Source organism: Ambystoma mexicanum, chromosome 7p, assembly GCF_040938575.1.
Source record: "Ambystoma mexicanum isolate Mex_15411 chromosome 7p, UKY_AmexF1_1, whole genome shotgun sequence".
NCBI lineage: Eukaryota > Metazoa > Chordata > Amphibia > Caudata > Ambystomatidae > Ambystoma > Ambystoma mexicanum.
In genome coordinates, this window is record NC_090939.1 from 29,346,996 (window position 1) to 29,491,174 (window position 144,179).

General features: G+C 51.8%; 2 protein-coding genes across 2 annotated transcripts; both read left to right on the forward strand.

Moving 5' to 3' along the window:
* The first annotated feature begins 2,557 nt into the window (after positions 1–2,557).
* NHLH2 (nescient helix-loop-helix 2) lies at positions 2,558–87,893 on the forward strand. The gene is made up of 2 exons (XM_069635695.1): positions 2,558–3,945; positions 87,449–87,893. The coding sequence occupies exons 1-2, from the start codon at positions 3,821–3,823 to the stop codon at positions 87,822–87,824; spliced, it is 501 nt and encodes a 166-aa protein (XP_069491796.1). The 5' UTR covers positions 2,558–3,820; the 3' UTR covers positions 87,825–87,893.
* LOC138526546 (uncharacterized) lies at positions 66,745–68,523 on the forward strand. The gene is made up of 2 exons (XM_069637341.1): positions 66,745–66,814; positions 68,396–68,523. Exons 1-2 carry the CDS (start codon positions 66,745–66,747, stop codon positions 68,521–68,523), a joined length of 198 nt encoding a protein of 65 aa, XP_069493442.1.
* Positions 87,894–144,179: the final 56,286 nt, after the last annotated feature.

Below are 144,179 nucleotides of genomic sequence, written 5' to 3' on the forward strand. Positions count from 1 at the left end.
CTTAGCATTGTGCCCAGGTACCCTGTATCCGTGTGCCCATGGACACGGTAACATAATGCCTCTGCGCTCTGTATGACCCACCTCTCTTAGCATTGTGCCCCGGTACCCTGTATCAGTGTGCCCATGGACACTGTAAAATAATGCCTCTGCGCTCTGTATCACCCACCTCTCTTAGCATTGTGCCCAAGTACCCTGTATCAATGTGCCCATGGACACTGTAACATAATGCCTCTGTTCTCTGTATGACCCACCTCATTTCGCATTGTGCCCAAGTACCCTGTATCAATGTGTCCATGGGTCCTGTAACATAATGCCTCTGTGCTCTGTATCACCCACCTCTCTTAGCATTGTGCCCAGGTACCCTGTATCAATGTGTCCATGGGTCCTGTAACATAATGCCTCTGTTCTCGAATGACCCACCTCTCTTAGCATTGTGCCCAGGTACCCTGTATCAATGTGCCCATGGACACTGTAACATAATGCCTCTGTTCTCGTATGACCCACCTCTCTTAGCATTGTGCCCAGGTACCCTGTATCAGTGTGCCCATGGACACTGTAACATAATGCCTCTGTTCTCGAATGACCCACCTCTCTTAGCATTGTGCCCAGGTACCCTGTATCAATGTGCCCATGGACACTGTAACATAATGCCTCTGTTCTCGTATGACCCACCTCTCTTAGCATTGTGCCCACGTACCCTGTATCAGTGTGCCCATGGACACTGTAACATAATGCCTCTGTTCTCTGTATGACCCACCTCACTTCGCATTGTGCCCAAGTACCCTGTATCAATGTGTCCATGGGTTCTGTAACATAATGCCTCTGTTCTCGTATGACCCACCTCTCTTAGCATTGTGCCCAGGTACCCTGTATCAATGTGCCCATGGACACTGTAACATAATGCCTCTGTTCTCGTATGATCCACCTCTCTTAGCATTGTGCCCAGGTACCCTGTATCAATGTGCCCATGGACACTGTAACATAATGCCTCTGTTCTCGTATGACCCACATCTCTTAGCATTGTGCCCAGGTACCCTGTATCAATGTGCCCATGGACACTGTAACATAATGCCTCTGCGCTCTGTATCACCCACCTCCCTTAACATTGTGCCCAGGTACCCTGTATCAATGTGCCCATGGACACTGTAACATAATGCCTCTGTTCTCGTATGACCCACCTTTCTTAGCATTGTGCCCAGGTACCCTGTATCAATGTGCCCATGGACACTGTAACATAATGCCTCTGTTCTCGTATGACCCACCTCTCTTAGCATTGTGCCCAGGTACCCTGTATCAATGTGCCCATGGACACTGTAACATAATGCCTCTGTTCTCGTATGATCCACCTCTCTTAGCATTGTGCCCAGGTACCCTGTATCAATGTGCCCATGGACACTGTAACATAATGCCTCTGTTCTCGTATGACCCACCTCTCTTAGCATTGTGCCCAGGTACCCTGTATCAATGTGCCCATGGACACTGTAACATAATGCCTCTGCGCTCTGTATCACCCACCTCCCTTAACATTGTGCCCAGGTACCCTGTATCAATGTGCCCATGGACACTGTAACATAATGCCTCTGTTCTCGTATGACCCACCTCTCTTAGCATTGTGCCCAGGTACCCTGTATCAATGTGCCCATGGACACTGTAACACAATGCCTGTGCTCTCGTATGACCCACCTCTCTTAGCATTGTGCCCAGGTACCCTGTATCAATGTGCCCATGGACACTGTAACATAATGCCTCTGTTCTCGAATGACCCACCTCTCTTAGCATTGTGCCCAGGTACCCTGTATCAATGTGCCCATGCAATGTAACATAATGCCTCTGCGCTCTGTATCACCCACCTCCCTTAACATTGTGCCCAGGTACCCTGTATCAATGTGCCCATGGACACTGTAACATAATGCCTCTGTTCTCGTATGACCCACCTCTCTTAGCATTGTGCCCAGGTACCCTGTATCAATGTGCCCATGGACACTGTAACATAATGCCTCTGTTCTCGTATGACCCACCTCTCTTAGCATTGTGCCCTGGTACCCTGTATCAATGTGCCCATGGGTCCTGTAACATAATGCCTCTGTTCTCGTATGACCCACCTCTCTTAGCAATGTGCCCAGGTACCGTGTATCAATGTGCCCATGGACACTGTAACATAATGCCTCTGTTCTCGTATGACCCACCTCTCTTAGCATTGTGCCCAGGTACCCTGTATCAATGTGCCCATGGGCACTGTAACATAATGCCTTTGCGCTCTGTATCACCCACCTCTCTTCGCATTGTGCCCAAGTACCCTGTTTTAATGTGTCCATGTGCCCTGCAACCCACTGCCCCTGTGCTCTGTATGAACGCCATCTCCTGTAAAATTGTGCCCACGTGCCCAGGACATAAGACCACTTTGTGACAGCGCTCCTGTGCCAGGCGTCAGTGTACGGGCCTACCCGAGTGCCCCACATCTCGCACACCTGTGCCCACTAGACCGCCCTCTGGCAGTCTTCCATGCCTGTGGCCTGCGCATGCCTCGCCCTAGCTGGGGCACAGCTGTGCCCAGCTCGCTGCCCCCCCTCCACCCGCCTGCGCGGGACGGGCACGGCTGTGGCCCTGGCTCGGAGGGGAATTTGGCTCCTCGGGGAGGTCCGGGCTGTGAAAACCCCCACCCGGTGACAGATGTCAGCTCGAATTAGCCGAGGCGGCCCATCCCGCCAGCCAATCGCCTTCCCCGCCGAAGCCTCTCCCTGGGGGCCTCCCGCCCCCTCCTCCAGAGCGCGCTATCTCCCCTCCACCTCCGAGGACGTCCATTGGTACCCGGGGGCCGTCCGAGGATGGCGAGGCAGACCAGCAGCAGCAGCAGCGCCTTCGAGTGGGGGTCCAGAGCCTCGCCTGCGCTCTGAGAGGCGCCACACCCCCACATCAGCAGCTTGGGGAGCGTGCACAGGTGGAGGGAGTGGCACGGCAGCGAGCTGCCCAGGGGAGCGACGCAGCATCCTGGCACCTCCGCTGGACCCCAGCATCCTCTCTCCATCGCCCGCTGCGCCCCGGCATCCCGCCCTCACCTGCTGCACCCCAGCATCCCGCCCTCACCTGCTGCACCCCAGCATCCTCTCTCCATCGCCCGCTGCGCCCCGGCATCCCGCCCTCACCTGCTGCACCCCGGCATCCCGCCCTCACCGCTGCACCCCGGCATCCGCCCTCACCCGCTGCACCCCAGCATCCGCCCTCTGTCTTCGCTCTCAGCCCCTGGATGAGCAGGCCCAGCCCAGCCCGGGGGCGCTGGGAGGGCGGACTCGCGCGGACCTTAGCCCGGACCTGCCGGGCCTCTCATAGATCTTAACGCCCGCGTCCTCTTCGCTACCCCCCTCTCCCCGATGCGCTGCCGTCATCGACGGTAACCGAGGGGGCTCTACCGGGGCCAAAGTTGCAAAGGGCCACAACTCCCCGAATCACCGACGGCGCAAGGAAAAACATCGCTGTCATCAGGACGCAATAAACTATACCGCTCTCACAACATCTCGACGTGAAAATATCGACTGCACACTTCTTCAAGGGAAACTAAAAAGATTCAAGAAAGCACAGTGCCCGGAAAAGTGCCATCTCTAAAGGGACACAAGTGGACGTATCGACTACACAGCGACCTAAGGACACGCCGTGGCGATGCGACTGTGACGATGCGAATACGTACCCCGACATTACGACGACATAAGTGGGGTGCTGATCTCACAACGATTCGGGGAAGAGCATAGACTCCGCTAACACCTGCACACGAGTCCGGCTCCCCTCGTGCTTCCGGCAAGGGGCGCGAGGCCCCTGAGCGAGGCCCATGGTAGCCGTGCCCAGCCCTGCATGTCGGCACAGTAACCCCGAGAACCCCTTCGCCCTCCTCTTGCCGCCTTCCAGGGGCCTCGACGGAAACTCGGACGTGTTCTTCGGAACAATCCCCGCCAGGTGAGTGCCTCGAACTGTCCGCGGACATTGCGCATTTATGTGGCGTCTGCCTTAATTTAAGGTTCATTTATATATATATATATATATATATATATATATATATATATATATATATATATATATATATATATATATATATATATATATATATATATATATAATTATTATTATTTTTTAATTTTTTAATTTAGAAAAAGAACAAAAAAGGGGTCAGTAAAAACTTGCTCAAAGTTAAGAAAATATTCAACAGGGCTCTTTAAAGGCACAGAGAATAACCTTTTAAATAAAGCGAGGAGACAGGCAGTGACTGTTATTTTTCAGTTCATTCGTTTACACCTTTGTACAAAAATGATTTGTACAGTAATTTACAGGAAACAAACCGTTTTATAGCGCTGAAAAATCCTAAATTCATTAGCGTTCTTTAAAAAATAAAACGAACGAAAACTGTAGCTTATAAAATGCGAATGGCCGTCTGCGCTTCTCCCAGGAAGGGCAGCGGATGTAAAATGCGGGTGGAAATGCCTGTGCGCATGTAAAATGCGGGTGGGCACTTGCGCTTCTCCCAGGAAGGGCAGCGCATATAAAAAGCGGGTGGAAATGCGGGTGGGCACCCGCGCTTCTCCCAGGAAAGGCAGCGCATGTAAAAAGCGGGTGGAAATGCGTGTGCGCATGTAAAATGCGGGTGGAAATGCGGGTGGGCACCTGCGCTTCTCCCAGGAAGGGCAGCGCATGTAAAATGCGGGTGGTCGCATCGGTTGCGCAGAGACAGGCTTTACATTAATTCTCAGAGTCGCCCTAAATTAAACTTGCTCTTCATTGCCCGAGTGGGAAAGGGGTCTCGGGGCGGGGGGCTGCCTTGCTGTACTTTATCAAAGAGGCAAAGTAAACAACACCCACCGTAAAAATGTGGACGAATTAATCACGTGCGACCAGTCGAGGGTGACTTGAGCTAAAGCGCTATTTTATTTTCGACCTTATATTTGGGGCTCAGGGACGTGCAACCCCCAAGGAAAGTAGCATCACACCTGTGCACATGACCTTATGCATTAGGAGTTCCCAAAATGACCATGTTTCGTGTTACAGCCCATACAATCCCAGTAGCCTAACACCCTTAGCATAACGTGTGATAAGTTACGTGTGATAACGTGTGATAATAACGCACTACTCTGCTGAAACTACATGCACCCCTGAAGGGGGCTTGGAAGCATGTTAGCAAATATTGAAAGAATGATTTTGCGATGATACCCATATATTTAGGAAGTTTCGTTGAACTCTGCATTGTGCCGCATTCTGTCCTGCGTGACAATAGCAGCAGGGAGCATTATAATGATGTTCTCGTTATTAAGGATAATGATGTGTTATTTATATAGCGCCTTGATCCAAAGCGCTGTACAGAGCACATATTTACATACAAGATCACTCAACCGAAATTGCTACTCATTTATCGACCTCGGAAGGATGAAAGGCTGAGTTGGCCTTGCCCTGCAGATCACGCTCAGATCGCAGCAGCGAGCGCTCAACCCGCTGAGCTCTCTTCCCCGGCATGTTGCTATGGCTGTCATTACTGTTAGTGTTGTTGTTAGCCCTGGCCCGGGGGTTGTTATCCCGCGGGGCCTCGGCACTTTTGCTCTCTGGTCGGGTGAGCGCATTCGCACTGAGAGCGACGCGTTGGCAGCTCGCGGGGAAGTGACGCGCGTGGGGGGCGGAGGGGGCAAGGGGTGCGAGCCGCTGGGGGGGGGGGGCAAGCGAAAGCGGCCCATCTGCACTTGGTTGACATCTGCCCTGAAGGGTTGTCCCCCCACCCACCCCCGTCTTGATTTACTGGGGAGGGGGTGGGGGGGTGTAGCCCGACCCCACCGGCTGGGAATTCACGTCCCCCGGCTGCCCTCGAGCATACGCGCTCCTGCTGCCGTCAACGCCCCCCCCTCGCTCTCTCGTCCCGGGGGTGGGGCCGCGATCTAGCGTCGCTTCAATTATTATTATTATTATAAACATGTGGGGGGAGGCAGGGGAGGGGGCTGTAACACAAGCCTGTCCCCTCCCCGGGAGTTGCGCATCGTCTGCCCAGATCCATCGGGCTAATTGGGGAGGTGTTGGGGCTGAGTTGAGGACACCCCCTCCCGTGTCCCCCCAGTTCCCATGTCTCATAACCAGGAGAAGCCCCGCTTCAGGAACAGAGCAAAACAGCGCCCCATGTTCCCTTCTCCGGGTGACGCAAGAGGCCCAAGGGGCGAGACAGAAACTCTGGCACCCCCTCACTGCAAATTACCCATCCATCCACCTGTGCACCCACCCACCCATCCATCCATCCATACATCCACCCACCCACCCACCCATCCATCCATCCATCCACCCACCCACCCACCCATCCATCCATCCATCCATCCACCCATACCCACCCACCCACCCATCCATCCATCCATCCATCCATCCATCCATCCATCCACCCACCCACCCATCCACCCACCCACCCACCCACCCACCCATCCATCCATCCACCCACCCACCCATCCATCCATCCATCCATCCACCCACCCATCCACCCACCCACCCATCCATCCATCCATCCATCCACCCACCCACCCATCCATCCATCCACCCATCCACCCATCCATCCATCCATCTTCCCAGCCATCCATCCATCCATCCATCCATCCATCTTCCCAGCCAGCCATCCATCCATCCATCCACCCACCCACCCATCCATCCATCTTCCCAGCCATCTAGCTATCTATATATTATCTATCATTCGATGTGACATGCTCTCCTTCTATATATGCATGCATCCACTTACTCGTGGGTCTAGCTAGCCACCTACCCTTCTATGTGGCTCATTTTCTGTCTTTCTATCTGTCTACCTTGGGGTGGTACGTATCTATTCTCTCTCTCTCTCTATATATATATATATATATATAGATATATATTGTGCAGTCTTCTACTATTAAAATAACTTCCTACTCTTATCGTGTGAGCTCTATATGTTTGGGTTCTCTTCCCTTTTGGGATTGTAGGACCTCATTGGGTCCACGGAGAGTGCGGTCCGTCCCCTCTCCTCTGGTTTTTTCAATATATATATAAATATATAAATATATAGCTGTATGTTTCTTTCTAGCCATCTATCCTATGTTTCCAGATAGACAGATCGATCAGCGGAGACCCACATTAGCAATAGAAAGAGCCAGGCATGGGATGGAGTCAGGAAGAAACAGAAAGTTGGGCGTTACCCCCCAGCTATGCCTGATGCTCCCATAAAGCTCAAAATGAGCCACTCGCGTGTAATTATTCCAATATTATAGCTCCTTGTCTCTAGATCAATACTTTCATTCCTCGCTTTGCAAATCAAGTAGAAAGGCAGTTTAATGCAGCCCCCACCGATTGCCCACAGGTGTGTCTGTGGAAATCCGGTTCCTGGGTCAAGGTACGGCCCAGCGTCCATGCATTTGGGGGACTTGCTCCGTCTCCAGTCATGTGTTGCACCCCGAGCTCAGCCATCCTGCATGTCCATATGCAAAGGCAGACACACGTATGACGGTGAAGCTCATGTATGTGCGATGTCCTATGTGGCTGGTAGCTGCCCGCGCGAGCCTTGTCACTGCAGACTTAAAGGGAAAGAGGCAAAGTAACTAGTCAGCGTGTAACTTGCAACCCGTTGCGCGGATAGAGGCCGCCACTTGGCGCTATGCAGATCTGTGCAGTCTCCGCCCAGAAGCTCGGCGGCCTCTTCTTGGGAAACTTTAAAGAAGCGAAAGAGGGAAACGCGCCCCCTTTTCCAGGACAGATCTGGCCCCGAGAGAGAGGGGGTGGGGGGCAGTGCCATGGTCTGAAGTTGGTGTGTTGGAGGGTGTATATACCCCCCCCCCCCCTCTCCGTGCAATTAGCGCCTCCTCCGCGCTCGGCTCCCTTCCCGGCATGTAGCGCCTCCCGCGGGAGCGCGCCTGTTTACGGGCTATTTTTAGGCCAGGCTATTGTCTCTCCCGCGTTGCTGTTCGGCTTCTTTACTGCCCGTTCTCGGGGGGTTGCCCCCCCTACTCACTCCATATTGCACAGCTGCTCTGGGGGTTCAGCGCCATATTTTCGGGGCCTCGTGGCATATTTGCAGCGCCTGTGGGGGGGAGGGGGAGCGGGGGTATTGTCCTATATTTTCCCAGCCTGCCCAGGGCGTGTCCAGGCGCGCCGGGCCGCTCTTCCTTTGTTTCAGGCCCTGGCAGGGAGGGAGGGGCGCTGCCATATGGAGCCCCCCCCCCCCGCCCCACCAGGGGAATCAGCCGCTTCTGACCTCGTCTTTCCCGCTGCCAATTAAAGGCATCGCCGGGCCCAGGCTGCCTCGCGCGCTAAACGGGAAACCCCCCAATGGTGGTGGGGGGGGGGGGGGCACAGCTGCACAAGGGCCTCTTCCCATTCCATAAATTATTAATGGGGGGGTTGCGTTAGGCTCATCTCTAGCGCGAGAGTATAAAATAGATAGAGAGATCGATAGAGGGATAGAGACGGACAGAGATATAGAGAGATGGAGTGATGGATACAGAGGGGGATAGAGATAGAGAGACAGGGAGATAGGGAGATAGAGAGAGGGATAGACAGATAGAATGCTGGAACGATGGGCACATTACAGAGTCAGTGCTGGTGGTTCAGTATTTTTGGTTAAGTGACCCCCCCCCCTTTCCGGGGGGAGGAATACTTGTTCAGGTGCTAATGACCTTGGCGCTAATTAACGGCACTGTGCACAAAACTTTTCCTAAAACACACCTGAGGGATTTTTTTTTTTAGAATGTTTCGAGAAGTTACCTGGGGGGGAAGTATAGTCCTCCTTTCGGTTTGGGGGGACAGGGTGGGTGCCCACATGTTGCATTTTCCATGCAAACCCCAATGAGGAATAATTGCTCTCATTTAAAGCAAAAACATGCTGGGCAACTTGAGACTCAGACAGGGTGGGTACCATGTGCCCCCCCCTCTCTCTCTCTCTCTGTCTATATCTCTCACTGCCCTCTCTCCTCTTCCCCTCTCTATCTCCCCGTTCCCTCTCCCTCTCTCTCTCTCTCTCTCTCTCTCTCTCTCTCCTCTTCCCCTCTCCATCTCCCCGTCTCCCTCTCCCTACTCTCTCTCTCTCTCTCTCTCTCTCTCTCTCTCTCTCTTTCTCTCTGTCTATCTCTCTCTCTGTCTCCCTCTCTCCCCCTCTATCTCCCCGTCTCCCTCTGTCTCTCTGTTTCTCTCTCTCTCTCTGTTTCTCTCCCTACCTCTCGCTCCCTGTTCTCTCTCTCTTTCTATCTCTCTATCTTTCTCGACCCCCCTCTATTTCTATCTCTCTGTCCCTCTCTCTCTATCTTTCTCTGTCCCTCTGTCTTCCTCCCCCTCTCTCTCTCTCTCTCTCTCTCTCTCTCTCTCTCCCTCTCTCTCCCCCTCTCTCTCTCTCTCTCGCTTTCATGTTCTTCTTTCACCCCCTCCCTGAAAAAGGAAAAAGATGCACGCAAGCATTTGGCAGCTGCTCCCCCCCCCCCCCGCAGAGCTCACATATAACTTCAGTCCGGACAAGCAACACTTCTGTGGGTTCGGGGGAAAAAGAGGTGCTTCTTAATGGCTTGAAATAATATTGTCCAATCGGAGAGAAGATATCGTCATCACCAGGCTTTTTTCTAATAGTATGTTTTCTGTTTCTATTGTGAGCAGGAGGGAAGATTGCTGCAGGGTTATGGGCTTCTGCTTTGTCTTTTCTGCAATCGTTGCGGCTGTTTCTCGATGGAGCTGGGACGTTTCCCGAGGGAAGGAGACACGCCACGTGCCTGCAGGACCCACAACACAGGCGAATACATAGAATCCAAAACGTTTAACAGAAAACACTAAGGGCCTAACTCACAGAAGCGTTTTATAATGGCAAAACCCATTGGAAAACGCTCTGTTAAGAAGGGCCATAGATTGGCTCTATTTGCTCAGGCTGTGCAACAAGGCACAGCGGACCAATCACAAAGCAACTCCAAAAGGCAGCGGAGACCCTTCAGAAATGCAAAAACAGCTGCGCCACAGTGAGCGGCAGATTCCACTGTGCAGACTCCACTGTGCAGACTCCACTGTGCAGACTCCACTGTGCAGATTGCACTGTGCAGATTCCACTGTACAGATTTCACTGTGCAGATTCCACTGTGCAGATTCCTCTGTGGGGATTCCACTCTGCAGATTCCACTGTGCAGACTCCACTGTGCAGATTCCCCTGTGCAGACTCCACTGTGCAGATTCCACTGTGCAGATTCTCCTGTGCAGATTCCCCTGTGCAGATTCCCCTGGGCAGATTCCACTCTGCAGATTCCACTCTGCAGATTCCCCTGTGCAGACTCCACTCTGCAGATACCACAGTGCAGATTCCCCAGTGCATAAGAGAGTACTATTGATCACGCCCTACTGTTCACAGGGAGGACCGCTTATATGCACTCTGTACATGCACAGGCAGACTCCACTGTGCAGATTCCCCTGTGCAGACTCCACTCTGCAGATACCACAGTGCAGATTCCCCAGTGCATAAGAGAGTACTATTGATCACGCCCTACTGTTCACAGAGAGGACCGCTTATATGCACTCTGTACATGCACAAGCAGACTCCACTCTGCAGATTCCACTCTGCAGATTCCCCTGTGCAGACTCCACTCTGCAGATACCACAGTGCAGATTCCCCAGTGCATAAGAGAGTACTATTGATCACGCCCTACTGTTCACAGAGAGGACCGCTTATGTGCACTCTGTACATGCACAGGCAGACTCCACTGTGCAGATTCCCCTGTGCAGACTCCACTCTGCAGATACCACAGTGCAGATTCCCCAGTGCATAAGAGAGTACTATTGATCACGCCCTACTGTTCACAGAGAGGACCGCTTATATGCACTCTGTACATGCACAGGCAGACTCCACTCTGCAGATTCCACTCTGCAGATTCCCCTGTGCAGACTCCACTCTGCAGATACCACAGTGCAGATTCCCCAGTGCATAAGAGAGTACTATTGATCACGCCCTACTGTTCACAGAGAGGACCGCTTATATGCACTCTGTACATGCACAGGCAGACTCCACTCTGCAGATTCCACTCTGCAGATTCCCCTGTGCAGACTCCACTCTGCAGATACCACAGTGCAGATTCCCCAGTGCATAAGAGAGTACTATTGATCACGCCCTACTGTTCACAGGGAGGACCGCTTATATGCACTCTGTACATGCACAGGCAGACTCCACTCTGCAGATTCCACTCTGCAGATTCCCCTGTGCAGACTCCACTCTGCAGATACCACAGTGCAGATTCCCCAGTGCATAAGAGAGTACTATTGATCATGCCCTACTGTTCACAGGGAGGACCGCTTATATGCACTCTGTACATGCACAGGCAGACTCCACTCTGCAGATTCCACTCTGCAGATTCCCCTGTGCAGACTCCACTCTGCAGATACCACAGTGCAGATTCCCCAGTGCATAAGAGAGTACTATTGATCACGCCCTACTGTTCACAGGGAGGACCGCTTATATGCACTCTGTACATGCACAGGCAGACTCCACTCTGCAGATTCCACTCTGCAGATTCCCCTGTGCAGACTCCACTCTGCAGATACCACAGTGCAGATTCCCCTGTGCAGACTCCACTCTGCAGATACCACAGTGCAGATTCCCCAGTGCATAAGAGAGTACTATTGATCACGCCCTACTGTTCACAGGGAGGACCGCTTATATGCACTCTATACATGCACAAGCAGACTGCTGTGCGCAATTTTGATTGATTTTGTGAATGGATGATAAATATGCAGGCAAACACGAGCATCTCGCGGCTTCCGTGCAGAATCTCCGTTCATTCAATGAATTGTGAATTCCGCCCGCCAGATGCACGCATTGCAGATGGCATGTACGTGAATCCATTGGGTCATATTCTAGTTCCTGTTACATTTACGCTTTCACGTGCACAGCTCCACGCCGCCTTAGTTTCCTCATTTGCAGGACCAAGTGCAAAAGGAGAGGCTAAAAAGACGGCGTACACGTTGGTACGCCACCCTTTTGCACTCCGCCTGGCAAATGAAGTAAACCCACCTTGCCATGTACGCATGGCAGGTGGTGATTGCAAAGGAGTCGTATGGAGTTTGCCTGGCGTAGAAACAGGCAGGCTACCTGGCAGTCCACAGCATGAGAATCCAGGCAGGCGCAAATGCTGTAGTGTTTGCACGGAGCATAGGAAGCGGCGGCAGAATCCTGAGCTATGACCGTCCCTCCACTCTGCCGTACACATGAATGCAAGTGAGCCGGACGGGAATCTAGCGCCTAGTAGCCGCACGCAAGGATTGCCGCGTCGCACTCCACTGTCTGCTGCCTGGTCCTCTAGGTGCACACACCTGGAGGAACTCCTCTGGGATCCCGGCCGCCTCCGCTGCTTTAACTTCTAGGCGGGCGAAGCGCAACATCCAGGCGGGCGACATCCAGGCGGGCGAAGCGCAACATCCAGGCGGGCGACATCCAGGCGGGCGAAGCGCAACATCCAGGCGGGCGACATCCAGGCGGGCGAAGCGCAACATCCAGGCGGGCGACATCCAGGCGGGCGAAGCGCAAGATCCAGGCGGGCGACATCCAGGCGGGCGAAGCGCAAGATCCAGGCGGGCGACATCCAGGCGGGCGAAGCGCAACATCCAGGCGGGCGAAGCGGTCTGTGCATTTTCCGCGTGGACCGGCTTGGGGGGGGGGGGGGGGGTGGTCGGAGGTCGGGGGTGACGACACTCTAAAAGTGCCCGGATCGTAAGTTACTGGCCGAGCTTCCGTGGGCCTCAAAGGGACTCTTTAAAGTGTTGCAAGTAGGTGTCGACCTATTAAAGGAGAAGTGAGGGAGGGAAAGCGCTTAGAAGCACAGGGGGCCAGAGCGCCCATTTTCATGCCATCAAAGGGACCATGCGGGCAGGGTAGGGATTGGGGGAAAGGGTGGGGGCATGAGAACCCCGACACACAGAGAGAACTCGAAGGAGCGAGGCGTATATGTACTAGCATCGCTGCGGCAGACTTCCCCCCACCCCCCACACGCATAGACAGGATCATGGATTATAGCGCCTTGGCGGCCAACGCGCATTCGCAACTTTCTGCGTAAAGTTTTTAGGTGCATAGAAGCTGGCTATTATTCTAAAAATCAAATAAAAAGAGCAAATAAAATCGGAATAAAGCGAGAAAAAAAGGAAACACGATTTTAAGATAATAAAAAGGAAAATGCTCCAGAATTGAAAGGTGTCCTTTATCATTTGAAGTGGGTACGATTGTAAAGCGCTCTATCGTCAGCGTTGGATAACAGCCCTGTGCGGGGGGGGGGGGGGGGCGGGGGCACTGCTCTGGCACCCGTGAGTTAAAGTGCCTCAGCGGGCACTCTCACGCCGTGCAGGGCGAGAGAACACGGCGGCAGAGGGCACCAAAGCCACCAGCAGACACCAGAGAAGGAGCTGCAGGGGCACAGCTGCCAGGCGACCACTTCCATGGGAATCATGACACACCAGGCCTGTCTTCCCGAGCAGTGACACGTGGCACATCCCTCTGGATAGCCCGCATGCATAATGAAAACTGCAAGTCCCAGAATGTAAAGTGCTGCTGGCTGAAACGGGATGGCTGCTCTGCCATCCTCTCTGTGGCCCGAAATTTCCGTTCCGAAAACTCCGTTCTCTGTATCTGTCGAAGCTGGAGTCGTATCTTCGGTTACTAGATCTGTAATCTGTCTTGTAATCGCTCTGCCAGTACTGCCTTCTCTGCTGCCCCCCTGTATTCCGCTCCTTGGAATCCCATTTTTCTTTCAGCACATTAAAGATGTAGAGGTTGAAATTTTCTTCGTCCCAGCCCATGTCCGGGAAGCAGTCCCTCTCCTTTCGGAACTCGTGGTCGTACTCTAGCCATGCGTCCCCCCCAAACGCTGCGTGGACCTTCAGCACCCTCTGTTGGTAAGCAACTAACGCTACCCCATCCTCCGGGAATTTCTGTAATATGATTGTCGACATTATGGTAAAGGCCGACATCCAATTATCGAAGTTCCTAACTACTGGCCCCTTTCTGAGTAAACTCTTTTCATCCTCTTTCATGTCCTCCAGTGCTACATTCATCCCCCTCTTTTGACAATCTAATAATGTAAATATATCGATCAACTCCTTTCTCCAAATCTTTCCCTTTACTTTGTCATTTATGTACCAAGCCATCGCTTTCATTGACCTGCCCTGTGCATCTTTACCCATGGTTGGCCTGCCATACTTCGTCATGAGCGGTGCCCCGTTCTCTACCGTTACCGCCGTTGTTGTTGCCCCCGCCCCTATGTTTGGGCCTACCGTAGTGCTTTGCAGCGTCGCTACAATTGGCGCTCATTGTGGCACTGGGACTACTGGTGTCCCTTGCGGTGTCGGGACCGGAACTTCCTTGGGCTCAACTGGTGCCCCCTGTGGGGTTGGGACTGGGGCCTCTTTGGGTGCTATCCCTGCCCCCCCTACACCACTCCGCTTTTCCTTGCTCACCACTCCTTTCCACTTTACCCAAGCTTTTAGATGATCCCTTTCTTCATCTTCACTGCTGGATCCCTCTGACGAATTTCCCAACCATTCTTCTTTGCTTTTCTTCCCCCGTCTGCTCTTCCTGCCGTTGGTTCTGGGCGACTTACCCGAAACCGTGACGCAATTTTTTAACATCTTTACTATTTTATTCCCAACATTATTATTCACAGTACCTTTCTTTTTATCTTTTCTCTTTTTCTTGCCCATCGTCTCCGTCTCCTCCTCCGTTCTCCCCGTCTCCGTTCTCCCCCTCTTCTGTCCTTGTGGCACTTCTTCCTCGCCCTCACTGCTGCTGTGTTCGATGAACAGTAGAGGTGATGCTGCCTTCGCCCTTTCTTCTTTTTGCATTACTTCCAGCACCCATTGGGCTCCATACTCTTTCTCTGCTTTTTTTGCCCAATCTGAGAATTCTCGGGCCCTCTTCGCTCTCCCATCCGCCATCTTTCTCGTCTGAATTCTGCCGGTTCTGGCAACTGCAATGACTCTCCCTCTCGCTCGCTCCGGTGATGTCTCGGTTGCCGCGTTAGTCCCAAGCGACGAACGCTGTATAAAATGCGTGCACCCGCGAGAGCTCCGCTTGTAGAAGGGTCGAAAGCGCGTGAGCCCGCAAGAGCAAACGTTTTTCCTTCCCCTTCTGCAGGTACCAAGAGCCCACCCGAGAGAGGTGAGCTCTTACCTGGTTTGTACCGCCTCTCCTTCTCCAGGCTTACTTATACCCCCCGGCCTTTCGTTCCTTCCTGGGGGCGGCCGGGTTACCCCCTGACCTCCTGTTGTTATATTTCGCACCTACCCAGGTGCTGCTTCCTGCCCTTCCTGGGCCTTTGTTTCTTGTGGCGCCATTCGGACGCCCCTCCCTACGCTTTTGCGTCGTTTTCCCCCCACCCCGCGCCTAAACTCCCAGACCCTCTATCGTTCCGCATTTTATGCGGCCCGGGGCCTGGGTCAGAGTTGACTCTGGTGGCGTGGAGCCAGTTTGCGCCCAGGAAGGAGGGACTTTACCAGGCAATCGGGACGGGCAGGGGTACATCTAGTGACTCTGGAAGGGGCAGTCCAAGCATCCTCTGGTAGGGGCGGGTAAAACATGGCGAACACGAGAGAAATGGAGGTTGCACGGGGATTGGGGAACAGGGGGGAGATATTAACAGGAGCCCATGTGGGTCGTGCAGACTAATTGCGTTTCCTTGGCGGAGCCAATCAGACGTGTGCTGGACCATGCCTTGGCCAGCCCGAACTTAAACAAAGCGTGCATGAGTGCCCGCCTGCCACACCAGTGTGCAAAGTGGGTGACAAATGGGCACGGCTGCCCTCCAGCGCATGCCAGGGCGCAAGAACCAGAAATCAAATGAAATAAGGCCGGAGGCGGGCACGTGGCTAATAAAGTGTGGGAGCAAATGCAGAGCTGGAGACTAAGCAGGCCCCGGTGATGTAACAGGGAGGGAGATGGCGCAGAAGTACCCGCTCAACAGTCAGTAGCAATATTTAGTAGAGTTTGCCTCTGCTGGGGGCGTGTACTATGGGGTCCTGCCTCTGGTGGGGGGCGTGTAGGGGGCCCAGGCAATAGATATTTAGTAGAGCTTGCCTCTGGTGGGGGCGTGTACTATAGGGGCCTGCCTCTGGTGGGGGGCGTGTAGGGGGCCCAGGCAATAGATATTTAGTAGAGCCTGCCTCTTGTGGGGGCGTGTACTATGGGGTCATGCCTCTGGTGGGGCGGGGGGGGGTGTGTACTATGGGGGCCTGCCTCTGGTGGGGGCATGTACTATGGGGTCCTGCCTCTGGTGGGGGGCGTGTAGGGGGCCCAGGCAATAGATATTTAGTAGAGCTTGCCTCTGGTGGGGGGCGTGTACTCTAGGGGCCTGCCTCTGGTGGGGGGCGTGTAGGGGGCCCAGGCAATAGATATTTAGTAGAGTTTGCCTCTGGTGGGGGGCGTGTACTACGGGGTCCCGCCTCTGGTGGGGGGCGTGTACTATAGGGGCCTGCCTCTGGTGGGGGGCGTGTAGGGGGCCCAGGCAATGCTTGCCTCTTGTGGGGGCGTGTACCATGGGGTCCTGCCTCTGGTGGGGCGGGGGGGTGTACTATGAGGCCCTGCCGCCGGTGGGGGTCCTGTACTAGGGGGCCCAGGCAGACCCCCCTTCTTACCTCACCACAAACGCTGGTGAAAATGTCACAAGGGTGTCACTTTGCTTTTCACGCACTGCCATTGAAACACGAACACCTGTGTCTTTCAATGACGTTGAAAAGATACCTATTGTTTTTCTTGTGAAAATTGCACAAATGCTACATGGACTGTCTTCTGAGCGTTCAGCAAGAGGGTGAGATATGGTCGCTCTTTGATCGTTTGATGATTCAACTTTTTTGATTAAAAGCGCAGGGAAGGAATCTGGGAGCCTAAACCCCACACATTTCCATTCAAGACTTAAGCCATCACCGTAACTCCTGCTGTGTACAGTCTTCGCATAAAATGCACTGCTCTTCAGTTACACTCAGTTTCATTGGCTACTTGAAAGAAAGCCATTCTGATTGGTTAGAGTCAGAGGGAACGTTTCGGGCCTATCCTAGACCTTGTATTCGTTGTGCGTATACAGAGATCACACAACACAAAATGCATCAAAGGGGGTACATGCCAGCCCACAGGAGAATACCACAACCCGTGGCAGGAGTAGAAGGTCCCGACAAAATGCAGAACGTGCCTCTAAAAATGAAGACAGGGCAGAAGGCCAGGCATCAGCAAGTGATCCACTGGGGGGGGGGGCACAGGAAGCATGAGCCCATCGCTAATTATAGATCATTATTTGGCTGGGCCCCTTTCATTTAGATGCCATGTCCCCCCAACATTTTAAGCAATGTCACCCCATTTCGGGAGGATAGCTCAGGAGCAACGTGCTCGACTTTGAAGTAAGACAACACAGAGCAACACAGGTTTGATTCCCGGGCCCACGCTTAGAAAGCTCTGGGTATTCATACAGGCCCGGCTCCAGGAATTTTCATCTGGGTGGGCCAGGGTTGTGATCAGGGGGGCCCACATTCCATTGGGCATGGGTCTAGGAGTACCCTAAACAAAGTGCTGGCGTTGATCCAGATTTCCCAAAACCGTGATCCAGAAAAAAAGTCTTCCCAGATCTGCAAAAATACATTTGCACCCCGCTATAAAAAAACAGTACAAAAGAGAAGCAAGGAAAATAGTGTTGCAACATCAATCTACTGATCTTCCCTTCCCATCTGATCTCCCCTTTCTGTTATATCTGATCCTCCTTCACCTTCCACCGTCCAGTCACCTTCCTTCAGCTGCCCTAACCACCATTCCCATTTACCTCCCCTGCCACCTATTCACCCCAGAACCCAGCATGCCTTTCCTGGACTGGGTTGGGAGAATTGAGGGTGATGTCTCCTCCTCTGAGAGGGCTGAGCAGAGAGGACCCCAGTCTTTGCACCATCTCAGATGGTGTCGGGCCAAAAATACCTTCCTGGGAACTGTAGCTACTCCCAGCAGGCCCCGGAGGAGATGCTTGTGCTCCCTCCATCTTGTTGTGAAAGATAGACACCCCGCCCCCACCCAGAATATTGAAACAAGGAATAGGAGATTTTGTTTCCTACAAAATTACTTTTTTTAAAAAACTTCTTTAAATTCAAGAACAGACCATACCATGTCCAATCAATACAGGAAGTCTTGTTGATCTTAAGAACATTTCGAGCACAACAACATATCCTCCAATATCATACACATGTGTGCAATCCTCCCTTCACCCACCCATTCCGCAGCCTCCCCATCCCTCCTTTCCAAATGAACCCCTACAGTAGTCCCATTCTGAATGTCTCCCATCAATGGGTCATGTCCAAAATTACATTTTAAACACAAAATGTTATTTTTTGTTGCATTTTTTGCAGCACATTTTCATTGAGTTGAGAGTGCAAGGGAGTGCTAGGGCTGCAAGTGCTGTATCAGGAGGCAGACAGGGCTGGATGAGGCGTTTGTGACCTCCTCGTATCGCTCCTGGTGGGGCGTGCCCCTGTCATTGTCTGGTACATACTGGTTATAATATGGAATCGTCCATGATGGCTCTTTGTTTGATGTGTTTACTTGGATTTGCTATTGAATGACACAATTGTGTCCAATAAATGTGGCCTGGATATTTTCAAAGTTAGATGTGTGCGTGTGTGTGTGTGTGTGTGTCCTAATCCCTGTGCTGTTCATCTATTAAACCAAGAGTGAGGCTTTCTGGAATAACTTATAATGTGAACTGAATCACTTCTAGGGGCACCTCATTTTAACAGTTAAGGCATAGTGAAGTTACAAAATATGCCAGGATCACACACTTTGGTCAAGGGGTGAAGCCATAATTTGAGCCTGGCCTGAAATTTATATACTGGACCACACATATTATGAGCTCAAGTTGGTACAAGTATGTGTTGAAGTTTGGCCTTGAATACCTGCAATAATACTAAATTGCATACAGATTACTTTAAAAATGCACAAGCACATGATAAACAAACCTGACAATGTATTTATTATTGGAGAAACATGGTGCTGGAAATATTAAGGGGGGCATTTTGTTTTGAATCCTAAATTGCACAGATCAGAATTCTCCTGGTTGCACTTTTTTGCAAAAAGGGGCCATTCATTAATTTTAATTGTTTCCTCAAAGTACTCAAAAAGTAAAGAGTGTAAAACAGGCGAAAATCGCCTTTGCTCTTTACCACTAAGTGTCTGGAAAATTGTAAATCACTTCCACAATTAACGATTGTGGGAGGCATCCACAATGGATCCCTTTGGACTCTGCCCTCTTTTTCCAGGTGTAAAGGTCAGGCAGGTCCCATAGAAATATATTAGTTTTCCGACAAATGTAAAAAGACATGCTGGTGGAATACCAATCGGATTTAGCGGGGGACCTTGTTAAGTCCGATCTGCTCTCCAACTTCACATGTCAAATCATACAAAATCCTGCAACTCATAAAAAGTGGATCTACGCGCATTTAGGGCGACTTATTTCACTCCGCTTGACCTGGAAAATGATCCCCTATTTCTGCAGCTTCATTTTCCCCATCCTGAATGTGAGCCTACAAGCTCCAGCATAGCAATTAATGAGAACTTACAAAAAATCTCATACAGACACAAAGTGAAATGAAATGCATTGATGTTGTTATTTTATTTGTATCGCTTGTACACAAGTGTTTTAGAGCGTGACAAAGCAAGGGAGGGTAACAAGGGAGAACAAAAACAACGATCTTACTAGGCCCAGTGACATTGAGAATGCGCAAGTGCATCATAAGTGCATGACAAAGTTATTGTTTCACACAGCTTGTTCTGTACCCCCTTACTTACTAATCACCCAACAATCACACTTAAATAGCTTCTTAAAACCCTATATATATTTTCTTTAAGCTGCCACTGCAATGGTCACTGCCTTTTTACCTTTTCGCATCTCTAATCACTTCCTGTTGTAAATAATCTTCCTCTGAGACACGTTAAAAAGATAGGATCTCACTGGTAGAGGGGGGAGAGTAGAGCAGTAGGGGGGCATTGTTGTTTAACCCTTGTCCAAATGTTAAATCCACCTCTGATTGCACTCTTTAGAAAATATTTAAATACAGCTTTTTAGTTATAAAAGATGTACCCCTTTTATACTTTGCCCGCAACATTATGGGAAATGCTCTTATTTTTTGTTATTTTACGAGTGTTCATGTTTCATTTCCCGCACTGCCTAAACACCCAGCACCCAGGATTTACATCATATTTTCCAAACAAATCCCACAACACACATGACATATCCTGTTTGCATGCAAACTCTGTAAAGTTACTCAAAGAGAATGAGGTTATCAAGTCAGTACTTATCAGTTTGAATCATGAAACGTTCTGTCAGAGTAGACGAGGCTTCCAAACAAAGATGCATTCTATTTAGGTCGGGGCCCCATGGTAAGTATGCATGTGAAGATCTGAAACTGGTCAATGCTTGCCAACCTAGCCTTATCATTTTCAGGTAGGGCCCTGTTGGACCAGCTCAGTGAGGTGCAGCTTGATTCCCTAGGAGTAGCAAGCAAGACACCCACATCTGGGGGCATATACACAACCGCTTGGGCTTTTCATTAGGCATGGCTACGCATTTGCCAGGCACTGCCATAAGGGTACCACCTGGACGTAAAATGGGAATAGCTGGAAAATGTTGCCAGTAACTGGGCATATGATGGCATTGCCTGGCAAATGTCTGCTAATACAGATACACAAGCCAACACTGCTAGATTTGTGATTGCTTGTTTAAGACATGACTTCAGTGCAATCACAGAGGCATTGACAAATATATTGCTTATAAAATCACCTGGCTGAAGACACACATTAAGAGAATTTTACTACACCAGGAGTTCATTTACAGAGGAAATTAAGTAATTAAACACTCAAATGAATACTAGATATAACACTGGCAGGCCCTATACAGCAACATGTTTGGTGTTACTTTGTGATAGACCTTGCTCAAAGAGTTCTAAAAAGGTTAGGTTTTGATAGTGAGGCATTGACATAGCCATGGCTAGTCGTTAGGTGGGTAAATGACCAGACATCCCCATAGGATGGTGTTTCTCCTCACATTTTATTGCCATCCTAATTGTGTTCCACAGCATACGTTCTTGTTGTAACTACCAGGTAAAAAGTCTCTGAATCAATTAGAACCACCGTCATTGCTCTGGCCAGCCTTTCATACCATTGTTTGCATATCAGCCTTGGCCCTGTCACTAATGTCAGAAGCCCTTCCCACACTGCTAGACCCCAGGCCTAAACATTCATATGGTTGCTTGTGTTCCAGTGCAGATGGAACACGGCCTAGCAATTGAGAATGAACTGCACCTTTTGGTGGCAGCACCAAAATTAATTTTCTAATAGCTTGGCCCCTTCTCTAATCGCACAAACATGCTACAGAATAATGGAATGGAATGTTGCGCAAAGCAACGGTAGTGGTAATGTTTAATTCAAAGCCTTGCATTTATCACTTTTTGATTTTACTAAACTCTCCCCTCCAGAATTAAATTTTTGTTACTACCAACCTTATCTTTTCACTTGTACTCAAGTATTTACTACAGCAGAATATATACTTTGAATGTAATTTGTAAGGGCCCCCAGTCAGTTGACGCACCTTCTGCAGAAATCTGTGTTCAAGGAACTTTACCTGTCATGTATTGCTTGATATAGTTAACCATTTTATTAAGCATAATGTGAAAAACCACTGTATTCCCACAACAAATAAACATACTTTAAATTACAGAAACCAGGATTGTGATTTTAGGCTTGAGGAAATAGTTGTAGGCAGCCTGCTTGAGTAAGTGCTACCTCACCTAGAGATGTGACTGGCCCTCCATCTCCTTGGTCAGTTATACTTTTATGGCTGTGGGTCATAAATCATTGTGTAGGGCAAGAAAACAAATCCTGGCCAGGCCTCCTGCAATTCAGCCTCTCAGAATGATGTCTCTGAGGTTACTGCTGAATGTTAAGAGCAACATCCACCCCCACTCCCTCGGTTACCAGTGGTGTATAACACCACTGACATGGCCCCCTTTCTAGGGGGGGCCAGGGGCCAGCTCTGGCAGGGCCTGGCCCCCCTGCTGGAGCCGGGCCTGCTATCATATCATATCATAGCACAGCAAGGCTTAACCCGACTAACACAGACGTCGTTTAAGTCTGAATTTAGAATGATCCGAATGTTGATCAGAAGGGAATTGCAAAGGTTCAAGCCCTTCACCTTGATATGTTGCCTCGCACCCGTTCCTTGCCACAGTGATGGTCTTGCAACATCGCCGCGGCCAAGCTGTCGTGGGCTCGGCCGGGAGGCAGAACGGACAGCTGAAGAAACAAGACAGACACATCTCTTTGGAAAGATACGCCACGTTTAATTTAACATATCTAAAGTATAAACGTGAGCCTTAAAAGGTAAAATGCATAGTCATCACAGTTACATATCAAATTATATACATGTTTTCACAGTAGTTTCTCTGAGAGACAAGCGGTCCAGGGGTGACTGCTAACTCCACCCCTCTGGGCGCTGTACCGCAGTGAGATTCCCCCATGTGTCGCTGTGGACATCCCAGCCATACCCTATGTTGGGGGGTGATCCCAGGAGGCACCCTTCTCTTGTCTGACACCTTGCGCCTCCTGGCCCCAGACCCTCTTTGGCCACCTCTCTGTTCAACCCCCACCAGCCTGAAGCCACCCAGTGAGAAGCAGGCCATGCACTCCCCAGTGTCCTTACCAGCCTCAGTGTCCCCCCGGGAGGGGTAAATCAATGACCACTTGGTCCACCCACAGCTCCAACAGGACCTTCATCAAACCAGCCGGGGGTACTCCCCGCAGCTCATGTAGTGCGTACTAATGCCATGAAGTTCTTAAATAGTAAGGGCCTGATTTATGGAATTATTTGTGCATGCAGAAAGGGTACTTGTGCGACAAACTGCGCGCAGATCCACATTTGTCGATTCATGGAATCAAATGCATTGTACTTTTCCGGGACTTGCGTGGTGTTCACACAACCTCGGCACTTCTCTGTGAGGCATCTAGAACCTTGCGCGAGACTCCATGCAGAGTGTGGGCGTGGCTTGCACAGAGGGCTGGGAAATGGGCGGAACACCAGAAATGGGGAAGAACTTGAGAAAAAGTGGGCATTCCGAGAGACAGCTTGCAGTCAGCCCCTCACACGCCCACAATTGCGCAGCACAGGACATCTTCATGTATTCGACCGCGCAACCTCTCAGCCAGGAAATGTCCATGCAAGTCCTTCATACTATCCGCCACGCAAAGGCAAGCGTGAGAACACTTGCACATAGGAATGGCAGTGCAGAAGTAGGTTTGCATGTCAGATTTTGGGGTGTGGGTACGCAACCGGGGTTCCGATCCAACTTAGGGGTGCGCATAGGCAGTGTAGGGGAGTGCAGGGATGGTTTACCGGAGTTCGCACACAGATTATTTGAGATTTTAACAGAGTTCCGATTTTTCATACGCATGTTTTCATATTTTTAATTTAATTTATTTATATAGCGTGATATGAAAGCATGCAGGCATAGGGGCGTTAAAACCTGACAATCGCACACTCAAGAGAAATAGATGGAGCTAGACAGAGACCATGGATATTGGGGCATGTGAAGTAGGTCAGCAGAACAGCCCCGTTGTCAATTTCCTTTCAAAGTCCGGAAATGGCGGACATGCTCACAAATCAGGTGGAAGGGCATTCCACAGTACCGGGGCTGCACGTGGAAAAGACTCACAAGCAACACGGGACAATTTACCACATTGGGTAACCAGCAGGCAAGTGTTGTTAGACCGGAGGGCTCTATGGGGCGGAAGCCAAGAGAGATGTTTAGCCAAATATTCAGGACCTTGCCCATAGACGCAATGATGGGAGATGCAATGGACCCGAAACAAAATGCACTTGCTCACGGGGAGCCAAGGCAAGGATCTACGAGCAGCAGAAACATGGTCTGTTCTGAGTAGACCTTCAGCTATGCACACTGCATTGTTCTCGATAAGCTGGAGCTGAGATAGATTCCCATTGGTGATGCGTAACAGGAGGCTGGCACAATCGTCGAGTCTTGATCCTGTGATGGCGCGTGCCACCATAGCACAGTTGTTGACATTGAAGAACGGCTGTACTTGTGCGAGCAACTTCAAGTGATATGAGCTGCCCGCCACCAGGCTATTTGCCTGAGCCCCGATTGTCAGGTTCTGATCAAGGGGAACACCCAATGTTTTCACTTTGGGCTGCGTTTTAATCAGACAGCCATCAACAGCAAATTGCTCCTATTCTTGCCCTAGAGTTCTAATTTGGGGCCCAGTACTGACCACCAAAAGTTCTGTCATGGTGTCGTTTAGAGCTAGTTTATTCGCCAGCATCCACTTTTGGATCAGTCTGGAAGTGCTATTGAGGGAAGAGGAGTCAACATCGTAATCCCCAGACAGTGGCACAAGGCACTGCATGTCACCAGCATAGTCTGCATAAACTATACCCGCGGCATCGTATTGATCAAATAACGGGCGCGTGAAGATATTAAATAGAGTAGGAGACATGCAGGACGCCTGGGGCACCCCACAGGAAACGAGAAACTCCTCTGCTCAAACGTCTTGGATGAAAACTCTGGCCTTGCGCTCAGATAAGAATGAATGTACCCAGCGTGCCGCCTCAGCTGAGAAGTGCGCTGTACTACGCAGTCTATCCATGAGGATGGTGTGATCAACAAGATCAAACCCAGCAGACTGATCCAGCAGCACCAACAGAGCTGTGCCCCCTTATCAAAGATGGTTAAGAGGTTAGATTTGAGGTCTGAGAGAGTAGACTCTGTACTGTGTGCACTGCGGAAGCCAGATTATTTATGTCCTAAAATGTGGAATTGACATGAGAACTCTTCAGTTTGTTGTTGGACTATTTTATCCAGAATCTTGAGTAGAAAAGGGACATTAGTTATTGGCCGATAGTTCCCAGGCACATATGCATCCAAGGTAGACATTTTTATCAATGGGGAGATCCAGGCCTGTTTGATACTCGCCGGGACAGAGCTTTCCCTAAGGGAGGCATTTATACTGAGACTGTTGTTGGGGTGTCGGATCCGGTTATGGGGGGCACGGTGCAGGGTCAGCGAAATGCAGGCCTGTGTGTGGGGGACCCCATGCACTGTTTGAAGGGTGCGTGTAGTCGTGCTCAGGAAAGCACACAAAGGTGGAGTCGTACCAAAATGTCACCTCTACTACTGTGCCCGGGCAGTCACTGCGACTTTGGGGACACCCAAAATACTGACTCCAATTACTGCACTCAAGCAGAGCAGGGGTGTCCCCCGCTCTCCTTGGGTGCTGTAACGGGAGTCGGGAGTTGTGGGGGTGTCTCCCGCTTAGCATTGTAAGCACCAATGCTTACACCAATTTGCACCAAGTTTACTCCCCGTAACTGGACGTCGGACTGGGCTATCCCTCCTGACGTGTCGTCCAGGTGGCCCCAGTATTTCCCCAGCCTCAGTGCCCCGGAGAAGGCTGTGACAAAGAAGGCCCTAAAGGATGACGCCTCGTGTGCAACCCCGCAAATTCCTCCCAACGCCCATACCATCAGTTCCCGTTCCTGCGGGTCGAGGGGACGCCTTGAATCCACCTTCCTGACCCTTAGCCTGCTCCAGCCTGCCAGTGCTTTCTTTATCATGAAATCGCCACTTGGGCTGGCCACTCCGTGTATGCCTGCTACAAACCTAATGGCTGCCATTCTCACTTTCACCATCCCCGCTGAAGCCCCTGAGTCATACAAATGCCCCAGGAAAGTATTAAGGTGTCACGGTGGAACAGATCGCCCCTCCCTCTTTCCCGGAAAATTCCCTGTATTCCTGGAATGCTTATATGCTGTCTTTGTCTTCTTAGCCAATGCCCCCGGCCACCAGGTGTGCCAAGTCGGGGCCCCAAAACTCCAGAGATTGTTGTGGAATGGGGTCATCTTTATCTCTTCCTGGGGCAACCATCTCCAGAATCCCTGCAAGAGAGAATGCATTAGCAGCGTTAATGAGCACCCCCGGAACATGCTTTGATTGAAACAGCACTGCCCCTTTTAAGCACCCCAATACCAAATGTTTCAGCATTCTAGGTACCAGGGGGCAAGATGTCCCTGGATTGTTTATTGCCATCATCACGGACATGCTGTCAGACCAGGAAACCACATGCTTACCCCGGAGGACGTTGCCCCGTATTGCTAAGGCTACTGCGATGGGGAATAGCTCCAGAAATGTGACGTTCCTAGTCGACCACTGTCTAACCATGTTCCTGACCACCGCTGGCCACACCACTTGATTCCCCATATGGCCCCAAAGCCCACCCTACCTGCTGCTGCATCAGTGTAAAGTCCGATCCCTTCATTGGGGGGCCTAGTCCGGCCTCACTTGAATCCCATTGTAACCCGTCAGGAAGTTGTCCCAGGCTTTGAGGTCCCCCTTGATGGAGGCGGACAGTCCTGTGTGGTGATGTTTTCCGGTGAGCTCCTGCAATGGCACGTGAAAAGGGGTGCCCCATCGGGAAGATCCTGAGCGTAAAGTTTAGTTGCCCTACCAGGCACTCTCCTTGCCTGTAGGCCTATCAATGCAGACTCCCTAAACTCTGCCACCTTGCCTGCTGGTAGGTGACATACCGCCTACACTGAGTCCATTTTGATCCCCAAGAATGTGATTGTGGTGAATGGGCCCTCTGTTTTTTCCTGTGCCAGTGAGACCCCCAGTTGTTCCGCTATTCTCTGTGATGTTTGCAGGAGGGTGTCCCAGCACTGGGTTGTCCCATGTGGGCCCAAAAACAAGAGATCGTCCAAGTAATAGACCACTCTAGCCCCTTTCCATTGCCATTTTGGGACCCATTCTAGGAAGGAACTGCATGTCTACATGCTATTGGGCGCCCCAGTGGCATGCATTTATCACAGTCGAATGTTCCCCCTGCCTGAAAGCCCAGTAGCCGGTAGTCCTCGGGGTGAATGGGTAGTGGCCCAAAAGCTGATTCTATGTCGGCCTTTGCCAGCAGAGCCCCCTTCCCAGGCACCCGCAATCGGCTGAGCGCGTCAGACGTCGCATACGTAACTGAGCATGCGTCCTCGTTGATTGCGTCGTTTACAGATGTCCCTTCAGGGAATGAATCCTCCTGAACTTTCCCTCCTATTTTTGGTCACAATTCCTACTGGCGGGCAAACAAAAGAGGGAGGGGGCCTGCAGCGAGGGGCTGTTCCCTATCTTAGGCTCCCCTATTGCACCCTTGCTGGGGGGGGGGGGGCTGGCAACCCACAGAAAGAACATGCATGTTTGCATTTGCATATTGCTCTTGTACATGTCTTGGTGTTGTATGCCCAGCACGTGCCCTTTTCATCCCCCTTTGGCGTCCAGCCCCCATGTGACCAGGCCCCTTGCGTCCTCCCTCCCTGCTGGCGGACCATGGTGCAACTGGCCCAGAGGTCCAGTGCCCTGGTTCCCCCATCGAGCTGCACACCGCCGGTCTTTGAGGCTCTGAACCTCTCATCATAACTGGGCCATGGTACATTCCCGGTGCATTGAGAGCACCAAATGTAAGAATGACCATAACCTTTCATGTCATTCTGGGAATTTTTCAACCATCACTGGAGCACATATTGCGAAACCTGTTGTCCAGTTGGCGATTGATTTGGGTATTTGGGCCTCCCCCTCCGCCCCCTCACTCTTAGCACCCCTTTCCTCCTCAGATACAGAAGAGTTTAACAACGAGAATATATCAACAAACGTGTCCTTTAGTTCCAGCGATGTGTGCCATGTTAGCATACCCGAAGGGTTCTTGATGGGGGCCACCGGTGCACTCACATCACCTAGGGAAGTGCCTGTCGCCGGAAACACCTGTGCCAACCCCATTCGCTGCTGTGCCCGTATTCCCCATGTTTTGTGCCAGTCCACCCGGCCCTGTAAAGGGGGGGATGCCCGGCCCTGCGCCTCTCAAGTTCCCTGCTACTAGTCCCTGTGCAAGTGTGTCCTGCGCCGGGAGATAGGCACCGGTTATCGGGCCCCCCTTTACCTGCTGGCTCATCTCAGGACCACGCCCTAGGCCGATGCTCCCAGATCCCGCAGCCCATTGTCCCGCCCTGGGCCCACTGATACTTGTGTTTTTTCATTTAATTTTTTTTCTTTCTTCTTTTTTTTTTTCTTCTTAAATTTTACTTTGTGTAAAAAATCTGGAGTCATTGAATGCTGATGTTCTAGTATAAGATTTTTTTTCATGATCTTTTTGTAAAGGTTTGTTCAAACCATAAACAAATTAAAAAAGAAACATGTGTTTGTGGTCCACTGACGCCTTTGGCCACCCGGTACGGTTTCGCCCTCTGACTGGGCTGTAGGCTGGCCCCCGCCCCATGTGCTTGGGCCTACCCATGGTGCCTCCCCTGTGTAACCCCCTAGACCTCCCCAAGGGCCCCCTCCATTGCTGGGGGGGACGCCTGTCCGCATTTGGGTTGGCTGTGCTGATCTCCTGTGCAGCGGTAACGCCGGCGGTAATATTGGCCGGTGCCACTGCGCTCTCCCGTCTCCCCCTCACTGTGGTGCCCCCTCACTGTGGTGCCCCGCTTCGAAATATTGGGTTATTGCCGCCCCTTGTGCCTCACCCCGGGTATTATTTCTTAGCCAGTCCTTAGGTCTCTGAGGCCCTTGAAACGCGTTTTGTCTCATTTGTATCTGTCCCCCAACGCGCCCAGTAACTCTTGCCTGAACGGATGGGATCGCTGATTCCCCCCGCCCCCCCCCCCGCCCTGCTCCACACCCACACAGTACGTACGCGGCACACCTGCGCCCGCCTCAGGTACTGCCACAAGCAGGTGAGCCCGCTCGGGCAAAGAAGCCGCAAGCAAAAGCGCCCCCACTTCTTACCTCTCCCAGCGTCCCTCGAATACGGGGCTGCAAGCACCGACGAGATTCTGGCGACAGACCCAGCCCAGGACCCGCTCGAGCCCCAAAGTAGGCAGTGGATGTGGGCTCCCACCCTGCACCAGGTCCTCGGCAATGAAGAAGGGCGACGCGTGGCAGACCGAGCAAAACAGGACGGAGAGCCAGGCAGTCAGGCAGCCAGGCAGGCAGGCAGCCAGGCAGCCAGGCAGGCAGGCAGGCAGGCAGCCAGACAGGCAGGCAGCCAGGCAGCCAGCCAGGCAGCCAGGCAGGCAGCCAGGCAGGCAGGCAGGCAGCCAGCCAGGCAGGCAGGCAGGAAGGGAGGCAGGCAGGCGACACTGGAGAATCCGTGCTCCACGAGTGGCATGGGTGGGTTGCTTGGGGGAGCAGATGAGCCGCTCCTCTATCCAGGCTCCCATGCCCCTATTTAGTGGCTGCATTTGGCACCGCTGCCGGGCCCCTGCTGTTACTACCATTGTAATGGCTGGGGGTGCGTCTCCATGCCCCCAGCCAGTTCTAGGCGCTGCCTCCTGCAGCTGCCTGTTTCCCCCACCATGCCGGCACCTCACGCTCCATCCCCACCATGCCGGCCCCTCCACCGGGAAGGTGGCCCGCATCCATAACCGAAGGTACGAAGAGGGACCAGTTTGAGAGATATGGAATAGAATGGAACAGGCGGTTGTAGAGCGCATATCCGAAGATCCAATCAAAAAGATGCATCTGGCCGCAGTTCGTATTTAATGATGCACAGTCAGCAGTAGTGGACCAGATTACTGAAAAAGGGGGGTTCCAAGCTTCTTCCCAAACACCCCCAGTGATTCCATGCTCCTCAATTCCAATGGAAGGTTATTCCAAAGCTACAGGGCCTCGCATGAGAAACATCTGTTCCCAGTAAACGGATTTATAGGACGGGAAACCACTTTTTAACCTTCATTTTTGTTCAGTAAAAATTGTATTTTTCAAACTTTTAAACAATGCACCCCTATATACGCCTGTCCATAGCATGTATATCTGATATTTTCTCCATAATTGAACATTTTAATTTCTGGCTTGGTGCCAATTTTTCCTTAAACTCAAAATGAATTCTCATTTTAAATTCAATAAAATGCATTCTCTGCAATAATTCAACATAATACACAAATACACAGTGCACCATAAACAACACATAAAACAAAATGACTCGACTGGTCACATATCTCTGATCTCTTATGATCTTTTCTCTAAGACTCGTTACCTCTTTTGGTTACATCTTTAACCAAACTCGTCTACTGCTTCCACTACGGGATTTTAGGTTAAGATTTCTTCTGTTACGTTCTTTAAAACGCAGGCACAGGGCGTATTCTACTATCGTGGCATTCTCCTCACGATGCCTCTTAATTACTTGTCATCTCACGTCAATTTCTCAAACTCAATTGCTTGGCCTCTCACAAGTCAATTGCTCAATAACTCCTTAACGCTTCACGTCTTGAGTTAATTCCCTTTCTCTGTTATTTCTTCTAAACTTCTTATATTACACTTTAAAAACATTGATCTTTCCAAAGTGATTCAATTTGCTTCTGAAAGCCCCTCAAAAGTATCCCAAACTAATTATTCTAAGAGGGGTTTCCCATAAGTGCTTTCAAAGTTTTTTGTAAAACTTTTAAAAGGATCAAGATGAGTTTTGAGCAACCGGCAATCGTTGAACCTGGTATTTGGGAATGCCCAGGAGAAGGGATTTACAATAATCGAGCCTTGAGTTAACAAAGACGCCAACCACTGAACACCGATCTTTGTCCAGAATAAGAGACATGAGAGGTTTCAGCAGTTTAAGTTGATAGTAAACTGTTTTAATAATCGGATTAATCTGGCCATTGCAGTTCATGTTTGAATAATCTGTTTGAAGATTAAAAAGGGAAGGACACGGGATTGGCATGAGATTGGCTAGTTTGTTTTTTGGGCCAAATCCGATAATCTCCGTTTTGGATGGATTAAACTGCAGTTTATCCTCCAGCATCCGGGTTTTGATTGCCTCAGCACGTTGTAAAAGGCGGACTGTTGCATCCGCCGTACTTGTTAACCGCACATACATTTTTGTATCATCCGCGTATGAGTGATATTGTAGATTACATTTTGAAAAGAGTTTCAAAAGCGAGCGGATGTCCCACGTCCCAGGTCATTTTCCACAGTGGTGCAAGGACACGCTGACGGTGAGCTTTCCTCCCCTAGGGTACAAAGAAGCAGTGTGGTGGGGCAAGAACACACACTGATATGTTAGAGGGATATGCTGCCATGCCGCAGCAGCTACTTGAGTATTGATGGAGCAAGCTCTCTTCTACAGCAATCAGGAAACACTACAACAAGAGCTCAATCGCAGCGCCACCTCGGCTGCAAAGGAGTGGATAGGTGAACCACGGGGTCAGAGGTCGCATATGATGACTATAACAGACATGAACTGACATAAGATGGAATGACTGAGGAATGGGAGGCTGCACCTGGCATAGAGGGCAGCACCTGGAGAAGTGAGCCTGTACCCTAGAGGTGATGACTGTGCCAGGCCTATAAGGCATTTACCGGTACCAGAAGGCATCGCTGGGGCGTGTGGTGGTGCTCTTGGCATAGAAGGCAGCACCTGGAGAAGTGAGCCTCTACCCTAGACGTGATGACTGTGCCAGGCCTATAAGGCGTTAACCGGTACCAGAAGGCATCGCTGGGGTGTGTGGTGCTGCACTTGGCATATGAGGGCAGCACCTGGAGAAGTGAGCCTGTACCCTAGACGTGATGACTGTGCCAGGCCTATAAGGCGTTAACTGGCATCAGAAGGCATCGCTGGGGTGTGTGGTGCTGCACCTGGCATAGAGGGCAGCACCTGGAGAAGTGAGCCTCTGCCCTAGACGTGATGACTGTGCCAGGCATATAAGGCGTTAACCGGTACCAGAAGGCATCGCTGAGGCGTGTTGTGCTGCACTTGCCATATGAGGGAAGCACCTGGAGAAGTGCGCCTGTACCCTAGAAGTGATGACTGTGCCAGGCCTATAAGGCGTTAACCGGTACCAGAAGGCATCGCTGGGGCGTGTGGTGCTGCACTTGGCATAGAGGGCAGCACCTGGAGAAGTGAGCCTCTACCCTAGAGGTGATGACTGTGCCAGGCCTATAAGGCATTTACCGGTACCAGAAGGCATCGCTGGGGCGTGTGGTGCTGCACTTGGCATAGAGGGCAGCACCTGGAGAAGTGAGCCTCTACCCTAGACGTGATGACTGTGCCAGGCCTATAAGGCGTTAACCGGTACCAGAAGGCATCGCTGGGGCGTGTTGTGCTGCACTTGCCATATGAGGGAAGCACCTGGAGAAGTGAGCCTCTACCCTAGACGTGATGACTGTGCCAGGCCTATACGGCGTTAACCGGTACCAGAAGGCATCGCTGGGGCGTGTGGTGCTGCACTTGGCATAGAGGGCAGCACCTGGAGAAGTGAGCCTGTACCCTAGAAGTGATGACTGTGCCAGGCCTATAAGGCGTTAACCGGTACCAGAAGGCATCGCTGGGGCGTGTGGTGCTGCACTTGGCATAGAGGGCAGCACCTGGAGAAGTGAGCCTCTACCCTAGACGTGATGACTGTGCCAGGCCTATACGGCGTTAACCGGTACCAGAAGGCATCGCTGGGGCGTGTGGTGCTGCACTTGGCATAGAGGGCAGCACCTGGCGAAGTGAGCCTTTACCCTAGACGTGATGACTGTGCCAGGCCTATAAGGGGTTAACCGGTACCAGAAGGCATCGCTGGGGCGTGTGGTGCTGCTCTTGGCATATGAGGGCAGCACCTGGAGAAGTGAGCCTGTACCCTAGATGTGATGACTGTGCCAGGCCTATAAGGCGTTAACCGGTACCAGAAGGCATCGCTGGGGCGTGTGGTGCTGCACTTGGCATATGAGGGCAGCACCTGGAGAAGTGAGCCTGTACCCTAGACGTGATGACTGTGCCAGGCCTATAAGGCGTTAACCGGTATCAGAAGGCATCGCTGGGGCGTGTGGTGCTGCACTTGGCATATGAGGGCAGCACCTGGAGAAGTGAGCCTTTACCCTAGACGTGATGACTGTGCCAGGCCTATAAGGCGTTAACCGGTACCAGAAGGCATCGCTGGGGCGTGTGGTGCTGCTCTTGGCATATGAGGGCAGCACCTGGAGAAGTGAGCCTGTACCCTAGACGTGATGACTGTGCCAGGCCTATAAGGCGTTAACCGGTACCAGAAGGCATCGCTAGGGCGTGTGGTGCTGCTCTTGGCATATGAGGACAGCACCTGGAGAAGTGAGCCTGTACCCTAGACGTGATGACTGTGCCAGGCCTATAAGGCGTTAACCGGTACCAGAAGGCATCGCTGGGGCGTGTGGTGCTGCACTTGGCATAGAGGGCAGCACCTGGAGAAGTGAGCCTCTACCCTAGACGTGATGACTGTGCCAGGCCTATAAGGCGTTAACCGGTACCAGAAGGCATCGCTGGGGCGTGTGGTGCTGCACTTGGCATATGAGGGCAGCACCTGGAGAAGTGAGCCTGTACCCTAGACGTGATGACTGTGCCAGGCCTATAAGGCGTTAACCGGTACCAGAAGGCATCGCTGGGGCGTGTGGTGCTGCACTTGGCATAGAGGGCAGCACCTGGAGAAGTGAGCCTCTACCCTAGACGTGATGACTGTGCCAGGCCTATAAGGCGTTAACCGGTACCAGAAGGCATCGCTGGGGCGTGTGGTGCTGCTCTTGGCATATGAGGGCAGCACCTGGAGAAGTGAGCCTGTACCCTAGACGTGATGACTGTGCCAGGCCTATAAGGCGTTAACCGGTACCAGAAGGCATCGCTGGGGCGTGTGGTGCTGCACTTGGCATAGAGGGCAGAACCTGGAGAAGTGAGCCTCTACCCTAGACGTGATGACGGTGCTAGGCCTATAAGGCGTTAACCGGTACCAGAAGGCATCGCTGGGGCGTGTGGTGCTGCACTTGGCATAGAGGGCAGCACCTGGAGAAGTGAGCCTGTACCCTAGACGTGATGACTGTGCCAGGCCTATAAGGCGTTAACCGGTACCAGAAGGCATCGCTGGGGCGTGTGGTGCTGCACTTGGCATAGAGGGCAGCACCTGGAGAAGTGAGCCTGTACCCTAGACGTGATGACTGTGCCAGGCCTATAAGGCGTTAACCGGTACCAGAAGGCATCGCTGGGGCGTGTGGTGCTGCACTTGGCATATGAGGGCAGCACCTGGAGAAGTGAGCCTCTATCCTAAACCTGATGACTGTGCCAGGCCTATAAGGCGTTAACCGGTACCAGAAGGCATCGCTGGGGCGTGTGGTGCTGCACTTGGCATAGAGGGCAGCACCTGGAGAAGTGAGCCTCTACCCTAGACGTGATGACTGTGCCAGGCCTATAAGGCGTTAACCGGTACCAGAAGGCATCGCTGGGGCGTGTGGTGCTGCACTTGGCATATGAGGGCAGCACCTGGAGAAGTGAGCCTCTACCCTAGACGTGATGACTGTGCCAGACCTATAAGGCGTTAACCGGTACCAGAAGGCATCGCTGGGGCGTGTGGTGCTGCACTTGGCATATGAGGGCAGCACCTGGAGAAGTGAGCCTCTACCCTAGACGTGATGACTGTGCCAGGCCTATAAGGCGTTAACCGGTACCAAAAGGCATCGCTGGGGCGTGTGGTGCTGCACTTGGCATATGAGGGAAGCACCTGGAGAAGTGAGCCTGTACCCTAGACTTGATGACTGTGCCAGGCCTATAAGGTGTTAACCGGTACCAGAAGGCACCGCTGGGGCGTGTGGTGCTGCACTTGGCATAGAGGGCAGCACCTGGAGAAGTGAGCCTCTACCCTAGACGTGATGACTGTGCCAGGCCTATAAGGTGTTAACCGGTACCAGAAGGCACCGCTGGGGCGTGTGGTGCTGCACCTGGCATAGAGGGCAGCACCTGGAGAAGTGAGCCTCTACCCTAGACGTGATGACTGTGCCAGGCCTATAAGGCGTTAACCGGTACCAGAAGGCACCGCTGGGGCGTGTGGTGCTGCACTTGGCATATGAGGGAAGCACCTGGAGAAGTGAGCCTGTACCCTAGACGTGATGACTGTGCCAGGCCTATAAGGCGTTAACCGGTACCAGAAGGCATCGCTGGGGCGTGTGGTGCTGCACTTGGCATAGAGGGCAGCACCTGGAGAAGTGAGCCTCTACCCTAGACGTGATGACTGTGCCAGGCCTATAAGGCGTTAACCGGTACCAGAAGGCATCGCTGGGGCGTGTGGTGCTGCACTTGGCATATGAGGGCAGCACCTGGAGAAGTGAGCCTGTACCCTAGACGTGATGACTGTGCCAGGCCTATAAGGCGTTAACCGGTACCAGAAGGCATCGCTGGGGCGTGTGGTGCTGCACTTGGCATATGAGGGCAGCACCTGGAGAAGTGAGCCTGTACCCTAGACGTGATGACTGTGCCAGGCCTATAAGGCGTTAACCGGTACCAGAAGGCATCGCTGGGGCGTGTGGTGCTGCACTTGGCATAGAGGGCAGCACCTGGAGAAGTGAGCCTCTACCCTAGACGTGATGACTGTGCCAGGCCTATAAGGCGTTAACCGGTACCAGAAGGCATCGCTGGGGCGTGTGGTGCTGCACTTGGCATATGAGGGCAGCACCTGGAGAAGTGAGCCTGTACCCTAGACGTGATGACTGTGCCAGGCCTATAAGGCGTTAACCGGTACCAGAAGGCATCGCTGGGGTGTGTGGTGCTGCACTTGGCATATGAGGGCAGCACCTGGAGAAGTGAGCCTGTACCCTAGACGTGATGACTGTGCCAGGCCTATAAGGCGTTAACTGGCATCAGAAGGCATCGCTGGGGTGTGTGGTGCTGCACCTGGCATAGAGGGCAGCACCTGGAGAAGTGAGCCTCTGCCCTAGACGTGATGACTGTGCCAGGCCTATAAGGCGTTAACCGGTACCAGAAGGCATCGCTGGGGCGTGTGGTGCTGCACTTGGCATATGAGGGCAGCACCTGGAGAAGTGAGCCTGTACCTTAGACGTGATGACTGTGCCAGGCCTATAAGGCGTTAACCGGTACCAGAAGGCATCGCTGGGGCGTGTGGTGCTGCACTTGGCATAGAGGGCAGCACCTGGAGAAGTGAGCCTCTACCCTAGACGTGATGACTGTGCCAGGCCTATAAGGCGTTAACCGGTACCAGAAGGCATTGCTGGGGCGTGTGGTGCTGCACTTGGCATATGAGGGCAGCACCTGGAGAAGTGAGCCTGTACCCTAGACGTGATGACTGTGCCAGGCCTATAAGGCGTTAACCGGTACCAGAAGGCATCGCTGGGGTGTGTGGTGCTGCACTTGGCATATGAGGGCAGCACCTGGAGAAGTGAGCCTGTACCCTAGACGTGATGACTGTGCCAGGCCTATAAGGCGTTAACTGGCATCAGAAGGCATCGCTGGGGCGTGTGGTGCTGCACCTGGCATAGAGGGCAGCACCTGGAGAAGTGAGCCTCTACCCAAGACGTGATGACTGTGCCAGGCCTATAAGGCGTTAACCGGTACCAGAAGGCATCGCTGGGGCGTGTGGTGCTGCACCTGGCATATGAGGGCAGCATACACGTGATGACTATGCCAGGCCTACAAGGCGTTAACTGGTACCAGAGGAATCACTGGGACGTTTGAGACAGCACTTGGCACATGACTGATTCCTTTTTATTCAGGAAGATCACTCGTATACCTCAAAAGGAAGCATCTTGGCGCTTGAAGGAAGACACAATCATTAGGATGCATGTTTGTGAAGGACAAATCAATTAAGACAGACAGACATTAGAATGGTTCCAGGAACAAAGAATCAAAAGAAACAGAAGAGATCTGGGAACATCCCTGCAGCACTAGAGTGCATGGAGAAGGCAACCTCAAAAACCTGCGGCCAATAGTTCTCAGGAGTCAAAGTGCATGGTCCTTCATCAGAGGAAACAGCCCTGATGCGGGAAGTGCTTCCGAAGAGGGCATGGGGGCAGGCAGAAGGCAGCTAGTATGCCCGCTCCCTTCTCAGGGAGCCCCCAAGTCTAGGGGGTGATCAGTGCAGTCCATCGGTGCTCTCCGTAACACGAATGGAAACATAGTAGAGTTTGCGAGTCAAGTGGAAACTGGAGGGCCGGGGAGGACGATGGAAAGAGGATCGACTGGGCGAGGCCATCATGAACTGGGAGACCACAAACTGTCCTCAAAAGTGCCCCCCCCATAGCCACAGATCAATGAAATGAGTGAAAAGCACAGGAACGGCACAATGCCACAAGCACCAGCAACTCAAGGCCGCCGCCATACTGACTCCCGCGCAGGCTCCCCTCCCCAGACGTATTTCTGGTTCATCATTCCAGTGCTGTTTCCTTTGCTGCCCAGCCATAAGAATCCAAACCTGTGGTAGTAAAAATCCCAGGCAGTGAAGTAGCAACCAAGGAAGTCTGGTCTCCACTCCTGCCCCTCATGGTGGGTCCCGCAAGGCCCCATTTCCTGCGGCGTCAGTGTCAACGGTCTACCTGGCTGCTTCTTCCCCATCGCAGCGCATCTCCCAAGACTCCAACAATCGCTGTTGCCATGACAGTTGCTGGGCCGCCGTCGGCCATTCCTCTCTCTCGATCTCATTTGATGACACAGTCTATGCATTTGATGCTATACCTTACATATGGCTCTCTGCCGTACCTGATCTCCACCTTCTCCCAGCATTTCCAGTGTTATGCAGACGTCACACAGCTCTATTTTGAGCTGCCATCCTCTGCCCCCTCTGCCTCCTCCCTCATTCCTGACTGCCCGTCTGCTATTCAGGTGTGGTGCTCTGCTAATGATCTCTGCCTTAATGCCTGTAAAACAGAGATCCTACTCATTGGGGTGCCTGCTCCTTGTTTTCCCCCTCTCTCTGGCCAAACTGCTTGGGTCCCATCCCCTCACCCACCAGTGAGGCAAACAACCTTGGGATCATCGTTCACACCTTCTCAGGGGCATTCTCCCATTCCTCACCTTCCCCCAGAAGCTCAATGTCTTCATAGCCCTGTTTCTCTCTAGGCTTGACTACTGCAACAGCCTCTTCCTCAATCTGCCACTTCACATCTCTCCTGCCCTAAAATCCCTCCACTGGCACCCGGTGACCACACAGATGAAATTCCAGACCCTCGGCATCATCCACAAGAACGCCTGGGGCCTGGGACCTCTTTGCATCCAGCTCTGCCTCCTAAATGCCTCCCGACCAGAGTCCTTCGGTCCTCTGGCTCCAAGTCTTTGCTGGTCAAAAGGGTTAGGACAGTTTTTCTGAAGTCCAACTAAGGGCTTAGTAAAACCATTCAACTGACACAGTAGAAGACTCCACTCTTAGTATAAGGCTGTACCACCTGAGTATATGGTAGCGTAGACAGAGCAGCCAGGCTTATCTTAGGAGGGGGAGAGGGCTGTAGGAGAGTACATAGAACCTGTCGTATACCAAGTGTGCAACAGAAACACTTACAACCAGAAGTACTATACATAATAAAGGTTTATTATGAATACAAGATGGCCAAGTTAAGTCTTGGGGTAAGTACTGTTCATAGAGTCATATACACATTTATAAAAACACACCACAATACTTGAATGTGCACAGACCAAAGCATAACACCTTCTTCAGAATGCCTAACAGTAATTCTAGGGAAGTCAGACCGTATCATACACATATACTATAGGCCACACCTATTCATGGGGAGTAAAAACCATTAGTTACTTTTAGATTACTTTCTATAACACAAGGGTAGTAGACCCTGTCAGTTGTGCAGTAACACTCGACAAGGAAATCACATAATCAACCAACCTTGGTGCCAGGATGCTTTTCTGAATAGTGGAACACAGATTCAAGGAACAGTTTATACATGTAACTACATACATGATAACACACAGTTATACTAGGTGAGTAAGACCTTTTGGTGTAACATACAATTACAGTTGCTTTTCAGCTCAGTGGAACACACTCTAAGATAAGCAAGAAATCTTTACACTAATTTAGGATGCACCAGGCAGACCAAGGTCAGCCACACGCAAAGAACCCTTTTCAAGAATGGCACACAGCTATTCTAGGCAGGTAAAATATAATGTTATAATATACTATTACAGTGGCTTTTCAGATAAGTGGAACACAGGCTAAAGGAAGCAATAACTGTTTAACTTATTTGAGGATGGCACAAGGCACACCACGGTTAGTAAAACCTACATACGTTTTAAAGGAGCCATCAGCAACTTAAAAGATAAGTATAACTTAGGGCAGACTTATTCTAGACAGGCTTACAGCAAGTCAGGGCAAGCAAGACGCAATTGGGGCACTCTACAATTTCTATCCTAAAAGGGATAGTAAAGTGATGCCTACAGCATTACTTTTGGGGAAGAGGCACAAAAAATTCACAGGTGAGTAAATGAACCTTATATATACTTCTCAGAATGGCACAAGACACATTCAAGGTAGGTAAGAACATTTGTATTTGTCCACTCTCAGAGTTACAGTTACCAACTAACTCATTTACAAGTAGGTGCACTTTTAAACACTTGTTCTCTGTTCTAGGCAAAAGGCCCAACCCTTCGAAAGTCTTTCCCTTTTTTTGGAGCATGAGTTCTCAGTGGCAGAAGGGGGGCCCGAGATTCAACAGACAGTTCAGGAAGGCACAGAAGTAGCGATAGTTCACAAGGAAGACTGGTCAAACCAGTAGGTATTTCTCTTTAGAGTTACTTGAGGTCCAGGGACTTCAGAGACGACACCTTGGGAGGATTCCAGCAGTGGGCCTGGGCGAACTGGATTAGAGGGCTCCCAATCACAGGAAACACCCCCAAAGCTTTACAGAAATCCCACAGGCTTAAGCTAAGTAAATAACCCAGCAAACACAGTACCTCAGCGCAGAAGAAGAGTTGCAGCAAGAAGACTGCAGGATCTGCAGCCAAAAAGCTGGTTGTTGAATTCCTTTATCATGAGGACTGAAGACAAGACACTGGAAGGACATTTGCAGCAGGGATCACAGGGAAGGCTCTGGACAAGAGGTTCTTCACATGGTTTACTCAGCACAGAAGAAGAAGTTGCAAGAGGGGAGACTTCAGGATCTGCAGCCAGAAACCCGGTCGCTGAATTCCTTGTCATGAAGACAGGACACTGGAAGGGCTTCTGCAGCAAGGATCAATGGGAAGGTTCCAGGCAAGAGTTTCTTTGTGGATGTGGCTCTGTGGGTTTTGGCATTCTTTTCAGGAGCCAAAAGAAGACAAAATATAGCCGATTGGATTTTCGTCATTTATAAGGTCCAGCACTCTGGTGAGGGGACTGTTTGGACTCCCTTCACGTTTTTGGAGATCCAGCAGGAAGCCGCCAAAGTTTCAGCTCGATTCGGAATTCAGAAGACCATGCACCGCATGATGGCTCGAGGTCCCAGGGTACTGGGGGTATTGCAGCAGCGCAAGGTCGCAGCATGAGCTGGGATGGCTCAAAAGGCAGGTCTTCTTGAGTGCAGTGGATCTCATCAGGCTCTGGGTCAAGGTCATCGTTTTTGGAGTCCCCAGATTGTTTGGAGGGAAGGGTAACAGCAGGCTCCGGTTACGCAGCAGGCTCCGGTTACGCAGCAGGCTCCGGTTACGCAGCAGGCTCCGGTTACGCAGCAGGCTCTCCGCTCGTTGAAATCGTCCCAGCTGCGGTTTCTTCATCTTCCTCTTCGGAATCAGGTCCAGTGGTCGACTACTGTTCAGCAGCTTCCAGGCTCTGAGCATTTATCAGGAACTACAGCACAACTTCTGCATTCTCTCCCCGCGTTATAGGACAGCCAGCCCCCCACTGGGGGTTGGTTCTTTTCAGGGAAGGTGGAAGCCAAAGCGCTGCAGAGATTTGTTCTCCTGCCTCGCTTCCGGTCTTTCCAGACGCTCTGAAGCCTGGGCGGGGAATCCACGAGATTCCTGGTGATAACAAAACAGCCACTGAGGTCGTTTCTGCCTAGAGGGGAAGCCCTCAGAAACAGCAAGCACACAAGAGATGGCAAAAAAAAAGAAGGAGCCCACCATTTTAGAAAAATGGTGGCCCTCCTGTGCTTTACCGAGGCTGAATTAACAGCCTGCGAGTAATGAAGACTAAAAAGTAATGAAAGTAGTTACACTGCCATCAGCCATTCAAGTGAACTTGCAATTTTAACAAAATGTTACCAGGCAAGCAACGTGATACATTGTATCCCCCAACACTCCACATAAGGTGGGGTGTGCTGGCTCACTAAATAAAATGCAAAGGGGATGAAAATGCCTCTTGACTACTTGGGAACAGTAGTTCACCCAAGCACATGAAAGAGAAATTAACAGTGGAGCCCAAAGAGGCAACCCAGCCAACGCCCAAAAGTTGTAGGAAACTATGACTTCAACCATGCTCTATGGAGAGACATAAAAAGGTCACCCATAAAAAGAGTAAAAGGCTAGGTGAGAGGGGAAAAAGATTCCCCTTCACGCGGGGACAAGATAAAATAGTCACCTATTCAAAGCAAAAGGTTCTGGGGTTGACACAGGTCAGGATGACTTATCATTGATATGAAAATCTTATCTAACAAAATGTTTCTCGAAGCAGAGATTGGGAGGTAGATCCCTTTCTGGGGCCGCCTCCTCCCTCTAGAATGGCCTTCCTTCCTCCCTCCCACTAAAGCCGGATCTTTTAAAGTTCTGGAAACTTCCCATGATTTTTCTTTTGCCCTCTTCCTTCCTGTGCTAACTCTCCGTCTGCTGCTGTGACTGGGTCCTGGTCCCTTCAGAGTCCCACAGGGTCCAGGCCACCCCACCACAAGTCCCCAGTGCCTCGTTTGCCAGCATTTGCCCTCTGGCTCCCTTTCCTGTACTAGCCCAGCTTGGCCCTCCCTGCCCACCGCACTCATCCTCCCTGTCCCCCTTTTTCCCCTGGCACTTGCCTTCTTGGCCCCCTCAGCACTTCCCTGCCCCCTTCCCTGGGGGTGCCCCACTCCTGCACTTCTCCCTCTACCCCCTCAATGTCTACACTTACCACCTTCTCAAGCACTTGCGCAGTAGGATTGTCACATGGCCAATATAACCGTCTTTTGTTTTTATTCCCTTGTCCCCCCCCCGCCCCCCCATCTGGTCTTGTGGCGCCTGGAAACACTTGTGCCTAGGTGCCATACAAATGTCCAATAAAATAAAAAGTGAAAAAAGATGGTGACTATAAGAGGCATTTGAGGTGTGAACTTGTATTAGATGGCATAACTGGGGCATTTATAGTGGCACTTGGCATAGGATTGTAGCAACTGCCCAAGTAAGAGTAGGCCATAGATATGGTGAGTATGCCAGACATATCAGCCATTAACTGATATAAAAATGCATTATTAGAGCCTGTGGGACTGCACTTGGCATTATGATGGCAGCACCAGGTATAGGAGGCATTACTGGTTATAGCATGACATGGCAACACCAGGCATAGCATGACATGGCAGCACCAGGCATAGGAGGCATTACTAGTTATAGCATGACATGGCAGCACCAGGCATGGGAGGCATTGCTGGTTACAGCATGACATGGCAGCACCAGGTATAGGAGGCATTACTGGTTATAGCATGACATGGCAGCACCAGGCATAGCATGACATGGCAGCACCAGGCATAGGAGGCATTGCTGGTTACAGCATGACATGGCAGCACCAGGCATAGGAGGCATTGCTGGTTACAGCATGACATGGCAGCACCAGGCATAGGAGGCATTGCTGGTTACAGCATGACATGGCAGCACCAGGCATAGGAGGTATTACTGGTTATAGCATGACATGGCAGCACCAGACATAGGAGGCATTACTGGTTATAGCATGACATGGCAGCACCTGGCAGCACCAGGCATAGCATGACATGGCAGCACCAGACATAGGAGGCATTACTGGTTATAGCATGACATGGCAGCACCAGACATAGGAGGCATTACTGGTTATAGCATGACATGGCAGCACCAGGCATAGCATGACATGGCAGCACCAGACATAGGAGGCATTACTGGTTATAGCATGACATGGCAGCACCAGGTGTAGGAGGCATTGCTGGTTATAGCATAACATGGCAGCACCAGGCATAGGAGGCATTACTGGTTAAAGCATGACATGGCAGCACCAGGCATAGGAGGCATTACTGGTTATAACATGACATGGTAGCACCAGGCATAGGAGGAATTACTGGTTATAGCATGACATGGCAGCACCAGGCATAGAAGGCATTATTGGTTATAGCATGACATGGCAGCACCAGGCATAGGAGGCATTACTGATTATAGCATGACATGGCAGCACCAGCCATATGAGGCATTACTGGTTATAGCATGACATGGCAGCACCAGGCATAGGAGGCATTACTGGTTAAAGCATGACATGGCAGCACCAGGCGTAGGAGGCATTACTGGTTATAGCATGACATGGCAGCACCAGGCATGGGAGGCATTGCTGGTTATAGCATGACATGGCAGCACCAGGCATGGGAGGCATTGCTGATTAGAGCATGACATGGCAGCACCAGGCATATGAGGCATTACTGGTTATAGCATGACATGGCTGCACCAGGCATAAGAGGCATTCCTGGTTATAGCATGACATGGCAGCACCAGGCATATGAGGCATTACTGGTTATAGCATAACATGACAGCACCAGGCAAAGGAGACATTACTGGTTATAGCATGACATGGCAGCACCAGGCAAATGAGGCCTTACTTGTTATAGAAGGACATGGCAACACCAGGCAAAGGAAGCATTACTTGTTATAGGATGGCATGGCAGCACCAGGCATAGGAGGAAGTATTGGTTATAGCACGACATGGCAGCATCAGCCATAGGATGCCTTACTGGTTATAGCATGACATGGCAGCACAAGCCAAAAAAGAGTAATTACTGGTTATAGCATGAAATGACAGCACATGGCATAGGAGGCATCACTTGTTATAGCATGGCATGGCAGCACCAGGCATAGTAGGCATTATTGGTTATAGCATGACATGGCAGCACCAGGCATAGGAGGCATTACTGGTTATAGGAAGAAATGGCAGCACCAGGCATATGAGGCTGTACTGGTTATACCATGACATGGCAGCACCAGCCACAGGAGGCATTACTGGTTATAGCATGACATGGCAGCGCCAGGCATAGGAGGCATTACTGCTAATGGCATGACATGGCAGCACCAGGCATATGAGGCATGACTTGTTATAGCATGCCACGAGAGCGCAAGGCAAAGGAGGCATTCCGTGTAATAACATGACATTCTCATGCCTTTGTGCTGCATCTGAGATACAGTGGCAACACATTGGCATGTGAGGCTGTGCCAGGCATTTCAGGCATGTACTGGTCTAAGATGACAGTATGGGAGCATTTAGGGATGGCCTGGCATATTATGGCAGCAGCTGGGCCCATCAAGCTGTGTCTTACATATGGCAACTATATCAAGAATTTGGGGTAGTCACTGGCATGAAATGACAATGTTAGGGCATTCACGCTTTCACTTGGCATATGCTGGCACCACCGGGGCACTTGAGAGTTTATCTTCCATATAACCACTGTACCTGATATGCTGGACCCGAAAGAGTCAGGTAACAGAAAGGCCTTTTGACAGCCTCAGATACTGTTTATCATGTCATTATTCTTGCAATGATTGGGGTTGCTGTATATTAAAGGGGAAGTTTGCTCAAAAATGTTATTGTACCGATCGTTTGGGCATGTGTTTTTAAGCATTCTGTAATCAATCTTACCTTACTTTTCCTCACTTTTACACAAGCAAAAACTACGGGTTGGGCGCGGCCATCTTGTGCTAATCTTATCCGTTGATGCAACGCTCTAAATTCAAGTGCGCTTGCGGCAAGGATACCGATCACTCGCCCCTGAAGCGGACATCACTAGTCCAAATGATATGCTCCACTTATTTTTATGACGTTCGTGGCCAGCGTAGCCAAACGTGCTCAGTCATCACCCATGCCATAACGTTACTTAACGCAGAACCAGGAAGATAAACACACACATCCTCTCACAGCGCGTAACCTTCCTTTCTTGTCCCAAATAGGATAGGGAAACATTATTTTAAGAAAACATCCATAGTCTGCAATGTAACAGGTGCTTTTATTTATCAAAGAATGCTCACACGAGAATATTAAGTCCACGAAATGAACAATATGTTTTTGCCATACAAGTTATAGCCAGCGATCATCGCATGCTTCGAATGTTGTTTATAACTTCCTCGTGATAGGCCGAATGCAATCAACGATTGATTAATCCCTGTACTCCAATTCTTGTGTGTCCTTATGTTACACCAGCAAATCTTTCTAATGACGCACATGGTGTTGCGTTCGCGAGAAGATATGGGTTCTTTGCACTTTCAAGCGCAACGCTATCGCTTCAACACATTGTTACATTGTGAACGCTGACAGGTTGCTCCTATTGCTGGCACCGCCAAAGGGCAGATTGGTCCCTGTCGGTCGTCCCACATAACGGTTATATAATAAGCACTGTTTATGGTTATCTGCCAATGTTGATTGAAGAATCCATCCGAAAATAGCTGGAAACTATGGCATTCGCAGAACGGTACAATATATCTGTGTAGATAAAAGAATACACATATATTTTAGTAGCCGTTCTGTAATCGAATGTAACAAGTTACTGTATCATTCCGAACCAGATGGAATCTAATCATAAACACAAACCACACAGAATGAACACAGGCATGACAACACGGGGAGTAGTTGATACCACAATGTGCATAAATGTTTACTGCTATGAGGTAGGTATAGCTCCCAATGGGATGGCGAAGCAGATGCGAAAATAAAGACAAAGATAGTAATCTTTATGTTGAACCACAGACAGAGGGCATTATAATAGAAGTGGTAAGATTAGTGCGCAAAAAGAGAACCAAGTGCCCACAGAAAAGGTTCATCCCGCCCCTCCCCCGAACCCTCGCTTTATGGTGCTCAAGGATGCAATGGTGACAGCACACCGGGATATTCCACGGGACGAAGTTGTTTAGATATCACTAGCCTGCATACAGGTTGTGGTTGCGAGTTGTCGAGTTGCGAGTTGCGAGTTGTCGATAAATAATGGTCTTAGATGCGAACTGCCATCGATACTGGAGTGGGAGTGAGGGGGATGGATGGACTTGAACAGGGGGGGTCTGGATACACCGGGTCTGGGGAGGCCATGTGAACAATGGTCCCTGTGAAAAATAACCCTTTGAGGTGAACACAGTGTTTGGCAACTAGAGTGTTCCCAATCCACCCAGCCCCCTTGGGAGCGCACGGCCATAGGTGTGAACTGCCATTGATACTGGAGGGGGGATGGATGGGCATGAGGCAAGCGCAAAAGGCCCGGAACACTGTTGAAGGGATACAAACATATGTTGATTACTGGGGCGGGATCTTGAAGAGGGGAGTCTGCAGACACCGGGTTTGGGTGAGGTTATGTGAACAATGGTCCCTGTTCGGAAGATCCCTGAAATGTACATGGTGTTTGGCAAATTGAGGGTTGCCACCCACCTAGTACCGGAGAGGGGGGATCCTGGAGGGGGATGGATGGAGACGAGGTGAGCGCAAAAGGGCACCAACCATTCTTTCATGACCCACATAGACGATTGGGCATGTTCTTGACTCACTGAAAAATTCAAACAACTATTTGTTTATGCTCATTTGAATTGTATTTAATTTGGTGATGTTGATGGCACAAACTACACATTGGGTATCTAGTGTTTGCATCGAAAAGGTTTCCAACAAAATCTTTTCCATCAAAACCTATCCATCGAAAATATATGCATCAAATGCATTTATGTGTAGGGTAAAGGGTTAATTTTCGTTGGGGTGAGTTTTAAGGGTAAAAAACGGGGCAAAATACAAAATAATGCATTTGATGCAAATATTTTCAATGGATAGGTTTGGATGCAAAAAACTTTCGTTGGAATGTTTATGTTGGAAAGATCATAAACCTACACATTGTATAATTGAGGTTGATCAAAATGACATCACATCTAGAGTACACTTACTCGTTACTTGGATTGCGAGGGCGAACTGTTGCTCAAAGTTTGTGCATAAGCACCATGATAATCCTCAACACGGACCTTGTGAGGCCGCTGCCCTGAAGTCATGCAGTTCTGTAACGCATGGAGGTGGTGTGTCTTCCTCAGCTATGTAGGCCGAGCATCCAGAGTTTTCTTGGCAATAGCAGTTCTCCACCTCGGTTGGCATGACCTTGCAGCGATTGCAGGTACACCAGGTGGAAACGTCTTCCATGCGACGAGGCTCATGCTCCGGTGATTCATCTTCCCAACTATCGTCCGATTCCCCATCGTTTCCGCATCTTTATATTTCCATTAGTTCCTCCTCGGAATACTCAGGCTTGTACTGGTAGGGCTGTATTGTTGCCATTATTTGACAAATATATAAATAAAACACAAGTAATGAGTGAAATCAGTTCTTCTAGTGTAAGTACCTATTTGCTGCGGCTTCATACTAGGAAGGTAGCTGAACAGAGCAGAAACGAGTCACGAGTCACGGGCCAGCTAAACTAAATACAGTGAAACGATTGACAAAGCAACTCCAATGTTGTCTGATCAGAAAGGGTCTGTTTGTACTTGTTGAGGCGTCCTGGAATTTCCATGGAGATACGTCAATAGCTGGGGCACAGAGAACGTTGACACAAGACGTGCAATGGCACTGTGAAAAGGGCTGTACGCGTCTAGTGATGTCAGCTTTAGGGACAGGATATCTGTATTCTTGTTGCGAGTGCACTTGAACTAAGGGCGATGCATCAATGGATAAGATTAGTACAAGATGGCCACACCCAACCTGTTGTTTTCGCATGTGTAAAAGTGAGGAAAACTAAGGTAAATGCATAGGAACACATTTTAAGATCGATTACAGTATACTTAAAAATACATGCCCGAACGATCCGGCAATAACATTTTTGAGCGAACTTCCTCTTTAATGAATTCACTTCCTATGATATCATCGGGGGGAAGTTCATGTGACTCCACTTCCTGTGATACAGACAGGTCAAGGGTCGTGTTGTGTCACTTTTTGTGATGTCACTTCCTCTAACCCTTGACTTTTAGTGAATCAATGTCACTGCCCTATGAACAGCTGCTTTATAGATGCTTTCTATTGTAGCTCACAAGCATCCTCATACTTGAAGGATACTACCCAGAATGCTTTGCGGTGTGCCATGCACGTGAGTCCTCCATCTCTGGAGCCCCTAGTCCTGCAGGTCATACAGAAACTTCTCTCTATCGGGGCGCTTGCGGCGTCCACTGTGCAATTCAAGCTGCACATCTGGTATTGCAGTTTCTGAAACGGATTCACACGTGCACTGAACCAACACTATTTGCATGTAGTGCCTGGGCCACAGAAAATGCAATCCTCCAGTGTTGTTTGGAGACATTAACACAAGAAAAAGTGTCACCTCTGTTTTGTTGCACAACCCTAACACAAGTAAGTGGGTACACAAATATATCTGATCAATGGCGTTGTTGAGAAACAAAGATCCAAATTGAACTGAACAATAGAGTCATCAGCCTGAGTGCTTGGTCCAAAAGTTTATAATAAAACAAAGAAACTGAACTGCTGACACATGTTTCGACCCTCTGCAACGGGTCTTTTTCAAGGCAAAACTGTTCACAATATGAAACAAAAGTCACATGGTGTAATAAACACATGATGCATCCCAAACAAAAAGTATAAATGAGAAAAAATAAATGTTTTCCAAAGCATGGTTGAAAGAGGAAAGTGGGATGGGGCCAGACCCATCCGAAAAAACACACAGAAGTACAAATTTGTGGTGAATATTAAACACACATACGGTAATGCCATATTGTCAAAAATGGAATGTTACCATGGTAAATAGGGCGTTCACCAGTCAAAGTCCAGCGACGTAGCATCCAATGGTTCATATATAAAGGGAAAACAGAAAGTAAGGGGCAGAAAATAAGCTACATGTTCTGCTCATACACATGGTGCAAACTGTTTGCATGACAATAGTCACTGGTCCGTGGATTATCATTAATGTATACTTATGCCAGCACCATTAAAGAAAAAGTATATCTTTTCCTAGGGCAATAGGCCAATTCAAAGTTACATCCATTTATTCTGGGGACAGAAGTGTTCCCAGCGCATTCGCTCCCGAGAATAGAAGAAAAAGAAGGTATTTAGGGTTGGGAGGGTGGGGAGGGATAGTTTTTAGGGTGAAGGAAAAAAAACGTATCTGAGTCCCTGGCGCGGGACGAAGGCAGCCTTCAGCCATGGGGAGGCTTGAAGCGGGGATTGCCCCGTTTCAAGCCTCCTCATTGGCTAAGGGCCCACCACGCCCCCCACCAGGAATAAAAGGCACGTAGTGCGTGCAAGGGATTCCCGGCCTGATAATTCCTCGGCGAGGGCCAAACAGCATGTTTGTTGCATTCTGGTTGACCCTCGCCGGGTACTAATGGCAGATATAGCCTCTGGTTCGAACCACCTGATTGGCTCGACAGCTGCTAATGGCTGAATAAGTCTTGTTGTGGCCCAACATTTAATGCTTCAGGTTGTCTTTCCTTTCTTTAAACAGACCATTCTGCCTGCATTGGCTGGAACGTTCTAATAGCAGTAATGCTCTCCCACAACGGGCCATTACCAAGTGGTAACGTCTCTTGGTTCTGGTTGAAGGCCTTTGCTTCGCTCGGGGCTATCACCTGTTAATGGCTCTCAAAATGTGGCATAAATGCTTCAGTGGATTTGAATTCCACATCCTAATGATTAGCCGAAGCAGGTCACTCTGAAATAACTCCTCTTTAAGCAGCACCGGAAATGTTCCAGTTCATTAGCTTTCTTTTAATTAAACACACTTGCCAAAATATACTGTTTTTGCAACAATATTGCTGTGTCCTGGACTCAGGGTACAGGGACACCTTTGCTGGGGGCACCCAGCGGACATATCCAGATGCAGGGCTCACCCTGCAGGACCGTGAGCGCACAGTTGGATCAGGGCCTGGGGGCACCCATGGTGGAGGGCACTGCTGGCAGGCCCTCTGCCTGCTACGCAGTGTCTATAACAAGGGGGTTGTCCTCCCCTCTATAAATCTAGGAGGTGTACAGGGAAAATTCAGTGTACACTGGTTATTTGGACCCTAGTGGGAACATATATCATTCTGAGCAGCCGCTAAGAAGAACAACATACTTGCTGATGCTGAACACATGACTCAAAAAATAAATGAAAAATGAATTTTAATTTATCATTTGACTTTCTATTATGAGCTTTTAAATAAACTTTATATTTGCAAGAAATTTCAGTTGTTTCATTACATGACAGTCCACGATATCCATTCATGGAAAAACATACATAAATAAAAAATCACTGTATAAAGGAAACTGTACTCGGTGACATAAGAAGTAGGTTCATAATTTTTGTGTCTAACCAACAACTTGAAAATCAAAATGTCCTATGTCATTGAGAATGGAGAACACACTGTGAAAGTGTAAGATGGGGAGACGATTGGATATATGTCTCCTATGCCCGGCTAAAGTCAGACTTTACAGTGATTTTTTATTTATGTATGTTTTTCCATGAATGGATATCGTGGACTGTCATGTAATGAAACAACTGAAATTTCTTGCAAATATAAAGTTTATTTAAAAGCTCATAATAGAAAGTCAAATGATAAATTAAAATTCATTTTTCATTTATTTTTTGAGTCATGTGTTCAGCATCAGCAAGTATGTTGTTCTTCTTAGCGGCTGCTCAGAATGATATATGTTCCTACTAGGGTCCAAATAACCAGTGTACACTGAATTTTCCCTGTACACCTCCTAAATTTATAGAGGGGAGGACAACCCCCTTGTTATAGCCTCTCCAGCCCTCCAGTCCTCCCCGCTCCAGGGCAGCCTCTTTTTGTTCAACGATGCTACGCGGTGTCAGCATCGCGCTGCAGGAAGAGCCACACAGCAGGCAGGTGTCAGTTGGTATCGACTGACGAGCCAGAAACGGGTCGTTCCTTTTCTTGTGTGTGAGTCATATGGTCACAGCATGTGACATTAGCACGAGCCCTGGGAGGGACCATTATCCCAAAAGGGGTGGCCCACCACAAATATCACCATTTCCTCATAGCACATAATGCCAGATGGGCTCCACTGTACGGCCCCCAGGCGGCGACAATTTGGGGAAAAATAATCGCTTGTTGCCTATTTTATTCATTTGGTATCAACTATACTGCATTGTGATTTCATATGGTTAATGTGGTTCATTTTTGTATTAGTTGTTTACAGGAGGTAGTGTCATGTCTGGTTATACTTTTTCATTTAATTCTATTTTGGAACCGCTTTGCGTTATTTAATTCCTGCTGATAAATGCAGAATTGTAAGTGATCTATGGGAGTCCTTCTTCTATGTCATCGATGGTGCGACTCTGCCTGGGATACAGTCCGTCGTCACTGTTTGGTCCTTCTGCCATGTCCATGCCCGAGACCTGTCAGTGAGGAAGCTGAGAGCCACCCCCCAGCCCCCTCACTATTCCGCGTGTAACCTTGCAGGAGCATTGACTAATGCATGGCCACTAGTGACTAGTCGCATTCTGCGTTAGTAGCGGAAAGGTCTTGTTTTCTTGGGTGGACTCGAGGTCAAGGTCAGCCCACACATTTCAAGTACAAATAACAGAGGCAACTATACAATTATATATTTTTGGGAATGGGACATAGTAAGGACTCATTTGAAACTACCTCTTTTGGCACGGCACGGTGCTGGGGTCATATGGCCTGTACAGAAGACATGCCACGTCTCCCGAGCAGGTGGGGGTGGGGGGAGATTTTGCTCCAGAAAGCAGGAGAAAGGAATTTCCCCCATAGGATTGCATTGGGGTTTTAATTATTTTAGGCAGGAGCGAGTGCTGGTGTTTGTCTCCGTCCGCTGGAGACTCCTGCGAGTTGCGGGAGACTTGCCATGTCTGGTAAAGCCTCTAATACCCACATTCCGCCATGTCTACATCAATGGCCAAGGTGTGGCGTTTCATGTGACAATATCGCCTGGAAAAGGTCACAGGTAGGCCACTTTCTTTTACTGATCCCTAAAATACTTTCCCCGAATATTCTAAGAGGGGTATCATTTGATATTATAAACTCCCAGCTCAGAATATTTGGGGAAAGTGTTTGATTTTAACGAGGGTGCATTTTCTGGGAAATGTCGCCACCTGGCGGCCATTTTGCAGATGACTTTATCACTGGACACTGATGTGCCTGGATCCAGGGTCCTGTGTTCAAGGGGAACATCATACACAGGAAAAGGCACCAAAACACAAGGTATAGCTCATATGGTAAACACATCCTCGAGTGCAAGGTACAGCCTCACATGCCACGTGTTACCATCACATGCAACGTTTTGCCAACATGTGCCAAGGTCCGACCACCTCAGACCAGAATCCACTGGCAGCTACACAAGGACTAGCACAGACCTCAACCAACCTAGAACATCTGTGGCAGGCTGCCTTCCTGTTGCAAACACCTCTCCTGCATTGACATTTAAGAGAGATGCGAACAATGTCCAGGTCAGAAATGGAATCTCCTTCTTAAGCCCCAAGAGCTCCACGGTCTGGGGCCACAGGCGTCGGCCAGGCCATGGAGTGTGTTCCATGTCTCTGTGCTGGCTGCAGCCAATGGAATAGAAGACACCTTGTACATAGCAAGGGTAGAGAAGCTGCCGAGAAAACAACTCTGGCGCGACCTGTGCTCAGGGGGCGGGCAGGAGGGGGGGGGGTCTCTGGAAAGCAAGAGTAGAGCAGGTGTATTTATGTTGAATATATTTATCCACTGCACATTTACCATAGAGGGCAATATTATCCATTCCCTTTAGGAGACACTAGTCCAGTCATGGTTTTAACTTTGCATTCTGGGACTTGTAGTCCTGCATTTCCCCAATATAAATGCAGAACTACTAGTCTAGGGATGCAAAGTGAAAACCAGGCCTGGACTAGTCCCCCCCGAATGGAGTGGACAATGCGGGCATGTATGATTTAGAAAACATTTTCTATTAAACATTTCAATTTTCCATTTTGTATGAGGAGAGGGACCGATGGGTCACACCTGGCACTGCCCAGAGTGAGCAAAGAGACATGGGTACACCTCCATCTAGGTAACTTCAGGGGGGGAGGGGTCAACCATCACCAGAGCCCTGACCCTCAGGGGTCCACGGTGATCGCATACACTACTCCCCTCTCCTAGGTGCAAACTAGCCACATCAGCAAAGTACCAGTCCAGAGCACCCCTCTGACCCCACCATACACCTGCAGATCACCCCCCTTCAGCCAGCATAAGTCTGGGCACCTGGGCTCTGCACCCTCGGACACGGATACAATGCTGTGAAGTCAAGCAGGGGCGCAACAAAACCTACATTTCAGGGGGTGAGGGGCTAATTAGTGATGGGAGGGGACACTTCAGAAACTGGGTAGGACAAAAGTAGAGGTCCCGCCCCCTCTGTTCTACCCCACGAGATGTCTGGCATCCTTTAGAGGGCAGTATGCCAGTGAGAATGACAAGGTGCTTGGATTTAAAGATAACACCACGTTTAGTTGCTTTGATCATGTGTATAGCTAAAGCCCAGGTATCCCATCAGGCTTCACCCTTTAAGCAAAAGCGACCACCAGGGGACCAGGCAGTGGTACAGTGTGCCACAAATCCAGCTTCCACGTGAGATGCTAACCATATATTTCTGTTCATTATACCATATATGCCAGGATAAACATTTTCACGCTGGCTGTGCCCATACATTTCTATTCTGGCTGCACCAAAATATGCCAATATTCCCATATATGAACATGCTCATGTTTGCTTTGCACATAATGCCAGTAATGAAACTATAAGAAAACATGTCCACCCCAGTAAAAAATGTCAAGCCAGAGGAAGAAATAGCTAGACTGGCTGTACCAAAACGCCAGTGCAGCCACATAATAACACATGTCATACCTACTTTGGTATTGAAGCCCTTTAAAAAAAGTCATGCCACAATGATAAATGACTAGAATGGCTGCACCACAATGCCATTCTAGCCACATAACACATCTCATGCTTACTTGATTATGGATGTCCACTAAAATGGTATGTTTAGCGAAATTGACCTTTTCCCATGCATCCCACTCCCCCCAACCTCCATGCGCCCCCACCTCCGAGACTTTACCCACCAGAATCAGCTCCTCGGCCCATGCACACTCTGTGCAAACATGACATGCAACACGATTAAACGCTGCCAGTTTCAGTAAAGGCTTCCCTCGCCTCTCTGCCTAACAAAAAGCAGGTGCGCCCGTCAGCCCCCTCCCCTCGGATGTGAAAGAACACATAACGTTGTTGTACATTGACTGGCATCCGTTGGGAGGGGGCCTGATGTATGCATTTCATTTTTCTAATGCAGGGCAGTGATGGGAAGATTTTCTTGAAACTAGCAGCTTTAAAGTTTTGCTGCATTTGTGCAAATACACTTTTCTGTGAACACACAGAAACACTTTAAAGCCGCTGGTTTCAGGAAAGGCTGCTCTCTCCTGTCTAACAAAAAGCTACGTGCGGACGCCCCGCCCCTCAGCTCACATTTCAGGGAGGGAGGGGGGCTGGAGCCCCAAGCCGCAGATCACTCTGCACTATGCAAATCGCCTTGCACATTGGCAATACCATGGGCCCGATTCATGGAAAAGTGCAATGAGTATTAGTGCCAAGTTCATTGTCTAAAAATACACTTTGCACAGTTCAATGAATCAGGGTTTGTGTCGGTAGTGCAAAGTCACTTTTCAGCAGTGGAAAGACATTTTGAACCGTGCAAAAATTCCATGAATCGGACCGTAGGGGTGGGGCAACACAATTGCTTACAAAACTTTGCGAAAGTGGATTCTTTTTCTACTGTTTACACTGAATTGAAACACCGCCGAGTGATCGGAAGTATGGCAGTTAAGTAAGCTAAGGCGGGGTTATTTGAGTAATTCCCCTGCTCGACTCATCTGGGTCTTATTTTCCCTGTGATGTTGTTGTGTGTTGATGTGCACCCTGATGCCTGTGAGCTTCAGCACATTGCAAATAAATAAATACATAATTGTGAGGTAAAGTGATTTGCTCAGGATCACATACTGGGTTAAATGACAACGCTGAGATTTGAGCCCACTTTCATCAGTTTTCAATCATGCCGGTGGACCACCTCTCCTGCCATGTTTAGTCTTACACTAAAATGCATTGCTTTGAATGCACCCCAAATAAAACCTAATTCAATGTGGCCATGGACGTGTGAGTACAGGGCTGGTCATTGCTGGTCATCCGAGATCCTGCACCAGATGTATAGCTGGATCTCGGGATCTGGCCAGAGTCAGTTGTGCCAAACCCCTGCTCTGCACTTGGGAGAAGAAAAAAACCAGCTTACAAAAGCAAACTGTAACTTCCTCTGGTGACCCCATACAAGAGGTCACAAGAGGAAGTTACAGTCCTCAGCCACGACCTGATTTATTTATTTATTTATGCAATGTTTGTCAGGTACATGGACCCGGATTATTTATTTATTCATGCAATGTTTGTTGGATACTTTGTCTGACAAACTTTGCATGAATAAATACCCCTATTAACATCACACACGATGCAGCCACCCAACTGCTTTCAGAGGGGAGCTGCAGGAGCTGTGCTGGGTGTGATGCAAGTGAAGGAAAATGTTGCTTATGGCGAACAGAAATCACTGTGCTTGAATAGTACCCAAGGGGAAGTTTAAAAAAAAAATAAAATGGAATGCAAATTGTGCATTCTAAAAAATATTTACTCAGCAACACTGGTCAAAACATTTTTCCGCCTAGTGAAATAACTCATCACCAGTGAAGTAACTCATCACCAGTGCCATGGAAGTGGTTTAAAGTGGAATTGATATTTTGTTTGGAAAAGAAGCGGCATGAATGAAATATTGCTGTTTTAAACTATTATGTTGGACATTTCCTTTGATTGGAGGTCAACTGCGAGCTCCGCCCCCCTTAACCCCACCTTCTCGCCCCCCCCAATCCGCCCCCACCCCGGCCCTTGTGGGATCGCCCACCCATTTTTTTCCATTTCCACCACTGTGTAAGTGGAAAGCGGCCAGGCAAAGCACATATGCACCATTCTAAAAGAGCAGAAAGGGAACCTAGAGTGAGTATTTGCAAAATAATTGCACAGCTATCCAGCCAGGTGCACAGATTAACATCCATCTGCACTATTCGCCAGGTGCAAGGAAGGGCCACACTGCATGTAGGTTGTATCTGCGGAGGGTACTCATTTACTAGGAGTAACTGTGAGAAATTCAGAAATCAGGTTAAATGAACCAAAGTGACCCATAGCAACAGAGGTGATAAACTACAACATTTGTAAAACAGCCTGAGTCACAAGTCATCCGATTTTCAGGAATTAATTAATTGGTTTTTGCGGATCCGCGATTGGAACCACTGTCGCTCTGCGTGGTCTTGCTTCCAAGACCAGCATGTGGCCCCTGTGCTATCCTCCGTTTTCAAAATTATATGCAGCAGGCAATAGTTGCACTTCTGCCTGGTTGTGACCTATGTGCCATGGCTGTTCACACTTCTTACACACATGGCGCCACTTTCACAGCAAGTGCTCAAGTTGAACATGATATGATATGATATGGAATTTGTAACGCGCCTATACACAAGTGTTTCAAGGCGCGACGCAGCAAGGGAGGGGGAACAGAGGGAAGACAGACAACGGTCCTACTAGGCCAGGTGTCATTCAGATCGCGCAAGGCCATGGGGAGGGGGGAATGTGCAGTACATGGGATCAAGAATAATAAACAATAAGTAAAGTACGGCCAGCTGGTGGCAAGTGCAAGGGTAAGTGCAGACATCAGGTGTCAAGTGCTGGTAGTGGAACTCTAGGGATACAGAAAACAGTCCCTAAGTGTAGGGGTTGCCAGGAAGGCAGTGCAGGTGTGCGACTGGCAGGGGAGGGACCTCGGCCTGAGAACAGAGGGTGGCCAGGTAACCAGTGCAGTTTCAGTTTCAGCCAGGGAGTCAGCAGGGGAGAGGAGGCGCAAAAGCAGAAGCAAAGAGAAAGGTTTTGAGGCGCTTCCGGAACCGAAGATGATTCTCCTCAAGTTTCAGGGAGGCAGGGGGGCTGTTCCAGAGGGAGGCCCCAGCGAAGGAAAGAGATCTACCACCAACTTGTTGCTTGGAGAAGCGACTGACCCTGAGGGAGTTGGAGACGGATGAGTGAAGAGCTCGGGAAGGAAGATATTTAGGAAGAGAGAGTTGACGGTATTGAGGTCCCTGGCCCCAGAAGGCCTGTGGACAATGCAGAGGGTTTTGAACTTAATCCTTGCAGCCACTGGGAGCCAGTGCAGGTATTTCAATCCTGGAGAGATACGATCCCTGGGCTTGAGGCCAAGGACAAGCCTTGCAGTCCTGTTCTGGATGAGTTGCAGAGGGTGGAGAGTAGAAGCAGAAAGCTTTAGAAAGAGCCTGTTGCAATAGTCCAGCCTAGAGAGAACCAGAGCTCTGGAGACAGTGAGCTTCTGGAGAAAGGAGAGGAAAGGAAGAATACCTCTGAGGAGGTGCAGGTGGTAGTGTGACTTCTTAGAGACGTCTGAGATGGGAGGAGAGAAGGAGAGAGTCGAGTCGAAGATGACCCTGAGGTTTGAAGCCTCACAAGTGGGAGCAGGAGGAGGGCCAAGGGAGGCCACCCAGAGATTGACAGGAAAGGAGGGAGTGGGTGTTCCAATGAAGAGAATCTCGGTCTTACTGGTATTAAGGCAGAGGTCATTGGCAGCACACCACTCCCGGATGGCGGACAGGCAATCAGATATGAGAGAGGGAGAAGAGGTGGCTGAAGGTAGCCTGAAAATGTGCTGAGTGTCATCCGCATAGCACTAGAAGCTGCGGCAGAGTGCAGCAATTCGGTGGGCAAGAAGTGCCAGGTATTGGTTGAACAGCCAGGGAGAGAGGTTAGACCCCTGGGGAACACCACAGGTAGAGATAGAGATATCGGAGAGGAAAGAACCAAGTTGGACCTGGGAGGGTCGATCAGAGAAGAAAGAAGTCAGCCAAGCCAGGGACTGACCGGTGATACCCAGGTTATCACAGAGACGGTTGAGAAGGATGGCATGGTTGACTGTGTCAAAGACAGAAGAGAGATCAAGTAGGATGAGGACACAAGGGGTGTTGGAATCAAGGTTGGAGAACAGGTCTTCACGGATGTTCAGGAGAGCAGTTTCTGTGCTTTTCGCAGCTCTGAAGCCAGACTGATGATCATGGAGACAACCAACAGATTCAGTGTCAAGATTGAGCTGGTAGATGGCCAGGTTTTCCAAGGGTTTGCCCAGGAAGGGAGTGATGGAGATTGGGCGATAGTTAGCCAGGCAGGATGGGTCGGCAGAGGGTTTCTTAAGAAGAGGGTGCACAAGGGAGTGCTTCAGGGGGAAGGGAAGACTCCACTGGTGAAGGAGTGGTTGCAGAAGTCGGCCAGAGTGGGAGCCATGGAGTCAATGTGGTCCTTGATGGTTTTGGAGGAACAGGGGTGAACCTGTTTTGACAAGACCTTCATAGATCGGACTTGCCTAGAAACATCGCCTGGGGAAAACAGGGGAAAGGCAGAGAAGGAGGGAGGAGAGGTGGCCAAAGAAGGGCCAGAGGAAGAGCACAGAGAAGAGGGAGGAAGGGGAGAGGAGGAAAGAGGGACATAATGGTCTGAGTTTTAGAAATGAAGCGAGAAGCCAGGGCTGTGCAAAGGGCCTGGGAGGGGACAGGAGAGGAAGAGACTGCGCAGGATTGGCCTGTTTCTTGCATATTTTAAAGAGTTCAGCCGAGTTGTAAGATGCCGCAGAGATGCAGGCTTGGATGTGAGCTCTCTTCTTGGTGGGGACAGAGAGGCTGTATTGCCTTTGGAGCACGCGGCAGGCCAGTTTGTCAGAGGATGTACATGAAGCACGCGATTTCCTCTCAGTCACCCTGCACTTGTGTTTAAGGGTGACGAGGTCTGAGTCGTACCAGCAGTTGCACTTTGCTTTGGGCTTCAGGCGGATCCTCATGACAGGGGCAAGAACATCGAGAGTATCAGATATAGCAGAGTGGAGCGTGGAATACCCATGAAATCATGACTTGGTGGGTGCTATGCCACACGCCCCACCCACCACACCCGTTGGATATCCGCCTGTGTATGTCTGGTATTCACTTGCCTCTGCATGTGTGTAAGTCTGTGCCAAGCGTGCAAGTCATCACTTATGTTGAGACTCCAGTGTAAGTCATTTAGTGTTAGACACATGGTATATAAACTGTGCTGATCCCAGGTTCAAGTCACACAATGTTTGCAAAAAGCTGTCTGAATTGCGATGCCAGATAACATAGCATGAAGTGATGTTTTCAACACACAGCTGTGCAATCCGGTGCTTTAGTACACTGATTATCTGGCAGGACTGGTGAGTAAGAGCGGGAGGGGGGGCACGACTGGTGGCACCTGCATGGAGTCCCAACTATGTTTCACCAACTTCATCAGTACGCACATCTACGTCTAGTATATGCTCCCCAGTTTTTAACATTTTTTATTTAGCAAACATGTGACCTCTATAAAGCGGTCTTATACACATATAAAAATACAGAAATCTAGTCATCTCAAATACCCTGAAAGGTACCATAAAATCCGGTATAAATTACCAAATCATCACCAAATGTACAAATCTTCAATTATCTTAAAAATCACTTCATTCAATTTCACAATATAATGAATCAGGTTAAAACCTTTTGCTTGAAGGAAATGACTCCACAATACTTGTCTACAGTAACTTCCTCCTTCATTATTATAGTTACACAGGTATTGCTGCCGCGGACTCTCTCCACTCGCGCACTCCGTTAGCATATGTTTAATAGTTTCTAGCTTCAGCTTCCCACACAAACGACAAAACCTATTTCCCCTTGGACCAATTCGTACTCCCATAATCTCCATTGCCGGCATCGTGGTGAAGGTAATGGCCATCCATCCTCGCATTTTGAAGCTCTGGGGATAAGCTCTTAAATAAGCCGGCATTTCACTTCTTCTAAAAAGAAATCCTAACAATTGACTACTACTGGACTTGCTGGCTAGATTGACTATATTTTGCTCTTCTTCCTGTATCCTCAACACTTTTTTCACAGCTGTTTTGTAATTAAAGGTTGTGTTTCTTAACTCGTCACCCATGATCCCATTGAGTACTTCAATCTTTCTCAAGCAGCCAATTTGTACTCAGAAGTCAAGACGACAATGGGCTTGCCACAGTCGCTGCAGTAGTGAGTCTTGTATTGTTTCACTCATTTTTTCCCATAGCAACCGTCTCCTTTGCTGAAACACTGTTTGACGTCCGGTGGTCTTACAAGCATTCGATTGGTAAAGACGGGGCAGCATTCTCCATTTTTCTAATAATTTTTGCCACCAACTTTTCTAATTTAGTTAAATATCTTTCCCCCATATCTCAACTCTGTATGTCCACAGTTTGACCTTAGCTTCTACAGTAAGAGGCCCCCTTGCCTTTGTGGCCACCGTAGACCTGCCCCAAAGACGTGACAGATTTCCTTGATCCCTACTGTGGATTCTGGTTCTTTCAGTGCCCCTTTCAGATGTACCTTTCTACCCACCTTCACTGTCAGTGGGTCTTTTGGTTGTAACCCTGGATACAAGCTCAGGCGCTACAACCAAAAGGCTGCTAGTCCAGAGTCCTGTCAGTCCTGACATTAGTGTAATCGCAGATCTTGACAAACCTAACAACACCCCACTGACTGAGCCCCCATCCAGTGTAAACTAAGCAGAGGAATAACGATTTCATATTACAAATACCTTTGCACTAGCGACTCTCCTATATTTGATTGTTGTGCTGAAAGTGGTGATTGAACTATTTTTTGTATGTTTTTTCTTTGAAAGAATTTGCCTTCATTTTGCTCGGATCCCCAGTTAGTGGTGGAAATAGGTACTGGGTTTCAGAACGTAACTGACTCCCTTGAAACATGCCTTTTCTAGGAGAGTGGTAACATTTGCCTCTGCCAGTCTACATTCCCTCCCACGTTCTTTGGATAAAAAAGACCTTCCTACCAAGTGATGGGACCATTTATATATATTTATTACTAGCTGCACCACCCAGCGTTGCCTGGGCCTGTAGCTGGCATGCACATGTTGTCTGCTTTAGCCTTGTGTATGATATATTGTGTCATAACTTTCTATTTTTGAAAATCATAAAATCGTCAATCTCCCTAAATCGCCTATATTGATAGCACTGCTCTGTTCAGGGTGAATGGGTGGGGTTGTTGAAATTTCACTATCGCCAGTACACCCGCGACTGGGATGCCAATCTTGTGACAACATTTCAGCCCACCAACTGTTATGGGGCTGGAGCCAACCCCAAACATACAAACACACTTTCACAAATATATATATAGATAGATAGATAGATAAAGGTTTCATTACTGCCACCTGGGACCCTTCTCATTTTAGGAAAACAGCCTGAGGGCTCCATCCTGCTACAGGATCCCAAGTCGCCTCTAATGTGCATGGATGTGGTGTACATGTTTCAACTCTCTATTAATGTCCCAAACTGCAAAACGCTGTCCACCAAACTCACTCTCTCCCTCACCAACTCGCTCAATCCCCACCTCATCTATCGACCACCGACCCCATCTCATCCTTCCAGGAAGACCTCATGCAGCCCGGCCAAACTCACTCTCTCCCCCACCAACTCGCTCAATCCCCACCTCATATATCGCCCACCAGGCCCATCTCATCCTTCCAGGAAGACCTCATGCAGCCCAGCCAAACTCACTCTCTCCCCCACCAACTCGCTCAATCCCCACCTCATCTATCGACCACCGACCCCATCTCATCCTTCCAGGAAGACCTCATGCAGCCCAGCCAAACTCACTCTCTCCCCCACCAACTCGCTCAATCCCCACCTCATCTATCGCCCACCAGGCCCCATCTCATCCTTCCAGGAAGACCTCATCCTGATCACCAATCCCACCATCCAGCCCAGCTCAAAAAGCCTAATACCGGGAGACCTCAAACTTGGCCTCAATGACCCCACAAACCCACAAGCAAAATGCCTAGTCACTGCCCTCAACCAGCTCGGCTTTGCTCAGCAAATCACTGCACCTACCCACATCCAGGGCCACATCCTTGTCTGCAACCTGACCAGCCCCACCACCACAACCTGCCCGTGGTCTGACCACCACGCCATTACATTCGACCTCCCCATCAACAAGAGGCCCAGCCCCTGTCACTCAATGAAACCTGAAGCCTTAGCCCGCCGCGGCACCAAAAACCTGATCAAGGAACACACCCCTCCTTTCAGCACTCACAATCCCATCCTTAGCCCGCTGCACCAAAAACCTGAACAAGGACAGTCTCACACCCCTCCTCTCAGCACTCACGATCCCATCCAACATGGATACAAACCCAGAGACCCTGGTCAAACTTAACAACACCATTGCACTAGCTTTCGACACTCTAACCCCGAACTCCTTGCCTCCCGCGCCAAGAAACACGCCACCAAAACAGTGTGGATAAAGACCCCTCCCCACATACCAAAGCCCAGCATTCCTACCTCGTCAAAGATTACAAAAGAGTGATTCACAACGCCATAGCCAACAGCTAAAATGCCAGAGTAAACAACGCAAAATCCAACACCCGCAAACTCTTCACAATTTCATGCAAACCTGAGTCACCAGCCCCCCATCCCCCACAACCTCATTAAAGATGACACCTGGTGGTCCTGTCCGGGGGCAGAGACTTACTGGAAGGAGATCTTGACCCATATCAAGGAGATAACGGTCGCGCAATTGCCTTGGGACCCAGTGATAGTTTCACTGGGGTGGGTGGTTGAGGGGTGCTATGCGAGCTCTGGGACTAAAGCCAGCCTTATTACCCACGTGCTGAGTGCAGCTAGAATCACCCTGGTGCAAGCATGGAAGAACAAGCAGGGTCCGGTAATAACCATGTCGTGGGTGAGGCTATAGGAGTGATGGCCATGGAAAAAGTAACGGCAATAGCTCGTGGTTCCTATTCTAAGTATCAGAATACTTGGATGCCATTACATGAATTCATGGATGACAAGGAACAGATGTATTTCAAGCCTAAATTACTCTGCAAGGTCTCTCTGATCTGATAGTGCCAACTTTGGACTTCAAGGGCGACCCAGCCTGGAGAATATTCAGGAAAGCCGTGGAAGGCGTAGTATTCCACCCAAATGTTTGGAGGTTATGTTGGGGGGGGAGTTCTAATAGGTAAAACTCACGAGCAACTGGAACTCAAAGACTGGAGCGAATGAAGGGGAGGACATGGGCAAGGCTTTTGTTCACTATTTTCAATGCATGCATGTCTGTAATTTATGCTCTTGAATAACTAAATAAAGTTGATAAGAAAAATGACACCTGGTGTACCAAGGTACAAGAAGCAATCACAGGGAAAATTGCATCCCTTCAGATGAAAATCTGAGCCAAGTATTGGAGACCAAAATGGCAAATATCATCAAAGGCCTCAAGCCCTCCCAATGCAAAGGCAATGCCTGGCCAGCCTCCATCATCAAAGACTGCGACAAGACTCTCACACCCATCATCACAACTATTATCAACTCCTCCTTTGTAACAAAAACTGTGCCAACCTTCCTGAAAGAAGCCTGGATCCTCCCGCTACTAAATAAAAATAACCCTTGACCCCACCAACTACCACATCCTTCATCCTTAAAATCCTCGACTGTGTAGCATACATCTAGGTCCAACAATACCTTAATGACAACCACGTCCTGGGCATCCGTCAATCAGGCTTCCCACCAAGGCATTGAACTGAAACCACATTGCTGGACCTAAAAAAAAAAGAGTTAGATGATATCAAAGACTCAGGCAAACTCACCCTGCTTCTCATGCTGGACTTATCAGCAGCATTCAACCTCATGAACCACCAGACATTCTGCAACCACCTCACCACAACAGTAAACCTGTCCCTAGCAACAGACTGGATCAGAAGCTTTTTGCCAGACAGATCCTCTTGTGTCTTTATGCACGACCATGCTGCCCCACCGACACCTGTAACCTATGGAGTCCCACACGGGTCCTGCATCTCCCCAACCCTGTATAACATGTCTACCAAACCCCTTTTCGATCATCTGGATGCCCTCGGCATATCCTACACAAATTATCCTGATGACACCCAAATCCTCCTCCCCCTCTCTGGCTGCTACAACCTTGATGCCGAAACCATCAACTCAGTTTATGACATTGTCCAGAACTGGATGGCAACCCACCAGTTATGCCTCAATGATGAGAAAAACTGAGATCCTCATTGTAGGCTCTCACACCACCCTCCGAGGCATGGATCAAGGCAACTAAGTATTTGACATTGACGGCAACTGGATCCCAACATCTTCTGCAGCCAAAACCCTGGGCATATACCTAAAGGCCACCCTTGACCTCTCTCATCAGGTCAATGCCATTGCCTCCTCTGCTGCCTACACTGCAAATCTGTTGAATGCCAGCAAACCGTTTCACCACAGTCACCACAACCAACCGCCTCACCATCGCGAGAGCCATCACCAGAGCCAAACTGGACTACTGTAATGCCCTCTTTGCAGAAACCTCTGAACGTAACTTGTGCAAGCTGCACACCATCCAAAACAATGCCCTCCAAGCAGCCCTAGGTTTGTACACGCTCGACCATGTCAGAAAGGCCAGGAAAGACACCCACTGGCTCCCGATCCATGAACGGATTAAATTCACAACCCTCTCCATCGCACACAAGTGCACCACAAACACTGCCCAGGCCTACCTTTCACACCTGGTGGAGGAATATACCCTCCCGGGCCCTCTAAGATCCACAAACAGCCATCTCCTCAGAGAGCCCACCTTCACACGAAAGACCACCAGAGTACTGTGCTTTCCTGTCATGGCCGCAAAGTTCTAGAACAACCTCCGCATCACCCAGAGAAAGGAACCATCCTACTGGACCTTCAGTAAAAAACCTAAAACCTGGCTGTTCGCCTAAAGCTCCCTGATCTAAGACACTAAGACAATCAGATACCTGTCTGCTCTTTTCCTCCCCCGTTACTCTCTGCATGTAAAGCTCCCCATACCAAGACTTAAAGACATAGTGATACCCCTCGCTCCCCTTGTTTGTTTCTTGTATTTTCTGTCTTTTGTATTTCTTGTTGCATAACGTAACTAGCCATAGATCCCCATGGGTTCTGTGCGCTGCAACAAATGCATAAACAAATAAATAAATATTGTATGGTGGCCAAAATTGGACAAAAGCAAAAAGGGACGAACAGGGTCACCTGGGGCAGATGGAGAATTTTAATATTAGCTAGAACGCAGAGTCAGGTGCTCTGACTTAGAAGACCACTCTTCCTTGGGGCTTCAAGTGCACAAACTGTGCATAAATGCATCTTTCAAGCAGGGGCGTCGCTAGGGGGTCATGGGGGCGCTAGGGGGCATGGGGGAGCTAGGGGGCATGGGGGAGCTAGGGGGTCATGGGGAGCTAGGGGGCATGGGGGATCTAGGGGGCATGGGGGAGCTAGGGGGCATGGGGGAGCTAGGGGGGCATGGGGGAGCTAGGGGGCATGGGGGAGCTAGGGGGTCATGGGGGATCTGGGGGGCATGGGGGAGCTAGGGGGCATGGGGGAGCTAGGGGGGCATGGGGGAGCTAGGGGGGCATGGGGGAGCTAGGGGGCATGGGGAGCTAGAGGGTCATGGGGGAGCTAGGGGGCATGGGGGAGCTGGGGTTTATGGGGGACCTAGGGGGGCATGGGGGAGCTAGGGGGTCATGGGGGAGCTAGGGGGCATGGGGAGATAGGAGGCATGGGGGAGCTAGGGGGTCATGGGGGAGCTAGGGGGCATGGGGGATCTAGGGGGCATGGGGGAGCTAGGGCGCATGGGGGAGCTAGAGGGTCATGGGGGAGCTAGGGGGCATGGGGGATCTAGGGGGCATGGGGGAGCTAGGGGGTCATGGGGGAGCTAGGGGGCATGGGGGATCTAGGGGGTCATGGGGGAGCTAGGGGGCATGGGGGATATAGGGGCATGGGGATCTAGGGGACATGGGGGAGCTAGGGGGCATGGGGGAGCTAGGGGGCATGGGGGAGCTAGGGGGGCATGGGGGAGCTAGGGGGTCATGGTGGACCTAGGGGGGCATGGGGGAGCTAGGGGGTCATGGGGGAGCTAGGGGGCATGGGGAGCTAGGGGGCATGGGGGAGCTAGGGGGGATGGGGGATCTAGGGGGCATGGAGGAGCTAGGAGGCATGGGGGAGCTAGGGGGCCATGGGGGAGCTAGGGGGCATGGGGGATCTAGGGGGCATGGGGGAGCTACGGGGCATGGGGGAGCTAGGGGGTCATGGGGGAGCTAGGGGGCATGGGGGAGCTAGGGTTTATGGGGGACCTAGGGGGCGTGGGGGAGCTAGGGGGTGATGGGGGAGCTAGGGGGCATGGGGGAGCTAGGGGGGCATGGGGAGCTAGGGGGGCATGGGGAGCTAGGGGGTCATGGGGGAGCTAGGGGGCATGGGGGAGCTACGGGGTCATGGGGGAGCTAGGGTGCATGGGGGAGCTAGGTGCCATGGGGGAGCTAGGGGGGCATGGGGGAGCTAGGGGGTCATGGGGGAGCTAGGGGTCATGGGGGAGCTAGGGGGTCATGGGGGAGCTAGGGGGTCATGGGGGATCTACGGGGAATGGGGGAGCTAGGGGGCATGGGGGAGCTTGGGGGGCCTGGGGGATCTAGGGGGCATGGGGGAGCTAGGGGGCATGGGGGAGCTAGGGGGGCATGGGGGAGCTAGGGGGCATGGGAGAGCTAGGGGGCATGAGGGATCTAGGGGGTATGGGGGAGCTAGGGGGCATGGGGGAGCTAGGGGGGCATGAGGGAGCTAGGGGGCATGGGACCTAGGGGGGCATGGGGGAGCTAGGGGGCATGGGGAGCTAGGGGTCATGGGGGAGCTAGGGGGTCATGGGGGAGCTAGGGGCATGGGGGATCTAGGGGGCATGGGGGAGCTAGGGGGCATGGGGGAGCAAGGGGTCATGGGGGAGCTAGGGGGCATGGGGGATCTAGGGGGCATGGGGGAGCTAGGGGGTCGTGGGGGAGCTAGGGGGTCATGGGGGAGCTAAGGGGCATGGGGGAGCTAGTGGGCATGGTGAGCTAGGGGGTCATGGGGGAGCTAGGGTTTATGGGGGACCCAGGGGGTCGTGGGGGAGCTAGGGGGTCATGGGGGAGCTAGGGGGCATGGGGAGCTAGGGGGTCATGGGGGAGCTAGGGGGCATGGGGGAGCTAGGGGGCATGGGGAGCTAAGGGATCATGGGGGAGCTAGGGGGCATGGGGTAGCTAGGGGGTATGGGGGAGCTCGGAGGCATGGGGAGCTAGGGGGTCATGGGGGAGCGAGGGGGCATGGGGGAGCTAGGGTTTATGGGGGACCTAGGGGGGCATGGGGGAGCTAGGGGTCATGGGGGAGCTAAAGGGCATGGGGGAGCTAGGGGGCATGGGGAGCTAGGGGGTCATGGGGGAGCTAGGGGGCATGGGGGAGCTAGGGGGTCATGGGGGAGCTAGGGGGCATGGGGGAGCTAGGGGGCATGGGGGAGCTAGGGGGCATGGGGAGCTTGGGGGTCATGGGGGAGCTAGGGGGGCATGGGGGAGCTAGGGGGTCATGGGGGAGCGAGGGGGCATGGGGGAGCTAGGGGGGATTGGGGGAGCTAGGGGGCATGGGGAGCTAGGGGCATGGGGGAGCTATGGGGTCATGGGGGAGCTAGGGGGCATGGGGGAGCTAGGGGGTCATGGGGAGCTAGGGGGTCATGGGGGAGCTAAGGGGCATGGGGGAGCTAGTGGGCATGGTGAGCTAGGGGGTCATGGGGGAGCTAGGGTTTATGGGGACCTAGGGGGTCGTGGGGGAGCTAAGGGGTCATGGGGGAGCTAGGGGGCATGCGGAGCTAGGGGGTCATGGGGGAGCTAGGGGGCATGGGGGAGCTAGGGGGCATGGGGAGCTAGGGGATCATGGGGGAGCTAGGGGGCATGGGGGAGCTAGGGTTTATGGGGGACCTAGGGGGCGTGGGGGAGCTAGGGGGTGATGGGGGAGCTAGGGGGCATGGGGGAGCTAGGGGGGCATGGGGAGCTAGGGGGGCATGGGGAGCTAGGGGGTCATGGGGGAGCTAGGGGGCATGGGGGAGCTACGGGGTCATGGGGGAGCTAGGGTGCATGGGGGAGCTAGGTGCCATGGGGGAGCTAGGGGGGCATGGGGGAGCTAGGGGGTCATGGGGGAGCTAGGGGTCATGGGGGAGCTAGGGGGTCATGGGGGAGCTAGGGGGTCATGGGGGATCTACGGGGAATGGGGGAGCTAGGGGGCATGGGGGAGCTTGGGGGGCCTGGGGGATCTAGGGGGCATGGGGGAGCTAGGGGGCATGGGGGAGCTAGGGGGGCATGGGGGAGCTAGGGGGCATGGGAGAGCTAGGGGGCATGAGGGATCTAGGGGGTATGGGGGAGCTAGGGGGCATGGGGGAGCTAGGGGGGCATGAGGGAGCTAGGGGGCATGGGACCTAGGGGGGCATGGGGGAGCTAGGGGGCATGGGGAGCTAGGGGTCATGGGGGAGCTAGGGGGTCATGGGGGAGCTAGGGGCATGGGGGATCTAGGGGGCATGGGGGAGCTAGGGGGCATGGGGGAGCAAGGGGTCATGGGGGAGCTAGGGGGCATGGGGGATCTAGGGGGCATGGGGGAGCTAGGGGGTCGTGGGGGAGCTAGGGGGTCATGGGGGAGCTAAGGGGCATGGGGGAGCTAGTGGGCATGGTGAGCTAGGGGGTCATGGGGGAGCTAGGGTTTATGGGGGACCCAGGGGGTCGTGGGGGAGCTAGGGGGTCATGGGGGAGCTAGGGGGCATGGGGAGCTAGGGGGTCATGGGGGAGCTAGGGGGCATGGGGGAGCTAGGGGGCATGGGGAGCTAAGGGATCATGGGGGAGCTAGGGGGCATGGGGTAGCTAGGGGGTATGGGGGAGCTCGGAGGCATGGGGAGCTAGGGGGTCATGGGGGAGCGAGGGGGCATGGGGGAGCTAGGGTTTATGGGGGACCTAGGGGGGCATGGGGGAGCTAGGGGTCATGGGGGAGCTAAAGGGCATGGGGGAGCTAGGGGGCATGGGGAGCTAGGGGGTCATGGGGGAGCTAGGGGGCATGGGGGAGCTAGGGGGTCATGGGGGAGCTAGGGGGCATGGGGGAGCTAGGGGGCATGGGGGAGCTAGGGGGCATGGGGAGCTTGGGGGTCATGGGGGAGCTAGGGGGGCATGGGGGAGCTAGGGGGTCATGGGGGAGCGAGGGGGCATGGGGGAGCTAGGGGGGATTGGGGGAGCTAGGGGGCATGGGGAGCTAGGGGCATGGGGGAGCTATGGGGTCATGGGGGAGCTAGGGGGCATGGGGGAGCTAGGGGGTCATGGGGAGCTAGGGGGTCATGGGGGAGCTAAGGGGCATGGGGGAGCTAGTGGGCATGGTGAGCTAGGGGGTCATGGGGGAGCTAGGGTTTATGGGGACCTAGGGGGTCGTGGGGGAGCTAAGGGGTCATGGGGGAGCTAGGGGGCATGCGGAGCTAGGGGGTCATGGGGGAGCTAGGGGGCATGGGGGAGCTAGGGGGCATGGGGAGCTAGGGGATCATGGGGGAGCTAGGGGGCATGGGGTAGCTAGGGGGTATGGGGGAGCTCGGAAGCATGGGGAGCTAGGGGGTCATGGGGGAGCGAGGGGGCATGGGGGAGCTAGGGTTTATGGGGGACCTAGGGGGGCATGGGGGAGCTAGGGGGTCATGGGGGAGCTAAAGGGCATGGGGGAGCTAGGGGGCATGGGGAGCTAGGGGGTCATGAGGGAGCTAGGGGGCATGGGGGAGCTAGGGGGTCATGGGGGAGCTAGGGGGCATGGGGGAGCTAGGGGGTCATGGGGGAGCTAGGGGGTCATGGGGGAGCTAAGGGGCATGGGGGAGCTAGGAGGTCATGGGGGAGCTAGGGGTCATGGGGGAGCTAGGGGGTCATGGGGGAGCTAGGGGGTCATCGGGGAGCTAAGGGGCATGGGGGAGCTAGTGGGCATGGTGAGCTAGGGGGTCATGGGGGAGCTAGGGGGCATGGGGGAGCTAGGGTTTATGGGGGACCTAGGGGGTCGTGGGGGAGCTAGGGGGCATGGGGGAGCTAGGGGGCATGGGGAGCTAGGGGGTCATGGGGGAGCTAGGGGGCATGGGGGAGCTAGGGGGCATGGGGAGTTAGGGGATCATGGGGGCGCTAGGGGGCATGGGGGAGCTAGGGGATATGGGGGAGCTCGGGGGCATGGGGAGCTAGGGGGTCATGGGGGAACGAGGGGGCATGGAGGAGCTAGGGTTTATGGGGACCTAGGGGGGCATGGGGGAGCTAGGGGGTCATGGGGGAGCTAAGGGGCATGGGGGAGCTAGGGGGCATGGGGGAGCTAGGGGGCACGGGGAGCTAGGGGGTCATGGGGGAGCTAGGGGGCATGGGGGAGCTAGGGGGTCATGGGGGAGCTAGGGGGCATGGGGGAGCTAGGGGATCATGGGGGAGCTAGGGGGTCATGGGGGAGCTAAGGGGCATGGGGGAGCTAGGGGGCATGGGGAGCTAGGGGGTCATGAGGGAGCTAGGGGGCATGGGGGAGCTAGGGTTTATGGGGGACCTAGGGGCTCATGGGGAGCTAGGGGGCATGGGGAGCTAGGGGGCATGGGGGAGCTAGGGGGCATGGGGGAGCTAGGGGGTCGTGGGGGAGCTAGGGGGCATGGGGGAGCTAGGGGGCATGGGGAGTTAGGGGGCATGGGGAGCTAGGGGGCATCGGGGAGCTAGGGGGTCATGGGGGAGCTAGAGGGCATGGGGGATCTAGGGGACATGGGGGAGCTAGGGGGTCATGGGGGAGCTAGGGGTCATGGGGGAGCTAGGGGGCATGGGGGAGCTAGGGGGTCATGGGGGAGCTAGGGTTTATGGGGGACCTGGGGGTCATGGGGGAGCTAGGGGGCATGGGGGAGCTAGGTGGCATGGGGAGCTAGGGGGCCATGGGGGAGCTATAGTATCGGGTCCTTTAGTTGAAGCCCCGGATAGAAGCTCAGGGGCTGCAAGCAAAAGGCTGGCTCGCCCCAAGTCCTGACATTAGCCTAGCCCCGGATCTTTTCCAGACCTAGCAACACCCCTGCTTTGAAGGAGGACATGGAGGTGTATTTTTGAGAAAACACACCTCATTCTGGAGGATGAGTGTAGGGTCACCAGATGTTTTGAAATAAGAAACGAGGACTGGCCACCAACATGAAAGTAGGACTACAGTTTGACAGTGGCTGTCAGGACTTTACTTCAGTAGTTGGACAGGGCTGTGGATTCCAGATATTTCTCTGGGAAATAAGTGGGAAGATTTAGGCGCGACCCTAATCCTACTGAACACAAGGGGCCTTTGCTCTGACTGCTATTCCAGGCCTGGCTATGGAGCCTTTTCCTGCGCAGTCTCTGTGCAGCGAGCAGCTAGTAACAGAGATGTTGGCTGATTTGCGCCTAGCCAGGGCTGGGGGTGAACTGCCTTTACATGTTACTGGCAAATGGCAAAGCTAGTAGAACTGTTAGTTGCTCCATGACAATGAATCTGCTATGCTGATTTGCTCCGAGCTTTGCAATCCCTCTTTTCTGGACATTTCCTGGAGATCAGCGACTGCGCGCATTCCTGCCCGCGGCGCAGCCACTGGCGTGCAGACGCATACTCTCTCTTGCCGCAGTCATGGCTGGGATTCTGCCAGTGGTCAGCCCATCTTCTGGAAAGACTGTGGTTTTAAATGGAAAATGAAATCTCTCGTGACGGGGCACAGAGCACCTGTTCTCGGCACAAACCCTGCAAAACCAGTGCATCTGGTAGCCCTAGGTTTGGGCAATTGAACCAACCTGGATGCCCCCCACCTTATTGTTTACTTATGCTCTCAGAGCTAATGGTGACCAGTTATAAAGTCGCTTGGGAAATGGCCGCCAGGGGGTGACATTTCCCAAAAAATCCACCCTCAGTAAAATGAAACACTTTCCCCAAATATTCTAGGGTTGGATTTTATAAAATAAAATGATGCCGCTTATAGAATATTTAGGGAAAGTATTCGAGGGGTTAGGAAAAAAAGTCGCCTACCTGGTGACTTTTTCCAGGCAACATCAACACATCTACCCCAGCTAACATGCACACACCATCCCCCAGCTAACATGCACACACCATCCCCCAGCTAACATGCACACACCATCCATTGCACCAAGAAATACTTGTGTACTGAGTCAAGTAAAGCAACTTGGCTTGGCATCATACAGGGCCATAACTAGCAAATACATCTTATCTAAGTAGTGCGCAAATCATTGGGGGAAAGCCCCCTGTCTGGGGAGCACCCGTTTCCACCCATCACCAAACCACTATGTCCAACAGCTCCTGGAGCTTTATGATATGATATGATATGATCTGATATGGCATTTATAACGCACCTATACACAGGTGTTTCAAGGCGCGACGAGGCAAGGGAGGGGGAACAGAGGGAGGACAGAGCCAACGATCCTACTAGGCCAGGTGACATTGAGATTGCGCAAGTGCAGGGGAGGGGGCAAGGGGAAAAGTGCGGGGGATAGGGCTGGGGGCAGTGCAATGCATAGGGTCAACAGTAAAATAAATAGAATAAACAAGAACAATAGGTAAAAAGTGCGTCCAGCTGGTGGCAAGTGCAGGGGTAAGTGCAGACATCAAGTGTGGAGGAGCCTTCCCTCACCACCCGGGTGGCTATGAGTCTTACACCATCGCCGTCCTACAATTCCTCTGTACCCTGCCGCACATAATCCAGTGGCACTAAGGTATGCCCCCTTGGATATTGTTCTGGGAGTTTTGCTAAGTGGAGTGGGGCCATGACGGTTTTCCATACTGGCGTTGTAACTTCTAACTGGAGAGCAGAGTATAGTAACTGAGGACCAGAAAACGAGCCTTCTCTGCCTACGCCCCAAGATTATGGAACTTCCTCCCCGTCAGCTTCAGAGCCGCCCCCACAATCTTACAATTCAGAAAACAACTCAAGACTCGCTGCCGCAAGGAGTCTCTCCTCCTCAACACCTCAGGCATCTCGTCAACCCCCGCGTCACCTGACTCGCTAGATGCTGTCCGCCCCTCTCCTCCATGCCACCCTGTACAGTTATACCCCTCCTCTTTGCCCCTCTGTGCTCTATGCCCTGGTGTATATCTGTTCTGTTTTACCTCTGAAAAGTGCTCTGTTATGCATCTGTGCTGCTGTATACCACTGTAAAGCGCTCTGTTATATAGCTAAATTGGTGCATACCTCTGTAAAGCGCTATGTTGCTTCTCAACGCTAGGTCTGCACTCAATATATACAATAATATTAATAATAAGCAGAAGTTTGTTGATGGCAGATCCTTGTGAGATGAGGACAGAGGAGCAGTCGTGTGATGTCTTTGCGTGTTCTGGCCTGGAGCCTTCGGATGGGTGGGGCGACAAGCTGTCGTATGGAAGGTCTGTGGAGTGTGTATACAAGACACAGCGCCGACCCCTTGATATCCGGCTGAAGTTCCGTGCTGAGCTTTGTTCTTTGCACACTGGTGGTAGTTCAGGGGAGGGGATGGATCGTGTGATGGGTGTGCTTGTGGTTCTTGAGGAACATGACTTGTCTAAACATGATCTGCTGAGTCACTGCCTCACTTTATGCGCCGTACGACTGGACATTAGAATTTCTCAGATCTTCAATAGTTCACATTTTGTCCTGTCTGCCTTGCGACACCTGATACTTTGTGTGCGTTGCGCCATGGACCTGCAAGAATTGACCTCTTATGCACCCAGTCTGGTCTTCCTGCTGTGCTGGGGCTGTCAGTCGTAGGTGGCTGCAGACTATTCAGGGGTGGAGAGAGATCCCACATCTTTATAGCGTGGGATGGGAGTAGACCGAGAGTTTGTTGGACCTCCAGCAATTTCCCATGGATCTGTTTAAATACATCTACCGGTTTAACCGGTTTGCAACACATGCCAAATTATTTGGTGATGCACAACTTCTGTCCTTTAAGATAGTAGCAAGTTTTCTAGGGTTCCCTGACAAGCCTCTTTACATCAGCTGATTGAGTCAATTGCTAAGAAGTAATTTACTGCCTCAAAGAAAGAAAGAATGGTAGTTCACCTTCCTGGAGTTTTTTCTGAAGCATCCTATTGGAAAGACAAGTGAATTTGGAGTCTTAAACCACCTGCCTTCCTGGGTTTTGATGACTCGTTGCCGAGTGGGTTGACCGATGGCCCTTTAACGTTAGTGGAAAGTGGGTGAAGTGGGAGCTGGATCTGTATTTCTGCTGTGTGGAGAAGGAATAATGTGGTGCCATATTAGTGGCGGGAAGCGAGAACTCCCACCTCCATCGAGGAAGTCTGGGTTAAATGAGGTTGCTCGACTTCTTCAGGTCTCCCAAGGCTCTCATACTGCAAGTCATTTTTGCTGTGGCCCTTTGCTCATCCTTCCGGCAGGATGACATTAAAGGGAAAAGCATAATTGCATGGAGAAGCCTCTTGGATTTATAGGACCAGTCAGAGGGCCACATAAAATAACATCCTGGCGGTATAGAAGGTTGCAGAAGACAAGGTGTATGCAGCAAATTCCACAATGTTGGCGTCTGGTCCTAAACAGACTGGGGCTTTTGGAACTATGGGGGGGAGGGGGAACACCAGGGCATTTTCTTTTGATGTGTTATTGCAGAGCACAGCTGCCTTCTAGCATTTCAGTATCCATTGATTACAGCAAGGTAGCGCTGACGTAAACTCGGGTAACCCTTCTCTGATAATGAGCTCAGAGTTTCAGGAGAAGCATTGTTTTGGCAACCCTCGATATTGGAAGCCTGGTCCAGAAATATTGCTGGGGCGGATCTCGAGTGCAGCGGATCATGTCTTAAGTATTCAAAGTCAAGATCGGGGGGTGGCTGCCGCTTTTGTTAAGCCTGTAAATGAGGTCTGCTTCCACATCAAGATTGCCATCACGGCTCTGAATTCAAGCCTGATGCTTTGGTGCCATTTGCCCACTTGCTGTATCAGAGGAGGAGACTCCAACCAAAGAAGCCTCTTCATGGGAATCTCCAGAACAGGTGCATTGTCCATTTCAAAACTACTCCCTGGGAATCTCAGCTTTTTGTCTCCAGAAAGACCACTGACGAGTGACTGTGTGTGGATTACTGTGTCTTAAGTGAAGAATCGCATATGGTGCCCTTGATGGAATCAGCAAGCAGTGCAGTTGTGTTTACAAAGCTGGACACATGCATTTGGTTCCAGTAGAATCTTGATGAAGGAGCAGGGTAGGGCAGGGAGCATCCTCTTGGCTGTAGTCCTCATGAGACTAGCTCTGTTTCCCAAGAAATAGACTGTTCTGCAGATTTTAAAAGGAAAACCAGGTGGAGATCCTTCAGTGAAGGAATGACAGTGTCCGGAGGGAAGGAGATGGGAGAGGGGAAAGTAGGATGAGCATTGGCAGAGGGAGAACTACGATGTTCTGTTTTAGGAGACGTCTGCATCAGGTGGTGCGGTGCCAGCCAGTGACACATTGCTGTGAGGTGGTGATACTTTTGAGGATGGTACGGGGTGAAGGATGGAAAAGAGAAGATAATCTGCAAAGAGGTGGTAGTGAAAGATGAAGGAGGAGATGGTTTTACGAGGGAGGTGGTGTAGAAAGTGAGAGTAGTGCCCAAGGAAAGACCCCTGGGTGGTGCCCATTGAACACGGCATGGCAAGAAGATATTTGAGTATCAGGAGATGGAGAAGGTGCATTCGAAGAGGTCAAAGGCTGCCCATATATGTGTTGTGCCCGTAAAGACAAGTTAGGAGAGAGTTTGGAGGGATGGTCTACAGGACAAGAATGAAGATAGTTGGGAGTGGTAGACTATTGTTATAAAGCTGGAGTCAAGGGTGAGTTTTGTTTTAGTGGATTGTTCATTCCTCAATCCAGATTGTAGTAGGTGCCGGAGAGAGTGGCATCGGGGTAGCTGGCAATATGATTGAAGGCAACTTGTCTGAGGATTGTGGAATTATAGGGCAGAAAAGACGTACATCTGTGGAAGGGGAGATTATCGGGGTCAGTGTTGGGTTGCCTCATAATTGGGAAGGTGGTGGCTATTTCATAGCAGGGAGGAAACACACCAGTGGAGGGAGAAAGAGAGAGAGGGGGGTTTAAAAGGGGCAACATCTGAGAGTAGGAAATAGGTCTGAGCTCCCTAGTGGTTTGATGTGCAAAGGGGTCAGTAGGTGCACAGAGTAGTTTAGCCGATTGGAGGCTCAGTAGAGGTTCAGTGGGGCAGGGAGGGTGGAAGTGGGATAGAGAAGAGGGCTGGTGGTAAGAGCTGCTAAGTGGTCATGCTGCTTGGAGATTCTGCAGGAGAAGAAGTAGGCAAAGTCATCAACCAAAAGAGCAGAGGACAGGAAGAGAGAGCAGAACGTGGAGGATCCTGGAGAGCTTGAGGGGGTGGGAGTGGATAGGTGATGTGACGTCGGTGTAGTAGGAGGATTTACTTGAGTTCAGGGCAGCAGTGAGGACAGTGAGGACAATGAGTTCGGGTCTTGGCTGGAGAGTGGGGGAGGGATCTTTGCGCCAGCAGCAGAGGTGGGGGTGAATGCATGTCTTCAGTGCCTGGTCGCTGAGCCCATGGTTGAGTGTGAGTGTGGGGGGGAGTGAAGGGGTGAGCAGAACCATAGTATTCCAGTGAGATGGCAAGTGTGTATTGAACTATATAATGCTTAGGCCGATAATATGATTGGTTCAAGACCAGGCTCTAGCGCCATCTTCTGGCTCCTGGAGAGTCTGCAGGCCCCCTCCCCAGCTGAGAGTGTGCCCCTCATATGCTCAGTTATAAGTATGTGAACACGTATCGTATCACCGGCCACACACACGAGTGCGTAATCACACTCGGCAGCGGGGCGCTGCTAGGCGGACACGCTCTCCCAAGGGCAGGTGTGATAATCAAACCATCTGGAACTTCATGAAAGCACGCCATGCAGCTGGCATGTGGGTGTTTGCCGCAGCGTCCTCGCGCCATATTAGGGACTCTAGCCCTGTGCCGTGGGTTATGACGAAGCCTCGCCCCTACCCAATGACGCAGGGTTTTGCATCCCCGTTCCTGTCGCTTCCCCAGAGGCCCACAAGCAGGGGTGTCATTAGGCCTGGAAAAGATCCGGGGCTAGGCTAATGTCGGGACTGTCGGGACTGTCGGGACTCGGGGCGAGGCAGCCTTTCGGTTGTATCCCCTGAGCTTCTATCCGGGGCTGCAACTAAAAGACCCAGGGCTGTAGCCTCCTCAGCTCTCCCCTTCCCCCCAGCAACGCCTCTGCCCACAATCTATTCTAGGGGGCGCCCTATCCAGGGACAGCCTCTGTCTCCTGTACTGTAGCCTATGTTCGTCATTTCTGGTCGCTCTGACGCCCCAATTTGTGATAAACGCAAATAAAAACACATGCATTGTTGTCGCCGTGTCCTAAGAGTCATCGCTGCCTCCGTGGAGGCGGGGGGACCCTCCTGGCACGCAAGTATGTCTGTGTACTCCTGCATGCCGAGCGGGCTCCACGCCGCACACTGTAGCTGTGCAACAATGTTACCCTGTGCTTCCAGCCCCTGGGCGTAACCAGTGGCCCTGAATCGCGTGCATGCCAGTGGCGCGCTGCACGTCACATTGCAGTGACTGCCTGGGCCACTTGCTGGTTACACTGCGGCCCTCACCACTGTGCAGGCGTCCACCTCTGGCGGCTGCAGAGCACGGTGGCCGGTCTGCATGCTTCTGCTGGCCCTAACTGCGTGCCCATTATCTATGTGTGTTTATTGTTCATGCATGTAGCGCCTATACACAGAGAAGTGTTTCAAAGCGCTCAAGGAGGGGAGGGGACAGTCATTCAGAGCCCACCTCAGTTTCCATGGTCCGCACATGTGATGTGTGTGCTGCTTCCGTAGATCATAGGGCAGTGGGCTCGTCCTGCCCATGTAGAGCTCACCCCATGACATGAGCATTGATTCTGACATGCGTGCATCCTCCTCCCCTCCCTGGTCGGCGCATGCACCCGTAAGAAGGTTCCTGCCGTCCCTTTTCAGGGGTGCTTTCCTAAACATGGCTACGCTGTGTTATGCTTTCTTATGCTATGTTATAAGGCTCTTACACTGCACCAATCACCAGTTTATGGATCTTGCTGGGCTGGCACCTTATCAGAGACGATGATGATGTACTGTGCCCCCACCCAGGGAGCCAGGCTGTAGTCTTTGGAGGGAGAAGAACGGAAAACTGCCAATGCCTTGCTGGTGCGGTGGGCCTCTCCTTTTAGGAACTCACTGTGCCTTGCCTGGTCCCAGCATATGGTCCACGAACCTCTGGGTGCTTGCTGGACCGCTCTGTGTGTCCGTCTGCAGGGCTCTGCAACCTGCCCACTCTCCAGATGTTTTGGGCTGCGACTTCCATTACCCCTCAACATTGACTCACCTGACGGCTGGGGCTGATGTGACTTTTAGTTGAAAACTTCGGGAGAGCCAAATGTTGAAAACCCCTGCACTACTGTTTTGCAGCACATAGCTCCCAAAATTGTATGTGGGAAATATGCACTTGTGATCACTGGAGCAGGTCACTTTTCACAGCGAGCACCTTCGTTGCTGTATTTGTGATGACCAGAGCAGGTCCATTTTCACAGCGAGCACCTTCCTTGCTGTATTTGCGATCACTTTGTGATGAGTGGAGCAGGTCACTTTTCACAGCGAGCACCTTCCTTGCTGTATTTGCGATCACTTTGTGATCACTGGAGCAGGTCACTTTTCACAGCGAGCACCTTCCTTGCTGTATTTGCGATCACTTTGTGATGACTGGAGCAGGTCACTTTTCACAGCGAGCACCTTCCTTGCTGTATTTGCGATCACTTTGTGATGACTGGAGCAGGTCACTTTTCACAGCGAGCACCTTCCTTGCTGTATTTGCGATCACTTTGTGATGACTGGAGCAGGTCACTTTTCACAGCGAGCACCTTCCTTGCTGTATTTGCGATCACTGGGGCAGGTCACTTTTCACAGCGAGCACCTTCCTTGCTGTATTTGCGATCACTTTGTGATGACTGGAGCAGGTCACTTTTCACAGCGAGCACCTTCCTTGCTGTATTTGCGATCACTTTGTGATGACTGGAGCAGGTCACTTTTCACAGCGAGCACCTTCCTTGCTGTATTTGCGATCACTGGGGCAGGTCACTTTTCACAGCGAGCACCTTCCTTGCTGTATTTGCGATCACTTTGTGATGACTGGAGCAGGTCACTTTTCACAGCGAGCACCTTCCTTGCTGTATTTGCGATCACTGGGGCAGGTCACTTTTCACAGCGAGCACCTTCCTTGCTTTATTTGTGATCACTGGAGCAGGTCACTTTTCACAGCGAGCACCTTCCTTGCTGTATTTGCGATCACTTTGTGATGAGTGGAGCAGGTCACTTTTCACAGCGAGCACCTTCCTTGCTGTATTTGCGATCACTGGGGCAGGTCACTTTTCACAGCGAGCACCTTCCTTGCTGTATTTGCGATCACTTTGTGATGAGTGGAGCAGGTCACTTTTCACAGCGAGCACCTTCCTTGCTGTATTTGCGATCACTGGGGCAGGTCACTTTTCACAGCGAGCACCTTCCTTGCTGTATTTGCGATCACTGGGGCAGGTCACTTTTCACAGCGAGCACCTTCCTTGCTGTATTTGCGATCACTTTGTGATGAGTGGAGCAGGTCACTTTTCACAGCGAGCACCTTCCTTGCTGTATTTGCGATCACTGGGGCAGGTCACTTTTCACAGCGAGCACCTTCCTTGCTGTATTTGCGATCACTGGGGCAGGTCACTTTTCACAGCGAGCACCTTCCTTGCTGTATTTGCGATCACTTTGTGATGAGTGGAGCAGGTCACTTTTCACAGCGAGCACCTTCCTTGCTGTATTTGCGATCACTGGGGCAGGTCACTTTTCACAGCGAGCACCTTCCTTGCTGTATTTGCGATCACTGGGGCAGGTCACTTTTCACAGCGAGCACCTTCCTTGCTGTATTTGCGATCACTTTGTGATGAGTGGAGCAGGTCACTTTTCACAGCGAGCACCTTCCTTGCTGTATTTGCGATCACTGGGGCAGGTCACTTTTCACAGCGAGCACCTTCCTTGCTGTATTTGCGATCACTGGGGCAGGTCACTTTTCACAGCGAGCACCTTCCTTGCTGTATTTGCGATCACTGGGGCAGGTCACTTTTCACAGCGAGCACCTTCCTTGCTGTATTTGCGATCACTTTGTGATGAGTGGAGCAGGTCACTTTTCACAGCGAGCACCTTCCTTGCTGTATTTGCGATCACTGGGGCAGGTCACTTTTCACAGCGAGCACCTTCCTTGCTGTATTTGCGATCACTTTGTGATGACTGGAGCAGGTCACTTTTCACAGCGAGCACCTTCCTTGCTGTATTTGCGATCACTTTGTGATGACTGGAGCAGGTCACTTTTCACAGCGAGCACCTTCCTTGCTGTATTTGCGATCACTTTGTGATGACTGGAGCAGGTCACTTTTCACAGCGAGCACCTTCCTTGCTGTATTTGCGATCACTGGGGCAGGTCACTTTTCACAGCGAGCACCTTCCTTGCTGTATTTGCGATCACTTTGTGATGACTGGAGCAGGTCACTTTTCACAGCGAGCACCTTCCTTGCTGTATTTGCGATCACTTTGTGATGACTGGAGCAGGTCACTTTTCACAGCGAGCACCTTCCTTGCTGTATTTGCGATCACTTTGTGATGACTGGAGCAGGTCACTTTTCACAGCGAGCACCTTCCTTGCTGTATTTGCGATCACTTTGTGATGACTGGAGCAGGTCCATTTTCACAGCGAGCACCTTCCTTGCTGTATTTGCGATCACTGGAGCAGGTCACTTTTCGCAGCGAGCACCTTCCTTGCTGTATTTGCGATCACTTTGTGATGACTGGAGCAGGTCACTTTTCACAGCGAGCACCTTCCTTGCTGTATTTGCGATCACTTTGTGATGACTGGAGCAGGTCACTTTTCACAGCGAGCACCTTCCTTGCTGTATTTGCGATCACTTTGTGATGACTGGAGCAGGTCACTTTTCACAGCGAGCACCTTCCTTGCTGTATTTGCGATCACTTTGTGATGACTGGAGCAGGTCACTTTTCACAGCGAGCACCTTCCTTGCTGTATTTGGACACCATCAGTTCTTCTCATGTTGCCTTGCTGGTGCTATTCGCCCTTGCAGCGAGATTTCGGAAACACCGGGCCTGTGTCTCGTGGTTTATAACCATGCCACCAGAGCTCCAGGAAGGGATTACAGGGCAACAGGAAACAGGTAGTCACGTGCTTATAACTTTGCCCAAAGAAGAGAAACGCTGACCAAACTTTCTGAAACCAGACGTTGGTTCATTTGAGAGTTATTTTCATTGAAGTTCATTGTGTCCCAGAATGACGGTTCCTCATGCGAGTACTGTTATTGTCAGCACAATTTAGCTGTAATCTAATTCAAAGGGGTTTTACCTGCAAAATCATTCAAACTGTTACAAGTTATTTGACAGCAATTCAGACATCGGCAGAGTTTAGTTTGAATGACTTAGACCTCTGCAAAAGTTTTTCTAAAAACCAGAAACCTGCTTAATGGAATGCAAGTAAATTAGATGTCTTATCCTTTCCCACGGTGATTTTTGAGTAATTTGTGCTTATGGGTGAGGCCAGGGTGAGGTCTTTCAACCACATAAGCACTTTCTAACCATGAACTAGATGTCCTCATTCAGACACCTTAAGAATATAGTGTACTCGCCCTATTCAGCGCATCATTCACTCTAGTGTCCAAACTCTCTCTCGCTATTTCACTGCTTTGCTTTCTCTCTCCGTCTCTCGCTTTCACTTTCTGTCTCTCACTTTCTCTCTCTGTCTCGCACTTTCTCTCTCCATCTCTCGCTTCCTCTCTCTCCGTCTCTCACTTTTCTCTCTCCGTCTCTCGCTTCCTCTCTCTGTCTCTCTCTTTCTCTCTCCATCTCTTGCTTCCTCTCCTTGTCTCTTGCTTTCTCTCTCCCTCTTTCGCTCTCCGTCTCTCACTTCCTCTCTCTGTCTCTCTCCATCTCTTGCTTCCTCTCCTTGTCTCTCGCTTTCTCTCTCCCTCTTTCGCTTTCGCTCTCTGTCTCTCACTTCCTCTCTCTGTCTCTCGCTTTCTCTCTCCATCTCTTGCTTCCTCTCCTTTTCTCTCGCTTTCTCTCTCCCTCTTTCGCTTTTGCTCTCTGTCTCTCACTTCCTCTCTCTGTCTCTCGCTTTCTCTCTCCCTCTTTCGCTTTCGCTCTCTGTCTCTCACTTCCTCTCTCTGTCTCTCGCTTTCTCTCTCCCTCTTTCTCTTTCGCTCTCCGTCTCTCACTTCCTCTCTCTGTCTCTCGCTTTCTCTCTCCATCTCTTGCTTCCTCTCCTTTTCTCTCGCTTCCTCTCCTTTTCTCTCGCTTTCTCTCTCCCTCTTTCGCTCTCCGTCTCTCACTTCCTCTCTCTGTCTCTCTCCATCTCTTGCTTCCTCTCCTTGTCTCTCGCTTTCTCTCTCCCTCTTTCGCTTTCGCTCTCCGTCTCTCACTTCCTCTCTCTGTCTCTCGCTTTCTCTCTCCCTCTTTTGCTTTCGCTCTCTGTCTCTCACTTCCTCTCTCTATCTCTCGCTTTCTCTTTCCATCTCTTGCTTCCTCTCCTTTTCTCTCGCTTTCTCTCTCCCTCTTTCGCTTTTGCTCTCCGTCTCTCACTTCCTCTCTCTGTCTCTCGCTTTCTCTCCCTCTCTCGCTTTCTGTCTCTTTTTATTCGTGCACGTGAGTTGTGTTGCCACACGCACATTTGCGGGAGCAACTCAAGTTATTGTTGACAGAGGCGCAACCAGACAACAATTAGAAGAATCTTGATGGGGTGGTGGTGGGAGGGGCACAGAATATTTTATTGTTAGAAGTAGAATGGGACTGCAGCAACAGAGGCTTCCCCTCAGGTGAGATCGGCCGGGTGCTTGGAGACATGCATTGCCGAGGTGAATGTCCTCCCACTGAAGGGGCATTGTCCATATAGGGTTAGAAAGAGGGGGCGTTCATATGATCTGGAGAGGTTGCTGGGGTTCTGACTGACCTTGTAAGCGGCCAGGGGACCAGACCGGTCTTTAGTTCAGTATTCAGGTTTGTGCATGCTTGTGCACACATGGTTGGAGTGCATGGAACGGTTGGAGTGCATAGAACAGTTGGAGTGCATGGAACGGTTGGAGTACATGGAACGGTTGGAGTGCATGAATGCATGGAGTAGTCACTACGGTTGGCGCAGACTCAACGGATGGAGTTGAACAGACGAAGCCGACTGAACAGACTGAGTGAATAAAACAGATAGAATAAATGGTTCAGATGTGCGCTCGATCTCAAGCACCTACTGAAAACCACCGTCACATTACCATGCTTACTCTCCTCTATACACCACCACTCAACTAGAACACAGCGATACTGTGACACACTCGGTATAGCTGTTCTCATACCATCACCTGCCACATACGCCCCATCATCCTAACCTAAACACAGCTGGCTGCACCCCGCCAGCCTTGGCGTTCTCCTCAGGCCTAACGCAGCCAGAACCAGTCTGGTATCACCCTGCCAGAATGAACACATACTCCTGATCTCCCAACCACCACACCCAGCGCTAAGAAGCAGCTATCACTCGAGTGCTACACCTGCTGCATGCTGCATGCATATCCGGTGCTCACACGCACCTTATGACTCTCTCTCACTACTGACTTCAACTATGGTTCCCGAGGGCGTTCAACCTACCAGCGCTTTGAGATCATACCAATGGTACATAAGGCGCTTTATAAATGGAAAGTATCGTAACATAACATAACATAACATGAGTGCATCATGCACACTTAATAATTGACTTGTTCCTCGCAGGACAAATAGATCATTGACTTTACTCTGGTCCGGACCCTTTCCTTCCTTGAGGGAAGGCCCTTCTGAAAGACATAACAGTGTTTATTATTGGCATAAAAATGCTATAAAAATTAATTATTTAATAGTAGCAACATTGTAAACTGGTTCTACCTGTACATTTCTAATGACCACTTTTACTGTATATTGTAATCATAAAAAAAATGTTACATTTGTCTTACTGAGCAAAGTTTATTATAAAAACCTAAAATAACCATATACATCATTTTCTGATAGAAGGCTTTAATTCCAGGATGTAAAATCTAGTACACTCCTAGAGTACTCTTCTTGAAGAACGGGGAGGGGAACAAATAGCACCATTGAAGGTACCTGGCTGCTGTATAAAACCATAGGGTCTTTTGGGAACACTCGAATTAGCACATATCTTTATTTTTGACAAATAGAACTGTGCTAAAAGTGTCATGCTTGAATCACTAAGCAGATTGGGCTTGGTGCTAATTTAACTTTCACAACACTCCCCCTAACATTAAAGTGCTTGTAACCATGCGCCACAGAAGCTCATTCAGACAGCCTCAGGGTCTATATGGAAGGATAAAATGGCTGTGACATCTGTCATTCCTGCTGCTCATTTTGCTTGCAGAATTTTAGAAGAGTGGGGGCTGGGTCTCACGATAACAATGTCTGTGATTACAGGGTTGTACGTTTGCCGAGTCCCCAATGCATAGACATCTTTAGGGAATTACATATATAGGATTTCTGTTTATGTATTGAAGGGAACAGGTGTTTTCCCAGAAACACTTAGACAGCAATCAACAGTAAACACGGCAGCCCTGATTCAGATGCCGTATATTATCGGGGGAGGGGTGGGTGTAGTGATAGGCTGACCGGAGAATGATGGAGAGTAAATGTTACATAACCGGTAAAAGAGTAGACATTAAAGACAGCATCTGCGGGGAAAGGCTATAGAGATGTACTCATCACTGTGCAGCTATAGGTCTGACTACAAGGATTTCCCGGGGGAATTTAAGATGGAAATATGCTCCCTTAGCACTGACTCGTGCCAAAATAGTAGGCATCAGGCGCCCAACACCATTGCGATAGCTGGGCTTCAGCTCCCCCTCCCCCGAAATGTGAGTTGAGGGGCGGGGCTTCCGCACTTGCTTTCTGTAAGGGAGAGAGAGGATGGAAGCTTGTCCTAAAACTGGCTGGGTTCACGTTTTACTGTGTTCATGCAGAAAAATGCATTTGTACAAATGGAGCAAAACATTAGAGCTGCTAGTTTAAAGAAAGGCTTCCATTGCCTTTCTGCCTTCCAAAAATCAAGCGCACACATGGTGAATGGGGGTGCGAGTGAATGGTATGTTTAAATCAGTGAGTGAATGTTGTGTAATTGTGTGTGTGTTTTTGTGTGTGTGTGCATGTATGTTTAATGCTGGACTGAGGAACTGATGTTGGCGGTTAGAGGGTTGGACATTTTGGGTCGTGCAGATGAGTGGTTGAGGGACGGGTGGGGAAGGGGGATTTTGCTAAAAATGCCATTTTAGTGGGCACCCATGGTAAATTAAGCATGATATGTGTTATGTGGCTAAACTCGCATTTTGGCACAGCCATTCAAGCCATATATTATAGTGGCTTAACATTTTGTACTGGGCATCTCTTGTAAAGTAAGGATGATAAGTGGTATTATGTGTCTAGACTGGCCCACATTGTGTAGCCACTTTGAACATGTTTTCTTATTGTGGTATGGCATTTTAAATGGCAAAGCCAACAGAAGTCTGTCCTTACATGGGGATACTGCCATATATTGGCAGAACCCACATGGACATGTTTTCTTATAGTATCCTTCGTGGCATTATGCGGAAAGCAAACGTGAGTATGTTCATGCATGGGAATTTTGACATATTTTGGTGCAGCCAGAATAGAAATATATAGGCACAGCCAGTGTGGCAATGATTATGCTGGCATATAGTGGTATAAGGAACAGAAATATATGGTTGGTATTTCACGTGGAAGCTGAACTTGTGGTACACTGTACTACCGCCTGGTCCCCTGGTGGTCGCTTTGCTTAAAGGGTGATGCCTGATCGATACATGGGCTTTAGATATATAAATTATCAAAGCAACTAAATGAGTATGCTATCTTTAAATCCAATCACTTTGTCATTCTCACTGGCATACTGCACTTTAAAATCATGCTTGGGCCCCATGCCAGACATCCCTTTCATAGCATTTCATTGCACGCAGCCTGGTATATTCCCACCACTAGAGTAACTTGCTGTTCATTGTGGCAGCCATTTTTGTTCTACATGTGAGCAGAAATTCACTTCGGCGGGGTACAGGATTGTGCTCCTAGACTCAGGGGCTTGCCCATAACACTGACGCTTTAACAAGCAAGCTTCAGAAGGAAGACTCTGCTCAATGAAGCTTGGTTGCTTGTGTGAGGGTGTGACAACTCGTCTTCAGGACAGGATACCTGCAGATAGATCAGCCTTGTAGCCACTTTATTACACGTTGAACTCACTTTCATTAAACACTTGAGTAGACTCATCATGGGCCCATGAATACAGAAACAGCTAAAGCCTCACTTAGTTCTTGTAGCTGTCCAGACCGGAATATATGTCCTGCAATGTAGAGACATGTTTTTTGTTAGGGTGAGTAGTGTGACCAATTAAAACTACAGACCGCCAACTTCCATTATTCTTTCAAAAGGGTTTCTTACTGAATCACAGTAAGACGTGTTTCAAAAAACAAAATTCTGGACATACTTATGTTCCCATAATGCTCTTTGCTTTTATGCAAATCGCCAGGATTGGGTTGTATGAAGAGGTACTGGGCCTCATTCTGACCCTGCTGGTATCCTGGCGGTAAATCCTCCAGGATACCAGCAAATTGTATTGCCTTTTCCAGGACCCGGTCCGGCAGCATTGCCGACAGATATCGGGTGCCGCCGGGATGCTGTTAATCCCCATTTTTGGAGTCCGATAGGACTCCGATAGGACTCCATGAGGGGATTTGCTGTCATTACTGGCACTGCCGGTGCCGTAATGAGGGGTTTTTTTTGCCGGTAAGGCACCTGCCTCACCTCCAGCTTTTGGCTGGAGGTAACTCAGGTGCCGCACCGGCAAAACCGCAGTCGGCCGGTCTGTTGAAATGCAGGTATCCATGGAACTTTTTAGCAGACCTGCCGACTCAGAATGAGGCCCACTGTATTGTGTGCCCTGGCCTGGGACCCCACCCCTCAGCCCCGCCTGCACCACCCCCACAGCCCCACCCCTCCGAGGAGGAGAGGGTTCCCCCCCAAAAAATCCCATTTCCAGCACTGCTTGTAGAAACACACATAGAAGCACACATAGAAAAACACATAGAAGCACACATAGAAGCACACATAGAAGCACATATAGAAGCACACATAGAAGCACACATAGAAGCACACATAGAAGCACATATAGAAGCACACATAGAAGCACATATAGAAGCACACATAGAAGCACACATAGAAACACACATAGAAGCACACATAGAAGCACACATAGAAACACACATAGAAGCACACATAGAAGCACACATAGAAGCACACACGTTTGCTCATCTACAAAGGCGTGTTTTTGGTGGTTAGCCTGACCAGCTGCACCTCTGTCAGCAGAATGTAAAGCTGTGCACATTCCATATAATGAGGCAATCGCATGATGTTGATGCATTGAAGGTAATGCGCCCAGGGGCTTTCTCAGAGAGTTCATGCTGCTTGTTTGTTTGTTTCCCCCCCCCCACCCCCCACCCAGGAAAATGATGCTGAGCCCAGACCAGGGGAACTCGGACGACCCGTCGGCCCAGTCGGACGCCGAGTCCATGGTGAGCGACCTGAAGGTGGGCTGCATGTCGGACCTGGAGCCCATGGAGGGCGAGGGCAAGGGCCGCTCCGTGCACCCCCAGCAGCTGAGCCGCGAGGAGAAGAGGCGGCGGCGGCGGGCCACGGCCAAGTACCGCTCGGCCCACGCCACCCGCGAGCGCATCCGCGTGGAGGCCTTCAATGTGGCCTTCGCAGAACTCAGGAAGCTGCTGCCCACCCTCCCGCCGGACAAGAAGCTCTCCAAAATCGAGATCCTCCGCCTGGCCATATGCTACATCTCCTACCTGAACCACGTGCTGGACGTGTAGTGCGTGCTGCCTGACCCCTCTGCGGGGCCAAGCAAAAGAGCGCGAGACTCAGTGGCGCAGGAGGATGGCTGGCCGGGAAGAGGCAAAGAAGGGCAGTTGCACAAGTGGGGGGTGCCTTCTGAGGAAGAACTTTCCAGAGCGTGGAGCCGCCACAGACCTTCCTACAGAACTGTGAAATGTGCTCAGCCTGAACCCCTCCCCGTTGGTTTAGGACCAAGGGGTGTAAGGTCACTCTTTTCCCCAGCATTGGCTATCCATTGCACAGGGATTCGTAGGGATTCCTAGGGATTCAACACTGGGGCAGTTCCCCCAAGGTTTATTTAATGTGAATGTGATGTCAATCCTGCATCACGGCACGTATGATAACATAGGGTGGTGCTCGCCAAGACCCGTGGATGACATGCACAATGCCTTTCTATGCCTATAATTTATTACCATTTATAATTTATTCAGTTCCATGTATCAGCACCTTGAGGGGCAGCGTCTGTGCGTGGGGGAACATTGCCGGAATAGTAAATGCTAGGGTGGGCGGCCCTATGAGGGGGGGCGGGGGGGGCTGGGGTCCGGTAATATTCTCTTTTCTGCAGCATTGTCATAATTTATTGAGAACGATTGCTATTTATAGGCCATTATTGTTATAGTTTTTCTGTGGTTAATTCCTTCCACCAGTCACTGTGAACAAAAGTAGAGCAGTTTCAGGGGCACGGGGGCGCGGTAGGACCTGGTGACCTTTCACCTGACTGTGACCTTTAGTGGACAATCTATTGCCTCATCTCACATATTATTCAGCCTAAGGTCACAGTGCCCTGAAGACACTTCCGGGGCATGTTGGCACTCCAGGAGAAATGCGGCCTTGCTTTCTGCTGCTCCGAGCCTGGTGAAAAGTGAGCGTGAAAAAGTGCCAACATGTGCACTGTGTCGCGTGCATCCACGTGACTCCTGTTATACCTTTACAGGTATGAAGGGGTGTGGCCAGGGCAGAACTCTGGGCAACAGCATCGCCCATCTAGGCAATGCCATTCCGAATAAGCTGGGTGAAGTCACGTGTGAAGGTGTGTTCCTCGCCGCCCCCAGACCCTCCCCACTGTCTCAGCCTTGCCTCATTTCCTGTAGCCCTCCCTCCCCAGACATTGCATCTTCTTATTACAGTCAATGACCTTTGCACTCAACAGAAACAGCACCCATGACCTCAGAGGCCCTTTCCAAGTGACGCTGCTGAGAGCAGAGGCCCTCGCGCACCTGTGATAAGATCCGAGCCCAATGGGGTCGCATTTACTGGGCATTCCAGATGCAGAATGTTCGTTATATTTAAGGCGCCGCGATGCCAGCAAAGTGGCAGAAGGGCGCTATACAAGACAACTTTATTATTATTTATTATAAAATGTGGACATCTGTCCTGTGAAATGTCCCGACTCTTCATGGAATCGGGGAACAGGCACTTTTCCAGAGGCGTGCAAGAGGGGAACTGCTCCTTTGCCCATTATTATATTAAGTTTTGCACTGGGAAAACCTTCCAAAAGTCAATTTTTTACCATGTTTGCTTTTTTGTGATCAGTAGAGTTGTCACTGACCCCAACTCCCTCTTTGCTCAGTACAAACATTGTTTTAAAAAAAAAACACACACACTTGGTGAGGTTTTCCAATTTGAATGTGAGCCCCAAACGGAGGCCTTGAAGGCGTCCCAGTGGAGCATTCCGTGAGATAACCGACGTGTCTTGCAGAAATCTGCGGTCTGGGCACTTTCTGCCGGCAGCTCATGCCCGTCGGCCTTTGCTGTGCACATGGTCATGTCAATGTTTGTGAGTGTGCGCAACTTGCAGCCAACATTCCAAAGCTCTGGTGAAAAGCACTTATTCTCTGACCGGATTTAGGAAAGCCGCTATTCCAGCCCCGGAATGTTATAGAACAGGACCATTCCTCACTGCTGTATAGCTGTTTGTGTTTTTCTGACTTGTTGAAGCCTTTTTTCCACCAGGTACCCTTTGCCACCAGGGCGGTGGGTGAACTCGATGCAGAATTGGTTGGTTTTCTGGAAGGGTCAGAGGGCCGTGTGTCCTCTGGCAGCTGGACGGAGGTTTAGGTTAGAACACTGGGTACAGAACCTGCCGCTGAAACAAACCAAGCCGAAATATTTACGCCCCAACAATATATCCTCATCTCACAACCCCCATGAACGATGCTAGGGGCGGGCCGCATCTTCGCCAATAGGACAATGTGCGCTTTCAGAAGAGGTCACAGTGACAGTGGGCGTGTCGTGATGGGACGAGGAATACACGCCATCTCAGCCTGAACCCCCCAGATCTAGCGGAGGCCAATGACTCAGTTGAGGGGTTACCCAGATATCTGTGGGCAAGAGGAGAAAAGAGTCAACATCCGGAGGGACTCCAATGAGCACCAGGCCTGCTTTTAGGATAGGCTAAGCGTATGGAACTGGGTCTGTGAAAGTGAGGGACTGGAGGGACTGGAGGGATTGGGGGGACTGGAGGGACTGGAGGGATTGGGGGGATTGGAGGGATGGGAGGGATTTAAGGGGTTGGGGGATTGGAGGAATTTAAGGGGTAGGGGGATTGGAGGAATTTGAGGGATTGGAGGGATTGGAGGAATTTGGGGGATTGGAGACATTTGAGGATTGGAGGAATTTGAGGGATTGGAGGGATTTGAGGGATTGGAGGGATTTGAGGGATTGAAGGGGTTTGGGGGATTGGAGACATTTGAGGATTGGAGGAATTTGAGGGATTGGAGGGATTGGAGGAATTTGAGGGATTGGAGACATTTGAGGGATTGGAGGAATTTGAGGGATTGGAGGGATTTGAGGGATTGGAGGAATTTGAGGGATTGGAGGGATTTGAGGGATTGGAGGGATTAAAGGGATTAAGGGATTGGAGGGATTGCAGGATTTTCACTTTCACATTGAGGTGCAATAGAGCTGTCTCTCAGCTGCCTCAGTAGGCGGTGAAGCCCTCTTTGGGAAACTGAGGGCCTTGCTGCAGAGCTGTCTCTGTAACCCCTGCAGTGGGGGACAGCGCGGTCTCTGAGAGACCGCCCGGATTATAGAGCATTCCTTCTGAAACCGAGCAGTGATAGACATCTCCATGTGTCTGGAGGGAGGATCAACTGCTCTTTGTTACATTGAGAGATGGTCACGCTGTCTCTTTGGCACCCGCGGGCTCCTTGCCACACCAGGGGCCATGACCCTGTTAATGTGATGCCAGCTGGCATTGCCGCCTTGACGCCCGACTCTCATGGCGTTGTCACTGGGACACCAGACTGGCCTTTAGGTGCCTGTGTGACATTAGTGGACACTGTGCTTGTGAGATCAGAGACCTCTAAACCTAGCCCAGTGACGTCACACAGCCATAATGTTGTCATTGTGGCATCAGAGTCTCCATGGTAGGCCACCCTTTCTCTCTGCCCTCTTGGAGTGTCTTGGCCTTCACACTCCTGCCTCCTTTCTTGGGGGACCGTTGCTTGTCTCGCCTGTGCAGTCTGGTTTTCGGGTGGTCTTCGCTGCTTGAACTGCCTTAATTTCTGTTGGCACCTACCTCGCTTCCTTAGTCCAGCTACTGGGCCACTCCGTCTCACTTCATCATCTGCTCCCTGTGTGGGCACCCACCCTCTCCTCCTGGGCACCGACAGCTCGTCTCCCATTGTGCCACCCTTCCTCCTTGCCCTCCTGCATCCTCACTGTTCATTGTGGAGCCCCTCTGGGGTCTGTCCTAGGCCCTCTTTTCTATGCCCTCTGCGATGAGCCTCACTCTTTGTAGGGCGCTGAGCTCACCCATGACGCATAATATCCTTTTAATGCTTAGTGGTGGGTACACAGAGGTCTTCATAAGAACCTCATTTTATCACCCTCAGAGGGAGGAATCCATGAGCCTTCCTCTAGGGGGTTGGCCAGTCCACTGAGATACCTTACTCCGTCAACCGTCACCCCAATCAGCGGGGGGTGCCCTTCACCCGCCCCTTTAACCCCTTCCATACCCTTTCCTAGACCTCAGTCTGATCGCTGTGCTGCATTTTTATGAATCTTTCACTAGTATCTTGGCGAAAACCTAACATGAATTAAAGAAAAAAAGAATGTCTTGCTACCAACTGTCCACCCAAGCACACCAGTCCCGGGCCACCCCAGGAACCTCCACCGTGCAATTTAGTTGCCTCTCGAGCGCTAACACAGAGTCCCTGTGATGGGTGGAGAGTCCTGACTGCCCCCCAGAAGATTCTGGTCTGGCAATCATTGTCAGCCGTAGCCTTATAAGACAACACATAAGCCCCCCTCAACAGTGATAGCATTAACCAATTTCCTGTAGACTTTGCTACCATCCTGGGGTGCTTGGAATTACAGAAGGCCCACTTTACAGTGCTGACTGTATTCACTTCCGGGTCCTTGGTCTACTGGTTGAGCGAAGACCCTCTGTCATTGGCTAGTTCACTAGTTCATAGTCTTGTATCGCTCGGCCCATCTGTACCGAGAAATCCAGTCTCCAGAAGAAGGGTCCACTTCTTCTCACAGACATCGGCCATTCATTACACACAAGAAGACGTCATGTCGACAGCCGCCAAGAGACGCGCAAGCTCTTGGCTCAACCTCTACAGCCCATGGTCAGGAGGCTGCTCACTCCATCCATTATTGGGTTCAAGGTCAAAGGCAAACCTCTCTCCCACACACAGGATTGGAGATTGCTCTTTGGGACCATTATCTAGGGAAGAAAGCTCTGAACCTCGTACTTGACGATGGGCCACTCGCAAGTGGCCCAGTTGCCCGTCCTCCGACATGGCCAGAAGAGGTTGGTGTTTCGAAGCTAAACCTCAGATGCCGGTGTGCAAAGCCTGGCCTGAAAAAGATGGCGCTCATAGAACCTGGCATGCCGCAGCAGGGCGCCAGGGTCCGCCACCAGTGCTCTCGAGCCAATCCATAGGTCAGGAGTGACTCCGCCTTGGGCCTTGCCCGACAGCTCGCGCCAAGGCTGTGCCCTGTTCTGGGGCTGAAGGCAGTGTTGGGCAGGTTGTGTCTTTCGTGGGGCGTTTACAGTTTCTACAGTGATGTATGATATCAAACCTTCAGTGTCGGTTCGTTGGTTTGTCGGTTCGTGGGATTTCTGTACTTTTTCCTGGTTGTTTGAGTTTTTTGTGCCTCTCTTTCTTGCACTTGTACATGGGGGGGGGTAAGGATTAAAGGCGACCCCCTAATCTATTTTCTCGTTCTTGAGTATATTTTATAAATATCTATATATTCTAGTGTACGTTTTGAACTGTTTTGTGTTACGTCAAATCTTAGCACTTAGGCTGTTTTTTGATAAACGTGGCTCTTCTTACTCGCATTTTGCGATTCCCAAGAAAGGACAGTACACATCGTTTGAAGGGGGGGCGGTTTCCTTGAATGTTGAAGGGGTGGGACCCCTTTCCACCTGGATGTTTGAGAGTGGAAAATACTCTAATCTTTTCCAAAAAGGAGACAATGACTGGGACCACCTCCCTTTGTGACAACCAAAAAAGGCTGAACAAATATACTTTAAGTAGAAATATATATATTCGTAAACTGAAAATCTCCTGTTCACTGCTGTTAAATCTGAAGAAATCAGGTTTTAGAGAATTAACGTACAACAAAAAAATGAAAATGTAAAAAAGAACGCGTCTGCTATCCAAAGATTCTAGTCTCTTTCAGGGTAACTTGTCTTTCTTTCTTTATATGATGCAATATTTTGTAGTGAAAAATAGCGATAACCTGGTTTCTATCTGAGGCGTTTTTTTTCATATCTCTCTTAGGTCGTAACGCTGTCTTTTCGATATAAATAAAAATGGAAAATACTGCTGTCTCTTGGTCTGCTTTGTGTGGTGTATACTGGATTTGACTTAAGTTAGACCCACAAGGGCAAGCCTTGAAGGCTTCCCACTTGGCACAGAAACAGGGTCCTGCCTAAAAATGCTTTCTTTTCTCTTCTGTGCAGGTGGATGGCTGTGGCCACACTTTTCTCATAAGACCTATAATTCCCAGATACTCAGTCTACACTACTAGCACTGATGGCTGTGCCGCCATGATGTCTGCAACACCGCCACTGATGGCTGTGCCACTATCATGTCTGCAACACCGCCACTGATGACTGTGCTGCCATCATCTCTGCAACACCGCCACTGATGGCTGTGCCGCCATCATGTCTGCAACACCGCCACTGATGGCTGTGCCGCCATGATGTCTGCAACACCGCCACTGATGGCTGTGCCACTATCATGTCTGCAACACCGCCACTGATGACTGTGCTGCCATCATCTCTGCAACACCGCCACTGATGGCTGTGCCACTATCACGTCTGCAACACCACCACTGATGGCTGTGCCACTATCATGTCTGCAACACCGCCACTGATGGCTGTGCTGCCATCATCTCTGCAACACCGCCACTGATGGCTGTGCCGCCATCATGTCTGCAACACCGCCACTGATGGCTGTGCCGCCATGATGTCTGCAACACCACCACTGATGGCTGTGCTGCCATGATGTCTGCAACACTGCCACTGATGGCTGTGCCGCCATCATGTCTGCAACACCGCCACTGATGGCTGCGCTGCCATCATCTCTGCAACACCGCCACTGATGGCTGTGCCGCCATCATGTCTGCAACACCACCACTGATGGCTGTGCCGCCATGATGTCTGCAACACTGCCACTGATGGCTGTGCCGCCATGATGTCTGCAACACTGCCACTGATGGCTGTGCCGCCATCATGTCTGCAACACCGCCACTGATGGCTGTGCCGCCATGATGTCTGCAACACCACCACTGATGGCTGTGCCGCCATCATGTCTGCAACACCACCACTGATGGCTGTGCCGCCATGATGTCTGCAACACCACCACTGATGGCTGTGCTGCCATGATGTCTGCAACACTGCCACTGATGGCTGTGCTGCCATGATGTCTGCAACACCGCCACTGATGGCTGTGCCGCCATGATGTCTGCAACACCACCACTGATGGCTGTGCCGCCATCATGTCTGCAACACCACCACTGATGGCTGTGCCGCCATGATGTCTGCAACACCACCACTGATGGCTGTGCTGCCATGATGTCTGCAACACTGCCACTGATGGCTGTGCTGCCATGATGTCTGCAACACCGCCACTGATGGCTGCGCCACTATCACATCTGCACACCCCCACTGGTGGCTATGCCGCCATGATGTCTGCAACACCGCCACTGATGGCTGTGCTGCCATCATTTCTGCAAAACCACCACTAATGGCTGTGCCGCCATCATGTCTGCAACGCCGCCGGCCTCGTGCAAAGTCTTCCTCATGGGCTACCTTTCAAAGAGTCACCAGCCTGTTTTCTCAAACTTTGTTCTATTAATTTATTTGATGTTATAGAATTTAAGTTTGGCAAAAGGGCTAATACTACACTTTACAATATATAATATAATATAACTTCCTTTATCAAGACCGGTTTTCTCTACATATCCTACAACATACTGAATGCATAACCACCTACATTCTACACCACAGTTCACCACAAATCAATCTACATCCAACGGACATACACATATCTTCACCAAACACCAGCTAATCTTCAAACACTACAACACATTCCATACTATAAATAATAGTTAAAGTCTCAGATGCAGGGAAACATTGCTACATTGGAATTACAGCTGAAAAAACAGTGGATCCATTCCATTCAGTCAAAAAAAAGGGCAAAACCTGAGTAGGAGAATCTACAAAATTATGATATACAAACGCTAAAGCAGGTAACAAAACCTTCTAATTAAACAGAGTGGGAGGTTTTCAGAAGAATCTAAATGCTGCTTCAGCGCCTGATTAACTCACTCTGTCTGACCATTAGTTTGAGGATGGTACCCACGGTAAGAGCCCACCTCCCACCAAGAGTCATATCTATAGGTCCCAAACATTTTAAAATATGCTTGGAACCTTAGTCGTATGATCTTCCTTTGATACCCATTTTGATCTCAATGGGAAAACATGATCCCAACAATAAATGGCTCCAATCAAACATTCTTCCTTTATTGCCAATGGTTCTCATTCAATAAAAGAGTAGTTCCTTTCATACAGTAAATGTCCAAGATAGTTAAAACATGTGACCTCAATCCTGAACATTCACTTGTACATGAAACAGAACTGTTCCAATCACCCCTTTAGAGATTCAACTCTCCACTGTGTGGGCCATTCTAAAATATATATATATATATATATATATATATATATATATATATATATATATATATATATATATATATATATATATGCACATAAGCTACAAAACAATAACATCAGTGATTCCAATGGACTAACAGTCCCAGCAACTGCTATAACGAAGACTTACTCTCGGCCCACACCATACACAACATAAAGGTGGACTTCAGCAGGCATAGTAGTGTCCAAAAATGTTGTACCACCAATTCCAGAGGAGCCTTCATAGCATTTTGAAAGACAGGATCTATATCACGACACAACCGTAAAACCTTTTTCCTGCAATTTTTGACTAGGCACATACAAAACATGACCAAAAATATTAAACCAACCAGCTTAACGTAATCAATGACAGAAGAGAAGACAAAAAGTCATATATCAAACTGCAAAGTTTCCTGGACTCTAACCAAACAAGAATGTGGCAAACAAACAATCTGCTCTGGTGCAAACATGGACGGAGAAAGGCTATCTCAATAATTCAATTTTGAATACCAACCAGACAAAGCATTTGCATTGATACTGTTAGGCCCAGGATGATATGTTATAACACACATTTATTAGGGAAAAATAAGTCAGCCCACCTTACTTGGAGTCTAATCCAATGTTGAACCTGTCTCAAGACATGTAGCTTCATCATGCCGTTGGTGGATCCACACAACCGACGCATGAAGCAGGAGACACACACTTTTTAGGAGGGATCTGAGCCCATGAATGCAACAACGGCATGATGAAGCTACATACCTTGGACCACAGCAATATTTGCCCGGATTTGAGAAAGGCAGAGTTCTAATGCCGAAACACGTGTCATCCAAAAAGGGCAAAACAAAAAATAAATATTCTGTATACAAATTGAAATGGAATCTTTATTTTGGATAATGAATGCAATACCATGAGAGGAATAAAAGGATTGGCACAACTGGTGTAAGCACACCTAAACAAACTGTGAGTGTACCAACAGAGTAGAGGAACTCTAAAGTCTCCATAGATGTATACACCTATGCGACACACAAAACGATATATAGTCAAAACCAAACTAAATTGAGGAATACACCCAGGTCGCGAGGGCACAAACAAAAATAGATTGTCAAAAAGTTCCTCAACTCCAAACATTTTATATTTATGTTTGGTAATAGCTGTTGGCTAACCAAGTCTGCCAGTTATTTAGCATATTTTGATAATGAATTGGAATTAGTATAAAAGTCTGTTTTGATTTTAGTAATTTGCGTTAGTTAGTTTTAGGATTTTTCAAAAGTCACAATGAAGTAAAACTATTGTATTAGGATGTGTTTTGAAACGATTCAATTACTTTGATATTTCAGCACGCTCTATATGTCTATTAGTTTGTTAATAAAGCACTGAACCCCAAACAGTACAAAGAGAACAAACATCAGGAAAGCTGCACATGACTGGAACCTCGAGTCTTGAAGAGGTTTCAGGTACAATTTGAGTATCATCCAAATGTACCTAAGGACAACACTGTCAGTGTGTGATTTAGTGGCTGCCAACATTACATGCCTGGGCATGGGAAGGATATGTTTGGATGTTTACAATGAGCTTTACAAGTAATTGAACATGCAAAGAGTTAGAATTAATTAGATAATTCATATTTTATAACACACTCAATACCTAAGATAAGTCTCTAAGAATGGGACCGGGTTTTGAACCCGTGTTGCTTTGCGTTGTCTTGCTTCCAAGACATGTTGTGCCTAAGTAAAGCAATTCGATACACTTTATAAAATCTTGTACAAAATTGTGTTGTTTTAAACAATTCTAATTGACGGGTAAACAATTATAAAAGTTGTGTAGCCATTTTTTAGAGTTAAAATGAATTATAAAATGTTTAGGAATATTCCATGTTGTATAGAAGGAGCTACACAGTTGAAGATGGTTCCTTTGAGTGTTTTAATGTTTGAAGACAGTTTGAACACATTTTAAGTGTTTGCTAAAAAGTTCGAAATGGTATGTATGTACTAGAATCAAGATTGAAATACATATTACTTTAAAACAATTAAATAACTTTAAAAAACCTCTTCAACTTGTTCAATACCCATAAATAAACTGCAGATTGTTTAGTTAATGGCTGCGATCTGTTTGAAGAACTAAAACAAAAATAATTAAACAAAGTAGACCATTGTTTTGAACTACCCAATGTTCTTGCACCAAAGCAAGCTTTGGATGTGGCGCACGCCCTTAAAGGTCATTAGTCCCAATAAAGACTTACCTAGGACTACCCTTAGTGTGTTGCTTGACCATTACCTATGCCTGAAGAGCAGACTGCAAAGCTTACATTCTGGGCATTCCTACTAGCCCAGCCACCGCCCTGCAATCCTTTACAAACCTCTTCAACCATTCTACCAGGCCACTCCCTTGCATATGATCCAATGCTACACAAACAATGCCATTTTGAAATAAATACACCACTTTAGCAGGTGTTGGGTGGACAATTGTGAACATACAGTGGCAAGGCCAACCGTCGTGGGTCTTGTGTAGGGATCAGATATGTAATGTATTTTTCTTATATTTAACAGTCACCGGCATCTCAAGCCTGCTGTTTCAATCTTAAGGTGGCCAGGGTGTGTTAGATGTGGTGGGTCGGTGGACGTTCTGTTATGAGATGGGGTGGGTAGCTGGGTGTGGGAGGGGTGTGGAGTTAGCCAGTGCTATGGTACGCTTTGGTATTGATGGAGTAGGCTTAGGTGGGGGCAGTTTCTGTGTTGAGCTTGTGATAGCTGGGGTGAGCTAGGGCAGTTAAGGGACAGTGTTGATGGGGTGGGCAAGGGCTAATGAGTGTTGTGCTTCTCGGGTGAGCTGACATGGAAGCGATTGCTGGGGGTAAGCAAGGGTATTGCTGGGTGAGCTAGTGTGAATGGAGGGCTCTTGGCTGAGCTAGGGTCGTACTGGGGTGAGACAGGGTGAGTGGGCGAGCTTTGGGGTGTTAGGGTGAGATTGTATGGATGAAGGTTTGCTTAAGTGAACACGATCGGATGGTGGGTTGTTTGGGGTGCTGGGGAGACCTAGAATAGAGAGCTGGGGTGTTGAGGCGAGAAAGGGAAAGTGGGGTGGGGGTGTTAAGTTGACCTTTGCTGCTTAGGTGGGGCGATGAGATTGGCTCAAGCTCGAATGAATAGCTCGAGTGAACTCTGGTGGGTGGATGGTGTGTTTGGTGAGGTGGTGGGTAAGGTTGGATGGGTGGGTAAATAAAGGTAAGGAGGTAGTGGAGTAAGGTTTGGTGAGCTGGTGAGTCAAGTGCAGGTTGTGGATGAAGTTGAGTCAGTAGGTTGGTAAGGTTGCATTGGTGGGTGTGAGGTGAAGGAATGAGATGAGGTGGTGGGATACATTGACCCAGGTGAAGTAAGATGGTGGGGGAAAATTGAATGTGTGGGTTGTGTGTGAGTGCGGAGAGGGGGGTATGGTCGAGATATAGTCATGGAATGCGGTGTTGTGGTGTGTTGAGGTGGTAGTGTGAGGTCTTTGTGGATATTGTGAGGTGAGGCGGTGGGGTCAGAATGGGTAGTGGGCTGAGGTGGTGGGGGAAAGAAGCATGTGGTGGAGAAGGGGAGGCAATGGGGTGAGGTGGAGTGGATTTGTGTGAGGTGGCGGGAGAGGTGGTGAGGGATGTGTGATTGGGAGGGTGGGTTCTGTGAGTGGAATGAGGTCATGTGGTGGGATGAGGGTGGGTGCACGGAGTGTGGTCTTTTGGGGTTGGGGTAAGTCTGGGTGGGTGGATTGGTGAGATTCTTTGAGTTGAGGTAGAAGGGTGGGGTTTAGTGGCTACAGTGAGGTGGCATAGGTGGGTGAAGATTACTGGGGAGGTGTTTTAGATCTGATTTGTGGTGTGGTGCGGTTGGATGTTTGAATAAGTGGATGAGGTGGTTGAGGGATGTTGGGTTGCAGGGTGAGATGGAGTGAAAAAGCTGGTTGAGGGTGGGTGGTGGGGTAGAGTAGTTGGGTGAGGTTGGGTTGTGTGGTGATATTGGATGTGTAAGATGGTAACATGAGGTTCTATAGGGATTTCATGTTAGTTGGAGAGATTAAGTTGTTTTGGTGATGAGAAGTGGTGATATTTTGGGTTGAATTTGGAAGGTGGGGTGAGGTAGTTAGGTGAGGGAAGGAAGACAGAGGTGAATGTTACAGATGAATGTGTAGTAGCCAGAGCTTTGTTGATTTTTTGTAACCCCAAATGATTTATGGTAATTCTGCCTGTGAAAGTGAGTACTACTGAACAGACCCACTTTCGTAAATGCTCCATGTTGAAAAGTATAGTGCAAACATGTAACACTGCTAACCTTGTCTGTGTGCATCTCTCAGCAGCTGCCTTGCAGTTATAGAGTAACATGTGCTTTTCAAAAGACCCATGATGGAACAGCCGAGTCCTGCCTTTTACATGGGCAGCACTGATCCAAAACGATCTACTTTGGTGCTCCCACAGCATGGTGGCAAACTAAATAATACATGTAAAGCATGTCTACTTTTGACATATTGGCTTCAGGGATCCTACAGGGATCCTACAGTTATAATAACCACAACCCGTCTGTGTCATTTAATTGTCAGCATAGTTCCTAGTGATCTCCCTGTCAGGGTCTTTTATGTCTTCACTGTCTGGGACAGAGGTTCACCCAAAGTAAAAGCCTTTGTTCTGCTGGCGAAGACCTGTAGCCTCCAGGAGTCCAGCATCTCTCCCCCAGGGGACAGAAAGAAGCCTCATGGTTCAAAGGACAGGCTATGTCAGGCCTAAGGAAATCACAACAGGCTGCTAATTACCAGAGACTGTTTGATGCAGGGCAGGAGGAAGAGAGGGCAGAGTTAGAATAATATCAGGAGAGGAATATCTGTCCACAGAAGGGTTGCATCATCTAGGAACCTCCCAGAGCTCACATACTTCCTTGCCCATTTCCCACTTCCTGCAGACAAAGCACTCTGGGGCTGACATCAAAAGGCAAAACACTCTGCATGCAGCAGCTAGGATTGGATCCCTTACTGACGGCTAGAAAGGGACAAATATACTGTGGCAGAGTGCCTATTTAAGGTGGCTACCTTTGGGGTCTAGCCCACTTTTGCACAGCAAAAACAAAGAGGTGATGGCTGGAAGGTTTAGAATGAATCTTTACCACTGGCGTTGCTCTGGGCAACCCTCCAGACCACCGTTCTTCGCCTGCCAAGCCATTACAGAAGGGAAAAGACCATATGCAAATCAGGCCTGGCCCCACCCCAAAAGGGGCAGTCCAGCCCGAACTGCTAGGTCACATTCCCTCTGCACGAGACCACAAGCATCCCCAAACATGTTTCGCCCTTGTTGGGGCTCATCAGTGAGGAGTAGCTTGGGTCTCTAGGCCCAGCAGACCAACAGTTTCGCCTGATGCTCTTTTGCTGACCCTCCACCCTTTAATTTGTCGTAAATTTCATATGGTAAGTGAGGTTAAAGTATATATGGGGTGGGTGGTAAGGGTATTAAAAGTAGGCATGGAGGATCCCCCTGCATTTTGTGGTAGAAAAGTGAAAACGTTGGTGAAAAATATTCAGCAAAAATGTACGTCAGCAAAAAAGTTTCATCAAAGATTCGTAGTACCACCTTTTGCACTCACCACTGTATGATCCACTTTTGAGCTATCGAACCACTGACTCAACCATCGCCTGCCTGACCTCCAGTCATCCATGAACCAACTGCAACTGAAGAACCACACCAGATTGTTGGACCTCATCGAAGTGCCTGGACTGCTTCGAGAAACTGACTCGACTGCCTGTTCTTCACCTGATTCGAACCGATCACTGCTGCAGGACCGCATTGCACCGCTGAACCGTCTTGAGATGACTCGAGCCCGTGGAAGCAATCAACTCTCCCGTCTCGCACCCCAACATGACCCATTGGGAAGCCCGACTTGACTTGTCTTGACAATGTCTCGAACTGCAGAAAAGCTAAAAAAATCCTAGCTAAATGCTGTCAAGGACCCAGAAATAAGCATAACATCTGTTTGTAGTGGTTCCTAAAGGGCCTGCCTTAAAGGGCAGTAGTGACTATTAACACCCCACTCTCTTCCTTTTTAAAAGACATTCTCATTGTACTTGAACATAGCTGTTGAAAATATTGTCGGTGTCCCCCTGCCTTCAAGTCTGCATATTCTGCCTTCTCTTATAGGGGTGGGCTATAGTGTTTCTGATTGGTGCGTTTGAAGTTTTGGTTTAATGTAAGTAACATATTTTTACAAAACGTTGTGTGAGTATTCTTTTTTTCCTGTACCCCAATACTGTTGCTTTTTAGATGCGTCTTTTCCTGCTCACGGCCCTTCTGAAGGTTATTTCCTGACCTTGGCCCAAGTGACAGAAAGAAACGAAGGAGGCACACCTGTCGGGGTGTACCAGTTTCACCTTTATAATTGGGATAACAGCTGGTTTAGTAGTAGTGTGGGGCTGAGTAGGAATTTAGAAACCACAACTCATCCCTGTACTCCTGCAGAGCAGTAGTCCTTTCGTCACAGTGAGGTGGTGGTGAGGTGGTAAGGGGAGTTGGATTGGATCAGTTGTTGGCATGATGTGGGTGGTGTGGGCCAGGTAAATTGGTGGGGCGAGGCTGGGCGGATGGTGTGGGTGTGCCGAAGTTAGGTGGACATTGTGTGCGTTTGGTGAGATGAGTTGTGGAAAGTTGGATGCATGATCTGAGGTGTGAGGTGGTGGGGTTGGGTGGGGTTCCGTTGGCTGTATGTTGCGTGGCAAGGAGTTGTGGAGGGGTGAGATGAGGTGCTGGGATGAGGTTTTCGGGTCTGGTGGTTCTACACTCAGGGTGGGGAGATGGGGACTAATTGTTGGGCATTGTCATGATGAACTCCTCGCCCCTCCTCTGGTGTCTGTCTGTGTGTAATCAGACTCTGTTCTGCCTGAGCCTAGCAAGGCCAGGCCAATACTAATAACAGGGATATGCCTGAATCTAAAATGGCTGCTCAGCGAGACAGGACAGGCAGCACGCCCAAGCATCACCCAGGAGCTCTATGTCATTCCCACCCTTCTCTATCGATAACAATTCCTTCTATTCACATATAGGTGGCGCAAGAGCGCCAATACTAATAACAGGACTCTTTTAAACCAAGCTTACTTCCAATTTCCTAAACAATTTCCAGTCCAAAAATTGGATAATATAAGAATGAAGCAATCCACGCATCCATCAATGTGTGTATTGGGTAGTGCGTGAATTTCTAACACTTGAACACGTCTTTGAGCATTCACTTAGTGTTGCTGTCTTGTTGTGCCCGACCCTGTGTAATTTGTATACCAAGGTGGATGTTTTGTGCTGCAGAAGGAACTGTGACCAGTATAGGTCTGTGCAACATACCCCAGGGCAATCTTCAGTTCTCCAGATGTTTTGGACTTCAACTTCCATCAGCCCCAGCTAGAAAGTCAATGGTGAGGCATCATGGGTGTTGTAGTCCAGCGCATCTATATAGCTGCTGGTTGCAGATCCTTGCTCAAGGGGAACCAGTGCTCCTTTATACTAAGCTCTTACTGCATACCATGTGATGACACCATGTCTCTACATCACGGCCAATTGCAGCCGCCCGCGGTTCCTGCCTCACCAATCCTGTGGTCCCCGACTAGCTGCATTTCTTTTCCCTTTCCTGTGCATTCTCAATGGGGTGTTTATTCAATCGGACAGCAGGCAGACAGCCTGTCACTCCACATGCTAACAAGGCCGTCCTCGGATAACTCCTCTGCATCCTTATTTTCTGGGGCTGTTTCTGGGTCCCTCTGTCAACTCACTAGAAATCCATCCTGCAAACACATCATAAAGCATTTGTCTTCTTCTGCCCGTGCATCAGCCCCCGGGTGTCTGATGACACACTCCGCAGCAGTAGTGATCGATTCTGAAACATGCTGCACGTCAAAACGACAACGCGGCAAGATGGTGGCTGCGCGCGCTGGACCGCGCAATGCTTCCCACAAACCGCTGGGTGCACAAATGTCAAGAAATGATTTGCCATCTGCAAAAAACCCAAGAACACAACCCTGCAATCTCGAGCTATTGCGACCCTACATTCGGATATTTTATCAAGTCACGCAAGCGTGCATTGACTGGAAGCGCAATGGCAACCAGGCACCTTTTTATTTTTTATTTTTATTGTTTAAAGCGCAGACCTAGCTCGAGAGCAGCAGAGTGCTGCACAGGGTGGCGGTAGCCCGTGGTTGGGCTGGCATCTTTTAACAGTAGCGCAGTTCTATGACTTGCAGTCTGTGCATCGGTCGTGAGATTTGTGAAATTGGAGAATTGCGGGGCCTTCCGGGCCAATACCAGCACAGAGTTCCAGACAATGACAGTGAAACCTTAGAGCACCCGGTCCATGCCATTTCTGGATATTGACTGCTTTCCTTTCACACTTACCACAGTGCATAGGGGCCACCTCTGGGGTCACACTGCAGTCTCCATCGCTGAGAGAAAGCCCGGTAACCGGGGTAACCGGGATGTGCTGCGGGTGCTTTAGGCGTAGGCAGTAGGTGGCCTGAACAGTCCGGTTCCTGCACTTGACAAGGACCTGTGCCACCAGACTATCCACACACAGCGGCTAGCAGAGGAAACCAAACCTAACACATCACATCATGCCATGAACATAGAGAAAGGCCTTGCGTCCCTCGACTAAAGCGAGTAATCGTTCTCACTTGGCCTGCCTCACAGTGACACTTTCTAAGAGCCATGGTGGCGCTTGTGCCGCTGCGCTCAATGAGCGCAGCCTCCGTGAGTTCATTCTAGGGCATGCTCCCTGTGTGGTTGTCTGATACCAAAGATGTGTCACCACCTTGTGTCATCGGTTGTGGTGGCTCAAGGTTGGTCTCATCTACTTTTCTTTTTGGGACCCATCAAGCAACCCCCCCCCAACACTCCCCAGAGTTCGGCTTAGCGCAACACAAAGGACAGCCTTTTTATCTGTTCCTACCCTCTCTTTGAAGCAGTCATGCAAACAAGCTCAATTAGGGGGAATATCAGGGTGGGGGGCACTTGCAAATGTGTGTGGTATAAGGTGGTAACAGTGGGCTAGGCGTGTGAATATCTTGGTGTAGCCGTGCTGCCTCGCGGGTAATTCCTCCCCTTCCCCTTATGTCATGTTGTGTTAATAGGCTTTTATAATGTGCCAACACAGCAACCTAGTACTCTAAAAGCACTGAGGATGGTCTGTTCAGTAATATACTGCACCTCCAGCAGGGTAGGGTGACCACTGACCAGATAAAAAAAAAAAACAGGACAGGTCATAGACATAGAAGTAGGACTAAAGAAAATACAAATACACTGGTAGTCCTACTTCCATGTAGCTGGCCTGTTGCGGAGGCAGGGTGAGGGTGTGCTCAAAAGCACATTCCTCTCATTGGAGGAGAGCACCAGGGAGGGGAAGGGGGAGGAAATGGGGGTGTGAAAAGCATTTCATGTCCCAATTCACGCAGGAAGAGTCGCGCCGGGCCCCAATTTCGGGATTTCGAAATCGGGTTCTGGCAAAAATCCGGGACCGTAGCCACTCACCCTTACAAACCCGGGGCGGGGTTTGTAAAATTGAAAAACTCCCGGGACCACGGGATGGAAGGGGAAACTGGGAGGTCTGGTCACCCTACAGCAGGGGTATATAGACCTTAGTGTACTGGACGAAAGAGTATGCATGTGGGGAAGATGAGAGGATGGGGGAGTGGCAAAGAGACGTGACAGGCACAGGGAGGGAGCGATGCAGGAGGGGAAGAATATTTTGTGATAGCATGGGTGCATATCAGTCCTTTTAGGTGGGCCAGGGTCCTGCAAAAGGGTGATGGGAGATGTGTCCTGAAGTGTTGTGATCATTGGGTTGTGTTTCCAGGGACGTTAATACACAATGTAATGTTGGAGGCATGAAGGGCACAATATGATAATTCGGGTAAATAATCCCTGCATGTTTCCCTTAACAAGGGAAGCTTTTGTTTTTCTCTTAACAAAGGAAACAGCAATATGCACACGTATGAAGAAGAGAAAAGAAAGCATTCAACAAAAGTACTGGTGACCAAATCTTCTAAAATGCAAAATCCTGAAAAAATGATCTAATAGCATACCAATCTATATTTATCCACAATTGGACAAAATACAAAATCTACAATTACCCAATTTGTGTACAAAAATAGTCAGCGCAAGTGCACACACTTTGGCAATTTATATTCACAAAGGAAGAAAACAATAAAAAAAAGTAAGCATACAAAATGTCTGCCATGGAAAGGGAGAAGGGACTACACGTAGGGGAGGGAAATCTGTGGCTGGAGGAGACGGGAGGGTGGAGGGGGGACCAGTTACTTCATTCCCCGGCAGGGAAAGATGGCAGACACTGGTAATCCCCCCGTTCCGAACCTTCTCATTAGCTGAGAGGCTGCCACCCCCCCTCTCCCCCACCCGGTACGAATCCCTCTTTGTTCATGACCCAACTGGCCAGAGTTCCACATGAAACCGCCTTAAATGGCTTAATCAAACCTAGTGAGTCTCCTGAGGGAACTAAGGTTCGCTGTCTCTGCCTAATAAGCCCAGGCACCTAACTACGCAGAGCATTGGCTGTTGGAGAAAACTTGGATAGAAAGCTGTCACTATACCTGTCTTAGTGCACCAAACGATGTGAAAAGCCCCCCCGTGCGGTGTGTAACTTCTGTTGGAAATTTCTAGAGCCTTCACATCTGATACTAGATATCAAGCATAAAAGGGTCGCCAATTTGGCTGTCAAAGCTTTTCTAGACAAGAGCTCATTCTGAGGGCAGTTTATGAAAAGCTTTGGCACCTCGTTCCCATCCCAGAGTTTGGAATATTTAGGAGATGGAGGCTTTGTCAGCCAAACCCCCCTCGTAAGCCTTCTAAGTAATGGGTGTTCCCCGAAATGCATACCCTTTATGGCTGCACGACCTGCCGAGACTGCTGATCGATAGACATTTATTATCCTATAAGCTTTCCCCCTCTGCCGCTAACTTGGAAAGGAAGTTTGTGACTTCTACCACATCTCCCACCATGGAATATTGGTCCCTCTCCAAGCACCAACCACGCCAGCTGGCTCAAGCTGCTCTGTATGACTTTGCTGTGCCTGGTGCCCAGGAACTACTGATGAATTGTCCAGCAACTCGCAAAAGCCCTGGCTTTCCCAGGAACTACAGAAATCTTCCATGCGCTTAGCGTCATCATTCCATGCCCCCACCACAGGATGGAGTTCCCCTGCTAGGTTGTGATTGCTGGGGAGTAACATCAAGGGGTCTATGAAGAGCTGAAGGCGAATCGTGAACCAATCTTAAGTTGGCCATAGAGCCTGACTAGCACTAGCCTGACTGCTTGTCTCCTGACAGCTGCTAGCGTACGAGTGATCATGACAAATGAGGGAAAGGTACATTCTGCGTCCGGTCCTCATTATAGGAGAAAGGCATCCATTGCTACTACTGCTGGGTCCGGCCTTCAGCTGTAGAACCTCTCGAGCTGGTGGTTGAGTCTTGTGGCAAAAAGATTGGTTGTGCATGGATCCCAAATGTGCATCAGTCTCTGGAATACTGTGCTGTTCAATCTCCATTCACTGGCATCGTTCAAATGTCATGAGTTCCAGTACGCAACTGTGTTCCCCAAAACTGGTAGGTACTTCACCAGTAGTGCCAAAAGCCCTTGGCCAGCTCCGCTAGTAGTCAGGAACGCATGCCCCATAGATGGTTTATATACCTTACCACTGAAATGTTGTCCATTCTCAGGAGGACGCTGCATTTCACAGAGAGGGTGGGTCAGTGGTTTGATTGCCAACGATCCCGCAAATAGCCCCAGACATTTGAGGTACTGTGATTCTGGAAAGCATTGGAGGGACAGGACCTCTGAATCCTTGTCTTTTATTGCTTTTTATCATGTGTTCTGTCTTGTTTTCTGCGCAGGAGTTCAAGTGGGACTCTTCCTGTATTTGGTTTGGTGTAAAGACCATTGGGATACCCTTATGGCGCCCATGGGTTGGAGGATGACCCTGTACTCCTAGTGTATGTTTTTGGGCACCTTTGTGTGGCCCACAGAGCAGGGTATGGGCTGGTGGCAGCTCTGTGCTGAATTGACAGGTGCCCTGTGCATCCTCCATTTTGGGATGTCAAGTCCCTGTCATTGAAATCGGTAGATTCTTGATGGAGACAAGATGGCCCCCATGACCTCTTGCCATCCATCACCTGTTACCTTGGTTTTCCCAAAGTCCCAGGAAGCCCTGACTCTGTCCCTTCCCCCTGACTGGCTGTTGGGTGGAAGTTCCATATATGGTGCTGTGGGGAAGTGCCGACCAGAGTGGCTGGAGCCTTCCCAATGACCGTATGTTGTGGGTACGCATGTGGGGTGGGACCTGGGTGAATGGAGTGTGTGACGAATACGCATTCTGTGTTATGGGTGTCTAGTATCTGGTGTTTGACACAATCACTGAGACAGCCCTGTCTGAAACTGGTATGAATGAAGTGTGTAGTGCTGAATGGCAGAGTACTTGTCTGAATACATATTCTGTGCTGTGAGTGTCTGCATGGTGAAGAATGGCTTGAATGCACTGTGCACCTGATTGGCTGACTGACTGACTGAGTGCCCTTCTGAGTGATTGTAGGAAAAGTTGCAACTGTGCCTGCACTTATTTGCACCAAGATAAATTACTGGTGTATTTCCTTTTGCTATGAATGACAAATCCAAAAGTTCTGTGCCCCTCTTGGATGGCACGTGTTTCGGCGTACAACCTGCGCCTTTTTCAAATCCGGGCTAGTTTCATTAGTTAGGACAATGAAAAAAATATAAAAACACAACATTCAGAAACTTTTAAATGAAAACCATGTCAATTTCAAAAAACAAAAAAGAAAAGAAAAATATTGTCAGTGTTTAGTCCCATACCATATATTATTCAAAAACCACATTACACCTCATGCATGCTAAGGAACCAGACTTTTATAAAAATAGATATATGTGCTCCATTGTAATGGAACAAAGGTGGGAGGGAGGTTAGGAAACTCCTGCCAATTGTATTTCATCTTATTCAAAGTGCTGTTTACGGTATCATTGCTGTCACTAAATGTGATTGCCTACTTTATTACTGCCAGTGGGTTACATGTAAATCATCTCTTACCCTTTAACGTGTCATTACGGTTCACACAAAGAATAATGTTCTTGTTGTAAATGAAGCACTTTTAGTCTTGGGCTCAATCCCACCTGTGCAAACAAGCAAGTATAACAGTCAAATTACTTGTTTACATTTTGCAGCGTGTAGCGTGCATACTACTATAATACATGATATATGCAATTATAAACAGCAATTGTTCACAGTTGCTGGCTTCTGCTTAACCAGGCGCGGTACTGCCTGGGTGCTGACATAACAATGGCTCCTCTTTATGGCTATCAGCCGGCCTTCTGAACTGCACCCAGACACTTGCACACTCCATGGCCCCTCTATGGCTATCAACCGGCCCTCTGAACTGCACCCAGACACTTGCACACTCCATGGCTCCTCTATGGCTAGGAGCCGACCCTCTGAACTGGACCCAGACACTTGCACACTCCATGGCTCCTCTATGGCTATGAGCCGGCCCTCTGAACTGCACCCAGACACTTGCACACTCCATGGCTCCTCTTTATGGCTATAAGCCGGCCTCTGAACTGCACCCAGACACTTGCACACTCCATGGCTCCTCTATGGCTGTCAGCCGGCCTTCTGAACTGCACCCAGACACTTGCACACTCCATGGCTCCTCTATGGCTATGAGCCGGCCCTCTGAACTGCACCCAGACACTTGCACACTCCATGGCTCCTCTTTCTGGCTATCAGCAGGCCTTCTGAACTGCACCCAGACACTTGCACACTCCATGGCTCCTCTATGGCTATCAGCCGGCATTCTGAACTACACCCAGACACTTACACACTCCATGGCTCCTCTATGGCTATGAGCCGACCCTCTGAACTGCACCCAAACACTTGCACACTCCATGGCTCCTCTATGGCTACGAGCCGACCCTCTGAACTGCACCCAGACACGTGCACACTCCATGGCTTCTCTATGGCTACGAGCCGACCCTCTGAACTGCACCCAAACACTTGCACACTCCATGGCTCCTCTATGGCTATCAGCCGGCCCTCTGAACTGGACCCAGACACTTGCACACTCCATGGCAACTCTATGGCTATGAGCCGACCCTCTGAACTGCACCCAGACACTTGCACACTCCATGGCTCCTCTTTATGGCTATCAGCGGGCCCTCTGAACTGCACCCAGACACTTGCACACTCCATGGCTCCTCTTTATGGCTATCAGCCGGCCCTCTGAACTGCACCCAGACACTTGCACACTCCATGGCTCCTCTTTATGGCTATCATCCGGCCCTCTGAACTGCACCCAGACACTTGCACACTCCATGGCTCCTCTATGGCTATCAGCCGGACCTCTGGACTGCACCCAGACACTTGCACACCCCATGGCTCCTCTATAGCTATCAGCCGGCCCTCTGAACTGCACCCAGACACTTGCACACTCCATGGCTCCTCTATGGCTATCAACTGGCCCTCTGAACTGCACCCAGACACTTGCAGCTCCTCTTTATGGCTATCAGCCGGCCCTCTGAACTGCACCCAGACACTTGCAGCTCCTCTTTATGGCTATCAGTCGGCCCTCTGAACTGCACCCAGACACTTGCACACTCCAAGGCCCCTCTATGGCTATCAACCGGCCCTCTGAACTGCACCCAGACACTTGCACACTCCATGGCTCCTCTTTCTGGCTATCAGCAGGCCTTCTGAACTGCACCCAGACACTTGCACACTCCATGGCTCCTCTATGGCTATCAGCCGGCCTTCTGAACTACACCCAGACACTTACACACTCCATGGCTCCTCTATAGCTATCAGCCGGCCCTCTGAACTGCACCCAGACGCTTGCACACTCCATGGCTCCTCTATGGCTATCAGCCGGCCCTCTGAACTGCACCCAGACACTTGCAGCTCCTCTTTATGGCTATCAGCCGGCCCTCTGAACTGCACCCAGACACTTGCACACTCCATGGCCCCTCTATGGCTATCAACCGGCCCTCTGAACTGCACCCAGACACTTGCACACTCCATGGCTCCTCTTTCTGGCTATCAGCAGGCCTTCTGAACTGCACCCAGACACTTGCACACTCCATGGCTCCTCTATGGCTATCAGCCGGCCTTCTGAACTACACCCAGACACTTACACACTCCATGGCTCCTCTATGGCTATGAGCCGACCCTCTGAACTGCACCCAAACACTTGCACACTCCATGGCTCCTCTATGGCTACGAGCCGACCCTCTGAACTGCACCCAGACACTTGCACACTCCATGGCTTCTCTATGGCTACGAGCCGACCCTCTGAACTGCACCCAGACACTTGCACACTCCATGGCTCCTCTTTATGGCTATCAGCCGGCCCTCTGAACTGCACCCAGACACTTGCACACTCCATGGCCCCTCTATGGCTATCAACCGGCCCTCTGAACTGCACCCAGACACTTGCACACTCCATGGCTCCTCTATGGCTAGGAGCCGACCCTCTGAACTGGACCCAGACACTTGCACACTCCATGGCTCCTCTATGGCTATGAGCCGGCCCTCTGAACTGCACCCAGACACTTGCACACTCCATGGCTCCTCTATGGCTGTCAGCCGGCCTTCTGAACTGCACCCAGACACTTGCACACTCCATGGCTCCTCTATGGCTATGAGCCGGCCCTCTGAACTACACCCAGACACTTGCACACTCCATGGCTCCTCTTTCTGGCTATCAGCAGGCCTTCTGAACTGCACCCAGACACTTGCACACTCCATGGCTCCTCTATGGCTATCAGCCGGCATTCTGAACTACACCCAGACACTTACACACTCCATGGCTCCTCTATGGCTATGAGCCGACCCTCTGAACTGCACCCAAACACTTGCACACTCCATGGCTCCTCTATGGCTACGAGCCGACCCTCTGAACTGCACCCAGACACTTGCACACTCCATGGCTTCTCTATGGCTACGAGCCGACCCTCTGAACTGCACCCAAACACTTGCACACTCCATGGCTCCTCTATGGCTATCAGCCGGCCCTCTGAACTGGACCCAGACACTTGCACACTCCATGGCAACTCTATGGCTATGAGCCGACCCTCTGAACTGCACCCAGACACTTGCACACTCCATGGCTCCTCTTTATGGCTATCAGCGGGCCCTCTGAACTGCACCCAGACACTTGCACACTCCATGGCTCCTCTTTATGGCTATCAGCCGGCCCTCTGAACTGCACCCAGACACTTGCACACTCCATGGCTCCTCTTTATGGCTATCATCCGGCCCTCTGAACTGCACCCAGACACTTGCACACTCCATGGCTCCTCTATGGCTATCAGCCGGACCTCTGGACTGCACCCAGACACTTGCACACCCCATGGCTCCTCTATAGCTATCAGCCGGCCCTCTGAACTGCACCCAGACACTTGCACACTCCATGGCTCCTCTATGGCTATCAACTGGCCCTCTGAACTGCACCCAGACACTTGCAGCTCCTCTTTATGGCTATCAGCCGGCCCTCTGAACTGCACCCAGACACTTGCAGCTCCTCTTTATGGCTATCAGTCGGCCCTCTGAACTGCACCCAGACACTTGCACACTCCATGGCCCCTCTATGGCTATCAACCGGCCCTCTGAACTGCACCCAGACACTTGCACACTCCATGGCTCCTCTTTCTGGCTATCAGCAGGCCTTCTGAACTGCACCCAGACACTTGCACACTCCATGGCTCCTCTATGGCTATCAGCCGGCCTTCTGAACTACACCCAGACACTTACACACTCCATGGCTCCTCTATAGCTATCAGCCGGCCCTCTGAACTGCACCCAGACGCTTGCACACTCCATGGCTCCTCTATGGCTATCAGCCGGCCCTCTGAACTGCACCCAGACACTTGCAGCTCCTCTTTATGGCTATCAGCCGGCCCTCTGAACTGCACCCAGACACTTGCACACTCCATGGCCCCTCTATGGCTATCAACCGGCCCTCTGAACTGCACCCAGACACTTGCACACTCCATGGCTCCTCTTTCTGGCTATCAGCAGGCCTTCTGAACTGCACCCAGACACTTGCACACTCCATGGCTCCTCTATGGCTATCAGCCGGCCTTCTGAACTACACCCAGACACTTACACACTCCATGGCTCCTCTATGGCTATGAGCCGACCCTCTGAACTGCACCCAAACACTTGCACACTCCATGGCTCCTCTATGGCTACGAGCCGACCCTCTGAACTGCACCCAGACACTTGCACACTCCATGGCTTCTCTATGGCTACGAGCCGACCCTCTGAACTGCACCCAGACACTTGCACACTCCATGGCTCCTCTTTATGGCTATCAGCCGGCCCTCTGAACTGCACCCAGACACTTGCACACTCCATGGCTCCTCTTTATGGCTATCAGCCGGTCCTCTGAACTGCACCCAGACACTTGCACACTCCATGGCTCCTCTATGGCTATCAGCGGGCCTTCTGAACTGCACCCAGACACTTGCACACTCCATGGCTCCTCTATGGCTATCAGCCGGCCCTCTGAACTGCACCCAGACACTTGCACACTCCATGGCTCCTCTTTATGGCTATCAGCCGGTCCTCTGAACTGCACCCAGACACTTGCACACTCCATGGCTCCTCTATGGCTATCAGCGGGCCTTCTGAACTGCACCCAGACACTTGCACACTCCATGGCTCCTCTATGGCTATCAGCGGGCCTTCTGAACTGCACCCAGACACTTGCACACTCCATGGCTCCTCTTTATGGCTATCAGCCGGCCCCCTGAACTGCACCCAGACACTTGCACACTCCATGGCTCCTCTATGGCTATCAGCCGGCCCTCTGAACTGCACCCAGACACTTGCACACTCCATGGCTCCTCTTTATGGCTATCAGCCGGTCCTCTGAACTGCACCCAGACACTTGCACACTCCATGGCTCCTCTATGGCTATCAGCCGGCCCTCTGAACTGCACCCAGACACTTGCACACTCCATGGCTCCTCTATGGCTATCAGCCGGCTCTCTGAACTGCACCCAGACACTTGCACACTCCATGGCTCCTCTTTATGGCTATCAGCCGGCCCCCTGAACTGCACCCAGACACTTGCACACTCCATGGCTCCTCTATGGCTATCAGCCGGCCCCCTGAACTGCACCCAGACACTTGCACACTCCATGGCTCCTCTATGGCTATCAGCCGGCCCCCTGAACTGCACCCAGACACTTGCACACTCCATGGCTCCTCTATGGCTATCAGCCGGCCCTCTGAACTGCACCCAGACACTTGCACACTCCATGGCTCCTCTTTATGGCTATCAGCCGGCCCTCTGAACTGCACCCAGACACTTGCACACCCCATGGCTCCTCTATGGCTATCAGCCGGCCCTCTGAACTGCACCCAGACACTTTCACACTCCATGCCTCCTCTATGGGTATCAGCCGGCCCTCTGAACTGGACCCAGACACTTGCACACTCCATGGCTCCTCTATGGCTATGAGCCGACCCTCTGAACTGCACCCAGACACTTGCACACTCCATGGCTCCTCTTTATGGCTATCAGCCGGCCCTCTGAACTGCACCAGACACTTGCACACTCCATGGCTCCTCTTTATGGCTATAAGCCGGCCCTCTGAACTGCACCCAGACACTTGCACACTCCATGGCTCCTCTATGGCTGTCAGCCGGCCCTCTGAACTGCACCAAGACACTTGCACACTCCATGGCTCCTCTATGGCTATCAGCCGGCCCTCTGAACTGCACCCAGACACTTGCACACTCCATGGCTCCTCTATGGCTATCAGCCGGCCCTCTGAACTGCACCCAGACACTTGCACACTCCATGGCTCCTCTATGGCTATGAACCGACCCTCTGAACTGCACCCAGACACTTGCACACTCCATGGCTCCTCTTTATGGCTATCAGCCGGCCCTCTGAACTGCACCAGACACTTGCACACTCCATGGCTCCTCTTTATGGCTATAAACCGGCCCTCTGAACTGCACCCAGACACTTGCACACTCCATGGCTCCTCTATGGCTGTCAGCCGGCCCTCTGAACTGCACCAAGACACTTGCACACTCCATGGCTCCTCTATGGCTATCAGCCGGCCCTCTGAACTGCACCCAGACACTTGCACACTCCATGGCTCCTCTATGGCTATCAGCCGGCCCTCTGAACTGCACCCAGACACTTGCACACTCCATGGCTCCTCTTTATGGCTATCAGCCGGCCCTCTGAACTGCACCAAGACACTTGCACACTCCATGGCTCCTCTATGGCTATCAGCCGGCCCTCTGAACTGCACCCAGACACTTGCACACTCCATGGCTCCTCTATGGCTATCAGCCGGCCCTCTGAACTGCACCCAGACACTTTCACACTCCATGCCTCCTCTATGGGTATCAGCCGGCCTTCTGAACTGCACTCAGACACTTGCACACTCCATGGCTCCTCTATGGGTATCAGCCGGCCTTCTGAACTGCACCCAGACACTTGCACACTCCATGGCTCCTCTTTATGGCTATCAGCCGGCCTTCTGAACTGCACCCAGACACTTGCACACTCCATGGCTCCTCTATGGCTATCAGCCGGCCCTCTGAACTGCACCCAGAAACTTGCACACTCCATGGCTCCTCTATGGCTATCAGCCGGCCCTCTGAACTGCACCCAGACACTTGCACACTCCATGGCTCCTCTATGGGTATTAGCCGGCCTTCTGAACTGCACCCAGACACTTGCACACTCCATGGCTCCTCTTTATGGCTATCAGCCGGCCTTCTGAACTGCACCCAGACACTTGCACACTCCATGGCTCCTCTATGGCTATCAGCCGGCCCTCTGAACTGCACCCAGAAACTTGCACACTCCATGGCTCCTCTATGGCTATCAGCCGGCCCTCTGAACTGCACCCAGACACTTGCACACTCCATGGCTGCTCTGTGGGTATCAGCCGGCCTTCTGAACTGCACCCAGACACTTGCACACTCCATGGCTCCTCTTTATGGCTATCAGCCGGCCCTCTGAACTGCACCCAGACACTTGCACACTCCATGGCTCCTGTATGGCTATCAGCAGGCCTTCTGAACTGCACCCAGACACTTGCACACTCCATGGCTCCTCTTTATGGCTATCAGCCGGCCCTCTGAACTGCACCCAGACACTTGCACACTCCATGGCTCCGCTATGGCTATGAGCCGACCCTCTGAACTGCACCCAGACACTTGCACACTCCATGGCTCCTCTATGGCTATCAGCCGGCCTTCTGAACTGCACCCAGACACTTGCACATTCCATGGCTCCCATTTATGGCTACCAGCCGGCCCTCTGAACTGCACCCAGACACTTGCACACTCCATGGCTCCTCTATGGCTATGAGCCGACCCTGTGAACTGCCCCCAGACACTTGCACACTCCATGGCTTCTCTATGGCTATGAGCCGACCCTCTGAACTGCACCCAGACACTTGCACTTGCACACTCCATGGCTCCTCCATGGGTATCAGCCGGCCCTCTGAACTGGACCCAGACACTTGCACACTCCATGGCTCCTCTATGGCTATGAGCCGACCCTCTGATCTGCACCCAGACACTTGCATACTCCATGGCTCCTCTTTATGGCTATCATCCGGCCCTCTGAACTGCACCCAGACACTTGCACACTCCATGGCTCCTCTATGGCTATCAGCCGGACCTCTGGACTGCACCCAGACACTTGCACACCCCATGGCTCCTCTATAGCTATCAGCCGGCCCTCTGAACTGCACCCAGACACTTGCACACTCCATGGCTCCTCTATGGCTATCAACTGGCCCTCTGAACTGCACCCAGACACTTGCAGCTCCTCTTTATGGCTATCAGCCGGCCCTCTGAACTGCACCCAGACACTTGCAGCTCCTCTTTATGGCTATCAGCCGGCCCTCTGAACTGCACCCAGACACTTGCACACTCCATGGCCCCTCTATGGCTATCAACCGGCCCTCTGAACTGCACCCAGACACTTGCACACTCCATGGCTCCTCTTTCTGGCTATCAGCAGGCCTTCTGAACTGCACCCAGACACTTGCACACTCCATGGCTCCTCTATGGCTATCAGCCGGCCTTCTGAACTACACCCAGACACTTACACACTCCATGGCTCCTCTATAGCTATCAGCCGGCCCTCTGAACTGCACCCAGACGCTTGCACACTCCATGGCTCCTCTATGGATATCAGCCGGCCCTCTGAACTGCACCCAGACACTTGCAGCTCCTCTTTATGGCTATCAGCCGGCCCTCTGAACTGCACCCAGACACTTGCACACTCCATGGCTCCTCTTTCGGGCTATCAGCAGGCCTTCTGAACTGCACCCAGACACTTGCACACTCCATGGCTCCTCTATGGCTATCAGCCGGCCTTCTGAACTACACCCAGACACTTACACACTCCATGGCTCCTCTATGGCTATGAGCCGACCCTCTGAACTGCACCCAAACACTTGCACACTCCATGGCTCCTCTATGGCTACGAGCCGACCCTCTGAACTGCACCCAGACACTTGCACACTCCATGGCTTCTCTATGGCTACGAGCCGACCCTCTGAACTGCACCCAGACACTTGCACACTCCATGGCTCCTCTTTATGGCTATCAGCCGGCCCTCTGAACTGCACCCAGACACTTGCACACTCCATGGCTCCTCTTTATGGCTATCAGCCGGTCCTCTGAACTGCACCCAGACACTTGCACACTCCATGGCTCCTCTATGGCTATCAGCGGGCCTTCTGAACTGCACCCAGACACTTGCACACTCCATGGCTCCTCTATGGCTATCAGCCGGCCCTCTGAACTGCACCCAGACACTTGCACACTCCATGGCTCCTCTTTATGGCTATCAGCCGGTCCTCTGAACTGCACCCAGACACTTGCACACTCCATGGCTCCTCTATGGCTATCAGCGGGCCTTCTGAACTGCACCCAGACACTTGCACACTCCATGGCTCCTCTTTATGGCTATCAGCCGGCCCCCTGAACTGCACCTAGTCACTTGCACACTCCATGGCTCCTCTATGGCTATCAGCCGGCCCTCTGAACTGCACCCAGACACTTGCACACTCCATGGCTCCTCTTTATGGCTATCAGCCGGCCCTCTGAACTGCACCCAGACACTTGCACACTCCATGGCTCCTCTATGGCTATCAGCCGGCCCCCTGAACTGCACCCAGACACTTGCACACTCCATGGCTCCTCTATGGCTATCAGCCGGCCCTCTGAACTGCACCCAGACACTTGCACACTCCATGGCTCCTCTTTATGGCTATCAGCCGGCCCCCTGAACTGCACCCAGACACTTGCACACTCCATGGCTCCTCTATGGCTATCAGCCGGCCCCCTGAACTGCACCCAGACACTTGCACACTCCATGGCTCCTCTATGGCTATCAGCCGGCCCCCTGAACTGCACCCAGACACTTGCACACTCCATGGCTCCTCTATGGCTATCAGCCGGCCCTCTGAACTGCACCCAGACACTTGCACACTCCATGGCTCCTCTTTATGGCTATCAGCCGGCCCCCTGAACTGCACCCAGACACTTGCACACTCCATGGCTCCTCTATGGCTATCAGCCGGCCCCCTGAACTGCACCCAGACACTTGCACACTCCATGGCTCCTCTATGGCTATCAGCCGGCCCTCTGAACTGAACCCAGACACTTGCACACTCCATGGCTCCTCTTTATGGCTATCAGCCGGCCCTCTGAACTGCACCCAGACACTTGCACACGCCATGGCTCCTCTATGGCTATCAGCCGGCCCTCTGAACTGCACCCAGACACTTTCACACTCCATGCCTCCTCTATGGGTATCAGCCGGCCCTCTGAACTGGACCCAGACACTTGCACACTCCATGGCTCCTCTATGGCTATGAGCCGACCCTCTGAACTGCACCCAGACACTTGCACACTCCATGGCTCCTCTTTATGGCTATCAGCCGGCCCTCTGAACTGCACCAGACACTTGCACACTCCATGGCTCCTCTTTATAGCTATAAGCCGGCCCTCTGAACTGCACCCAGACACTTGCACACTCCATGGCTCCTCTATGGCTGTCAGCCGGCCCTCTGAACTGCACCCAGACACTTGCACACTCCATGGCTCCTCTATGGCTATCAGCCGGCCCTCGGAACTGCACCCAGACACTTGCGGCTCCTCTTTATGGCTATCAGCCGGCCCTCTGAACTGCACCCAGACACTTGCACACTCCATGGCCCCTCTATGGCTATCAGCCGGCCCTCTGAACTGCACCCAGACACTTGCACACTCCATGGCTCCTCTTTATGGCTATCAGCTGGCCCTCTGAACTGCACCCAGAAACTTGCACACTCCATGGCTCCTCTATGGCTATCAGCCGGCCCTCTGAACTGCACCCAGACACTTGCACACTCCATGGCTCCTCTATGGCTATCAGCCGGCCCTCTGAACTGCACCCAGACACTTGCACACTCCATGGCTCCTCTATGGCTATCAGCCGGCCTTCTGAACTGCACCCAGACACTTGCACACTCCATGGCTCCTCTTTATGGCTATCAGCCGGCCATCTGAACTGCACCCAGACACTTGCACACTCCATGGCTCCTCTATGGCTATCAGCCGGCCCCCTGAACTGCACCCAGACACTTGCACACTCCATGGCTCCTCTATGGCTATCAGCCGGCTCTCTGAACTGCACCCAGACACTTGCACACTCCATGGCTCCTCTTTATGGCTATCAGCCGGCCCCCTGAACTGCACCCAGACACTTGCACACTCCATGGCTCCTCTATGGCTATCAGCCGGCCCCCTGAACTGCACCCAGACACTTGCACACTCCATGGCTCCTCTATGGCTATCAGCCAGCCCCCTGAACTGCACCCAGACACTTGCACACTCCATGGCTCCTCTATGGCTATCAGCCGGCCCTCTGAACTGCACCCAGACACTTGCACACTCCATGGCTCCTCTTTATGGCTATCAGCCGGCCCTCTGAACTGCACCCAGACACTTGCACACCCCATGGCTCCTCTATGGCTATCAGCCGGCCCTCTGAACTGCACCCAGACACTTTCACACTCCATGCCTCCTCTATGGGTATCAGCCGGCCCTCTGAACTGGACCCAGACACTTGCACACTCCATGGCTCCTCTATGGCTATGAGCCGACCCTCTGAACTGCACCCAGACACTTGCACACTCCATGGCTCCTCTTTATGGCTATCAGCCGGCCCTCTGAACTGCACCAGACACTTGCACACTCCATGGCTCCTCTTTATGGCTATAAGCCGGCCCTCTGAACTGCACCCAGACACTTGCACACTCCATGGCTCCTCTATGGCTGTCAGCCGGCCCTCTGAACTGCACCAAGACACTTGCACACTCCATGGCTCCTCTATGGCTATCAGCCGGCCCTCTGAACTGCACCCAGACACTTGCACACTCCATGGCTCCTCTATGGCTATCAGCCGGCCCTCTGAACTGCACCCAGACACTTGCACACTCCATGGCTCCTCTATGGCTATGAACCGACCCTCTGAACTGCACCCAGACACTTGCACACTCCATGGCTCCTCTTTATGGCTATCAGCCGGCCCTCTGAACTGCACCAGACACTTGCACACTCCATGGCTCCTCTTTATGGCTATAAGCCGGCCCTCTGAACTGCACCCAGACACTTGCACACTCCATGGCTCCTCTATGGCTGTCAGCCGGCCCTCTGAACTGCACCAAGACACTTGCACACTCCATGGCTCCTCTATGGCTATCAGCCGGCCCTCTGAACTGCACCCAGACACTTGCACACTCCATGGCTCCTCTATGGCTATCAGCCGGCCCTCTGAACTGCACCCAGACACTTGCACACTCCATGGCTCCTCTTTATGGCTATCAGCTGGCCCTCTGAACTGCACCCAGACACTTGCACACTCCATGGCTCCTCTATGGCTATCAGCCGGCCCTCTGAAATGCACCCAGACACTTGCACACTCCATGGCTCCTCTATGGCTATCAGCCGGCCCTCTGAACTGCACCCAGACACTTTCACACTCCATGCCTCCTCTATGGGTATCAGCCGGCCTTCTGAACTGCACCCAGACACTTGCACACTCCATGGCTCCTCTATGGGTATCAGCCGGCCTTCTGAACTGCACCCAGACACTTGCACACTCCATGGCTCCTCTTTATGGCTATCAGCCGGCCTTCTGAACTGCACCCAGACACTTGCACACTCCATGGCTCCTCTATGGCTATCAGCCGGCCCTCTGAACTGCACCCAGAAACTTGCACACTCCATGGCTCCTCTATGGCTATCAGCCGGCCCTCTGAACTGCACCCAGACACTTGCACACTCCATGGCTCCTCTATGGGTATTAGCCGGCCTTCTGAACTGCACCCAGACACTTGCACACTCCATGGCTCCTCTTTATGGCTATCAGCCGGCCTTCTGAACTGCACCCAGACACTTGCACACTCCATGGCTCCTCTATGGCTATCAGCCGGCCCTCTGAACTGCACCCAGAAACTTGCACACTCCATGGCTCCTCTATGGCTATCAGCCGGCCCTCTGAACTGCACCCAGACACTTGCACACTCCATGGCTGCTCTGTGGGTATCAGCCGGCCTTCTGAACTGCACCCAGACACTTGCACACTCCATGGCTCCTCTTTATGGCTATCAGCCGGCCCTCTGAACTGCACCCAGACACTTGCACACTCCATGGCTCCTGTATGGCTATCAGCAGGCCTTCTGAACTGCACCCAGACACTTGCACACTCCATGGCTCCTCTTTATGGCTATCAGCCGGCCCTCTGAACTGCACCCAGACACTTGCACACTCCATGGCTCCTCTATGGCTATGAGCCGACCCTCTGAACTGCACCCAGACACTTGCACACTCCATGGCTCCTCTATGGCTATCAGCCGGCCTTCTGAACTGCACCCAGACACTTGCACATTCCATGGCTCCCATTTATGGCTACCAGCCGGACCTCTGAACTGCACCCAGACACTTGCACACTCCATGGCTCCTCTATGGCTATGAGCCGACCCTCTGAACTGCCCCCAGACACTTGCACACTCCATGGCGTCTCTATGGCTATGAGCCGACCCTCTGAACTGCACCCAGACACTTGCACTTGCACACTCCATGGCTCCTCCATGGGTATCAGCCGGCCCTCTGAACTGGACCCAGACACTTGCACACTCCATGGCTCCTCTATGGCTATGAGCCGACCCTCTGATCTGCACCCAGACACTTGCATACTCCATGGCTCCTCTTTATGGCTATCATCCGGCCCTCTGAACTGCACCCAGACACTTGCACACTCCATGGCTCCTCTATGGCTATCAGCCGGACCTCTGGACTGCACCCAGACACTTGCACACCCCATGGCTCCTCTATAGCTATCAGCCGGCCCTCTGAACTGCACCCAGACACTTGCACACTCCATGGCTCCTCTATGGCTATCAACTGGCCCTCTGAACTGCACCCAGACACTTGCAGCTCCTCTTTATGGCTATCAGCCGGCCCTCTGAACTGCACCCAGACACTTGCAGCTCCTCTTTATGGCTATCAGCCGGCCCTCTGAACTGCACCCAGACACTTGCACACTCCATGGCCCCTCTATGGCTATCAACCGGCCCTCTGAACTGCACCCAGACACTTGCACACTCCATGGCTCCTCTTTCTGGCTATCAGCAGGCCTTCTGAACTGCACCCAGACACTTGCACACTCCATGGCTCCTCTATGGCTATCAGCCGGCCTTCTGAACTACACCCAGACACTTACACACTCCATGGCTCCTCTATAGCTATCAGCCGGCCCTCTGAACTGCACCCAGACGCTTGCACACTCCATGGCTCCTCTATGGATATCAGCCGGCCCTCTGAACTGCACCCAGACACTTGCAGCTCCTCTTTATGGCTATCAGCCGGCCCTCTGAACTGCACCCAGACACTTGCACACTCCATGGCTCCTCTTTCGGGCTATCAGCAGGCCTTCTGAACTGCACCCAGACACTTGCACACTCCATGGCTCCTCTATGGCTATCAGCCGGCCTTCTGAACTACACCCAGACACTTACACACTCCATGGCTCCTCTATGGCTATGAGCCGACCCTCTGAACTGCACCCAAACACTTGCACACTCCATGGCTCCTCTATGGCTACGAGCCGACCCTCTGAACTGCACCCAGACACTTGCACACTCCATGGCTTCTCTATGGCTACGAGCCGACCCTCTGAACTGCACCCAGACACTTGCACACTCCATGGCTCCTCTTTATGGCTATCAGCCGGCCCTCTGAACTGCACCCAGACACTTGCACACTCCATGGCTCCTCTTTATGGCTATCAGCCGGTCCTCTGAACTGCACCCAGACACTTGCACACTCCATGGCTCCTCTATGGCTATCAGCGGGCCTTCTGAACTGCACCCAGACACTTGCACACTCCATGGCTCCTCTATGGCTATCAGCCGGCCCTCTGAACTGCACCCAGACACTTGCACACTCCATGGCTCCTCTTTATGGCTATCAGCCGGTCCTCTGAACTGCACCCAGACACTTGCACACTCCATGGCTCCTCTATGGCTATCAGCGGGCCTTCTGAACTGCACCCAGACACTTGCACACTCCATGGCTCCTCTATGGCTATCAGCGGGCCTTCTGAACTGCACCCAGACACTTGCACACTCCATGGCTCCTCTTTATGGCTATCAGCCGGCCCCCTGAACTGCACCCAGACACTTGCACACTCCATGGCTCCTCTATGGCTATCAGCCGGCCCTCTGAACTGCACCCAGACACTTGCACACTCCATGGCTCCTCTTTATGGCTATCAGCCGGCCCTCTGAACTGCACCCAGACACTTGCACACTCCATGGCTCCTCTATGGCTATCAGCCGGCCCCCTGAACTGCACCCAGACACTTGCACACTCCATGGCTCCTCTATGGCTATCAGCCGGCCCTCTGAACTGCACCCAGACACTTGCACACTCCATGGCTCCTCTTTATGGCTATCAGCCGGCCCCCTGAACTGCACCCAGACACTTGCACACTCCATGGCTCCTCTATGGCTATCAGCCGGCCCCCTGAACTGCACCCAGACACTTGCACACTCCATGGCTCCTCTATGGCTATCAGCCGGCCCCCTGAACTGCACCCAGACACTTGCACACTCCATGGCTCCTCTATGGCTATCAGCCGGCCCTCTGAACTGCACCCAGACACTTGCACACTCCATGGCTCCTCTTTATGGCTATCAGCCGGCCCCCTGAACTGCACCCAGACACTTGCACACTCCATGGCTCCTCTATGGCTATCAGCCGGCCCCCTGAACTGCACCCAGACACTTGCACACTCCATGGCTCCTCTATGGCTATCAGCCGGCCCTCTGAACTGCACCCAGACACTTGCACACTCCATGGCTCCTCTTTATGGCTATCAGCCGGCCCTCTGAACTGCACCCAGACACTTGCACACGCCATGGCTCCTCTATGGCTATCAGCCGGCCCTCTGAACTGCACCCAGACACTTTCACACTCCATGCCTCCTCTATGGGTATCAGCCGGCCCTCTGAACTGGACCCAGACACTTGCACACTCCATGGCTCCTCTATGGCTATGAGCCGACCCTCTGAACTGCACCCAGACACTTGCACACTCCATGGCTCCTCTTTATGGCTATCAGCCGGCCCTCTGAACTGCACCAGACACTTGCACACTCCATGGCTCCTCTTTATAGCTATAAGCCGGCCCTCTGAACTGCACCCAGACACTTGCACACTCCATGGCTCCTCTATGGCTATCAGCCGGCCCTCGGAACTGCACCCAGACACTTGCGGCTCCTCTTTATGGCTATCAGCCGGCCCTCTGAACTGCACCCAGACACTTGCACACTCCATGGCCCCTCTATGGCTATCAGCCGGCCCTCTGAACTGCACCCAGACACTTGCACACTCCATGGCTCCTCTTTATGGCTATCAGCTGGCCCTCTGAACTGCACCCAGAAACTTGCACACTCCATGGCTCCTCTATGGCTATCAGCCGGCCCTCTGAACTGCACCCAGACACTTGCACACTCCATGGCTCCTCTATGGCTATCAGCCGGCCCTCTGAACTGCACCCAGACACTTTCACACTCCATGCCTCCTCTATGGGTATCAGCCGGCCTTCTGAACTGCACCCAGACACTTGCACACTCCATGGCTCCTCTATGGGTATCAGCCGGCCTTCTGAACTGCACCCAGACACTTGCACACTCCATGGCTCCTCTTTATGGCTATCAGCCGGCCTTCTGAACTGCACCCAGACACTTGCACACTCCATGGCTCCTCTATGGCTATCAGCCGGCCCTCTGAACTGCACCCAGAAACTTGCACACTCCATGGCTCCTCTATGGCTATCAGCCGGCCCTCTGAACTGCACCCAAACACTTGCACACTCCATGGCTCCTGTATGGCTATCAGCAGGCCTTCTGAACTGCACCCAGACACTTGCACACTCCATGGCTCCTCTTTATGGCTATCAGCCGGCCCTCTGAACTGCACCCAGACACTTGCACACTCCATGGCTCCTCTATGGCTATGAGCCGACCCTCTGAACTGCACCCAGACACTTGCACACTCCATGGCTCCTCTATGGCTATCAGCCGGCCTTCTGAACTGCACCCAGACACTTGCACATTCCATGGCTCCTATTTATGGCTACCAGCCGGCCCTCTGAACTGCACCCAGACACTTGCACACTCCATGGCTCCTCTATGGCTATGAGACGACCCTCTGAACTGCCCCCAGACACTTGCACACTCCATGGCTTCTCTATGGCTATGAGCCGACCCTCTGAACTGCACCCAGACACTTGCACACTCCATGGCTCCTCTATGGCTGTCAGCCGGCCCCCTGAACTGCACCCAGACACTTGCACACTCCATGGCTCCTCTATGGCTATCAGCCGGCCCTCGGAACTGCACCCAGACACTTACGGCTCCTCTTTATGGCTATCAGCCGGCCCTCTGAACTGCACCCAGACACTTGCACACTCCATGGCTCCTCTTTATGGCTATCAGCCGGCCCCCTGAACTGCACCCAGACACTTGCACACTCCATGGCTCCTCTATGGCTATCAGCCGGCCCCCTGAACTGCACCCAGACACTTGCACACTCCATGGCTCCTCTTTATGGCTATCAGCCGGCCCTCTGAACTGCACCCAGACACCTGCACACTCCATGGCTCCTCTATGGCTATGAGCCGACCCTCTGAACTGCACCCAGACACTTGCACACTCCATGGCTCCTCTATGGCTATCAGCCGGCCTTCTGAACTGCACCCAGACACTTGCACATTCCATGGCTCCCATTTATGGCTACCAGCCGGCCCTCTGAACTGCACCCAGACACTTGCACACTCCATGGCTCCTCTATGGCTATGAGACGACCCTCTGAACTGCCCCCAGACACTTGCACACTCCATGGCTTCTCTATGGCTATGAGCCGACCCTCTGAACTGCACCCAGACACTTGCACTTGCACACTCCATGGCTCCTCTATGGGTATCAGCTGGCCCTCTGAACTGCACCCAGACACTTGCACACTCCATGGCTCCTCTATGGGTGTCAGCCGGCCTTCTGAACTGCACCCAGACAGTTGCACACTCCATGGCTCCTCTTTATGGGTATCAGCCGGCCCTCTGAACTGCACACAGACACTTGCACACTCCATGGCTCCTCTATGGCTATGAGCCGACCCTCTGAACTGCACCCAGACACTTGCACACTCCATGGCACCTCTATGGCTATCACCCGGCCTTCTGAACTGCACCCAGACACTTGCACACTCCATGGCTCCTCTATGGCTATGAGCCGACCCTCTGAACTGCACCCAGACACTTGCACACACCATGGCACCTCTATGGCTATCACCCGGCCTTCTGAACTGCACCCAGACACTTGCACACTCCATGGCTTCTCTTTATGGCTATCAGCCGGCCCTCTGAACTGCACCCAGACACTTGCACACTCCATGGCCCCTCTTTATGGCTATCAGCCGGCCCTCTGAACTGCACCCAGACACTTGCACACTCCATGGCTCCTCTATGGCTATCAGCCGGCCCTCTGAACTGCACCCAGACACTTGCACACTCCATGGCTCCTCTATGGGTATCAGCCGGCCCTCTGAACTGCACCCAGACACTTGCACACTCCATGGCTCCTCTTTATGGCTATCAGCAGGCCTTCTGAACTGCACCCACACACTTGCACACTCCATGGCTCCTCTTTATGGCTATCAACCGGCCCTCTGAACTGCACCCAGACACTTGCACACTCCATGGCTCCTCTATGGCTATCAGCCGGCCCTCTGAACTGAACCCAGACACTTGCACACTCCATGGCTCCTCTTTATGGCTATCAGCCGGCCCTCTGAACTGCACCCAGACACTTGCACACTCCATGGCTCCTCTATGGCTATCAGCCGGCCCTCTGAACTGCACCAGACACTTGCACACTCCATGGCTCCTCTTTATGGCTATCAGCCGGCCCTCTGAACTGCACCCAGACACTTGTACACTCCAGGGCTCCTCTATGGCTATCAGCCGGCCCTCTGAACTGAACCCAGACACTTGCACACTCCATGGCTCCTCTTTATGGCTATCAGCCGCCCCTCTGAACTGCACCCAGACACTTGCACACTCCATGGCTCCTCTATGGCTATGAGACGACCCTCTGAACTGCCCCCAGACACTTGCACACTCCATGGCTTCTCTATGGCTATGAGCCGACCCTCTGAACTGCACCCAGACACTTGCACACTCCATGGCTCCTCTATGGCTGTCAGCCGGCCCTCTGAACTGCACCCAGACACTTGCACACTCCATGGCTCCTCTATGGCTATCAGCCGGCCCTCGGAACTGCACCCAGACACTTGCGGCTCCTCTTTATGGCTATCAGCCGGCCCTCTGAACTGCACCCAGACACTTGCACACTCCATGGCTCCTCTTTATGGCTATCAGCCGGCCCCCTGAACTGCACCCAGACACTTGCACACTCCATGGCTCCTCTATGGCTATCAGCCGGCCCCCTGAACTGCACCCAGACACTTGCACACTCCATGGCTCCTCTTTATGGCTATCAGCCGGCCCTCTGAACTGCACCCAGACACCTGCACACTCCATGGCTCCTCTATGGCTATGAGCCGACCCTCTGAACTGCACCCAGACACTTGCACACTCCATGGCTCCTCTATGGCTATCAGCCGGCCTTCTGAACTGCACCCAGACACTTGCACATTCCATGGCTCCCATTTATGGCTACCAGCCGGCCCTCTGAACTGCACCCAGACACTTGCACACTCCATGGCTCCTCTATGGCTATGAGACGACCCTCTGAACTGCCCCCAGACACTTGCACACTCCATGGCTTCTCTATGGCTATGAGCCGACCCTCTGAACTGCACCCAGACACTTGCACTTGCACACTCCATGGCTCCTCTATGGGTATCAGCTGGCCCTCTGAACTGCACCCAGACACTTGCACACTCCATGGCTCCTCTATGGGTGTCAGCCGGCCTTCTGAACTGCACCCAGACAGTTGCACACTCCATGGCTCCTCTTTATGGGTATCAGCCGGCCCTCTGAACTGCACCCAGACACTTGCACACTCCATGGCTCCTCTATGGCTATGAGCCGACCCTCTGAACTGCACCCAGACACTTGCACACTCCATGGCACCTCTATGGCTATCACCCGGCCTTCTGAACTGCACCCAGACACTTGCACACTCCATGGCTCCTCTATGGCTATGAGCCGACCCTCTGAACTGCACCCAGACACTTGCACACACCATGGCACCTCTATGGCTATCACCCGGCCTTCTGAACTGCACCCAGACACTTGCACACTCCATGGCTTCTCTTTATGGCTATCAGCCGGCCCTCTGAACTGCACCCAGACACTTGCACACTCCATGGCCCCTCTTTATGGCTATCAGCCGGCCCTCTGAACTGCACCCAGACACTTGCACACTCCATGGCTCCTCTATGGCTATCAGCCGGCCCTCTGAACTGCACCCAGACACTTGCACACTCCATGGCTCCTCTATGGGTATCAGCCGGCCCTCTGAACTGCACCCAGACACTTGCACACTCCATGGCTCCTCTTTATGGCTATCAGCAGGCCTTCTGAACTGCACCCACACACTTGCACACTCCATGGCTCCTCTTTATGGCTATCAACCGGCCCTCTGAACTGCACCCAGACACTTGCACACTCCATGGCTCCTCTATGGCTATCAGCCGGCCCTCTGAACTGCACCCAGACACTTGCACACTCCATGGCTCCTCTTTATGGCTATCAGCCGGCCCTCTGAACTGCACCCAGACACTTGCACACTCCATGGCTCCTCTATGGCTATCAGCCGGCCCTCTGAACTGCACCAGACACTTGCACACTCCATGGCTCCTCTTTATGGCTATCAGCCGGCCCTCTGAACTGCACCCAGACACTTGTACACTCCAGGGCTCCTCTATGGCTATCAGCCGCCCCTCTGAACTGCACCCAGACACTTGCACACTCCATGGCTCCTCTATGGCTATCAGCCGGCCCTCTGAACTGCACCCAGACACTTTCACACTCCATGCCTCCTCTATGGGTATCAGCCGGCCCTCTGAACTGCACCCAGACACTTGCACACTCCATGGCTCCTCTATGGCTATGAGCCGACTCTCTGAACTGCACCCAGACACTTGCACACTCCATGGTTCCTCTTTATGGCTATCAGCCGGCCCTCTGAACTGCACCAGACACTTGCACACTCCATGGCTCCTCTTTATGGCTATAAGCCGGCCCTCTGAACTGCACCCAGACACTTGCACACTCCATGGCTCCTCTATGGCTGTCAGCCGGGCCTCTGAACTGCACCCAAACACTTGCACACTCCATGGCTCCTATATGGCTATCAGCCGGCCCTCTGAACTGCACCCAGATACTTGCACACTCCATGGCTCCTCTATGGCTATCAGCCGGCCCTCGGAACTGCACCCAGACACTTGCGGCTCCTCTTTATGGCTATCAGCCGGCCCTCTGAACTGCACCCAGACACTTGCACACTCCATGGCCCCTCTATGGCTATCAGCCGGCCCTCTGAACTGCACCCAGACACTTGCACACTCCATGGCTCCTCTATGGCTATCAGCCGGCCCTCTGAACTGCACCCAGACACTTGCACACTCCATGGCTCCTCTATGGCTATCAGCCGGCACTCTGAACTGCACCCAGACACTTTCACACTCCATGCCTCCTCTATGGGTATCAGCCGGCCTTCTGAACTGCACCCAGACACTTGCACACTCCATGGCTCCTCTATGGGTATCAGCCGGCCTTCTGAACTGCACCCAGACACTTGCACACTCCATGGCTCCTCTTTATGGCTATCAGCCGGCCTTCTGAACTGCACCCAGACACCTGCACACTCCATGGCTCCTCTATGGCTATCAGCCGGCCCTCTGAACTGCACCCAGACACTTGCACACTCCATGGCTCCTCTATGGCTATCAACTGGCCCTCTGAACTGCACCCAGACACTTGCAGCTCCTCTTTATGGCTATCAGCCGGCCCTCTGAACTGCACCCAGACACTTGCAGCTCCTCTTTATGGCTATCAGTCGGCCCTCTGAACTGCACCCAGACACTTGCACACTCCATGGCCCCTCTATGGCTATCAACCGGCCCTCTGAACTGCACCCAGACACTTGCACACTCCATGGCTCCTCTTTCTGGCTATCAGCAGGCCTTCTGAACTGCACCCAGACACTTGCACACTCCATGGCTCCTCTATGGCTATCAGCCGGCCTTCTGAACTACACCCAGACACTTACACACTCCATGGCTCCTCTATAGCTATCAGCCGGCCCTCTGAACTGCACCCAGACGCTTGCACACTCCATGGCTCCTCTATGGCTATCAGCCGGCCCTCTGAACTGCACCCAGACACTTGCAGCTCCTCTTTATGGCTATCAGCCGGCCCTCTGAACTGCACCCAGACACTTGCACACTCCATGGCCCCTCTATGGCTATCAACCGGCCCTCTGAACTGCACCCAGACACTTGCACACTCCATGGCTCCTCTTTCTGGCTATCAGCAGGCCTTCTGAACTGCACCCAGACACTTGCACACTCCATGGCTCCTCTATGGCTATCAGCCGGCCTTCTGAACTACACCCAGACACTTACACACTCCATGGCTCCTCTATGGCTATGAGCCGACCCTCTGAACTGCACCCAAACACTTGCACACTCCATGGCTCCTCTATGGCTACGAGCCGACCCTCTGAACTGCACCCAGACACTTGCACACTCCATGGCTTCTCTATGGCTACGAGCCGACCCTCTGAACTGCACCCAGACACTTGCACACTCCATGGCTCCTCTTTATGGCTATCAGCCGGCCCTCTGAACTGCACCCAGACACTTGCACACTCCATGGCTCCTCTTTATGGCTATCAGCCGGTCCTCTGAACTGCACCCAGACACTTGCACACTCCATGGCTCCTCTATGGCTATCAGCGGGCCTTCTGAACTGCACCCAGACACTTGCACACTCCATGGCTCCTCTATGGCTATCAGCCGGCCCTCTGAACTGCACCCAGACACTTGCACACTCCATGGCTCCTCTTTATGGCTATCAGCCGGTCCTCTGAACTGCACCCAGACACTTGCACACTCCATGGCTCCTCTATGGCTATCAGCGGGCCTTCTGAACTGCACCCAGACACTTGCACACTCCATGGCTCCTCTATGGCTATCAGCGGGCCTTCTGAACTGCACCCAGACACTTGCACACTCCATGGCTCCTCTTTATGGCTATCAGCCGGCCCCCTGAACTGCACCCAGACACTTGCACACTCCATGGCTCCTCTATGGCTATCAGCCGGCCCTCTGAACTGCACCCAGACACTTGCACACTCCATGGCTCCTCTTTATGGCTATCAGCCGGCCATCTGAACTGCACCCAGACACTTGCACACTCCATGGCTCCTCTATGGCTATCAGCCGGCCCCCTGAACTGCACCCAGACACTTGCACACTCCATGGCTCCTCTATGGCTATCAGCCGGCTCTCTGAACTGCACCCAGACACTTGCACACTCCATGGCTCCTCTTTATGGCTATCAGCCGGCCCCCTGAACTGCACCCAGACACTTGCACACTCCATGGCTCCTCTATGGCTATCAGCCGGCCCCCTGAACTGCACCCAGACACTTGCACACTCCATGGCTCCTCTATGGCTATCAGCCGGCCCCCTGAACTGCACCCAGACACTTGCACACTCCATGGCTCCTCTATGGCTATCAGCCGGCCCTCTGAACTGCACCCAGACACTTGCACACTCCATGGCTCCTCTTTATGGCTATCAGCCGGCCCTCTGAACTGCACCCAGACACTTGCACACCCCATGGCTCCTCTATGGCTATCAGCCGGCCCTCTGAACTGCACCCAGACACTTTCACACTCCATGCCTCCTCTATGGGTATCAGCCGGCCCTCTGAACTGGACCCAGACACTTGCACACTCCATGGCTCCTCTATGGCTATGAGCCGACCCTCTGAACTGCACCCAGACACTTGCACACTCCATGGCTCCTCTTTATGGCTATCAGCCGGCCCTCTGAACTGCACCAGACACTTGCACACTCCATGGCTCCTCTTTATGGCTATAAGCCGGCCCTCTGAACTGCACCCAGACACTTGCACACTCCATGGCTCCTCTATGGCTGTCAGCCGGCCCTCTGAACTGCACCAAGACACTTGCACACTCCATGGCTCCTCTATGGCTATCAGCCGGCCCTCTGAACTGCACCCAGACACTTGCACACTCCATGGCTCCTCTATGGCTATCAGCCGGCCCTCTGAACTGCACCCAGACACTTGCACACTCCATGGCTCCTCTATGGCTATGAACCGACCCTCTGAACTGCACCCAGACACTTGCACACTCCATGGCTCCTCTTTATGGCTATCAGCCGGCCCTCTGAACTGCACCAGACACTTGCACACTCCATGGCTCCTCTTTATGGCTATAAACCGGCCCTCTGAACTGCACCCAGACACTTGCACACTCCATGGCTCCTCTATGGCTGTCAGCCGGCCCTCTGAACTGCACCAAGACACTTGCACACTCCATGGCTCCTCTATGGCTATCAGCCGGCCCTCTGAACTGCACCCAGACACTTGCACACTCCATGGCTCCTCTATGGCTATCAGCCGGCCCTCTGAACTGCACCCAGACACTTGCACACTCCATGGCTCCTCTTTATGGCTATCAGCCGGCCCTCTGAACTGCACCAAGACACTTGCACACTCCATGGCTCCTCTATGGCTATCAGCCGGCCCTCTGAACTGCACCCAGACACTTGCACACTCCATGGCTCCTCTATGGCTATCAGCCGGCCCTCTGAACTGCACCCAGACACTTTCACACTCCATGCCTCCTCTATGGGTATCAGCCGGCCTTCTGAACTGCACCCAGACACTTGCACACTCCATGGCTCCTCTATGGGTATCAGCCGGCCTTCTGAACTGCACCCAGACACTTGCACACTCCATGGCTCCTCTTTATGGCTATCAGCCGGCCTTCTGAACTGCACCCAGACACTTGCACACTCCATGGCTCCTCTATGGCTATCAGCCGGCCCTCTGAACTGCACCCAGAAACTTGCACACTCCATGGCTCCTCTATGGCTATCAGCCGGCCCTCTGAACTGCACCCAGACACTTGCACACTCCATGGCTCCTCTATGGGTATTAGCCGGCCTTCTGAACTGCACCCAGACACTTGCACACTCCATGGCTCCTCTTTATGGCTATCAGCCGGCCTTCTGAACTGCACCCAGACACTTGCACACTCCATGGCTCCTCTATGGCTATCAGCCGGCCCTCTGAACTGCACCCAGAAACTTGCACACTCCATGGCTCCTCTATGGCTATCAGCCGGCCCTCTGAACTGCACCCAGACACTTGCACACTCCATGGCTGCTCTGTGGGTATCAGCCGGCCTTCTGAACTGCACCCAGACACTTGCACACTCCATGGCTCCTCTTTATGGCTATCAGCCGGCCCTCTGAACTGCACCCAGACACTTGCACACTCCATGGCTCCTGTATGGCTATCAGCAGGCCTTCTGAACTGCACCCAGACACTTGCACACTCCATGGCTCCTCTTTATGGCTATCAGCCGGCCCTCTGAACTGCACCCAGACACTTGCACACTCCATGGCTCCGCTATGGCTATGAGCCGACCCTCTGAACTGCACCCAGACACTTGCACACTCCATGGCTCCTCTATGGCTATCAGCCGGCCTTCTGAACTGCACCCAGACACTTGCACATTCCATGGCTCCCATTTATGGCTACCAGCCGGCCCTCTGAACTGCACCCAGACACTTGCACACTCCATGGCTCCTCTATGGCTATGAGCCGACCCTGTGAACTGCCCCCAGACACTTGCACACTCCATGGCTTCTCTATGGCTATGAGCCGACCCTCTGAACTGCACCCAGACACTTGCACTTGCACACTCCATGGCTCCTCCATGGGTATCAGCCGGCCCTCTGAACTGGACCCAGACACTTGCACACTCCATGGCTCCTCTATGGCTATGAGCCGACCCTCTGATCTGCACCCAGACACTTGCATACTCCATGGCTCCTCTTTATGGCTATCATCCGGCCCTCTGAACTGCACCCAGACACTTGCACACTCCATGGCTCCTCTATGGCTATCAGCCGGACCTCTGGACTGCACCCAGACACTTGCACACCCCATGGCTCCTCTATAGCTATCAGCCGGCCCTCTGAACTGCACCCAGACACTTGCACACTCCATGGCTCCTCTATGGCTATCAACTGGCCCTCTGAACTGCACCCAGACACTTGCAGCTCCTCTTTATGGCTATCAGCCGGCCCTCTGAACTGCACCCAGACACTTGCAGCTCCTCTTTATGGCTATCAGCCGGCCCTCTGAACTGCACCCAGACACTTGCACACTCCATGGCCCCTCTATGGCTATCAACCGGCCCTCTGAACTGCACCCAGACACTTGCACACTCCATGGCTCCTCTTTCTGGCTATCAGCAGGCCTTCTGAACTGCACCCAGACACTTGCACACTCCATGGCTCCTCTATGGCTATCAGCCGGCCTTCTGAACTACACCCAGACACTTACACACTCCATGGCTCCTCTATAGCTATCAGCCGGCCCTCTGAACTGCACCCAGACGCTTGCACACTCCATGGCTCCTCTATGGATATCAGCCGGCCCTCTGAACTGCACCCAGACACTTGCAGCTCCTCTTTATGGCTATCAGCCGGCCCTCTGAACTGCACCCAGACACTTGCACACTCCATGGCTCCTCTTTCGGGCTATCAGCAGGCCTTCTGAACTGCACCCAGACACTTGCACACTCCATGGCTCCTCTATGGCTATCAGCCGGCCTTCTGAACTACACCCAGACACTTACACACTCCATGGCTCCTCTATGGCTATGAGCCGACCCTCTGAACTGCACCCAAACACTTGCACACTCCATGGCTCCTCTATGGCTACGAGCCGACCCTCTGAACTGCACCCAGACACTTGCACACTCCATGGCTTCTCTATGGCTACGAGCCGACCCTCTGAACTGCACCCAGACACTTGCACACTCCATGGCTCCTCTTTATGGCTATCAGCCGGCCCTCTGAACTGCACCCAGACACTTGCACACTCCATGGCTCCTCTTTATGGCTATCAGCCGGTCCTCTGAACTGCACCCAGACACTTGCACACTCCATGGCTCCTCTATGGCTATCAGCGGGCCTTCTGAACTGCACCCAGACACTTGCACACTCCATGGCTCCTCTATGGCTATCAGCCGGCCCTCTGAACTGCACCCAGACACTTGCACACTCCATGGCTCCTCTTTATGGCTATCAGCCGGTCCTCTGAACTGCACCCAGACACTTGCACACTCCATGGCTCCTCTATGGCTATCAGCGGGCCTTCTGAACTGCACCCAGACACTTGCACACTCCATGGCTCCTCTTTATGGCTATCAGCCGGCCCCCTGAACTGCACCCAGACACTTGCACACTCCATGGCTCCTCTATGGCTATCAGCCGGCCCTCTGAACTGCACCCAGACACTTGCACACTCCATGGCTCCTCTTTATGGCTATCAGCCGGCCCTCTGAACTGCACCCAGACACTTGCACACTCCATGGCTCCTCTATGGCTATCAGCCGGCCCCCTGAACTGCACCCAGACACTTGCACACTCCATGGCTCCTCTATGGCTATCAGCCGGCCCTCTGAACTGCACCCAGACACTTGCACACTCCATGGCTCCTCTTTATGGCTATCAGCCGGCCCCCTGAACTGCACCCAGACACTTGCACACTCCATGGCTCCTCTATGGCTATCAGCCGGCCCCCTGAACTGCACCCAGACACTTGCACACTCCATGGCTCCTCTATGGCTATCAGCCGGCCCCCTGAACTGCACCCAGACACTTGCACACTCCATGGCTCCTCTATGGCTATCAGCCGGCCCTCTGAACTGCACCCAGACACTTGCACACTCCATGGCTCCTCTTTATGGCTATCAGCCGGCCCCCTGAACTGCACCCAGACACTTGCACACTCCATGGCTCCTCTATGGCTATCAGCCGGCCCCCTGAACTGCACCCAGACACTTGCACACTCCATGGCTCCTCTATGGCTATCAGCCGGCCCTCTGAACTGAACCCAGACACTTGCACACTCCATGGCTCCTCTTTATGGCTATCAGCCGGCCCTCTGAACTGCACCCAGACACTTGCACACGCCATGGCTCCTCTATGGCTATCAGCCGGCCCTCTGAACTGCACCCAGACACTTTCACACTCCATGCCTCCTCTATGGGTATCAGCCGGCCCTCTGAACTGGACCCAGACACTTGCACACTCCATGGCTCCTCTATGGCTATGAGCCGACCCTCTGAACTGCACCCAGACACTTGCACACTCCATGGCTCCTCTTTATGGCTATCAGCCGGCCCTCTGAACTGCACCAGACACTTGCACACTCCATGGCTCCTCTTTATAGCTATAAGCCGGCCCTCTGAACTGCACCCAGACACTTGCACACTCCATGGCTCCTCTATGGCTGTCAGCCGGCCCTCTGAACTGCACCCAGACACTTGCACACTCCATGGCTCCTCTATGGCTATCAGCCGGCCCTCGGAACTGCACCCAGACACTTGCGGCTCCTCTTTATGGCTATCAGCCGGCCCTCTGAACTGCACCCAGACACTTGCACACTCCATGGCCCCTCTATGGCTATCAGCCGGCCCTCTGAACTGCACCCAGACACTTGCACACTCCATGGCTCCTCTTTATGGCTATCAGCTGGCCCTCTGAACTGCACCCAGAAACTTGCACACTCCATGGCTCCTCTATGGCTATCAGCCGGCCCTCTGAACTGCACCCAGACACTTGCACACTCCATGGCTCCTCTATGGCTATCAGCCGGCCCTCTGAACTGCACCCAGACACTTGCACACTCCATGGCTCCTCTATGGCTATCAGCCGGCCTTCTGAACTGCACCCAGACACTTGCACACTCCATGGCTCCTCTTTATGGCTATCAGCCGGCCATCTGAACTGCACCCAGACACTTGCACACTCCATGGCTCCTCTATGGCTATCAGCCGGCCCCCTGAACTGCACCCAGACACTTGCACACTCCATGGCTCCTCTATGGCTATCAGCCGGCTCTCTGAACTGCACCCAGACACTTGCACACTCCATGGCTCCTCTTTATGGCTATCAGCCGGCCCCCTGAACTGCACCCAGACACTTGCACACTCCATGGCTCCTCTATGGCTATCAGCCGGCCCCCTGAACTGCACCCAGACACTTGCACACTCCATGGCTCCTCTATGGCTATCAGCCAGCCCCCTGAACTGCACCCAGACACTTGCACACTCCATGGCTCCTCTATGGCTATCAGCCGGCCCTCTGAACTGCACCCAGACACTTGCACACTCCATGGCTCCTCTTTATGGCTATCAGCCGGCCCTCTGAACTGCACCCAGACACTTGCACACCCCATGGCTCCTCTATGGCTATCAGCCGGCCCTCTGAACTGCACCCAGACACTTTCACACTCCATGCCTCCTCTATGGGTATCAGCCGGCCCTCTGAACTGGACCCAGACACTTGCACACTCCATGGCTCCTCTATGGCTATGAGCCGACCCTCTGAACTGCACCCAGACACTTGCACACTCCATGGCTCCTCTTTATGGCTATCAGCCGGCCCTCTGAACTGCACCAGACACTTGCACACTCCATGGCTCCTCTTTATGGCTATAAGCCGGCCCTCTGAACTGCACCCAGACACTTGCACACTCCATGGCTCCTCTATGGCTGTCAGCCGGCCCTCTGAACTGCACCAAGACACTTGCACACTCCATGGCTCCTCTATGGCTATCAGCCGGCCCTCTGAACTGCACCCAGACACTTGCACACTCCATGGCTCCTCTATGGCTATCAGCCGGCCCTCTGAACTGCACCCAGACACTTGCACACTCCATGGCTCCTCTATGGCTATGAACCGACCCTCTGAACTGCACCCAGACACTTGCACACTCCATGGCTCCTCTTTATGGCTATCAGCCGGCCCTCTGAACTGCACCAGACACTTGCACACTCCATGGCTCCTCTTTATGGCTATAAGCCGGCCCTCTGAACTGCACCCAGACACTTGCACACTCCATGGCTCCTCTATGGCTGTCAGCCGGCCCTCTGAACTGCACCAAGACACTTGCACACTCCATGGCTCCTCTATGGCTATCAGCCGGCCCTCTGAACTGCACCCAGACACTTGCACACTCCATGGCTCCTCTATGGCTATCAGCCGGCCCTCTGAACTGCACCCAGACACTTGCACACTCCATGGCTCCTCTTTATGGCTATCAGCTAGCCCTCTGAACTGCACCCAGACACTTGCACACTCCATGGCTCCTCTATGGCTATCAGCCGGCCCTCTGAAATGCACCCAGACACTTGCACACTCCATGGCTCCTCTATGGCTATCAGCCGGCCCTCTGAACTGCACCCAGACACTTTCACACTCCATGCCTCCTCTATGGGTATCAGCCGGCCTTCTGAACTGCACCCAGACACTTGCACACTCCATGGCTCCTCTATGGGTATCAGCCGGCCTTCTGAACTGCACCCAGACACTTGCACACTCCATGGCTCCTCTTTATGGCTATCAGCCGGCCTTCTGAACTGCACCCAGACACTTGCACACTCCATGGCTCCTCTATGGCTATCAGCCGGCCCTCTGAACTGCACCCAGAAACTTGCACACTCCATGGCTCCTCTATGGCTATCAGCCGGCCCTCTGAACTGCACCCAGACACTTGCACACTCCATGGCTCCTCTATGGGTATTAGCCGGCCTTCTGAACTGCACCCAGACACTTGCACACTCCATGGCTCCTCTTTATGGCTATCAGCCGGCCTTCTGAACTGCACCCAGACACTTGCACACTCCATGGCTCCTCTATGGCTATCAGCCGGCCCTCTGAACTGCACCCAGAAACTTGCACACTCCATGGCTCCTCTATGGCTATCAGCCGGCCCTCTGAACTGCACCCAGACACTTGCACACTCCATGGCTGCTCTGTGGGTATCAGCCGGCCTTCTGAACTGCACCCAGACACTTGCACACTCCATGGCTCCTCTTTATGGCTATCAGCCGGCCCTCTGAACTGCACCCAGACACTTGCACACTCCATGGCTCCTGTATGGCTATCAGCAGGCCTTCTGAACTGCACCCAGACACTTGCACACTCCATGGCTCCTCTTTATGGCTATCAGCCGGCCCTCTGAACTGCACCCAGACACTTGCACACTCCATGGCTCCTCTATGGCTATGAGCCGACCCTCTGAACTGCACCCAGACACTTGCACACTCCATGGCTCCTCTATGGCTATCAGCCGGCCTTCTGAACTGCACCCAGACACTTGCACATTCCATGGCTCCCATTTATGGCTACCAGCCGGACCTCTGAACTGCACCCAGACACTTGCACACTCCATGGCTCCTCTATGGCTATGAGCCGACCCTCTGAACTGCCCCCAGACACTTGCACACTCCATGGCGTCTCTATGGCTATGAGCCGACCCTCTGAACTGCACCCAGACACTTGCACTTGCACACTCCATGGCTCCTCCATGGGTATCAGCCGGCCCTCTGAACTGGACCCAGACACTTGCACACTCCATGGCTCCTCTATGGCTATGAGCCGACCCTCTGATCTGCACCCAGACACTTGCATACTCCATGGCTCCTCTTTATGGCTATCATCCGGCCCTCTGAACTGCACCCAGACACTTGCACACTCCATGGCTCCTCTATGGCTATCAGCCGGACCTCTGGACTGCACCCAGACACTTGCACACCCCATGGCTCCTCTATAGCTATCAGCCGGCCCTCTGAACTGCACCCAGACACTTGCACACTCCATGGCTCCTCTATGGCTATCAACTGGCCCTCTGAACTGCACCCAGACACTTGCAGCTCCTCTTTATGGCTATCAGCCGGCCCTCTGAACTGCACCCAGACACTTGCAGCTCCTCTTTATGGCTATCAGCCGGCCCTCTGAACTGCACCCAGACACTTGCACACTCCATGGCCCCTCTATGGCTATCAACCGGCCCTCTGAACTGCACCCAGACACTTGCACACTCCATGGCTCCTCTTTCTGGCTATCAGCAGGCCTTCTGAACTGCACCCAGACACTTGCACACTCCATGGCTCCTCTATGGCTATCAGCCGGCCTTCTGAACTACACCCAGACACTTACACACTCCATGGCTCCTCTATAGCTATCAGCCGGCCCTCTGAACTGCACCCAGACGCTTGCACACTCCATGGCTCCTCTATGGATATCAGCCGGCCCTCTGAACTGCACCCAGACACTTGCAGCTCCTCTTTATGGCTATCAGCCGGCCCTCTGAACTGCACCCAGACACTTGCACACTCCATGGCTCCTCTTTCGGGCTATCAGCAGGCCTTCTGAACTGCACCCAGACACTTGCACACTCCATGGCTCCTCTATGGCTATCAGCCGGCCTTCTGAACTACACCCAGACACTTACACACTCCATGGCTCCTCTATGGCTATGAGCCGACCCTCTGAACTGCACCCAAACACTTGCACACTCCATGGCTCCTCTATGGCTACGAGCCGACCCTCTGAACTGCACCCAGACACTTGCACACTCCATGGCTTCTCTATGGCTACGAGCCGACCCTCTGAACTGCACCCAGACACTTGCACACTCCATGGCTCCTCTTTATGGCTATCAGCCGGCCCTCTGAACTGCACCCAGACACTTGCACACTCCATGGCTCCTCTTTATGGCTATCAGCCGGTCCTCTGAACTGCACCCAGACACTTGCACACTCCATGGCTCCTCTATGGCTATCAGCGGGCCTTCTGAACTGCACCCAGACACTTGCACACTCCATGGCTCCTCTATGGCTATCAGCCGGCCCTCTGAACTGCACCCAGACACTTGCACACTCCATGGCTCCTCTTTATGGCTATCAGCCGGTCCTCTGAACTGCACCCAGACACTTGCACACTCCATGGCTCCTCTATGGCTATCAGCGGGCCTTCTGAACTGCACCCAGACACTTGCACACTCCATGGCTCCTCTATGGCTATCAGCGGGCCTTCTGAACTGCACCCAGACACTTGCACACTCCATGGCTCCTCTTTATGGCTATCAGCCGGCCCCCTGAACTGCACCCAGACACTTGCACACTCCATGGCTCCTCTATGGCTATCAGCCGGCCCTCTGAACTGCACCCAGACACTTGCACACTCCATGGCTCCTCTTTATGGCTATCAGCCGGCCCTCTGAACTGCACCCAGACACTTGCACACTCCATGGCTCCTCTATGGCTATCAGCCGGCCCCCTGAACTGCACCCAGACACTTGCACACTCCATGGCTCCTCTATGGCTATCAGCCGGCCCTCTGAACTGCACCCAGACACTTGCACACTCCATGGCTCCTCTTTATGGCTATCAGCCGGCCCCCTGAACTGCACCCAGACACTTGCACACTCCATGGCTCCTCTATGGCTATCAGCCGGCCCCCTGAACTGCACCCAGACACTTGCACACTCCATGGCTCCTCTATGGCTATCAGCCGGCCCCCTGAACTGCACCCAGACACTTGCACACTCCATGGCTCCTCTATGGCTATCAGCCGGCCCTCTGAACTGCACCCAGACACTTGCACACTCCATGGCTCCTCTTTATGGCTATCAGCCGGCCCCCTGAACTGCACCCAGACACTTGCACACTCCATGGCTCCTCTATGGCTATCAGCCGGCCCCCTGAACTGCACCCAGACACTTGCACACTCCATGGCTCCTCTATGGCTATCAGCCGGCCCTCTGAACTGCACCCAGACACTTGCACACTCCATGGCTCCTCTTTATGGCTATCAGCCGGCCCTCTGAACTGCACCCAGACACTTGCACACGCCATGGCTCCTCTATGGCTATCAGCCGGCCCTCTGAACTGCACCCAGACACTTTCACACTCCATGCCTCCTCTATGGGTATCAGCCGGCCCTCTGAACTGGACCCAGACACTTGCACACTCCATGGCTCCTCTATGGCTATGAGCCGACCCTCTGAACTGCACCCAGACACTTGCACACTCCATGGCTCCTCTTTATGGCTATCAGCCGGCCCTCTGAACTGCACCAGACACTTGCACACTCCATGGCTCCTCTTTATAGCTATAAGCCGGCCCTCTGAACTGCACCCAGACACTTGCACACTCCATGGCTCCTCTATGGCTATCAGCCGGCCCTCGGAACTGCACCCAGACACTTGCGGCTCCTCTTTATGGCTATCAGCCGGCCCTCTGAACTGCACCCAGACACTTGCACACTCCATGGCCCCTCTATGGCTATCAGCCGGCCCTCTGAACTGCACCCAGACACTTGCACACTCCATGGCTCCTCTTTATGGCTATCAGCTGGCCCTCTGAACTGCACCCAGAAACTTGCACACTCCATGGCTCCTCTATGGCTATCAGCCGGCCCTCTGAACTGCACCCAGACACTTGCACACTCCATGGCTCCTCTATGGCTATCAGCCGGCCCTCTGAACTGCACCCAGACACTTTCACACTCCATGCCTCCTCTATGGGTATCAGCCGGCCTTCTGAACTGCACCCAGACACTTGCACACTCCATGGCTCCTCTATGGGTATCAGCCGGCCTTCTGAACTGCACCCAGACACTTGCACACTCCATGGCTCCTCTTTATGGCTATCAGCCGGCCTTCTGAACTGCACCCAGACACTTGCACACTCCATGGCTCCTCTATGGCTATCAGCCGGCCCTCTGAACTGCACCCAGAAACTTGCACACTCCATGGCTCCTCTATGGCTATCAGCCGGCCCTCTGAACTGCACCCAAACACTTGCACACTCCATGGCTCCTGTATGGCTATCAGCAGGCCTTCTGAACTGCACCCAGACACTTGCACACTCCATGGCTCCTCTTTATGGCTATCAGCCGGCCCTCTGAACTGCACCCAGACACTTGCACACTCCATGGCTCCTCTATGGCTATGAGCCGACCCTCTGAACTGCACCCAGACACTTGCACACTCCATGGCTCCTCTATGGCTATCAGCCGGCCTTCTGAACTGCACCCAGACACTTGCACATTCCATGGCTCCTATTTATGGCTACCAGCCGGCCCTCTGAACTGCACCCAGACACTTGCACACTCCATGGCTCCTCTATGGCTATGAGACGACCCTCTGAACTGCCCCCAGACACTTGCACACTCCATGGCTTCTCTATGGCTATGAGCCGACCCTCTGAACTGCACCCAGACACTTGCACACTCCATGGCTCCTCTATGGCTGTCAGCCGGCCCCCTGAACTGCACCCAGACACTTGCACACTCCATGGCTCCTCTATGGCTATCAGCCGGCCCTCGGAACTGCACCCAGACACTTGCGGCTCCTCTTTATGGCTATCAGCCGGCCCTCTGAACTGCACCCAGACACTTGCACACTCCATGGCTCCT

What these genes read in the sequence shown, in the direction of transcription:
- LOC138526546 (XM_069637341.1), top strand. Translation starts at nt 66,745, where the DNA reads ATGGGGGATCTAGGGGGCATGGGGGAGCTAGGGGGCATGGGGGAGCAA. An exon ending in GGTCATGGGGGAGCTAGGGG is followed by an intron (nt 66,815 to 68,395) that starts GCATGGGGGATC and finishes TGGGGGATCTAG; the next exon opens with GGGGCATGGGGGAGCTAGGG.
- NHLH2 (XM_069635695.1), top strand. Translation starts at nt 3,821, where the DNA reads ATGGTAGCCGTGCCCAGCCCTGCATGTCGGCACAGTAACCCCGAGAAC. An exon ending in TTCGGAACAATCCCCGCCAG is followed by an intron (nt 3,946 to 87,448) that starts GTGAGTGCCTCG and finishes CCCCCCACCCAG; the next exon opens with GAAAATGATGCTGAGCCCAG.